This window comes from Oncorhynchus kisutch, linkage group LG8 (genome assembly GCF_002021735.2).
Source record: "Oncorhynchus kisutch isolate 150728-3 linkage group LG8, Okis_V2, whole genome shotgun sequence".
Lineage (NCBI taxonomy): Eukaryota > Metazoa > Chordata > Actinopteri > Salmoniformes > Salmonidae > Oncorhynchus > Oncorhynchus kisutch.
In genome coordinates this window covers 39,187,817-39,331,995 of record NC_034181.2, presented here as the reverse complement: position 1 = coordinate 39,331,995, position 144,179 = coordinate 39,187,817, and the positions used below count along the sequence as shown (strand labels likewise).

General features: G+C 42.5%; 3 protein-coding genes and 1 pseudogene across 3 annotated transcripts; 1 reads left to right on the top strand and 3 right to left on the bottom strand.

The window, feature by feature from the left end:
* Positions 1 to 82,186: 82,186 nt before the first annotated feature.
* On the bottom strand, positions 82,187 to 86,583 carry LOC109894870 (cytochrome P450 1A1-like; annotated as a pseudogene).
* Positions 86,584 to 89,957: 3,374 nt separating this feature from the next.
* LOC109895700 (retinal dehydrogenase 1) lies at positions 89,958 to 100,610 on the top strand. The gene is made up of 14 exons (XM_031830299.1): positions 89,958 to 90,325; positions 91,839 to 91,978; positions 93,398 to 93,502; positions 93,703 to 93,843; positions 93,985 to 94,114; positions 95,867 to 95,928; positions 96,144 to 96,272; positions 97,199 to 97,312; positions 97,547 to 97,649; positions 97,808 to 97,992; positions 98,188 to 98,352; positions 98,486 to 98,643; positions 98,964 to 99,038; positions 99,145 to 100,610. Exons 1-14 carry the CDS (start codon positions 90,268 to 90,270, stop codon positions 99,215 to 99,217), a joined length of 1,638 nt encoding a protein of 545 aa, XP_031686159.1. The 5' UTR covers positions 89,958 to 90,267; the 3' UTR covers positions 99,218 to 100,610.
* A 50-nt stretch (positions 100,611 to 100,660) lies between these two features.
* LOC109895067 (transmembrane channel-like protein 2-B) lies at positions 100,661 to 119,734 on the bottom strand. Its single transcript, XM_020488717.2, has 21 exons — positions 119,689 to 119,734; positions 119,364 to 119,409; positions 118,723 to 118,996; positions 118,610 to 118,677; positions 116,382 to 116,531; positions 111,789 to 111,879; positions 111,450 to 111,531; positions 111,240 to 111,346; positions 110,980 to 111,078; positions 109,840 to 109,982; positions 109,373 to 109,520; positions 108,466 to 108,660; positions 103,822 to 104,001; positions 103,385 to 103,543; positions 103,073 to 103,201; positions 102,472 to 102,539; positions 102,124 to 102,363; positions 101,921 to 102,046; positions 101,616 to 101,694; positions 101,328 to 101,457; positions 100,661 to 101,104 (listed from the first exon to the last, which is right to left on the bottom strand). Exons 1-21 carry the CDS (start codon positions 119,732 to 119,734, stop codon positions 100,875 to 100,877), a joined length of 2,790 nt encoding a protein of 929 aa, XP_020344306.1. The 3' UTR covers positions 100,661 to 100,874.
* A 6,721-nt stretch (positions 119,735 to 126,455) lies between these two features.
* tmc1 (transmembrane channel-like 1) lies at positions 126,456 to 142,625 on the bottom strand. Its single transcript, XM_031829437.1, has 20 exons — positions 142,586 to 142,625; positions 140,033 to 140,056; positions 138,043 to 138,490; positions 137,294 to 137,476; positions 136,369 to 136,459; positions 136,101 to 136,182; positions 135,682 to 135,788; positions 135,103 to 135,201; positions 134,814 to 134,956; positions 134,323 to 134,467; positions 132,715 to 132,909; positions 131,080 to 131,259; positions 130,480 to 130,632; positions 130,162 to 130,290; positions 129,506 to 129,573; positions 127,970 to 128,209; positions 127,622 to 127,747; positions 127,436 to 127,514; positions 126,765 to 126,900; positions 126,456 to 126,643 (listed from the first exon to the last, which is right to left on the bottom strand). Exons 1-20 carry the CDS (start codon positions 142,623 to 142,625, stop codon positions 126,456 to 126,458), a joined length of 2,856 nt encoding a protein of 951 aa, XP_031685297.1.
* Positions 142,626 to 144,179: the final 1,554 nt, after the last annotated feature.

Below are 144,179 nucleotides of genomic sequence, written 5' to 3'. Positions count from 1 at the left end.
CTGGAGATAGAGCTATTGTTCTGTTTTGGAGCCTTTTTCTGGGCGAAAGGTTCATGTTTTTATGTGTGTATGTGACCAGTACAACCATACATCAATATGGGCTGACAGTCAGAGGCGCTTGCTTGCCCAACTTGGGGGAACTGTGGAGCTACGGTTAGAGGAAGTATGTCTGGTTCCTGTCATTCAGGCCCCTGTGGTCCTCACTCAGTTGCGACAGACTCACACACACACACAGACACATACTTTGGGTCAAGTGTTTTGCAGATGCTTGCATGGGGTAGCTTGACTATATAAATGTTCCTGTATGTTCTGTACAGAAGGCTCTCACACTATCTCACCTGCGGGAGTGGGGCGACACGCCTCCTTATAATACGTTTTTTTTTAAATGACACCTTGATTGATTATTGATTTTGCCTCTCCTCATGATTAGTTAATGGTAGAATTTCCACCACACGTTCAACATGGGAAATAGTTTGCAAACGTTGGCTAACATTTTTCCATTTGTTTTATGTTAGCCGCGACCGTTCACTAACGTTAGCTAACTGTTTGAGAAGATAGTGTGGGGTGAACGTACGTGTCTGTTTCGGGTCTAAACTGCCGCTAAAAATAATCAAGTGGCCATGTAGAATTTCTACTATATTTAGTAGGAATTGCTAAGTCATTTTCAGTTCGAATATTGTCGCTAAAAAGTTTGATGATTCACCGAAACATCTTGGAATGTTCATTCAAATAGTTCAGCTGAAATTGTTACTCTGGCAACATGTCCACTGCAGACAGAAGAAGCTTGTTGAACTCACCACTGGTATTGTGATGCAATAATTTCCATGGTAATGTAGAATGAGAATTCAAATGATGTTAACTTACGGGGCTCATGCAATGGAATGTATTTTTTGTAATGTCATTTGAGCTGAATCAACAAATCACAGCACATATTTTAGTTCCTGCTTTGCTCCTATGGGTACACTCACAATGGCCGCCAGTCCTCCCATTATGCCATCATTAACTTGAATGGGGATCCATGTTCTATTAATTATATTTCTATGGCAGCACAAGCAGTCAGGAGAAAAGGAGAGCAGTACATTTGCGGCATGTGCAGATTGAACATGTTGCTATTCAAACGGCTATTAAGGTGACCCCGGTCATTTTTCTGGTGGGTGATGTGGGTTAAGCACGTGGAGTAAAGAGTAGGATTCTGTGTTTTCACATCTGTCTTCCCAATGAAAACTAGTTGGAAAATTCTAACATATGCATGTATGATGCATCATTGTTCACACTATAACCACCTGGTGCAGATTACTGTTCGATTTGAGCGACACGCCTCCTGCGCATCCCAGTGGCTTCACCCGGTCACGTGACGGGCCATAGCCTAGTACAACGCAGGGCAGCTTAATCGAATCCCCTGTTTGGCTGTCCATCATCCATGACTCTAGCCGGCAACCTTCAGACACCGCCCACTGATCTACTCCAGCCTACCTATCTACTCCAGCCTACTGAGTAACAAGAATGCATCAGAGATAAAGTGAAATAACTTTCACTGACAGTTAAAAAATCAAAGAGGATAAGACTAAGATTGCAGAGGCAGCCAGGCTGATGATGGCCAAACGCAACGTCCCTCAGTTGTGACCTCTTTAACTGTAACTCGCCCGGTCCCTGGAGAGTTTTGGGCCACCCTTACCTGCATGACCCTGGCATATGCATGGAATGTCAACTGTGAGTGACTTACTGACAGGTCTGTCTGTATGCCAGGCTATGGATGTCCTATGGGCAATCTGGGTTGTGGAAGCAGAAGCATGCTATTGATCATTTCCTGTTGAGTCAGGATGTTCATTAAAAGGCCTCACGATGGATGTACGGGTTATAACACATGCTTTGCTGATGCGAGCTTACCCTTTGTGCCTTATAATTCAAATTAGTTGGAGCATGGGTGGTTTCATAAATGTTTCCTGACAATGTGACCTGACCAGAAACACTTTGGGCCCTAGGTATAGCATGTACACTTGATCAATGGACATCTTACAGATGATGGCTTGAAAGTGATTCACTACCGATCATCTGACCTTCCTGTTAGTCTGGTTTCACTCTGTTTGTTTCTGCTCTGGACATATTCTGTTGTTTGGCATGACGACCACCACAACGACAAAGCTGGCTAAAGCAGAAACCAAATGGCATCCAGGCTAGCTGAACATACTGCACAGCAGTTACTACGATCACTCTGTGTAAGGCCCCCCAATTATCCCACCACTACCTTTCTCATGCACCCTTGAATACGGGTGACCTACTGTACAATACACCCTCACCTCCACCCGAGAAGAGAAGGGTCACATTGGACAATGCTGATCATAGACCTTGGCCCGTGTTCATAAAGCATCTCAGACTGAGTAAGCTCTAGGATCAGTTTAGCCTTTTAGAGTACAATGAATGAGAATAGATGGACATGGGGGACCTGATCCTAGATCAGAACTCACTACTCTGAGGCACTTGTGAATACAAGCCCTGATCCAATCTAGACAATGGTGGTGATGTATGGGGTCTCATGGACTAGAGAGAAAGCATCTAGTTGCAATCTCTATCTCACACAGTGGAAACCCGATGAGTGTTTGGAGCTCTTCCGCCACAGCAAACAGGGCAAACTAATACCCAAGTGGCGAAACCCCATCTCTGAAGTTTAATATTTAAAGAGTGTTGAGAGTTTGGTTACCCTGAAAAGCAAGCAGCATTCCAGCTATTCCCTATCCGTACCTGGACAGCAGCAGGTCTCCGACATCGCTTTGCCACAGCAGGGATCGGATCTGAAAAAAGGTGCTAATTTATAATCAATCCAATATTTGATTTGATTATTCTTTTTTTGGGGGTGGGGGGCACATGTCATTGATAAGCTACATGTGTGAACGAATCTCATCCTGTAGTTGAGTGACAGTGCAACTTCAGATCAAACCGGTTGCTGTGTGTAGGTTATTGATTATAATGTTTGAAAATGTTCAATTCATAGTGTTACAAAGTGAATCAGTTCAAGGTCTAGACCAACCTCTGTGGAAAGTAGCTTAGGATAGCTGGTGAGATAGACGTGCACCTTCCAGAATGCTCTTTGTTTGATAAAGATGAGATGCTATTTTCGGGTTTTTTCTGCATAGACAAACAGTTAGTGTGAAATCCTGTTTTGCAAAGCACGCACGCACGCACGCACGCACGCACGCACGCACGGACACGCACATGGACAGCTGCAATGGTTATGAAGGCATGAGTGTCTCATGTGCCATCAAATGAGAAAGTCTTTATTTAAGAGTTCTGTGGTTTTGTCACTAATCTACTCTTGTCACCACTCTACATGTATCCCTGTTTTGCAGCTTTATGACCGGGTCCAAGCAGTCATACAAACACTCATCTCAGACATCATGTACGTGAGTTCCTCGGGAACTGAGAATGTGTCCCTGTCTCTTTCGTTTCTGGGGAAGACGGTAGGGAGGCACTGCTCTGTTGCCCCTTCATCAAAACACCGTGAGTACGGCACCAACTCTCAAACACTGGTGCACGCATGCATGCACGAACAACGCATGCAAGCATGCACATACAACTAGATGCTGTCACCCTGGTAACTCTACTTGCACATCATCATCTGCACGTACATCACTCCAGTCTTAATGCTAAATTGTAATTATTTCTCCTCTATGGCCTATTTATTCCGTACCTCCCTACTCTTCTACATTTGCACACTGTACATAGATTTTTCTATTTTTCTTTTCTATTGTGTTATTGACTGTACGTTTGTTTATGTGTAACTCTGTGTTGTTTTTGTCACGCTGCTTTGCTTTATCTTGGCCAGGTCGCAGTTGTAAATGAGAACTTGTTCTAAACTAGCCTACCTGGTTCCTGTTGCGACGAGCAATCCCATATCCGGGATCCTATTTATAGCCTCAAGCTCATTACCATAACGCAATGTTAACTATTCATGAAAATCGCAAATGAAATGAAATAAATATATTTGCTCTCAAGCTTAGCCTTTTGTTAACAACACTGTCATCTCAGATTTTCAAAATATGCTTTTGAACCATAGCTAAACAAGCATTTGTGTAAGAGTATTGATAGCCTAGCATAGCATTTAACCTTAGCATTCAGCATGCAACATTTTCACAAAAACAAGAAAAGCATTCAAATAAAATAATTTACCTTTGAAGAACTTAAGATGTTTTCAATGAGGAGACTCTCAGTTAGATAGCAAATGTTCAGTTTTTCCCAAAAGATTATTTGTGTAGGACAAATCGCTCCGTTTTGTTCATCACGTTTGGGTAAGAAAAAAAACGAAAATTAAGTCATTACAACGCAAACTTTTTTCCAAATGAACTCCATAATATCGACAGAAACATGGCAAACGTAGTTTAGAATCAATCCTCAAGGTGTTTTTCACATATCTATCCACGATAAATCATTCGTGGCAGTTTGGTTTCTCTTCTGAAGAAAATGGAACGCGCATGGACCTGGAGATTACGCAATAATTTTGACGGAGTACACCGGGCGGACACCTGGTAAATGTAGTCTCTTATGGTCAATCTTCCAATGATATGCCTACAAATACGTCACAATGCTGCAGACACCTTGGGGAAATGACAGAAAGTGCAGGCTCATTCCTGGCGCATTCACAGCCATATAAGGAGACATTGGAACACAGGGCATTCAAAATCTGGACCATTTCCTGTATGAAATGTCATCTTGGTTTCGCCTGTAGCATTAGTTCTGGGGCACTCACAGATGATATCTTTGCAGTTTTGGAAACGTCAGAGTTTTTTCTTTCCAAAGCTGTCAATTACATGCATAGTCGAGCATCTTTTCGTGACAAAATATCTTGTTTAAAACGGGAACGTTTTTTATCCTAAAATTAAAAGAGCGCCCCCTATCTCGAATACGTTTTTAAATAAATGTGAAATAAAATAAAATAAAAAATATAGAGGAGGTTCTAACTAGTTATAAGTATAGTGAGGATCCTTCTTGTAATTTCTAGTTGTTTGGATCCTTGGTGAGGAGTGTTGTGTAAATTCTACACATTAAAGGGAAAGCAAGAGAGACTGCAAGTTTCCTCAAACAACAAAGTTCTTTATTAGTAAGATTTGCAAAAATGGAGCTGGTTAGCGGAGACCCAAAATGTTGCACAGCTAAGAGCCCATGAACACATTCATACTTGGTCATTTATAGCCATCCTCAGTGTCTGTCTTTGCCAGATAACCTACAGCTGGCAAAGATACATATGTCCTTATATGGTCCCTTATGTTGGAGTTTCGCTAAGCGTGTCATAGTCATCTCATACCTTTAGAAAACAAGAACCGTATCCCAGAAAGGTCCACTTGAAGTCAACAGAAACCAGTTGTTTCCTGCTTTCTCAGGGCATAGCACACAGCTAAGATTAACAACAGAAAAAGATGTATGCCTACATAAATCTTTCAGCGTGCAATGTCAAAGTAATAGAGTATTCACAACATTTCTCCCATAGGAGGTACGTTAATACCTTAATAGAATAGTATAACTTTATTGTTCCCGTTTCTTTTTGGAGATAGTGAGGTCATGAGGGAGGATTCTATGTATGACCCAGACTGTGAGGTGCTGGTTTGTGTGTGTCTGGGAAGCTCCTGGGTTCTTCTCAGAGGAATGTGTTGGGTGTAGACATGTGAAGACAGAAGAGGTTTAAATATTTCAGTTGCTTGGTTGGGTCCATTTACAGGCAGTAGAGCAATCAAATCAAATTGTATTTGTCACAAGCTTCGTAGACAACAAGGTCCAGATTAACAGTGAAAGAATTACTTACGGGTCCTTTTCCAACAATGCAGTTAAAGTTAAAGTTAAGAGTACATTTTCATGTGTGCATGTTATTTGTATGTGGGCTTATGAGGTGTATGTGTGTGTGTTGGGTACCTGTGAAATTGTCTAAGTTTCAACAGCAAATGTTATTTTTCTGGAAAATAATATTCAAGCAACAATTTTCCCCCAACAAAACATTGATTTGGAATAATAGTTATTAAAACTTCTTAGGGCTAGGCCCCTTTTTTTCCTCCACTTCCTGCCTGATTGACGTGCCAAAGTAAACTACCTGTTGCTCAGGCCTTGAAGCCAGGATATGCATATAATTGGTACAATTGGAAAGAAAACACTTTGACATTTGTAGAAATGTTAAAATAAGGTAGGAGAATATAACACAATAGATATGGAAGGAGGAAATCCAAAGATAAACCAACCAGAATTTTTTTGAGAGAGACCATCCTCTTAGAAATGCAAGAGAAAAGTATTTTGGAAATTAGCTCCCTGGATGCAATTCCTATGTATGAAACCTGTGCCGATGGGAAAATATTTTGATGTGGGGCGCCGTCCTCAAACAATCGCAGGGCATGTTTTTGCTGTAATAGCTACTGTAAATCAGACAGTGCAGTTAGATTTACAGGGAATTTAAACCTTCAGCTAAATGTTTAAATTCCATAATATTTATGATTATTTATTTGAATTGCGCGCCCTCCAGTTTCACTGGAAGTTGTCCCGCTAGCGGTCCTTAATGAATAGGAAACCCACTTTCAAAGGCCTTTGGTTTGACAAGGGTATTCATTTTGAATGTGATTTGGTAGATAACACTGGCGAGTTTTTGCCGTTTGAGTTCATTAGTAAATTTCAGGTTAATATTACTCAGAGAATATATGAAGATTTGCAATGCAATTCCACATTCTTTATTTGAACTTATTAATAACACTTTATTATATTATGAGGTTGTTCTCTCTTTTCCAAGTTTGCAAAATAATGACTTGAAGCTTTTGGATAAAAAATGCAACAGTAAGTGGATACGATTGGCAGTTAATGAAGTCCATTTTTTGTGATTATAATTCAATATATTGCTATGGAAGTGACCAACCCATGCTATGGTCAAAAGCGACTACCTTTTACCTTACTTGTCCAGTTATCCCAAAAGGTAAAGAAACTAATTTTAAAATATGTTATTTGATCTACCCTGTTAATGATTTCTTGCACAAAAGATTCAATTTTGACAAAATTCCTCGTGTTTTTTCTCCTCCGATTCAGAACCAGTAGAGCTTCTTTTTTTTCATGCCGCCATTCTAGTGAACTATGGATTGAAATTCATGGATGGCTGTGTATAAAATCTCCAGAACTGCCTATGTTTACCTTTGAAGATGTTAAATGGCATTATGCTTATCCTTGTAATTCCGATCATAACTATTTCATTAACATTATTATTCTCTTGGCCAAATATTATATTCATAAATGTAAATGGTGTGGAAAAATTCCTTATTTTGTAGTTTTTTTTCATTGAGCTGTTACAATTTTATAAATCCCTCAAAATTATTAGAAGCCGTGTCTCGGAATGTCTGTTAATGTCTCATTGCCTTGTCACATATGAATGTCCTGAATTATTATATATATATTTTTTTTTGGGGGGGGGGCGGGGGGGGGTTCTATTATTTAATTTTTTTCATTGTATTCACAGGAATGTCCTTTTCTTGATGTGTAATATTCTTTATTATTGTTGCAATAAAAAAAATGTCAGTGTAAGTATGTGTGAGTGTGTGCGTAGAGTCCAGTCTGTGTGAAAAGAGTCTGTGCAAGAGTTAGTGCAAAAAAGTGTCACTGCAGGTAGTCCATTTAGCCATTTGATTAGCGACTGCAGTCTTGCCGGGAGCCGGGCCCGCAGTGATGTATTGGGCCGTAGGCACTACCCTCTCTAGTGCCTTGCGGTCGGATGCCAAGTAGTTGCCATACCAAGCAGTGATGCAGCCAGTCAAGATGCTCTCGATGGTGCAGCTGTCAAACTTTTTGAGGATCTGAGGGCCAATGCAAAATCTTTTCAGCCTCCTGAGGGGAAAGAGGCATTGTCGTGCCCTCTTCATGACCGTGTTGGTGTGTTTGGACCATGATCCTTTGTGATATGGACACCGAGGAACTTGAAGCTCTCGACCCGCTTCACTACAGCCCCATCCATTTCCTGTAGTCCACAATCAACTCCTTTGTCTTACTGACATTGAATCTGTCCGTCAGTGGCATTCCTCTGTTTGGACCAGAGCCCTTGAGAGCCTGTGTGTGTAGTGTGTGTGCGTGCGTGTGCTTGCAAGCGTGTGTTAGCCCGTGTGCATCTATTCCTATTCTCTAGTTTAGCAAACCTGTAGGCTGTCCTCACTGCCAGACAGGCTGATGTGCTCTAGCTGCCAGCTCCACCGTCTTCTGTCCAGATGTCCTGTTTAAATCAATTACCTTCTCTGTCTGCTTCATCCCAGTCATTAGGCATCTCTCTGTCCTCACATATCTTCTTCTTCCAGTCTCTAATCTCATAGTGACGTATATCCTGTGTTGTATTTTGCTCAGGTGCTTGGGAGACGACCACCCGGTTGCCATATCCTGAGGTGACAGTGAGGTCCTCGCGGGTGGACAACGCCCCCTTGGCAGTGTCAGTTCTGGAGGAGTTACCTGGGAGTGTCCCTGACCTGAGGGAGGAGGCCAAGCACCACCAGCCATGCCCGGTAGTACACAGCACACACCTGGACCAGGAGCTGGACACAGGTCAGCACAAGCAGAAACCCTGTCATGACACCATAAACCGGAAAACTTTAGCCATAACTGTGTCAGGAGAGTAAATATTGTTCTAAATCCATTATAACGCTAAAGCCTAAATAACTTTAAACTTGAACAACAGTCTCCAACAATAACCATGAATCCTACCTAAACACAGGCCCTAAGACGTGTAGGCCAAATGGACTATGATTAATCACAGATTGCAGCAAGCTTGTATACTGACTCTTAACCTTTCAGAGAAATAATTATTTACCCTGATTCATAACATAATTTCTCTCCACAAAAAGGTGTTTCTGGGAAGAGAGTTACCGGTCATAACCATTCTTCTTCGGAGTAAAAGAGGCAGGAAGAGAGAAGGGGCGGGGATGAAAGACAGAATGAAGAAAGTATTCAAAGGCGACCATCTCAAGCAATGAACTGTATTGCTGGTTCTTTAGCCATGTTGCTGATATCGTTTCCTAAATCATGATAATAACGAACTAACCTTTACATAAATACTGCATAGAAATAGAAAATATATTGTGGAAAACATACACCGTTAAACATATATGTTCTGTAGAATACACCTTTAAACATATATGTTCTGTAGATCATCGTAATAACAAAACATAAGTGCATCTGTGTAACTATACAAAGTGTTAAACTATTATTATGAGAGCAACGTGGTCTCAGAGCATTTCATATTATTCTGTACGTAAATCCGAGACACTCCATTTAGTATGATATTTAAAGTATCTTATGGTATGTGTTAATTTGTGGATGTCCATAATCCATTTCGTACAATATGTTACAAATTGCAATTTGTACAATATGTTACGAATTTGCAATTGTATTACAAATTCCAATTTGTTGTGGCTAATGTTAGCTAGGTGGCTAGGTTGCTAACGCTAACTTTAAGGTTAGGAGTTAGGTTAAAGGGTTAAGGCTTGGGTTAGGATTAGGAGAAGGGGAGTATTTGGGGTTAGTATTTGGGGAAGGGTTAGCCAACATGTTAAGTAGTTGCATAGTTGCAAAAAAGTATTAAGTAGTTACAAAGCTGCTAATTAGCTAAAATGTTAAAGTTGTTTGTGATGACATTCGAACATACAACCTTTGGGCTGCTAGATGTTTGCGTTATCTGCCCACCCATCCACCCCATGTTATTCGCCCACACATCCACCCCGACCAACCACCCTTCTTTAGTTTTTACCCTAAGTAACCTTCTATCTTATGTAACAATACCAAACGTAACAGATCATACTAATTTGAGTGTCTCTGATTTACATTTAATATGTTACACCTAGTCTATGAGACCAGTCTGATCAGAAACGTGTAAACCGTGTTTTAAACTAAATGAATAAAAGATAAACTTGACTTAAAACAATGCTGTAGTGTGTGTGTGTGTGTGTGTGTGTGTGTAAAAATATCCAGGCCAGCACAGTACAAATCAGTTCGGCCCTATGTTTGTTCGACCATGATAAAATTGCACTTCTCAACAGACAAATATTGGCCATATATCTCTAACCTTCAGCCATGACTTCAATCTGAACCGCAACCATTTTTTTACTGTTTAAGTGGTGGTTGAACACAAAGCATTGTGGTTGAAGAGGTGGGCTGCTTTTCGACACTGGATTGGAGCTGACCACAGAAAAGAGACTGGAGGCGGGTCCGTGGAGCAAGGTGCTGTATACAGACAGGAGAGAAGGATGGGAGATTCAGATTTTTATCTGGATGGCAGATAGTTCAAGCAGGGTGGTTGGTAAATAAATCAGATTGCCGACAACATCGGACGCCGATTCGGGTCACGAAGCCTCAGCCTAAATAAAATGACTGAAACAGAAATAGTTTAATTGTTAAGCACAATATTTGCTGCTGAACTTCCTGCTTTTCCTTCCTTGCATGGGTACACTCAATATGGCAGCAGGTTCACCCATCATAGAATATGACTTGAATGGAAATGTCCATTGGAGTCACTCTATATGGGAGTGGCAAAAGGAGCGTGTTAGTATTGGACAGAAGAGAGAGATTGGTATGTTTGGGCGATTCATTGCAACGATAATTAGGGAGCGTGTGGGTGGAAATTAAACTATGACATTATCTAGAATTCTTAGGAAAGGCTCGACTTAGGGTCAGGAAGCGGAAGAGAATGGGTATCCACTGGGCACAAAATGGTTAAAATAACGTTGTTTCCACATCATTTCAACAAAAAAATCTATGTGATGATGTTGAATCAATTTGGGAAACTGATTGGATTTGCAAAAAGTCATCAATTTAAAGGAATTCTGTGAATATTTGACTTTTTTCCACCCAGCTTTGAACCTAAAATCTAATTAAATGGTTGTTTTGGCACTGTACTCCAACACTTTGGGTTTGAAATGATACAATGACTATAAGGTTTAAGTGCAGACTGCGAGCTTAAATTTAAGGGTATTTTCATCCATATCAGGGGAACAGTTTAAAATGTCAGCACTTTTTGTACATAGTCCCTCAATTTTAAGGGACCAAAAGTATTGGGACAAATTCACTTGAATGTTTATTAACGTAGTAGAAAGTTAAGTATTTGGTCCCATATTCATAGCACGCAATGATTACATTAAGCTTCTGACACCACGAATTTGTTGGATGCATTTTCTGTTTGTTTTTGTTTATTTTTCAAATGATTTTGTGCCCAATAGAAATGAATGGTAAATAATGGATTGTGTAACTTGGAGTCACTTTTGTTGTAAATAAGAATAGAATATGTTTCTAAACACTTCTAAATAAATGTAGATGCTACCACGGTTACAGATCATCCGGAATGGATAGTGAATAATGATGAGTGAGAAAAATATATATTGTTATTGTAATAACAATGTAAATGGTGAGAGGTTAGCACGTCTTGGGGGTATGATATTTGTGTGTAACTTTATCACGGATCATTATTCGCGATTCATTCAGGTTTATCCGTAATTATGGTAGCATCTACATTCATGTGGAAATGTTTAGAAACGTCTTCTATTCTTAGTTACAATAAAAGTGACTCCAAAATGTAACAATACATTATTTACCAATCATTTGAATTTTTGTTAGATTGTGTGTGTTATCCTTACCTCCCGTAGGCATCTCTGAATCTCTGCCCTCAAATGAGAGAGGGAAGCACCAGGAGTTGAAAGTAGAGGGGGCCATGGACGTCAAGCTCTACATCCCCTATGAGTCAGCTGAACTCTACATTACGCAGGTATACATCCATAAGTCATACAAGATCTGGGAAAAATTCAAATTTCAAAGACTATTTTAGCATAGTATACCGTGTCTTTAGAAAGTATTTTACACATTTTGTTATGTTCCAGCCTGAATTTAAATGGATTCAATTAAGAATTTGGGTCACTGGCCTACACACAATACCCCATAATGTCGAAGGGGAATTATGTTTTTACAAATTAATGAAAACTTAACTTAAAAGATTGCATATCTTGAGTCAATAAGAATGCAACCCCTGCCTCTAGTTATGGCAAGCCTAAATAAGTTCAGGAGTAAAAATGTGCAATAATAGTGTTAAAAAAATTTTTTGAAGGACTACATCATCTCTGTACCTCACACATACAATTAATTATCTGCAAGATCCCTCGGTAGAGCAGTGAATTTCAAACACAGATTCAACCACAAAGACCAGGGAGGTTTTCCAATGACTCGCAAAGAAGGGCACCTACTGGTAGATGGGTAAAAAAAGAAGCAAAATTTGAATATCCCGTTGAGCACGGTGAAGTTATTAATGACATTGTGGATGGTGTAACAATACACCCAGTCACTACAAACTCAGGTACCGGAGAGGAAGGAAACTGCTCAGGGATTTCACCATGAGGTCAATGGTGACTTTAAAACAGTTACATAGTTTAATGGCTGTGATAAGAGATAACTGAAGATTGCAGTTACTCCACAATACTAACCTAAATGACAGAGTGAAAAGCTGGAAGCTTGCACAGAAAAAATAAATAAAAAATAAATAAATAAATATATATTTGCAACAAGGCACTACAGTACACTGAGTACTGAGTACCATCCTTCATATTTTCAAGCATGGAGGTGGCTGCATCATGTTATGGGTATGCTTGTCATTGGTAAGGATTAACTAGTTTTTTTTATAAAAAGAAAGGAAAATCCTGCAGGACAACCTGGTTCAGTCTTCTTTCCAACAGACACTCAGCAGGACAATAACCTAAAACACAAGGCCAAATATACACTGGAATTGCTTACCAAGAAGACATTGAATGTTCCTGAGTGGCCTAGTTACAGTCTTCACTTAAATCTACTTGAAAATCTATGGCAAGACTTGAAAATGGCTGGCTAGCAAGGATCAACAACAAACCTGACAGAGCTTGAATTATTTTTTATTTTGCAAATATTCTACAATCGGTGTGAGCAAAATTCTTAGAGACTTACCCAGAAAGACTCACAGCTGTAATCGCTGCCAAAGGTGATTCTAACATGTATTGACTCAGGAGTGTGAATACTTATGTCAATTAGTTATTTCTGTATTTCATTTTCAATTCATTTGCAAAAATGTATAAAAACGTGTTTTTCATTATGGGGTATTGTGTGCAGATGGGTGAGAGAAACTATATTTAAGCCATTTTGAATTCAGTCTGTAAGACAGCAAAATGTGGAATAAGTCAAGGGTTATGAATGGTTTCTGAAGTGACTGTACGTTTATAATTTCTGTGAAGTCACATAGTACTCAATATGAAATGTACAGAGAAGGAATGGGTTAAGATAGTCAGACGTGTGACTAAGGGACAAACCCGATGTTGATCGTTGTGAAAAGAAGCACACAGTGAGCTCATTGTTAGAGATCATGTTGTGTTTTCCTCTTTACTCACATGTCTGCCGCTCCTTCTGCCTGGAATAGGCTTTATTGTGTGTGTCTGTGTGTGTGTGTGTGTGTGTGTGGTGTGTGTGTGTGTCTGTGTGTCTGTGTGTGTGTGTGTGTGTGTGTGTGTGCGCGTGTGTCTGTGCAGGATCAGAAGACCAGAGGCCTTTGATTGTTCAGTCTTTATCTCTATTTAATTGTTAGGCTATCACGCTGCTGTGCATTCTGTGTGTGTATAGTATATGAGTCATTAACCTCTGTCATGGCATGTTATCAGCTGACTGACTGATGATCTTTTTAAGCAGTCACTGTGAATTTATTGTGTCAATATTAAGACGCCATTGCATCATTGCTTGTGGCAACAGATAGCTGAGGACATGCAGACTATGAAAAGTAGACATCTGGAGATGGTGCAAGAGCTAGAGGAAAACTTTCAGATCGCATCACGAGAGAACCAGGTGATCTGTGTGTGCGTGCGTGTGTGTATTGATCAGGTGTCACTACAAGTTGAATTCAACACTTATCTGTGCTAGTAGGAGAGGACAATACAGAAGATCCGATCTCACTACCAGAACAAGCTGAATGCACTGAAGAGAATCTTAGACCTTTACCAAGAGAAGGTAGAAAAGAAGAACACACACTGGGAGGAGAGAATCACAGTGAGTTCCCTCTTACCGACCAACCCTCACCACCCCTCATCGGGGGACAACTTTGTCACTATGCTATATTCTATTTAGTTCAGTAGACCTTTATTGTCCCCAGAGGCCTTGTTGAGTGTAACATAACAATAAGTAAAAACTATTTTTTTAAACATACAAAACATGAAACCATACCGTATGATACATTAAGATCGAAATTGGGTTTGCCTCTTCATCAACAATAAATGGTGTGTTGACTCTAGCATAGTGGAAGTATCGCCCTTCTTGGAATAGCTGATGGTCAAATGCTGACACTTCTACCCCCCGAGAAAGTTGTCAGCTGTTATCGTGACTGCTGTATACATTACAACTCAGGAAAATAAAAATAAGAAGCTGGCACTTAACAAACTGTACGAGGCTATAAACAAACAGGGAAACTTGCACCCGGAGGCTGCTTTCCTTGTTGCCTTGCTAGTGATGATTGTAATATGTTCCGAGACTCCGCCGATAACATCAACGAGCTAACCACCTCCGCCGGCTTCCTTATGAAATGCATCGGCGACATTGTCCCCACAGTGAAGGTTCACTGCTTCTCCAATCAAAAGCCCTGGATTAACACCGAAGTTGGCGCTAAGCTAAAGGACAGGGCTACCGCACACAGTGCTATCGCAGGTAACCCTTAGGCTACGGCTGAAGACAGGAACAAGTACAAGAAGTCCCGCAAAAGGACAATATAGGAATTAGGTGGAATCATATTACACAGGCTCTGACGCCTGCCACATGTGGCAGGGGCTATTGTCCATTACGCGTTACAAAGAAAGACCCGGCCGTGATCTGCCCAATAATGCCGCTCTACCAGACCATCTCAATGCATTATATGCAAAACTTCGAACACCGCAAGGGCCCCCACTGACCCAGAGGACTGGTTGATCTCGTGCCGACGCGAGTAAGGTCTTTAATCAGATCAACACTCTCAAGGCCGCGGGGCCAGACGTTATTCCAGTGCTCGTTCTCAGACCATGCGCAGAACAACTGGCAGGCAAATTCATGGTCATTTTCAACCTCTCCTTGTCCCAGTCTGTAATCCCCACGTCTTAAGCTGACCACCATCATTCCTGTTCCAAAGAACTCTAAGGCTTCATGCCACCCTGGAGCACTCACATCTGTAATCATGAAGTGCTTTGAAAGGCCGGTTATGGCACATGTTAACTCCATTTTCCCAGACACCCTACATTAGACCCACTCCAATTTGCATACCTCCACAACAGATCCATAGACAACGTAATCTCAATTGCACTCCACTCTTGCCTCGCCCACCTAGATAAGAAGAATATCTATGTGAGAATGCTGTTCATTGACTACAGCTTAGCGTTCAACACCATTGTTCCCTCCAAGCTTTTCACCAAGCTTTGGACCCTGGGATTGAACACTTCCCTCTCCAACTCGATTCACGACCCCAGGTGGTGAGGGTAGGCAACATCACCTCTGCTACTCTGCCACTCAACACAGGGGCCTCACAGGGGTGTGTTCTTAGCCCCTCCTGTACTCCCTGTTCACCCACAACTTCGTGGCCCCACACGACTCCAACACCATCTTCAAGTTTGCTGACGACATGACTGTGGTAGGCTTGATCACCAGTGATGATAAGACTACAGGGAGGAGGTCAGTGACCCCTCAACGTCAGTAAGACCAAGGAGAGCTTCAAATTGCTTGTTGTCCAAATCACTAAGGACTTGAAATGGTCCACACACACAGTTGTGAAGGCGCGACAGCCCATCACTGGGCCCGAACTCCCTGCCACCCAGGACCTTTATATCAGGTGGTGTGAAAGGAAGGCCCAGAAAATCATTAAAGACTCCAACCACCCAAGCCATAGAGGTTTCTCTCTGCTTCCGCATGGCAAGCGGTACTGGTGCATCAAGTCTGACACCAACAGGCTCCTGAACAGATTCTATCCCCAAGCCAATCAGACTGATATATAGCTAACAAAATGGCTACATGGACTATCAGTGTTGACCATTTAATTTAATTTCTTATTTGTAGTCTCTATGCACACTCCCAGGACTCTACACACTCACCGACACACCAACACACACACACACACACACACACACTTAATTTGCTCACACACATAACATGTGCACACATTTACACTGACTCTACATACAAACACACAAACTCACATACAATCATCATATACGTTGCGGCTACTGGTTATGATATATCCTGATGCCCCTATACATACAGTATCTACCTCTATCACAGTATCCCTGCGCATTGTTAACATGGTATTGGAACTGACCCTGTATATAGCTTACCTTCTCTTGTTCTTCTAATTTCTTATTTTTATTTCTCTTGTGTTTCTGTTCTACCTTATGTTATTTTTAGTACTACATTGACATTGATTAACGCATTGTTGGGTTTAGAGCTTGAACGAAAGGTATTTCACCATACTTGTGAATGTGATATTACCACTTGGGTAACACTCAGTGGCGGTTGGTGAGGGAGGATTTTTTCTTCTTCATGATCATGGCCTTATTTCTATCACAGCATATTTGACACGATTGTTATAAGGAGAGGACCAAAGTGCTGCGTGGTAGGCGCACATTTTCCTTTATTAAATGAACACCGAACAAAAACAACAAAATACCAAATGAAATGTGATGCTAAATAATAGTGCTAACAGGCAACTATCCATAGTCATGATCCCACAAAGCCCAAAAGGGGAAATGGCTGCCTAATTATGATCCCCAATCAGAGACAATGATAAACAGCTGCCTCTGATTGGGAATCATACCAGGCCAACATAGATATATAATTTCCTAGATGACCCACCCTAGTCACACCCCGACCTAACCAGCATAGAGAATAACAGGCTCTCTATGGTCAGGGCGTGACAATATTGGATGACTGTCATTCACATTCCATTCACCCAGTTCAATGTAACAGCGATAGGTTTAGGCTACTACACTACAGGTCAAAAGTTTTAGAACGCCTACTCATTCAAGGGTTTTTCTTTATTTTTACAATTTTCTACATTGTAGAATAATAGCGAAGACATCAAAACTATGAAGTAACACACATGGAATCATGTAGTAACCAAAAAGGTGTTGGACAAATGAAAATATAATTTATATTTGAGATTCTTCAAAGTAGCCACCCATTGCCTTGATGACAGCTTTGCACTCTCTTGGCATTCTCTCAACCAGCTTCATGAAGTAGTCACCTGGAATGCATCTCAATAAACAGGTGTGCCTTCTTAAAAGTTAATTTGTGGAATTTATTTTCTTCTTAATGTGTTTGAGCCAATCAGTTATGTTGTGACAAGGTAGGGAGGTATAGAGAGGATAGCCTTACTTGGTAAAAGACAAAGTCCATATTATGGCAAGAACAGCTTAAATAAGCAAAGAGAATCGACAGTCCATCATTTCTTGAAGACGTGAAGGTCAGTCAATAAGGAAAACGTCAAGAACTTTGAAGGTTTCTTCAAGTACAGTCGCAAAATCCAGTTCTGGATCCTTGCTTGACAACCATTTTCAAATTTTGGCATAGATTTTCAAGTCGATATAAGTCAAAGCTGTAACTCGGCCACCCAGGAACATTCACAGACTTCTTGGTAAGCAACTCCAGTGTACTGTAGATTTGGCCTTGTGTTTAAGGTTATTGTCCTGTGTCTGACGATGGATCAACAACATTGTAGTTACTCCACAATACTAACCTAATTGACAGAGTGAAAAGAAGGAAGCTTGTACAGAATACAAAATGTGGGAAGAGCCAAGATTAAATGCACAGCCTGTTCATGTTGCAAATACGATAAGGTAGTGCAACTAGGCAGAGTTGTTATGCATAATACAAGTAAAATAGAAATCAAGAGAGCAGCAAAAGGTTAACCCAACGTAGCATTCACTCCACTTTTGGCCTTGGGGTTACATGACCCTTGTGCCCAAGAAGTACTCTGTACCGATGCCCCGAAGAGGGCAAGAGATCAAATTCATACGTACAGTGGGTCAGATACATTTCCTTATCAAATATGGAGGAAACGTAAACGTTATGACATGATCCTCATACAGTACAGAAAGGCGATCCTAGAGCAGTAACATGAACTTACACATCATAGTCTACCCTACTTTCAATTCAGAGGTTTTCCTCGTCTCAGTAACCATCGCATGTATTCATTTCACATAAGTTCAAATCACAATGTCCATTGGGGTCGCAATTTCTGTCTCATATGTTTGTCCTCTTCCATTCAGAGTGTGAGCCGGCAGAATGAGAGGCTACAGGGAGAGCAGATCGCGGAGAGGAGGAGGAGTAGAGAGGAGGCCCTGCAGTGGCAGAGAGAGAAGGTCTGACCATACAGAGGCTAAAAGAGGTTCTGATTCTCTGCTTTGTTTGTGAGTCTCGTAGTGTGAGCCACAGCGGCAACAGAGGCTCTGCTACAGCAGCATTGGCTATGCTACTTATTGTACAGTAATACACTGTTTCTGAACTGACATTGAGTTGCATGGCGAAGACACATGACTTTTGTGACATGAAACAACATGACAGGGCAGGGATTTTTCCTCTCTCGAAATGATAGTGAAGCCCAGACTGATGATACTTGTCTCTGCTTAGATAACCTCAACATGGTTCTTCTTCCCAACAGAATAAAATGATGGAGCTTTTCTCCACCAGACTAGACCTCCTCCACAGCCACCAGGCATCCAGTGAGTTGTTGTGCTTATGTTTGTGTACATGTGTGTGTTTCTGACTGTTATAAATGGTGTACAATGGTGAATAGCACTACAGGAGCTGCAGATGGCCAGGCAGGAGGTGGGGAAAGTCCAGGAGATTCTCAGTACATCCCCACAGGAGAAGGGGCAACAAGAAGTCCCTCCTACTGATGCTGGTGACATATTAGAGAATGACAACGGTCCCGTCCAGCAAACTGAGGTGGGTGTAGGTGTGTTTTTGCCCTAAATCACTGAGACTGGGTCAGACTGCTTTCATTGCCATAATTGCCAAGGTAAAGATTGGGGGTTAGAGTAATCTGATCCTCATTCTGTAATTAATGGCATTTTCAGCCATGAACATTGGTCAGTGTTGTGGGGTTGTGACAGTGAGCACTTAGCAGGGCTTTGCTGTCCATAGGGGTGCAGTGGCACAGAGCTGCCACTGGAGGGGGCCCAAGCTCGCCTGGAGGAGTTGAAGGAGAGTCTGTATAAAAGGGAGAGAGAGATTACTGAGCTCATGGAGGCAGAGCAGACACCCATCCCACCTATCCCGGTGGCACAGCCCCCCTGTGCTGTCCTGCTCCGCATTGTCGTTGAGAAGGTGAGGTGTTTAAGTGTCTAATTTAAACACATTGGAACACTTTGGAACTAAATGCTGAGACACCTAAACGATGCCTCACTGCAGGGCCGGCCCTTGCCTTTTGGGAGTCCTAAGCTAAATTTGGCTATGTGGCCCCCTCACCTCGCGGGCAAAACATTTTAGAGTCAGAGAGAACATTTTTACATTTTAACGTACATTTCCTGCAATTCTACACATTTTGCCATGTGGCAGAGAGAATATTTTCGTACCAGGTCGGTCATTTGGCCATGATTAATACAAGTTTAAATAGTAGATAGCTGGCTAGACTAATTTACCAATCTGGACTAATTGAGTAACTGTCAGTGGCCGACATAGGAAAACTGCTGATGCACAACCACATTTCGAAATTGCACTTTGTGTATTCTACTATTCTCACTCTTGACTGAGTAAAAAATGTGCTTATGCCCAGGGCCGGCCCTGCCTAACTGAAATCGTTCTATTATTTCACAGCTATGATTCTAATGATCAGTGAATCACACCGCTCAAACAGTAAAAGAGACACATTATTGAAATCATTTGTCTTAGGCCCATGATATCTGTAGCGAAGTGATTGAGGCCAGGCTCCTTGTTGACCACATGTTCGAGGAGAACCATGTGGCCTTGGCCCAAGCAAGAGAAAAACTTGACCATATGTCACAGATGACCGCAGATGATAACAACAGCAAAGACGAGGTCAACTCTGCCCCAGAATGGTCAGTATACGAACTACAAAGCCAATTTCTTTCCCTTACTGTAGCTTCCTCTTCTGCCATATAACTGGAGGGTCCCATCCTTCAGCTTTAGGTGGAATTTTACTTATTGAATCTTGGTCTGAGGGCATCTCTGCCTCAAATCCTAATTAATTAGGGAAAGGGTTGAGGCAAGGATTAGGGTATAACCAAATATATAGACATGAAGGTAGGGTTAGGGGTTAGGGTTAGGTTTGAGGCTAGGGTTAGAGTTGAACCAGGATATGGACATGAAGCCATGGGTTAGGGTTAGGTTTGAGGCTAGGGTTAGAGTTGAACCAGGATATGGACATGAAGCCAGGGGTTAGGTATGAGGCTAGGGTTAGAGTTGAACCAGGATATGGACATGAAGCCAGGGGTTAGGGTTAGCTTTGAGGCTAGGGTTAGAGTTGAACCAGGATATGGACATGAAGCTAGAGGTTAGGGTTAGGTTTGAGGCTAGGGTGGGTTAGAGTTGAACCAGGATATGGACATGAAGCTAGGGGTTAGGGTTAGGTTTGAGGCTAGGGTTAGAGTTGAACCAGGATATGGGCTTGAAGCTATGGATTAGGGTAAGGAGTTAAATGTAGAAAATGTATGGGATTGGTTAGGTTCAGGATTGGGCTAAGGGTTGGGGTGAGTTTAGAACCAGCTGCCTTTTGTATGGAAGCACTGAAGAGACCATAGAGACCCTATTTTACATAGTGTCCTTTTGATATGGGTCAAACAAAATGATCACCCCTCTTGTTATTGAGTGAATAATGTTATGTACCACAGGTTGGACTCTTCCGATGAGTATGCATCTAATGTGCTGTTGCTACAAGAGACACTGAGGGAATGTGAGATTACCCAGATGGCTCTGGACTGTATCAGAGTCGGGGCCAGGCCTTCTCTCTCTGGTAATGTAATGTTGTGTGTGTGTGTGTGTGCGGGCATGCGCGTTGCTGCTACTACGTATGTTTACCCATGTGTGTCTGTTTCTATTTGTGTGACTGAACATTGTAGTGGGATTGAGGGTCTAAATTGCATTAAATGTTGTATTTTCCTGGATATGTGTTGTGTAATCACGTGACATGTACAGTGGGTATCATGAGTATCCACCACCTTGGATTTCTTCACATTTTATTGTGTTCCAAAGTGTGATTAAAATGGATTACATTTTCATTTGTTGCCAATGATCAACACAAAATACTTTGTAATGTCGAAGTGGAAAAACAATTTTAAAAAATGTTTGAAAGAATCATGAGCATAAAACAATACTATATACCTTGTTAAGATAAGTATTCACCCCCCCACCTCTCTTGAATCAATACATGTCAGAAACCCCTTTGGCAGTGATTATAGCTGTGAGTCTCCTTGACTACATCTCTAAGAGCTTTGCACATCTGGATTGTGCAATATTTGCCCATTATTGTTTTCAACATTTTTCAAGATCGGTCAAGGTGTTGGGGATCATGGCTAGATAGCAATTTTCAACTTTTGTCATAGATTTTCAAGCAGATTTATGTATAAACTGTAACTTGGCCACTCAGGAAAATTCACTGTCTTCTTGGTAAGCAACTCCGGTGTTTTAGGTTATTGTCCTGCTGAAAGGTAAATTCCTCTCCTCGTGTTTGGTGTAAAGCAGATTGAAGTAGGGTTTCCTCTAGGATTTTGCATGTGATGAGAGCGATCCCGTTTCTTTTTATCCGGAAAAACTGTCCAGTCTTTTCCGATGTCAAGCATACCTATACCATGATGCAGCCACCACCATGCTCGAAAATAAGGAGGCGGTTACTCAGTGATGTGCTGGATTTGCCCTAAACATAAGGCTTTGTATTTAGGCCAAAAAGTGTATTATTTTGCAGTGATTTTTGTTGTTGTTCCAGTATTACTTTAGTGCCTTGTTGCATACAGTATCTGTTTAGGAATATTCTGTATATTGTTATTCTCTTTTCACATATTTAGGTCATTAGTGTGGAGTCACAACAATGTTGTTGATCCATCCTCAGTTTTCTCCCACCACAGCCATTGAAGCTCAGTTCAGAAGGACACCTATATCTTTGATGTGTCTTGGTGGTTTAATACATCATACACAGCATAATTATAAACTTGACAATGCTTAACGTCTGATTTGTTATTGTTACCCATCTACCAATCACTGCCCTTTTTTACAAGGCTTTCGAAAAGCTCCCTGGACTTTGTAGTTGAATCTGTGCTTGAAATTCAACACTTGACTGAGGGACCTTACAGATGTTGTATGTACATAGGAAACATATATTATTTCACACATAGTGAGTCCATGTAACTCATTAACATGATTTGTTAAGCCACATTATACTAATTTAGCCTTGCCTAAACAAAGGGAGTGAATATGCAACAACTATATTATGTTTATTGCATTTTTATGTATTTGTAAAACAAATATAGGGAATTTTCTTTTCACTTTGACATTGTGGAGTATTTCCAGTATTATTGTCTATCAGTGGTTCCCTAACTTTTTATAGTCCCGTACCCCTTCAAACATTCAACCTCCAGCTGCGTACTCCTCTAGCACCAGGGTCAGCGCACTCTCAAATGTTGTTTTTGGCCATCATTGTAAGCCTGCCACACACAAACATTATACGATACATTTATTAAACTTAAGAATGAGTGTGATTTTTTTTTGTCACAACCCAGCTTGTGGTAAGTGACAAAGAGCTCTTATAGGACCAGGGCACAAATAATAATATAATAATAATCAATAATTTTGCTCTTTATTTAACCATCTTACATATAAAACCTTATCTGTTCATCAAAAATGGTGAATAACTCACCACAGGTTAATGAGAAGGGTGTGCTTGAAAGGATGCACATAACTCTGAAACGTTGGATTGTATTGGAGAGAGTCTGAGTCTTAAATCATTTTCCACACACAGTCTGTGCCTGTATTTAGTTTTCATGCTAGTGAGGGCCGAGAATCCACTCTCACATAGGTACGTGGTTGCAAAGGGAATCAGTGACTTAACAGCGCGATTTGCCAAGGCAGGATACTCTGAGGGCAGCCCAATCCAGAAATCTGGCAGTGGCTTCTGATTAAATTCAATATTCACAAAACCGCTTGTTGCAATTTTGATGAAGCTATCTTGTTCAGATATTGGTAAGTGGACTGGAGGCAGGGCATAAAAGGGATAACAAACCCAGTTGTTTGTGTCATCTGTTTTGGGGAATTTCACACCCAACTCACTCATGTGCTCCGCTATATCACATTTGACATTATCTGTAAGCTTGAGTTCATTTGCACACAAAAAAATATACAATGATGGCAAGACCTGTGTGTTGTCCTTGTTAATGCAGACAGAAAAGAGCTCGAACTTCTTAATCATAGCCTCAATTGAATATAGTTGCCGAGAGTCATTCAGCCGAGAAAAAACATCACCCAGATAAGCCAGTCGTGTGAGAAACTCGTGATTATGCAAGCTGTTAGACAAGTGAAAATTATGGTCAGTAAAGAAAACTTTAAGTTCGTCTCACAATTTAAAAAAAAAGTGTCAATACTTTGCCCCTTGATAACCAGTGCACTTCTGTATGTTGTAAAAGCATTACATGGTCTCTGCCCATATCATTGCATAGTGCAGAAAATACACGAGAGTTCATGGGCCTTGCTTTAACAAAGTTAACCATTTTCACTGTAGTGTCCAAAACATCTTTCAAGCTATCAAGCATTCCCTTGGCAGCAAGAGCCTCTCAGTGGATGCTGCAGTGTACCCAAGTGGCTACGGGAGCAACTGTTTGCACGCGCTTTACCACTCAAATATGTCTCCCTGTTGTGGCTTTTGCACCATCAGTACAGAGATACCAACATGAGCAGCAGTTACGTTTGGCTACATACGGACCGTTAGTGGAATTCCTGCGAGAGAGTAATGGTTAATGTGATTGGATGTTAGTTATTTGACTAGGCTACCTGTATTTGACATTGTGTTGTTATTTCGCTGAACACTAGATGGTTTAGTTTTATTTTTGGCAGTGAAACGAGGCAACTCAGGCGAGGAAATAACCTCACTCAAATGTATAGCCCCATTGGAAAATATAAATGGACTGTTATAAAAATAAAAAAAATTGGGGATTATTTTTTTTTTTTTAACAAATCACATTTTTATTTGGCGTACCCACGACGGCATTGCGCGTACCGTACCACAGTTTGGGAATACCTGGTCCAGATCAATGACAAAAATAAGTAAATAAATAAATCCCACTTTATAATGCTTTTTTTTTTTACTCAACGAGAGGGGAATACTTATGATACCCACTGTTAACTGCATATCTTTCATTAGTTTGATGCACTACGGCAGGGTTGGGGTCAATTTGAATAGAAGTCAGTCAATTGAGGAAGTAATCTGAAATTCCAACTCAATAAATAAAAAAAAGCCTTTTATTCTCAGTATTTATGTTTCCATTAACTTGTCCAGTGATTTTTTTTTTTGTTGACATTTAGAAAGTTTGCATAGAAAAGATATTTGACAATTGCCTGCTATGGTGCGTTTCCATTTAACTATCTTGTGTCAATAAAAACAGCTGGACGTAATGTCATCACACCTTAAAACCCACATTTTCCCACAAGTTTATAATATTTAGGCAAATTGCACATTAAATAATTGGCGGCCGCCTGTATGCCCTTCCACCTATCTGTTTCATGTGTCAGGTAGCCCGCAAAAGCCAGCATGGATAGAATGCAGGAATTGACTCATACAGTGCCTTGCGAAAGTATTCGGCCCCCTTGAACTTTGCGACCTTTTGCCACATTTCAGGCTTCAAACATAAAGATATAAAACTGTATTTCTTTGTGAGAATCAACAACAAGTGGGACACAATCATGAAATGGAACGACATTTCAAACTTTTTTAACAAATCAAAAACTGAAAAATTGGGCGTGCAAAATTATTCAGCCCCCTTAAGTTAATACTTTGTAGCGCCACCTTTTGCTGTGATTACAGCTGTAAGTCGCTTGGGGTATGTCTCTATCAGTTTTGCACATCGAGAGACTGACATTTTTTCCCATTCCTCCTTGCAAAACAGCTCGAGCTCAGTGAGGTTGGATGGAGAGCATTTGTGAACAGCAGTTTTCAGTTCTTTCCACAGATTCTCGATTGGATTCAGGTCTGGACTTTGACTTGGCCATTCTAACACCTGGATATGTTTATTTTTGAACCATTCCATTGTGGATTTTGCTTTATGTTTTGGATCATTGTCTTGTTGGAAGACAAATCTCCGTCCCAGTCTCAGGTCTTTTGCAGACTCCATCAGGTTTTCTTCCAGAATGGTCCTGTATTTGGCTCCATCCATCTTCCCATCAATTTGAACCATCTTCCCTGTCCCTGCTGAAGAAAAGCAGGCCCAAACCATGATGCTGCCACCACCATGTTTGACAGTGGGGATGGTGTGTTCAGGGTGATGAGCTGTGTTGCTTTTACGCCAAACATAACGTTTTGCATTGTTGCCAAAAAGTTCTATTTTGGTTTCATCTGACCAGAGCACCTTCTTCCACATGTTTGGTGTGTCTCCCAGGTGGCTTGTGGCAAACTTTAAACAACACTTTTTATGGATATCTTTAAGAAATGGCTTTCTTCTTGCCACTCTTCCATAAAGGCCAGATTTGTGCAATATACAACTGATTGTTGTCCTATGGACAGAGTCTTCCACCTCAGCTGTAGATCTCTGCAGTTCATCCAGAGTGATCATGGGCCTCTTTGCTGCATCTCTGATCAGTCTTCTCCTTGTATGAGCTGAAAGTTTAGAGGGACGGCCAGGTCTTGGTAGATTTGCAGTGGTCTGATACTCCTTCCATTTCAATATTATCGCTTGCACAGTGCTCCTTGGGATGTTTAAAGCTTGGGAAATCTTTTTGTATCCAAATCCGGCTTTAAACTTCTTCACAACAGTATCTCGGACCTGCCTGGTGTGTTCCTTGTTCTTCATGATGCTCTCTGCGCTTTTAACGGACCTCTGAGACTATCACAGTGCAGGTGCATTTATACGGAGACTTGATTACACACAGGTGGATTGTATTTATCATCATTAGTCATTTAGGTCAACATTGGATCATTCAGAGATCCTCACTGAACTTCTGGAGAGAGTTTGCTGCACTGAAAGTAAAGGGGCTGAATAATTTTGCACGCCCAATTTTTCAGTTTTTGATTTGTTAAAAAAGTTTGAAATATCCAATAAATGTCGTTCCACTTCATGATTGTGTCCCACTTGTTGTTGATTCTTCACAAAAAAATACAGTTTTATATCTTTATGTTTGAAGACTGAAATGTGGCAAAAGGTCGCAAAGTTGAAGGGGGCCGAATACTTTCGCAAGGCACTGTATATGCCATATTCTAATAATTCTCATGTGCCAACATATCTCCACGGTCTGTGCCATGACAAAACTTGTAATTGGATGGTGAAACTTGCATCCAGCCAAACTGAAAAGCAAGTCGAAGCAATTCAGCCATTCTTGAAAGTCAGGATGAGAATCCTGCAAAGAAACATTATAGTTGGAAAATAGATTTAGCAGGCAGTTGGCATTTAGAGTTAAATCTATATTTGCCACTTCCATTACACGTCACAAAGAGTTTTGGGGTGACATTGCTTTTGTCGAATAAACCTGAATTAATGGAAACCTGCCTATAGACTTCTTCAAATCGACTTGACCCCAACCCTGCACCACAGTACCCATGCTGTGCTTTCCTCTCCACTCTCTCAGACTGTGACACAACTCCAGAGCTGGATGAGATTTTGAGGAAAGGTGAGGGAGGGAAAAGCGTTGGCCAGCAACTTTTATTGCTGCAAGACCAGGTGAGATGTCCAAACACGGACTTGGATGTGGTGTGACTAACTAGCCTATAGCTAGCTAGCTAAGACCTGAAGTAGAACCTTCAGTGCGCGCAATCAGCATTTCTCAATGCTAAGGGCCTTGACGGGACAACCATGTTTGTAGTTGATGTTTTCAGAGGGGTTCTCATCCACTCTACTCTTGGTTGTCTTACTGTTTGTAGTCTCAGTTTTACTGTCTCTTCTATCCCCTGTTGGCAGCTGAAACAAGTGAGAGAGGAGAATAGGAAGGTCGTAGAGAACTACACTTCAGAGAGGACCATGAGAAAGAAGTACTACAACATGGTGGAGGACATGAAAGGTAGTTATCTATCTATGTTATTGACTAGGTTTGAATGCGGGTCTTCTGCATGCCACGACTATTTTAGCTGAGCTAGCATAGGTGCAAGTTCAGTACTGTACAGTTTGGGGTCAGTGGAGTCGCTTGACCTTTGCAGTGGTTTTGTGGTGTGGTGCAGGTAAAATTCGGGTGTTCTGCCGGATACGGCCCATGAGCAGCACCGAGGCAGCTCAGGGAGGGGCCATCGCTGTGGGGCGTCTGGACGATTACTCTGTTACTGTGGAAACCTCAAGGGGGCCGAGAGAGTTCCAGTTCGACCGGGTATTCAGTGGCGAGAGCTCCCAGGAAGATGTTTTCCAAGACACCAACAGGTGATGCTGCCAATCTTAACATCCTTTTATTGGCTCAAATGGTTCATTTGGATTTGATTTAGGAAGCCGAAAAGTTCATGTCTGAACCAAAGGAAACAGGAAAGGAGGTATCCTCCCCTTTCCAAACTTCTGCCAAAGCCCATCCTTAGACCCTATTACCCCTATGTCAGATTCAATAGGTCTGTCACGAAATACAGTACAGAGCACTGTGATTGGTTTAGTGGAGGTGGGGGAACTGGAAATGTACTCAAAGGTCTTTTGTAAATTTAGAGTTTTGTGCTTATTGTACGCAACATTGTAACTAAACTAGGGTTGCAAAGGGAGGCTATATTACTGGAAACTTTCAAAGTTTACCAGTAAACTACCAGAACTTTTGTGAACAATTATTTATTCATTTTTCTTGCATGTCTTAGACAATTAGTTTCAAGATATTAATATGTACAGTTCAATAGTGGCTAAATCGATCATAAATTATCTAGTGGCCCTTTTGAGTACGTCAGATTATTACAGGTGTCTGTAATTATCTCTGGCCCTCTCTCTGGCATTATCACATGTCAAATATATGAAATAATTATAAAATATGTTTTAAAATAAAAAGCTAGAATGACAAAGCTGAAAAACATTATCCTAAATACAAACCATTAGCTTAGTGAATGCCATTGGTGTTTAATATGAGGGTGTCAGCATGAAATATCCTTTATATTATTATTTTATACATTTATTTTACTATATCTATATGTATATATTGTAAATGTTTTGGCATCAAACTGGTGAATAGTTGAACGAGTTGCAGAGGCAATTGAAAATAGTGCCATTGTTGATTAGATGCTTTTCTCATTAATTAGGCTATTTCCACTTGAACCATATGGTCTGTGTACAAGAAACTCATGGATAATATAAACACAGATATACAAAAATGAATACTATATAGTGCAGTATTAAGACCACTCCCCTTTTCCACATTTTGGTACATAACAGCCTTATTCGGAAATGGATTAAATTTTAAAAAATCCTCATCAATCTGCGCACAATAACCATAATGACAAAGTGAAAACAGGTTTTTAGAAAGTTTTGCGAATGTATGTATTTTTTAACTTTATTTACATGAGTATTCAGACCCTTTGCTATGAGACTCTAAATTGAGCTCAGGTGCATCCTGTTTCCATTGGTCATCCTTGAGATGTTTCTACAACTTGATTGGAGTCTACCCGTGGTAAATTCAATTGATTGGACATGATTTAGAAAGGCAACCTGTCTTATATAAAGTCCCACAGTTGACAGAGCATGTCGGAACAAAAACCAAGCTATGAGGTCTAAGGAATTGTCCGTAGATCTCCGAGACAGGATTGTGACGAGGCACAGATCTGGGAAGGATACCAAAAGATTTCTGCAGCACAGCTCTAGGAAGATTCTTAGTGGTTCCAAACGTATTCCATTTAAGATTGATGGAGGCCACTGTTATCTTGGGTACCTTCAATGCTGCAGACATTTTTTGGTACCCTTCCCCAGATCTGTGCCTTGACACAATCCTGTCTCGGAACTCTACAGACAATTCCTTTGACCTAATAACTTGGGTTTTGCTCTGACATGCACTGTCAACTGTAGGACCTTATATAGACGTGTGTGCCTTTCCAAAGCATATGCAATAAATTGGATTTACCACAGGTGGACACCAATCAAGTTGTAGAAACATATCAAGGATGATCAATGGAAACAGGATGAACCTGAGCTCAATTTCGAGTCTCATAGAAAAGGGTCTGAATACTTATGTAAATAAGGTATTTATGTTTTTTATTTTTATTTTATACATTTGCAAAAATGTCTACAAACCAGTTTTTGCCTCGTCATTATGGCATTGTGTGTAGATTGATGAGGAATTTAGTTTATTTAATCCATTTTATAATAAGGTTGTAACTTAACAAAATGTGGAAAAAGTCAAGGGGTATGAATACTTTCTGAAGGCACTGTAGATCCAATTCCCACAGCCTGGAATTAGACCTCCTCATCCTCCACTGACTGTCCTGACCTCAACTTCATGATCACCTGCCAGAAATAGAGAAAGAAAAGAGTAAACAGGAGAGAAGGGTCATGTGTGGGGCTTTTACATTCGTTTTGACAGAGAATTCAACATTATCAGATTAAAACTGGTGTGTGTATGCGTGTGTGCATGCATGATGGTGTAGTGGACATGAGTCGGCGATGGTTGCTCTTGGTCACGTGATGGGTAGCTCCTTCTGTGGCTTCAAAATCCGTGTCGGCCCTTGGGCCAAGAGGGAATTTCCTCTTGGTCTAATGGTCAAGACGTTTTCTTTTCTTTTCAATTTCGGTAATTCTCTTTTAAAATGGGTACAAATAATGTATAGCAACCCCAGGTGTACTTTTCTGTACTCTCTGGATAAAAATCTAATTATGATAAGTATACAATATTACATATTGGATCCTTAAAAAATACAACTTTTACATTACCCTGCAGCATACCTATAAAATGGGCTGATGGTGAAGTAGACATACTCGGAGTTCATATCACAAAATATATAAATAAGCTCTCCACAATGAATTTCAATAGAAAACTTGTAAAGATAGACAAGATCCTGCAACCATGGAGAGGTAAATACCTGTCTATTTATGGAAAAAATGCCCTGATTAACTCCTTAGTCATATCTCAGTTTACTCACTTATGGCGCTGCCTACTCCTGATAATTCGTTTTTCAAATATTTTGCTTTATCTGGGACGCTAAACCAGACAAAATAAAACGAGCATATCTATATAATGAATATGAATTGGGTGGGTTGTTATTATTAAATATAAAAGCACTAACCTCTCTCTAAAAGCTTCACTCATTCAAAAGTTTTATTTGAACCCTAAATGGTTCTCAAATAGATTCATAAGAAAAGCTCATCCATTGTTTAAAAATTGCCTTTTTGCCTTTGTGCAGATTGCCATGTCTCATTTTCGATTAATTGAAAATGATGCTTTTTTCAAAGTATCTGTCTTTTTCAAGCAAGCATTGCAGAGCTGGCTACAATTTCAAATTCATCCCCCTGAAAATATAGAACAAATATTATGGCTGAACTCAAATGTGCTGGTTGATAAAATACCTGTATTTATGGGAAATATGTTTGAAAAGGGTATTTTGTTCTTAAATGATTTTGTAAATTGTAATGGTAGAGTTATGTCTTTCATGGAGTTGAAGGACATAACTTGTACGGGAAGGTCTGCTCAATTAAAGAGTACAACCAATTGATTACAGCATTGCCCCAAAAATGGAGGAGGCGGGTGGCAGCAGGAGGAGGTAGGGAACTGGTCTGTCTGCCCAATATAAAGGATCAAAACTAGCGGAGGAATAAACATAGCATAAATAGGAAAGTATACCAGTTTCATTTGAGGACCAGGATGTTGACAACTGTGCCATACAGATTGCAAAATAGTTGGGAAGAGAATTTTGATGTACCGATTGCATGGTACAGGGTGTATGAGTTGATATATAAAACAACCCAAGATTCAAGACTTCGTGCTTTTCGGCTAAAATTATTATATATAATTCTTGCCACCAACAAAATGTTGAATATTTGGGGTATAAAATCATCTAAGCTCTGCAGATTTTGTTGTGAGGATACAGAATCAATAGACCATTTATTTTGGTATTGACCTCAGGTAGCCCGTTTGGTCTCAGGTTCAGGAATGGCTGAAAATGCATAGCATTGATCTAAAATTGACCCTAGAAATAGTACTGTTAAGAGATCTGGAGAGACCGGGTCAGTCAATTACTAATATAGTAATACTCTTAGTAAAAGTATTTATCTTCAACACGCAATCTGTAGATTCTATTCGATTAGACAGATTCAATTTGTACGTTAAACATCATAGCATAGTGAAAGATATGTGTTGCGTAGAAACAGGAAGTGGGTGGCCAGCAGAGATAGATGGGATGGGCTGAGGGAAGCTGAGGGTTGGTATGTGGAATTGGAGACAAGTGGGAGTGGAGGTGCTGTGTGAGAGAGAGAATGATGGTCAAAAGATAAAAGGAAGAAAAGTCTAAATAAAAACATAATAAAAGTACATTTGAATGACACTAAGGGGCAGTGTTTTTACAACTAACGCCGGTTTGCCTGAGGTTGATGCCGTGCAGGTGTTTGGACACATGCATATACACACACTCTCGTTCAAATAAACACATACAAGAACACACACATACATGTAATAGTGCCAGACATGCACACAAACATATACAGTTGGCATTGCTCTTATGATTCCAGTTGTCCTTGATGTCCTTTGTTTTAAATGTTTGCATTGTTGTTTGCTGTTTTCTTTTGTCTTTTTTCTCATTAGTGTCTTGATGTGTAACGGTTTTCTTGAGTTGAAGGAGAGGCGGACCAAAATGCAGCGTGGTTACTTGTATACATCTTTAATAAAGATGAAAACACAAACAGCATACAAAAACAATAAACGTGAAAAAACCTAAACAGCCTATCTGGTGCAAACAAACACAGAGACAGGAACAATCACTCACAAAACCCAACACCAAACAGGCTACCTAAATATGGTTCCCAATCAGAGACAATGACTAACACCTGCCTCTGATTGAGAACCATATCAGGCCAAACATAGAAATAGACAAACTAGACATGTAACATAGAATGCCCACTCAGATCACACCCTGACCAAACAAAACATAGAAACATACAAAGCAAACTATGGTCAGGGTGTGACAGTATTACCCCCCCCCCCCCCCCCCCCCAAGGTGCGGACTCCAGCCGCAAAACCTGAACCTATTGGGGAGGGTCTGGGTGGGCATCTGTCCGCGGTGGCGGCTCTGGTGCTGGACGTGGCCCCCGTTTCACCATAGTCTTAGTCCGCCCCATTGTCCGCTTCCGTGGCCTCCTAACCACGGCGACCCTTCTAAATGACCCCACTGGACAGAGGGGCGGAAGCTCTGGACAGAGGGGTGGGGGCTCTGGCGCCTCTGCGCTGACTGGCGGCACTGGCGCCTCTGGGCTGACTGGCGGCACTGGGGCTGACTGGCGGCACTGGGGCTGACTGGCGGCACTGGGCTGACTGGCGACACTGGCGCCTCTGGGCTGACTGGCGGCACTGGTGCCTCTGGGCTGACTGGCGGCACTGGCGCCTCTGGGCTGACTGGCGGCACTGGCGGCTCCTGGCTGACTGGCGGCACTGGCGGCTCCTGGCTGACTGGCGGCACCTGGCTGACTGGCGGCTCCTGGCTGACTGGCGGCACCTGGCTGACTGGCGGCTCCTGGCTGACTGGCGGCTCCTGGCTGACTGGCGGCACCTGGCTGACTGGCAGCTCCTGACTGGCGGCACTGGCGGCTCCTGGCTGACTGGCGGCTCCTGGCTGACTGGCGGCTCCTGGCTGACTGGCGGCACTGGCGGCTCCTTGCAGACTGGCGGCACTGGTGGCTCCTTGCAGACTGGCGGCACTGGCGGCGCTGGGCAGACTGGCGGCACTGGGCAGACGGGTGGCTCAGGCGGCGCTGGGCAGACTAGCGACTCTGATGGCGCTGGGCAGGTGGGAAGCTCCGGCAACGCTGGAGAGGAAGGCTCTGGCAGCGCTGGACTGAGTAGCTCTGGCGCCTCTGGAATGAGGGGCTCTAGCGCCTCTGGACTGAGGGGCGGGAGCTCTAGCAGTGCCGAACAGGCGGGAGACTCTGGCTGCGCCGGAGAGGAGGAAGGCTCTGGCAGCGCCGGAGAGGCGGGAGACTCCGGCAGCGCTGGAGAGGAGGAAGGCTCCGGCAGCGCTGGACAGACGAGGCGCACTGTAGGCCTGATGCGTGGTGCTGGCACTGGTGGTACTGGGCCGAGGACACGCACAGGAAGGCTGGTGCGGGGAGCTGCCACCGGAGGGCTGGTGTGTGGAGGTGGTGACGGATAGACCGGACCGTGCAGGCGCACTGGAGCTCTTGAGCACCGAGCCTGCCCAACCTTACCAGGTTGAATGCTCCCGGTCGCCCTGCCAGTGCGGCGAGGTGGAATAGCCCGCACTGGGCTATGCAGGCGAACCGGGGACACCGTGTGCAAGGCTGGTGCCATGTAAGCCAGCCCAAGGAGACGCACTGGAGACCAGATGCATAGAGCCGGCTTCATGGCACTTGGCTCGATGCTCACTCTAGCCCAGCCAATATGCGGAGCTGGTATGTACCGCACCGGGCTATGCACCCGCACTGGGGACACCGTGCGCTCCACCGCATAACACGGTGCCAGCCTGGTCTCTCTCGCCCCCCCGGTAAGCACAGGAAGTTGGCGCAGGTCTCCTATCTGGCTTCGCCACACTTCCTGTGTTCCACCCCCCAAGTAATTTTTGGGGCTGACTCTCGGGCTTCCATCCACGCCGCCGTGCTGCCTCATACCAGCGCCATCCCCGCCTTTTCCCGCCTCCAGCTCTTCTTTGGGGCGGCGATATTCTCCAGGCTGTGCCCAGGGTCCTTTTCCATCCAACTCATCCTCCCATGTCCAGTACTCCTCGCGCTGCTCCTGCTGCCTCTGCCTGTCACCACGCCACTTGGTCCTGTTGTGGTGGGTGATTCTGTAACGGTTTTCTTGAGTTGAAGGAGAGGCAGACCAAAATGCAGGTGGTGCAAGCAAACACAGAGACAGGAACAATCACCCACAAAACCCAACACCAAACAGGCTACCTAAATATGGTTCCCAATCAGAGACAATGACTAACACCTGCCTCTGATTGAGAACCATATCAGGCCAAACATAGAAATAGACAAACTAGACATGTAACATAGAATGCCCACTCAGATCACACCCTGACCAAACAAAACATAGAAACATACAAAGCAAACTATGGTCAGGGTGTGACATGATGCTGTATTGTTTGTCCTTCATGTTCTAATTCTTTCATGTTACCCCTTCCTTGTGTAATTTGTAATAAATAATACAAAATTATAAAAAATTGGGGGAAAAATGGTCAAGATGTTGGTTTCACCCTTCGTTAGACCCAGGATCATATCCCATGTATTACAATGACATGCCTCATGTTCCTGTAAAAACATTTCTGACCTCACAATGTCTTTCAGAATCCCTGTTTGAACCAGTCTCTTTTCCAGGCTGATCCAGTCAGCCATCGACGGCTTCAATGTGTGTATCTTCGCGTACGGTCAGACAGGCTCCGGAAAGACCTTCACCATGGTGGGTGACAGAGACCAGAGAAGCCCAGGCATCATGCCTAGAGCGTTCAATGCCGTATTTGACATCCTCCAGGAGAATGCCACCAAGTTTGACTTCAAGGTGAGGGATGCGAAGACTTTCTGAGCGATGAGAAACCATTTCCTATTGTATACAGTGAGGGGGGAAAGTATTTGATCCCCTGCTGATTTTGTACATTTGCCCACTGACAAAGAAATGATCAGTCTATAATTTTAATGGTAGGTTTATTTGAACAATGAGAGACAGAATAACAACAAAAAAATCCTGAAAAACGCATGTCAAAAATGTTATAAATTGATTTGCATTTTAATGAGGGAAATAAGTATTTGACCCCCTCTGAAAAACATGACTTAGTACTTGGTGGCAAAACCCATGTTGGCAATCAGAGGTCAGACGTTTCTTGTAGTTGGCCACCAGGTTTGCACACATCTCAGGAGGGATTTTGTCCCACTCCTCTTTGCAGATCTTCTCCAAGTCATTAAGGTTTCGAGGCTGACGTTTGGCAACTCGAACCTTCAGCTCCCTCCACAGATGTTCTATGGGATTAAGGTCTGGAGACTGCCTAGGCCACTCCAGGACCTTAATGTGCTTCTTCTTGAGCCACTCCTTTGTTGCCTTGGTCGTGTGTTTTGGGTCATTGTCATGCTGGAATACCCATCCATGACCCATTTTCAATGCACTGGCTGAGGGAAGGAGGTTCTCACCCAAGATTTGACGGTATATGGCCCTGTCCATCGTCCCTTTGATGCGGTGAAGTTGTCCGGTCCCCTTAACAGAAAAACACCCCCAAAGCATAATGTTTCCACCTCCATGTTTGACGGTGGGGATGGTATTCTTGGGGTCATAGGCAACATTCCTCCTCCTCCTCCAAACACGGCGAGTTGAGTTGATGCCAAAGAGCTCCATTTTGGTCTCATCTGACCACAACACTTTCACCCAGTAGTCCTGAATCATTCAGATGTTCATTGGCAAACTTCAGACGGGCATGTATATGTGGTTTCTTGAGCAGGGGGACCTTACGGGCACTGCAGGATTTCAGTCCTTCACGGCGTAGTGTTTTACCAATTGTTTTCTTGGTGACTATGATCCCAGCTGCCTTGAGATCATTGACAAGATCCTCCCGTGTAGTTCTGGGCTGATTCCTCACCGTTCTCATGATCATTGCAACTCCAAGAGGTGAGATCTTGCATGGAGCCACAGGCTGAGGGAGATTGACAGTAATTTTGTGTTTCTTCCATTTGCGAATAATCGCACCAACTGTTGTCATCTTCTCACCAAGCTGCTTGGCGATGGTCTTGTAGCCCATTCCAGCCTTGTGTAGGTCTACAATCTTGTCCCTGACATCCTTGGAGAGCTCTTTGGTCTTGGCCATGGTGGATTGGAGTGTGGAATCTGATTGATTGATTGCTTCTGTGGACAGGTGTCTTTTATACAGGTAACAAACTGAGATTAGGAGCACTACCTTTAAGAGTGTGCCCCTAATCTCAGCTCATTACCTGTATAAAAGACAACTGGGAGCCAGAAATCTTTCTGATTGAGAGGGGGTCAAATATTTATTCCCTTCATTAAAATGCAAATCAATTTATAAAATTTTTGACAAGCATTTTTCTGGATTTTGTTGTTGTTATTCTGTCTCTCACTGTTCAAATCAACCTACCATTAAAATTATAGACTGATCATTTCTTTGTCCGTGGGCAAACGTACAAAATCAGCAGGGGATCAAATACTTTTTTATCAGCAACAAGAAGCAAATATACTTTCCTCTCCTCCATCCTGTCCTTTTTGCTCCTCTCATCTCTTCTTTGTGTTACTCTCTTCCTAGGTCTCGGTCTATATGTTGGAACTGTATAATGACCGGCTCCAGGACCTCTTTGTGAGCGGGGCCGAGGCCCAGAGTAGGAGGGTGGAGATTAAAAGGAACAGAAAGGGGCTTGTGTTTGCCCAGGGAGCAGAGACAAAGGAGGCCTCCAGCGCCGGGGAGCTCTTCGCCATGTTTCAGCAGGCTTGCGCCAACCGCCATAACGCAGCCACCAGTATGCCCAAACGCCCACTCCCCATTTCAAAAGCACCCTGTTAAATGGTTTTGATTTATTGGTTTAGTCACAGTCAGATTGAGTGGATGGTAGGTACATCATTACAGAACTGGGCTCAGAGAGAGAGAGAGCTGCTAAGCAAGGCACATGTAAAGAGGAAATATTGGGGTCTTAACTGAATCACTGGCTCTTTCATTTACTTCAGGGGTTAACGTGACAACCATGATACCATACTTCACAATTCTACGTCAATTCTATGTCATAATGCTGTTTCTCTGACAAAATATGATACAATGAGAAAATAGGAATAAAGTAAACAGAAATAAATCTATATACAGACATTTTAGGTGTTGATTTAAAACGGCTTATTTATTTTCCTCTGTGTGGTTGATGCAGAGATGAACGTGGAGAGCTCTCGTTCCCACCTGATCATTGGGATCATGGTGGAGAGCAGGAATCTGACCAATGGGAGTGTGAGCTTTGGGAAGTTGAGTCTGGTGGATCTGGCAGGGAGCGAGAGAGCAGCCAAGACTGGGGCAAAAGACGACCAGCTCAAGGTTATTAGGTTACCCTGTTAGAATTCAGGCATAATGCTTTATATATTACAGTCATTTATGTGGGCGGGCTGTTTTACAACTAACAGTTTGCATTCTTTCCCATGGATATCATTGTTGAATAATCCTCCCTCTCGTTCTATCTCTCGCTGTTTCTCTCTCTCTCTCTGTCAATTCAATTTGCTTTACTGGCATGACGTAACAATGTACATATTGCCAAAGCTTACTTTGGATATTTACAATATGAAAATAATAAGAATCAAAATTGTCAACGGGACAACAGTAACAACAATAACCAAGGCTCTCTGTCTCTTTCTCTCTCCCTTCCTCCTCTTTCTATAGGAGGCTAACTCCATTAACAAGTCTCTGAGTGCTCTGGGAGATGTGATCTCTGCCCTGTCCTCGGACTTGCCACATATCCCCTACAGGAACAGCAAGCTCACCCAGATCATGCAGGACTCGCTGGGCGGCAATGCCAAGACGCTCATGGTCGTTAACGTCTCGCCTTCTGACTGCAACCTGGACGAGACGCTCACCTCTCTTATGTGAGAGTTTTCCCATCAAACGTACCCCATAAAACACACAACTCAAACACCTAAACACCTGGCCTCCCAAAGACAAACACTTCTGACAAACTCTGCTATAAGAAGAGAAACTCATGTCCAATTGACCCATGCCTATAGTAAAAACAAATGCTGAAATCACATCCCTACATCCTTACCAGGCTGGAGCTCCAGGAAATGGTTAAAACTGTAGTACTAAACCCCCAAGATACACCCTCCAAAATGGCACCCGTGTGCCATTTCAGTTGCCCTTGCTTGGGTTGTTCTTGTTTGTGTGTAACGTACCATGTATGTGACACGTACCATCTCTATAACACGTATGTAAATCGTACCATATTTTAACACACACCATCTCTGTAACACGTATGTATATCGTAGCATAATTTAACACGTACCATCTCTGTAACACATACCATCTCTCCGTTTCATATTATTTATCCTCTAGTTATGCCACTCGAGTGAAGACCATAACCAACATTGCACAAAGAAACCTGGAGAGTAAAGAGATAGCCCAGCTCAAAGAGGTAAGGTTCATTTTCTTCACACTACCCTGCCTTTTTTGCAGGATGTAGATAAAACTCCTCTTCTTGAGGACGTGATATCTGGGATATAAATTGACTAATGGCCCAAGATGACTATCATACAGAGCAATACATTGGCAAACTGAGGAACCTGAGGCATGCCATTGTAACACATGGAATATGATCCTGGGTCTAACGAGGGGGAAGCCAACGTCGACCATTAGACCAAGAGGAAATTCCCTCTTGGCCCAAGGGCCGACACAGATTTTGAAGTCACAGAAGGAGCTACCCATCATGTGACCATGAGCAACCATGGCCGACTCATGTCCACTACACCATCACGCATGCACACACATGCATACACACACCAGTTTTAATCTGCCAATGAGGAATTCTCTGTCAAAACAAATGTACAGAGTACAAGCCCCACTCATGACCCTTCTCTCTCGTTTACTCCTTTCTTTCTCTATTTCTGGCAGGTGATCATGAAGTTGAGGTCAGGACAGTCAGTGGAGGATGAGGAGGTCTAATTCCAGGCTGTGGGAATTGGATCTACAGTGCTTTCAGAAAGTATTCCTACCCCTTGACTTATTCCACATTTTGTTGTTACAGCCTGAGTTCAAAATGGATTAAATAGATGTTATTTTATCTCAGACATCTACACACAATACCACATAATGACAAGGTAAAAACAGGTTTTAAGAAATGTTTTGAAATTTATTGAAAATGAAACACAGAAATATCTCATTTCCATAAGTATTCACACTCCTGAGTCAATACATGCCTTTGGCAGTGATTACAGCTGTGAGTCTTTCTGGGTAAATCTCTAAGAGCTTTGCACATCTGGGTTGTACAATATTTGAACATTATTCTTTAAAAAACTCTAAGCTCTGTCAAGTTGGTTGTTGATCATTACTAGACAGCCATTTCAAATCAAATCAAAGATTATTTGTCACGTGCGCTGGATACAATAGGTGTAGGTAGACCTTACAGTGAAATGCTTACTTACAGGCTCTAACGAATAGTGCAAAAAAGGTATGTGTGTGTGTGTAGGTAAGTAAAGAAATAAAACAACAGTAAAAAGACATTTGAAAATAAGAGTAGCAAGGCTATATACAGACACCGGTTAGTCAGGCTTATTGAGGTAGCATGTACATGTAGGTATGGTTAAAGTGACTATGCATATATGATGAACAGAGAGTAGCAGTAGCATTAAAAGAGGGGTTGGCGGGTGGTGGGACACAATGCAGATAGTCCGGGTAGCCAATGTAGAGGAGCACTGGTTGGTCAGGCCAATTGAGGTAGTATGTACATTAATGTATAGTTAAAGTGACTACGCATATAAGATAAACAGAGAGTAGCAGCAGCGTAAAAGGGGCACACAGTGCAAATAGTCAAGAGTAACCATTTGGTTACTTGTTCAAGAGTCTTATGGCTTGGGTGTAAAAACTGTTGAGAAGCCTTTTTGTCCTAGAATTTGGCACTCCGGTACCGCTTGCCATGCGGTAGTAGAGAACAGTCTATGACTGGGGTGGCTGGGGTCTTTGAAAATTTTAAGGGCCTTCCTCTGACATCGCCTGGTGTAGAAGTCCTTAATGGCAGGCAGCTTTGCCCCAGTGATGTACTGGGCCGTACGCACTACCCTCTGAAGGGCCTTGCGGTCGGAGACCCAGCAATTGCTGTACCAGGCAGTGATGCAGCCGGTCAGGATGCTCTCAATGTTGCAGCTGTAGAAACTTTTGAAGATCTCAGGACCCATACCAAATCTTTTTAGTTTCCTGAGGGGGAATAGGCTTTGTCGTGCCCTCTTCACGACTGTCTTGTTGATGTGGACACCAAAGAATTTGAAGCTTTCAACCTGCTCCACTACAGCCCTGTCGATGAGAATGGGGTGCTCCATTTCCTGTAGTCCACAAGCATCTCCTTAGTCTTGGTTACATTGAGGGATAGGTTGTTATTCTGGCACCACCCGGCCAGGTCTCTGACCTCCTCCCTATAGGCTGTCTTGTCGTTGTCGGTGATCAGGCCGAACACTGTTGTGTCGTCTGCAAACTTAATGATGGTGTTGGAGTCGTGCCTGGCCATGCAGTCGTGGGTGAACAGGGAGTACAGGAGGGGACTAAGCACGGACCCCTGGGGAGCTCCAGTGTTGAGGATCAGCGTGGCAGATGTGTTGCTACCAACCCTCACCACCTGGGGGCGGCCCGTCAGGAAGTCCAGGATCCAGTTGCAGAGGGAGGTGTTTAGTCCCAGGTTCCTTAGCTTAGTGATGAGCTTTGAGGGTACTATGGTTTTGAACGCTGAGCTGTAGTCAATGAATAGCATTCTCACATAGGTGTTCCTTTTGTCCAGGTGGGAAAGGGCAGTGTGGAGAGCAATAGAGATTGCATCATCTGTGGATCTGTTTGGGTGGTATGCAAATTGGAGTGGGTCTAGGGTTTCTGGGATAATGGTGTTGATGTGAGCCATTACCAGCCTTTCAAAGCACTTCATGGCTACGGACGTGAGTGCTACGGGTCTGTAGTCATTAAGGCATGTTGCCTTTGCTGTCTTGGGCACAGGGAATATGGTGGTCTGCTTGAAGCATGTTGATATTACAGACTCAGTCAGGGACATGATGAAAATGTCAGTGAAGACACCTGCCAGTTGGTCAGCACATGCCCGGAGCACACTTCCTGGTAATCCGTCTGGCCCCCACAGCCTTGTGTATGTTGACCTGTTTAAAGGTCTTACTCACATCGGCTACGGAGAGCGTGATCACGCAGTCGTTCAGAACAGCTCATGCATGCCTCAGTGTTGCTTGCCTCGTAAGCGAGCATAGAAGTGGTTTAGCTCATCTGGTAGGCTCGTGTCACTGGGCAGCTCGCAGCTGTGCTTCCCTTTGTAGTCTGTAATAGTTTGCAAGCCCTGCCACATCCACCGAGTGTCAGAGCGGGTGTAGTATGATTCAATCTTAGTCCTGTATTGACGCTTTGCCTGTTTGATGGTTCGTCGCAGGGCATAGCGGGATTTCTTGTAAGCTTCCGGGTTAGAGTCCTGCACCTTGAAAGCAGCAGCTCTACCCTTTAGCTCAGTGTGAATGTTGCCTGTAATCCATGGCTTCTGGTTGGGGTATGTACGTATAGTCACTGTGGGAACGACGTCCTCAATGCACTTATTGATAAAGCCAGTGATTGATGTGGTCTATTCCTCAATGTCATTGGAAGAATTCCGGAACATGTTCCAGTCTGTGATAGCAAAACAGTCCTGTAGTTCAGCATCTGCTTCATCTGACCATTTTTTAAATAAACCGAGTCACTGGTGCTTCCTGCTTTAATTTTTGCTTGTAAGCAGGAAACAGGAGGATAGAGTTGTGGTCGGATTTACCAAATGGAGGACGAGGGAGAGCTTTGAACATGTCTCTGTGTGTGGAGTACAGGTGATCTAGAATTTCCCTGCATTAAAGTATCTGGCCACTAGGCTCGCCGCCTCTGGGTGAGTGGTTTCCTGTTTGCTTATTTCCTTATACAGCTGACTGAGTGCGGTCTTAGTGCCAGCATCTGTTTGTGTTGGTAAATAAACAGCCACGAAAAGTATAGCTGAGAACTCTCTAGGCAAGTAGTGTGGCCTGTAATTTATCACAATATATTCTACTTCAGATGAGCAAAATCTAGAGACTTCCTTAGATTTCGTGCACCAGCTGTTGTTTACAAATATGCACAGACCGACCCCCCTTGTCTTACCGGACGGAGTGTGCTGTTCTGTCCTGCCGGTGCAGCGTGCAGCTAGCTGAATATCCATGTCGTCATTCAGCCACGATTCCATGAAACATAGGATATTACAGTTTTTGATGTCCCGTTGGTAGGATATTCGTGATCGTACCTTGTCTAGTTTAATGTCCAATGATTGCACGTTTGCGAGTAGTATTGACGGTAACGACAGCTTTCCCACTCGCCTTCTGCGGGTCCAGACGAGGCATCCGGCTCTTCGTCCTCTGCGTCACTTCCTTCTGCGTATAATTGGGATGTCTGCCCTGTGGGGTGTTTGGAGAATATCGTGTGTGTCCTGCTTGTTGTTGTTGTTGCTGAAAAAATCTTTGTCTAATCCGAGGTGAGTGATCGCTGTCCTGATATCCAGAAGCTCTTTTCTGCCGTAAGATACGGTTGCAGAAACATTATGTACAAAATAATTTACAAATATCGCGAAAAACCCCCACATAATAGCACAATTGGTTAGGAGACTGTAAAACGGCGGCCATCTCCTCCGGCGCCATCTTGATATTTTCAAGTCTTGATTTTCAAGCCGATTTAAGTCAAAACTGTAACTAGACCACTCAATAACATACAATGTAATCTTGGTAAGCAACTCCAGTGTATATTTGGTCTTGTGTTTTAGGTTATTGCCCTGCAGAAAGGTGAATTTGTTTCCCAGTGTCTGTTGGAAAGCAGACTGAACCAGGTTTTCCTCTAGGATTTTGCCTGTGCTTAGCTCTATTCGGTACATTTTTATCCTAAAACAACTTTCTTGCCAATGACAAGCATACCTATAACATAATGCAGCCACCACCATGCTTGAAAATATGAGAGTGGTATATGAAGAGTGCTGTGTTCTCTTGGATTTGCCCCAAACCTAACCCTTTGTATTCAGGACATGCGGTTAATATCTTTACAACCTTATTTTGCAGTTTTACTTTAGTGACTTATTGCAAACAAGATGTATGTTTTGGAATATTCGTTATTATGTACAGGTTTCATTCCTTTCACTCTGTTATTTAGGTTAGTATTGTGGAGTAATTACAATGTTGTTGATACATCCTCAGTTTTCCCTATCACAGACATGAACCGTTTTAAAGTCACCATTTGCCTCATAGTGAAATCCCTGAGCGGTTTCCTTTCTCTCCGGCAACTGAGTTAGGAAGGACGACTGCATCTTTGTAGTGACTGGGTGGACTGATACACCATCCACAGTGTAATTAATAACTTCACCATGTTTTTACATGTTCACCCATCTATCAATAGGTGCCCTTCTTTGAGAGGCATTGGAAAACATCCCTGGTCTTTATGGTTGAATCTATGTTTGAAATTCACTGCTCGACTGAGGGACCTTACAGATATTTGTATATGTGGGGTACAGAGGTGAGGTTGTCATTAAAAAAACATATTAAACACTATTATTGCAAATAGAGGGAGTCCATGCAAATTATCATGTGACTTCTTAAGCAAATGTTTAGTTCCAAACTTATTTTGGCTTACCATAACAAAGGGGTTGAATACGTATTGACTCAAGACATTTCAGCTTTTCATATTTAATTAATTTGTTGAAAAACTGGCACTTTAACTGGCACTTTCTAAAAACTGTGTCATTACTGGTGAGGTTGATTCCACTGGTTTTCTCTTCCACTTGTTTCCCTTTCAGCAATGTTTTACTTTTTCTGGTGTTAAATGTGTTGAATATACAGTACAGTGTGTCCCAGCAGGTGTTAATAAAAAAACTATTTTAAATACAAATTCAGATCCAAAATGTGCTTCTCTGCTGTTGAGTGTGGGAAGGTAATTTTGTTCCCCTAGGTTATGAACAATTTTTATGCTTGTATTCTATTTTGATACAGTGTGATCTTAGAGTGGACTGGGTCAATCAGGTCACTTTAGGGGTTATTCTATTTCTGAAATTAATATTCTACTGGTGTTGTTGCTTTATTATTTTACCACTTTTTTATTTTATCACTTTATTATTTTATCATCATTTGTGGTTATTATTGGTCTTATTTTATTTCTCAAATAAATATATATCTGTCGTGTCATCTGGGTTTAGCAGAGCTGGTACAAGAAAATATGACGATCAAGACTATGAGCCCGTTGGTGCTACGTGTTCTGTTTTCTTCAGTCCTCTATATGTTGTTCTGCTCCGCTAATTATTTTAGAAGTGTTTAAAATATCACCGTAGTTGTAAAGTATGTTCTCTGTTTCAAACTTTATGAATTGAGTCGGAGTTCTGGTAGTTTTAGAATGTTATCTGTACAACCTCAGTGGAATGTTCACTGTAATGTTGAGCACGAGCTGCTAGTTCTTAGTGTCGTTTTTTTGCACTGTGCTAGGGTCAGTGCTATCCGGGATGTCCCTACCCTAAATCCTAACCTTAACCCCTATGTCCCAAGGATCCCAGATAGCACGGACCATTATGCTAGCTTTGTATCCTAGCTAGCATGTTAGTATTTCAACAATCGCTATTCTGTTATTTTATGTAAAATGCATTGTGCTCTCACTGTTGAGGCACAAAGCGTTATTGCTTTACTCAGGCCCTCCAGGATTTTGCAGCATTTTTTTGTGATAGTTTCAGGCCATAATGATTGATTTTGCTGCAGCATAATTACATTTTGAATGGCAATTTGCAATGATATTGTCCAATTTGTCGCGATAATTTGTTTGTTAGTTTGTTGTTCTTCTCAAACTAGACACTCTAATGTACTTGTTCTCTTGCTCAGTTGTGCACCGGGGCCTCCCACTCCTCTTTCTATTCTGGTTAGAGACAGTTTTCTCTGTTCTGTGAAGGGAGTACGACACAGCGTTGTACGAGATCTTCAGTTTCTTGGCAATGTCTCGCATGGAATAGCCTTCATTTCTCAGAACAAGAGTAGACTAACAAGTTGAAGAAAGTTCTTTGTTTCTGGCCATTTTGAGCCTGTAATCAAACCCACAAATGCTGATGCTCCAGATACTCAACTAGTCTAAAGGCCCGTTTTATTGCTTATTTAATCAGACAACAGTTTTCAGCTATGCTAACATAATTGTAAAAGGGTTTTCTAATGATCAATTAGCCTTTTAAAATGATAAACTTGGATTAGCTAACACAACGTGTTACAGGAGTGATGGTTGCTCATAATGGGCCTCTGTACGCCTATGTAGATATTCCATAAAAAAATGTCTGTTCCCAGCTACAATAGTCATTTACAACATTAACAATGTCTACACTGTATTTCTGATCAATTTGATGTTATTTTAATGGACACATTTATTTGATTATTTTCAAAAGCAAGGACATTTCTAAGTGACCCAAAACTTTTGAATGGTAGTTCAACCCCGTCACTCAAGGAGTGCATTTGTTATTGCTTGACCACTTTCAGCATTCAGTCTCCAAGGTCAATGCAACACAAGCAACAATCTTGATGCCAACGATGCTGTTTTCACTGCTTCTTAATATAAATCAACTAGCATTCTTTAATTACACTGTTAGTCTGTGTTTCTTACATCTGTAAACCGCTAGTTTGTTTTTTCTTAGCAAGTTGGACCTAAATCGTGTCAAATGCTAAACCCAATAAATGTACTGAGTCAGAGCAAACGTAACTAGCTATACAGCCTGATAATACCAGTGATGGTGTAGACCTAAATCAGCATGTTGTTTGTGCAACAGTAACTTCTACATAAAATAGGAATACACAAAGCATGAATAACACTTATCAACACTTTGGTTCCTACCCTGTCATAATAACTCCTCAATGGCATTTTAATTCATTGTCATGTCATGCCCACCATTATATTCTAACTATATAATTAGAAAAATCATAATATTTTCATGATTCCGTGTAACTTCCAGGGCACGTTCACAGAGCACGCGCAAAACAGCTGGCAGGCATACTCACGGTAATTGATAAAATCTCCTTGTCCCAGTCTGTAATTTCCACGTTTTAAAATGACTACCATCATTTCTGTCCCCAATAACGCCAAGGCTTCATGCCACAATGACTACCGCCATGTAGCCCTCACTTCTGTAATCATGATGTGCTTTGAGAGGCTGGTTATGGCGCACAATAACTCCGCCATCCCAGCCCCCCTAGACCCACCACAATTTGCCTACTGCCCCAACAGATCCATAGATGACGCAATCTCAATTGTTCTCCACACTGCCCTCACCCTCCTAGATAAGAGGAATACCTATGTGAGAATGCTGTTCAATGACTACAGCTCAGCGTTCAACACCATTGTCCCCTCCAAACTCGTCACCAAGCTTAAGACTCTGTATCTGAACACCTCCCTCTGCAACTGGATCCTGGACTTCCTGATAGGCTCACCCCAGGTAGTGAGGGTATGCAACATCACCTCTGCCACGATGACCCTCAACACAAGGGCCCCACAGTCCCCTCCTGTAATCCCTGTTCATCCATGACTGCGTGGCCACGCATGACTCCATCACCATCGTCAAGTTTGCTGACGACACTAGGCCTGATGGTAGGCCTGATCACCGGCGACGATGAGTCAGCCTACAGGGTGTATTGGTTAGTAGTGGTTTCTTTGCAGCAATTCGACCATGAAGGCCTGATTCACGCAGCCTCCTCTGAACAGTTGATGTTGAGATGTGTCTGTTACTTGAACTCTGTGATGCATTTATTTGAGCTGCAATTTCTGAGGCTGGTAATTCTAATGAACTTATCCTCTGCAGCAGAGGTAACTTTGGGTCTCCCTTTCCTGTGGTAGTCCTCATGAGAACAGGTTTCATCATAACGCTTGAAGATTTTTGCAACTGCACTTGAAAAAACCTTCAAAGTTCTTGAAATTTTCCGTATTGACTGACTTTCATGTCTTAAAGTAATGATGGACTGTCATTTCTCTTTGCTTATTTGAGCTGTTCTTGCCATAATATGGACTTGGTCTTTTACCAAATAGGGATATCTTCTGTATACCACCCCTACCTTGTCAAAACACAACTGATTGACTCAACTGCATTAAGGAAATAAATTCACACAGAATTCCAAGAGTGTGCAAAGCTGTCATCAAGGCAAAGGGTGGCTACTTTGAAGAATTTCAAATATAAAATATATTTTGATTTGTTTAAACTGTTTTGGTTACTACATGATTTCATGTGTTATTTCATAGTTTTGATGTATTTACTATTATTCTACAAGAAAATAATAAAAAATTAAGAAAAACCCTTGAATGAGTAGGTGTGTCCGAACTTTTAACTGGTACTGTACACTGAACAAAAATAGAAACAACATGTAAAGTGTTGGTCCCATGATTTTTATGAGCTGAAATAAAAGATCCCAAATATTTTACATACTCACAGAAAACTGTATTTCTCACAAATATTGTGCAGAAATGACTTGACATCCCGGAAGTATTTATTCTTTGCTAAAATAATCCATCTGCAATCTCCATAGACAAACATTGGCAGTGGAATGGCCTTACTGAAGAGCTCAGTGACTTTCAATGTGGCACCGTCATAGGATGCCACCTTTCCAACAAGTCAGTTCATCAAATTTCAGCCCTGCTAGAGCTTCCCCGGTCAACTATAAGTGCTGTTATTGTGAAGTGGAAACGTCTAGGGGCAATAACGGCTCAGCCATGAAGTGGTAGGCCACACAAGCTCATATAATGGGACCGCCGAGTACTAATGCGCGTAGTACGTAAAAATAGTCTGTCCTCGGTTGCAACTCTCACTAGCCAATTCCAAACGGCCTCTGGAAGCAACTTCAGCAAAATAACTGTTTGTCGGAAGCTTCATTAAATGGGTTTCCATGACTGAGCAGCCGCACACAAGCCTAAGATCACCATGCGCAATTGCAAGCATCGGCTGGAGTGGTGTAAAGCTCACTGCCAGTGGACTGCCAGTGAAAACGCATTCTCTGGAGTGATGAATCGCACTTCACCATCTGGCAGTCGGACGGACAAATCTGGGTTTGGCAGAAGCCAGGAGAACACTAGCTGCCCGAATGCATAGTGCCAACTGTAAAGTTTGATGGAGAAGGAAAAATGGTCTGGGGCTGTTTTGGTTCGTGCCAGGCCCATTCAAATGAAGGGAAATCTTAACGCTATAGCATACAATGCCATTCTATACTATTCTGTGCTTCCAACTTTGTGGCAATAGTTTGAGGAAGGCGCTTTCTTGTTTCAGCATGACAATGCCCCCGTGCACAAAGCATGGTCCATACAGAAATGGTTTGTCGAGATCAGTGTGGAAGAACTTAACTGTCCTGCGCAGAGCCCTGACCTCAACCCCATCGAACACCTTTGGGATGAATTGGAACTCCGACTGCGAGCAAGACCTAATCGACCAACATCAGTGCACGACCTCACTAATGCTCTTGTGGCTGAATAGAAGGAAGTCCCTGCAGCAATGCTCCAACATCTAGTGGAAAGCCTACCCAGAGGAGGGGAGGCTGTTGTAGCAGGAAAGGGGGGACCAACCCCATATTAATGCCCATGATTTTGGAATGAGATGTTCGACAAGCTGGTGTCCAAATAATTTTGGCCATGTAGTGAAAATGGCAGATTATTACTATAGGTTCATGATGTTGTAAAAGTACTTTGTCTGTTTCTACCTCGGCACCTACCTCCCCACTCACAGAATTACAGAAGATCCTGAGAGAAATCACAATTACTGTTCAGATGGCAATACTAACCTGGATCAGACCGTCTGGAATAGACCGTATGGAAAAGAATGTGAGCTGACTCCAGTCAATAGAAAACACATCAACTCACCATAGAATAGGTGGAGATAACAAAGTTGATCGGGTTGATAAATTATCGTCTGATTAGGTCAGGAAGTGTTTCTCATTAGAATGTTCAGCTAAATGACTCTTGCAGTATTGAAAAAGGACAGCTAGCTATTACACTTCCAATAAGTTGCAGTCTGCAATATTACTCTTGCAGTATGTCATGTATGATGTATTGTTAGTCCAAGGTATGTACTGTATCTATCCAATAGACAGATACACATTATGTAGCTAAATAGATACGTTGTAATACCACACACAGCATACTGAAGAAGTAATACCATATTGCAGGACTGCACCTCATTGCATAGCTGTTCTCATCCATTAATATGTTTTGAACAAAGACAGCTAGATAAACAGATACACATACAGTGCATTCAGATCTTGACTGCCAGCTTGCTATAGATTTCCAAGCCGATTTAAGTCAAAACTGTAATTAGAAAAAAATAAAACAAATACAAATAAAACTGAAATATTACATTGACGTACGTTTTCAGACCCTATAGGGGCAGCAGGTAGCCTGGCGGGTAGGAGCATCGGGCAAGTAACCAAAAGGTTGCTGGATCGAATCTCGAGCTGACAACGTAAAAATCTCTTGTTCTGCCCCTGAGCAAGGCACCTGCTGTACTTTGCTACTTTCATCTTTGCCTCGATTCTGACTAGTCTCCCAGTCCCTGTCGCTGAAAAACATCCCCACAGCATGATGCTGCCACCACCATGCTTCACCGTAGGGATGGTGCCAGGCAAAAGACTTCAATATTGGTTTCATCAGACCAGAGAATCTTGTTTTTCATGGTCTGAGAGACTTTAGGTGCTTTTTGGTAAATGCTAACACGCGCGTGCGCCATCGTGCGCTATCGTGTATAAATGTATTTTGCCCCCCCACACCAAACGCGATCACGACACGCAGGTTAAAATATCAAAATAAACTCTGAACCAATTACATTAATTTGGGGACAGGTCGAAAATCATTAAACATGTATGGAAATTTAGCTAGCTAGCTTGCACTTGATAGCTAACATTACTTTGTCCTATTTAGCTAGCTTGCTGTTGCTAGCTAATTTGTCCTGGGATATAAACATTGAGTTGTTATTTTACCTGAAACGCACAAGGACCTCCACACATAAAACGGCCAACCGAATCGTTTCTAGTCATCTCTCCTCCTTCCAGGCTTTTTCATCTTTGAACTTATATGGTGATCGCATCTAAACTTTCATTGTAATTACCACGGCAACCGGCAACAAAGTTCGTCTTTCAATCACCCACGTGGGTATAACCAATGAGGAGATGGCACGTTGGTACCTGCTTCTATAAACCAATGAGGAGATGACTTTAAAGCGATCTGCGTCAGAAATAGGAACGACTTCTATTTTAGCGCTTGGCATCGCAGACGCTCATTGGCGCGCACGAGCAGTGTGGGTGCAATAATTGAATAACATGGATTTCTACATTTATTTTGCAACGCACGCAACGTGTCCGGTCTGGTCAGCATGTAAGAGGGCTGCCATGTGCTTTTTTACTGAGGAGTGGCTTCCGTCTGGCCACTCTACCATAAAGGCATGATTGGTGGAGTGCTACAGAGATGGTTGTCCTTCTGGAAGTTTCTCCCATCTCCACAGAGAAACTCTAGAGCTCAGTTAGAGTGACCATCAAGTTCTTGGTCATCTCCCTGACCAAGGCCTTTCTCCCCTGATTGCTCAGTCTGGCCGGGCAGCCAGTTCTAGGAAGATTCTTGGTGGTTCCAAACTTCTTCCATTTAAGAATGATGGAGGCCACTGTGTTCTTGGGGACCTTAAATGCTGCAGAGATTTTCTGGTACCCTTCCCCAGATCTGTGCCTCAACACAATCCTGTCTCGGAGCTCTACGGACTATTCCTTCGACCTCATGGCTTTGTTTTTTGCTCTGACATGCACTGTCAACTGTGGGACCTTATATAGACAGGTGTGTGCCTTTCCAAATAATGTTTAATCAATTGAATTTACCACAGGTGGACTCCAATCAATTTGTAGAAACATCTCAAGGATCAATGGAAACAGGTCACACGTGCTCAAAATTGAGTCTCATAGCAAAGGGTCTGAATACTTATGTAAATAAGGTATTTCTATTTTTTTGGGGGGTGGGGGGGGTGTTGATACAACATTTTGAACATAAATGCAATGGTTCATTGGATCAGTCTGAAACTGTGCACATACACTGCTGCTATCTAGTGGCAAAAATCTAAATTGCAGCTGGGCTGGAATAGTACATTATGGCCTTTCTCTTGCATTTCAAAGATGATGGTACAAAAAAATACAAAAGAATGGTTGTTTTTTCATTTGTATTATATTTGACCAGATCTATTGTGTTATATTGTTCTACATTCCTTTCACATTTCCACAAACTTAAATTTAATCAATTTTAGAATAAGGTTGTAACTTAACAAAATGTGGAAAAAGTCAAGGGGTCAGAATACTTTCCGAAGGCACTATAAAAACATTTTTGACCTCACAGTGTCTTTCAGAATCCCTGTTCGAACCATTCTCTTTTCCAGGCTGATCCAGTCAGCCAATTGACAGCTTCAAATCAAACCAAATCAAATGTTATTTGTCACATGCACCGAATACAATAGGTGTAGACCTTACAGTGAAATACTTACTTACGAGCCCCTAAACGTGTGTATCTTTGCGTACGGTCAGACGGGCTCCGGAAAGACCTAAGGCTGTAACGTAACAAAATGTGGAAAAAGTCAAGGGGTCTGAATACTTTCTGAATGCACTGTACCTCGAGCGTTTCTTTCTACACATCTTTTAACCGGCTGAAGCAATCCTCTCCTCGCATGACGATACGTTGTGTATTTCTCCATCTCTTTTTTTTGCTATTTTCTGTTCAGTCTCCATTGCTGCCACAAACAAAAATGAAAAGGATGGCACAAAATAGCCTAACTCTACCAGCACGTCTCCCTCCTCCATACTTAAAAATGCCAGTCACCAAAGATCACAACAATGTCACTGTCGAAACATTTGCAGTTTTTCCCACATATTAAACATATTCTTGTTTCCAGTTCCACGGCAAAATAAAAAACAACCAAAAACGAACAAGTCTAGTTCGTGCTGGTTGCAGTTCGGCCCAGCACGAACAAGTCTAGTTCGTGCTGGTTGCAGTTCGGCCCAGCACGGTTTGGTTCCTCTCGTAGAAATGAAAAACAACCAAAAACGAACAAGTCTAGTTCGTGCTGGTTGCAGTTCGGCCCAGCACGAACAAGTCTAGTTCGTGCTGGTTGCAGTTCGGCCCAGCACGGTTTGGTTCCTCTCGTAGAAATGAAAAACAACCAAAAACGAACAAGTCTAGTTCGTGCTGGTTGCAGTTCGGCCCAGCACGAACAAGTCTAGTTCGTGCTGGTTGCAGTTCGGCCCAGCACGAACAAGTCTAGTTCGTGCTGGTTGCAGTTCGGCCCAGCACGAACAAGTCTAGTTCGTGCTGGTTGCAGTTCGGCCCAGCACGGTTTGGTTCCTCTCGTAGAAATGAAAAACAACCAAAAACGAACAAGTCTAGTTCGTGCTGGTTGCAGTTCGGCCCAGCACGAACAAGTCTAGTTCGTGCTGGTTGCAGTTCGGCCCAGCACGAACAAGTCTAGTTCGTGCTGGTTGCAGTTCGGCCCAGCACGGTTTGGTTCCTCTCGTAGAAATGCACAAGTGAACACAAACAGTAATATAAATAAAAGCTCAATGAAATAACAATTTAAAAATAGTTACATAGCCTATATGGATATAACATGTTTACCTGTAGAATGAAATAGGTTATAAGACGTGATTCATTTCATTTTGACAGTTCTACCACCTCAACATTGCCCATTTTTTAAACACAGTTAATATCAAGTTGTAGTAAAGTTCCGTTTCAGTCCACATGGGGGCCCTGTGTCACTGTCAGAAGAATGCGCTTCAGTCAGAAAAACTTTCTCTCAACTCAGCTAGCTAGCCAGCCAATAGCTACCGAAGTGGCTACCAACCAAGCCAGCTACAGAAATGAAACCCATCAAAAACTCACACTCCCTGGAAATAAACACTTTTCCTAATATCATGACTTATATCAACATCATTACCTTGCCCATTCAATAAATATACTATTAAATAACTCTGACTGACACCCAGTAGCATAAGGATGCTGAGCACTACCACTAGCTAGTTAGCTACCACCAACCCTGCACAAACCTGTGGCTAACTTTGCTATTGCTGCTGCACCTCGACTTTCTGGCTGTTCTGCCTTCTCCACCTCATTCACTGCAGACAGCTCATGCTCAACCTGTTCACTTTTGTTAGAAATTAGATATGTAGACGGGCGAGTCGGTCAAGGATCGATTCAGACAAGGTGGTAAATTGTATGACAAGCGACAGTTTATTCAGAGTGAAGATATCTAGAACAGCGTAATTACGGCTCTCCCGCTGGTTCGTACGGAACTGCAGACAAAGACAAAGAGACCGATACAATCAGTACACCACTTATATATAGAAAAGAAAGTAGGTTGATTCTGGAAGATCGGATCTTTGGATTGGTTCAGCTGGGGTGTAGTCTGTAGTCTTCCGCCATTGGCTCAGTTGTCTGTCCGTGATCGTAGAATCCTCTTCGGTCACACAATGTTCAGCTACAAAGGAGATTATGTGTGTGCGCGCTGGTTTTGGCAATTAGTGTAATGCGGGAGCTATCCTGTAGGGGACCCCACAGGCTCTACTTTGAGTTGTAGCCCTGTATTAACAATAGGTTGGTCACCTGCATAAGAAATAGCATTTCTCTACAAAACCCTCTCTTCACGTCTCACCAGAGACGTGACACAACCTAACTAGATCCAGACACAAAGAGAAACTTCTCCCAAGGGGACTATGAAATAAGGCACGGTATTAAACAGAAATAGATATATATGTATTACCATCATGTTCTCCATTCAATCCCACTATGTACTAAGTTGGCTACCAGCCACCTAGGAACTTACAACCCTCATTTAACAGAGCGGAGAACAACAGCTCAAAATAAAAGTAAAATGCTTGTCTACATAAGCCAACTTTTTCCCGCAGGAAAAAGTTGTGATTCCCTCTCTTCACATCTCCAAAGAGATGTGACTTAAACTAGGCAAGTCAGGCGGAATGATCCACTTGCATAACACATACATACATCCCCATAAGGCAACAGCAGATATAATGTAAACCTAATAGACACTCTCCTCCTCATCCTCGAATTCAAGTAGGTCTTTATCCAGCAGAGGAAACATCTGGGAAGGGGAGGAAGGGTCAATGGCTCTAGAGATAACCCTAGTGGTAAGGGAACGGATGCATGGAATGCAACAGCATCCACAGAGAACTAAAATGGCAGCGAACACCGAAATGGATACCAAAATGGAGGACACCAGGGTTTTATATTTACCAAACGCACTCATCCAGGAGTCCCACATCCCAGAATGAGATTTCATTTTACCATTAAGCGTCCGCAGACCTTCTAGGGCTATGGTCAAACTACCATCCGAGGCTGTGTTATTAGGGATGAAAGTACAACACTGGTCACCAAACATAGAGCAAACTCCACCTTTCTCCGCCAGTAGCATATCCACTGCAATGCGATTCTGGAATGTCATAAGAGAAGTTGCAGCCAGGCTCTCATGCTCCATACCGTTATCACGCACCTGGCTCCTGTTATCTAACAAAAGACCGCTTGTTCTCGCAACCCCACGCTCTGAATGTGCCCTCCCTTCTGTATTTTTTTTCCAGCATGAGAAAGTCCCCTGGCCCTGACACTTTTAACAATGTTTCAAGTCAGCTATGTTGCATAACACGTACATACATCAACACAAGCCAACAGCAGATAATATTCAATCATATATATGGTAATGGCTATAATGTAAAACACAGGATCCAATAATCCCTCTTTTTCACACCCCCATGGGTGTGAACAAAAATTCAGCAATGAATCATATAACAGTCACAGAGTTTAAAATACCTTCATGTCAAAAGAGAACAACAGCTCATTCAAAAACAGAACAAAAGAAAATGGTGTGAAATTTAAGTCCCCCTTTTGACACCCACAAGGGTGTCACTTAGCAAAAACAGGATAACACTTTATTGTTTATTGACATGTAAGATACAGGATAAAACTTTGGTCATGGAAAACAGAGTAAAGCAAAGCAAAGCATTATTATAAACCATCTGGTCCTCTCAGCTACTCCTATCCTGCACCAGTTGGGCTTCATGCCACCCAGGGACTCGAAACCTTCACAACAGGGAGAACAAACATACTGGAAAGAAAACCTATCATAAAAAATGTATAGCAAGGAACTGTGGTGGTGTAAGATTTATTCTACTACCTCACCCACAGCATACCATGGGTCATCCTCAGTCAGTCTCATCCTCCCCTGAAAGCATGCTTCAGTATCAGCATCTCCAACTGGAGCATCAAGCAAAGGCATCATCATGCCTGAAGCCTTCACCACATCTGTAACAGACTTCTTAAAACACGGTATGATGCAAGCAACACAACACATCAATAACAAAAATACAGGAATTAGGGTCAGAAATCCAGTAACCACCATACTAGTGTACTTACCAAAACCAGGCTCCCACCCAAGAGAACAGGCCAGACTCCTCCACCCCCGCCATGGTCCTCATCTCAGCAGATAGTGCATCAAGTGCATCAAGCCCACTAAGGGCCTTAGATATACTACCATCTGGACTGGTGTTATTAGGAATATACGTGCAACATTGTTCACCGAACATCTTGCATACGCCCCCCTGACTGGCAAGAAGCATATCCAAAGCAAGTCTATCCTGTCTGGCAACCCTAGATGTGGCCTCAAACTGTTCAGACATACTAGTGAGTGCATCACGGGGGTAATTAACAAAACGCTGTTGATCATAGTAGATGTAATGAGTCCATGCAGTCTGCCTTGCATCCACTATGGCTGGACCTACAATCCATCATTCCTACCCAAGACCTGAAACTCATGAGGAACCCCCACTGGCACTCCCAACAGGTTAGTGTGTATGTCAACTACATCCTCTGTCCATGGAGCACTACGTCTATGTCTCCCATGGAATGGAATGTTTTCAGGTCCCCTGGATACAGAACCCAACAGCTGTTCAGCAGTAACATCAACAATGGTCAAACTGGTCAGAGCACACGTACCTTGCCAGTCTCCTCTAAGAATGGGTCTCAGCACTCTTTTGGGTCCACAGATCCACCACACATCAGCCAGACCACTAGTTTGGTTTAGGCCTGTAACTGGCCAAGTGGAATTAATGGTTATGTTACTACTGCAATCAGCTTCAGGCAATCTCCCATAATCAATGCCATTACCTGTACCCGTGATGCAACTGTAATTGCCCCCATATGCCTCAACACCCCAAGGGGCCCGATGAGGAGGTACTGTAGGAGACACAAGGCTCAAAGAGGAACAGAGAGTTGAATTGGGCTGAACCTGGTAAAAACCTCTCAGAATACACAACCACCCCTCTCCTTCTCCTATAGCAAATGGGTGTGTAGCCAGAACAGGTCTATCATGACCAATGTTTCATGTAACTCATGCAGTCCTTTCTTTTCAGGGTCTTAACTGTATACCTCATATAAGACAGCCACAAATTGTCCCTACCATCAAAACCAGTCTCAGTGCCTAATTGATCAATAGCTGAATAGTCTCTAACATTAATTACCTGAATGGGATTTTTTAACACAGTGGTGGCAGGTTCGGTTCAGGGGTGGTAGAGGAGTGTGTCTGGCCCTGGTTCGTCTGGGACCTCTGGTTTTGGCAGCACCTTAATAGAAAACACACCCATCGTGTCTGTCCCGGTCCTTTGTAGTCCGAGGGTGTAAGTGCCTGCATCAGAGAGCTTAATAGTTTTGATGGTTAGTAGGATTTCATCACCTTTACAAAGTTCAACAGTGCTCCCAGGTTTTTCCCATATCATGGAAAACCTATCCACCTTTGTGGGATCCCCTATGCTATAAGGATACCCTCTTCTCCAATCCCAGAACTGTCCCAAGTCGGTTATCATGTAATCCCCATACGGACACCCTCCCAATTTAATATAATGTCATTTATAATTTTCGTCCACTTGTTCTGTAGTCATACATTCAGTCCTCCACGGTTCAGAACCTGGAATCCGCTGGTGCATCACCATCTATTTCCATCGATTTCTCCAGAGTCCTGGAAATAAGGCCTCATACACAGGGAATTAGACAACAGCCCCATAAATCTAAAACAGTCACACAGGTGAATGTAGCCCATAATACAGTGATCATAATATTTTCCCCATTTTCTGAACATACTATCAAACCCAATTAATCAGAGAAGTATCCACCCCAGAGTTTTCTGTCAACCCGTGAGCCAGGGTGGTCAAACCAGCTGAGGCTTCGGGCACTGATTCGTCCGGAGCTGTGTTATTTGGGATGTCACCCACGATAAGACAGCTCAGACAAACAGCTTCCATGTGAAGCCCCACCCTTTCCCCGAGAACACATCACTTAGCAAGAGCCAGACACATCTTCACTTCTATGAACAAAAACAGGGGTGACAGGACAGGGAGGATTTTCTTCATTCGAGAGATGGCCCCCGGAATTCTGTTAATTCCAGTTCTCCTCTCGAACACTGTTTATTGTTCGACAGTGTCAGTGTGTCTTACCCTCCCGCCGTGCGATATGAATCCGGGTAGCTCTTTCAGCTAGCTGTCACCAGGAGACCTTGGTATGGTCCCCCCAACAAGCCTCTGGGACTGGATTGAGTGACTTCACCTGTAGTTCACCTATAATGCATAAAATGCTGGACATACAGGCTTGGTTAACAAACAGTTTCTCATATGTTTTATCTGATTATATCTTTACCTTCTATGCCCATTTGTTTAGCTACATTTGTTTAATTATTAGTTTCTTATCCAATAGGCCCCATCCTATCCTAGACCACAATTTACCTATCCCCCTTTTGATACCTGGCTTTGCCCAGGTATCAACCTTACCTACTCTAAATAATGACTTAGGTAAGATTAGTATATTGTCCTTCTGTTCTGACATTATCATGTAGGAGCGCCCCTTTAATTTTCCACATGTCCAATTCTCCCTTTTGTCTCCACTCAGTGACTGTTATCTACACATTCTGTTATCTTTGCTCGTCCTGGCTCCCTTCTAAAACTTCTCCTCTCTGCTCTCCAACCGTCAAGGTCTTTGCAGTGCGGGGGAGGGCTCTTCTGTCTGCCTTTTCCCATGTTTCCACATTTTAACTAAATGTCTCACTGTTTGGCTTTATCTAAACTCATGGATTTTTTTTGTTTTGAAAAACATGTCTATGGTGGCAATTTCTAAAGTCTTTATATAGGTTAAGTAAACTCCACTATAATTAAGTTACCTTAAAAAATAAATTAAATTTCAAAAAACTTTTTTAATCTTTTCATCTATTTTTTAAACAGTATTACCCATGACCACAAATTCATTATTCAAATGGCACCCCCTTGTGGCTGATCAGACCACCCGAGAGAGCCATGAAATCCGGTCACAGGTTACACCATCCCCCTACATTCGTGTTCCATACCATATTAGACATATTAAAGAACCCTTTATCCTTAAAATAAAATAAAAATCACTTGTGTAATTAAAACTCATAAAATAAAAAACTCATAAAGGTTCCATATGTGAGCGTGCCTCTCTAAAATATCATGTCTCTGGGAACATGGAAATCCCCTTAACCCAAACATTTGCTACAAAAACAAAACCTAATAATTATGATAATCCCCTCAAACTCAAATAATTTGTCTCGATGTTTCATGTCTTATTCGTGTTTCTCCAAATTGTCTCCCCAAAATACTTCTTAAATACCCAGCCATTAGACACACACACACAACTGTGATAAATGTGCACTGTCCCTTTAACATAAAAACCTCAGCCTGCAATCCACTCTGCGGGCCTTTCAATGTTCCCCATAATGAAAACAGATTCTAATGTTAGTATACCTTGACCTCCTGTTTAATTTCAATGATGTTATCTGAACAATCAAACCATAATCAATAATGGTTTGATTGTACTTGTGTAAATGAATTAAAATAACTAAATAAATCTACCTTATTTCTCAGCACTTGGTTAGAACACCACTCCCGTCTTACATCGACCACACCCGTCGCCCCGTACCTAGTGTACATCTTATCTATTACTCAGTGGCTCAATTAATGTTTAACGTAAGTATGTTCAGATGTTGATTATGTAATTCTACAATATTAGTATAGTTCAAACCTCATAATATAAATCCGCAAAAATAATTTTACGTTAATAGAGTTTAACACTTTTTCCAACAGTCATGCACCCCCCTCAATATTCTATGATATAACTCTCATCAGCAAGCCTGCGACTTTTTCAACATTCTCACCGGTACCAGCTCCAACTGAAATACCTAATGTACCACACTCGCTTGGTCCCCGACCTCATTCATACCGATATTAGTCCCCGACTGAATATCAAGCGTATTTCATGCACAGGATTTGAGTCTCACAAATCTTCATTTACGCCAGTAAGCTTCAATCTACACCATACACACACAAATCTTCATTCACCCCAGCAAGCAGACCAGTGGGAGACGCAATGGCCCCGCCTTCTGTTCATTCTCTGTTTGGTCCCTTGGTTCTTAAATACATGGCTTTTATTTCTTTCAACTTCCTTGTCTCTGGCCTCCTTCAACGTCCCTCTCAACTCACATTCCATTGTTTTCAGCTGGGCCCCTGTTGGCGGCCCCCCTCCTAGATAACCTGCTTGTGTCCATCTTAACTTCAATCTCTCCCAAACTTTCTTTATAGGTTTCCATCGTTCCTTTCCCCCTGATCTATATTCTATTTTTTGTTCTAGGAACTCATTAAACCTCAGCTTTGGAGTATTGGGGGTCGCCATTGTGAATTTGCTTTAAACGTAATTTAATTTAATTCAATCGGAATTTAATCGTAGTTTTAATCGAAATTCTCTCCTTCTATCTGAATATAGTTAGCATATACTTCGCCCGACGTTGATTAATACCCACAATGTATTCGAAGAGACACTATTGCTCGTACTCTGCCTTATCTCAGAGCTTCTCCTTCGTATATTCAGGTTGAGAAAAAACGCATGGGTTTGTATAGCATTATGGAGCGCACAACCAAGGGATCTATTCGACTATTTAGTCTCAATATTTAAATATTATATTCAGATATTATTTCAATTATACATCAGTCATTTCGTTCCTGATTATACATTTATACATGTACCTATTAACATAGGTACATACAATATAGAAGTTTCGGATTTATCCAATATCCCTTATTATAATTCTATCTCTCTCCCTCTATCTAACCACCAACAATCTTAATGGAAACAATTACAACCACATTGCATTTTAACATAAACAGTTACAAATAGACAAAACAAGACAAAACAACACGTTATATCTCTGACCCCTGAAAGCCGATCCTTATCAGTGAATTTATATCAGACTGAGCCGTACCGGGTCGCGGGATAAAATTACAATTTATCCCCTCGGCGCCAGATTTAATGAATAGTAATTAACTACCCCCTTACTGATCTCTATTCCTGATCCCTATCGAGCTGACCCCTATCAGAATTATTACACATGTCCGACCCCTATCGGTGAATCTCTATCAGACTGAGCCGTACCGGGTCGCGGGATAAAATTACAATTTATCCCCTCGGCGCCAGATTTAATGAATAGTAATTAACTACCCCCTTACTGATCTCTATTCCCGACCCCTATCGGAACTATCCAGGCCTTAAAAGTGATCACTCATCATTGAAAGCTAGCAGACTGTGCTGACCGGGTCACGGGTCCCAAAATTACAATTTGTCCCCTCGGCGCCAGATTTAATGAATAGTAATTAGCTATCCCCTTACTGATATCTCATCAATGATTTATATCACACCGGCCGTCGCCGGTTCGTTACTACATATGTTCACATACACTGTTCTTTCGACTCGTCAGCAAATTATAAATTTACACAAGAATTCATACTTACTCGGAAAAACTGATCAAAATTTGGACAGACTATACGACAATATGCAAAGTTTGGTGCACCTTGAGATCAGTTTCCCGAGTTGAGCAGAATTGTTGTCCTCCCCCGAAAGTCTTCACCCGTCATCCGTGAACCGTCCTTTCACCAACTCGCCCCCTCACACCCAAATCAACTCGCTTCGACTGGATCGTTAGTAAACCATCCTCTGCTACCAAGTTCTGTTAGAAATTAGATATGTAGACGGGCGAGTCGGTCAAGGATCGATTCAGACAAGGTGGTAAATTGTATGACAAGCGACAGTTTATTCAGAGTGAAGATATCTAGAACAGCGTAATTACGGCTCTCCCACTGGTTCGTACGGAACTGCAGACAAAGACAAAGAGACCGATACAATCAGTACACCACTTATATATAGAAAAGAAAGTAGGTTGATTCTGGAAGATCGGATCTTTGGATTGGTTCAGCTGGGGTGTAGTCTGTAGTCTTCCGCCATTGGCTCAGTTGTCTGTCCGTCATCGTAGAATCCTCTTCGGTCACACAATGTTCAGCTACAAAGGAGATTATGTGTGTGCGCGCTGGTTTTGGCAATTAGTGTAATGCGGGAGCTATCCTGTAGGGGACCCCACAGGCTCTACTTTGAGTTGTAGCCCTGTATTAACAATAGGTTGGTCACCTGCATAAGAAATAGCATTTCTCTACACTTTCTTCCCTCTTTTTTCGGAAGAAGTTCCAAATATCCATATTTGCTCTGTGCTATACTGAGCAGAGCGACAGGCGTTTTGCTGAATGATGATATTGACATCTAACCGTTCCTGTAGGGGTGGGGGAGCGTTCAAGGGACGTGAGCAGCTCACAGAGTTGTGATATCTTGACCAATCACAAGAGCTACTGCTTCACTCCAGGGGCTTCTTGCAGTGTCTTCTATTGGGTTTCTACTAGATAACACGGCCACAAAGTCAGATTGCACAGCCACAAAGGCTACAAGAATGAGCCTTTTGGTCTTAATTCAAGGTTAGCAGTGTGGTTAAGGTTAGGGTTAGGTTTAAAATCATACATTAAGAAGAGAAAGTGTAAAAATGGGTGGGTTTTAACCAGAATAATGACTTTATGCCTGTGTTAACTAGTGACAACCCTATACTGGCTAGCGCAGTATATTGTATCCAATCAAATACAATTGTACTAGTGGCACACATATTTAGCAGATGTTATTGCAGATGTAGATAAATTATTGTGTTCCTAGCTCCAACAGTGTAGTAGTATCTAACAATACAGAAATATACACACAAATCTAAACCTTAGAATGGAATTAATAAATATAGAAATATATAAATGTGTGTGTGTGAGGGGATGTGTAGACATTACGGACAGCATGTGGATAGAATATGTAGCATATCTGAAGAATACGTGGATAGAATAGTGTATGTACAGGAATAGTTGAATAGGATGGCCTTGACTAGAATACAGTATAAATATATGAAATGGACAAAACAGTATGTAAGTGTAGCCGGTGTGAAATGGCTAGCTAGTTAGCGGTGGTGCGCGCGTTTAAATTGGTGACGTCACTTGCTCTGAGACCTTGAAGTAGTGGTTCCCCTTGCTTTGCAAGAGAGCGATGGGTAACGATGCTTCGAGGGTGACTGTTGAAGTGTGCAGAGCGTCCCTGGTTCGCGCCCATGTCGGGGCGAGGGGACTGACGTAAAGTCTATACTGTTACATAAACATTATTAAAGTGACCAGTGTTCCATTACTATGTACAGTACATAGGGCAGCAGCCTCTAAGGTGCAGGGATGAGTAGCCAGGTGGTAGCCGGCTAGTGACAGTGACTAAGTACAGGGCAGGGTACCGGGTGGAGGCCGGCTAGTGATGGCTATTTAACAGTCTGATGGCCTTGAGATAGAAGCTGTTTTTCAGGCTCTCAGTCCCATCTTTGATGCACCTTGCCTTCTGGATGATAGCGGGGTGAACAGGCCATGGCTCGGGTGGCTGAGGTCCTTGATGATCTTCTTGGCCTCACTTTGACACCAGGTGCTGTAGATGTCCTGAATGGCAGGCAGTGTGCTCCCGGTGATCTGTTGAGCTGACCGCAACACCCTCTGGAGAGCTTTACGGTTGCGGACGATGCAGTTGCTGTACCATGCACGGTGATACAGCCCGACATGATGCTCTCAATGGGGCATCTGTAAAAGTTTGTGAGGGCCTTATATTTTATTGTTTATTTTTGTCATAAAAATATGTCTGTAAAATATGTATTTTTTATTCTGCATAGCACAAGTGAATTGTGGTTATGGAAACTCAAATCAAACAAATAAAATTGTATTTTTATTATAATTATTTGACCATCTAAAGGTTCAGGGCTGGATCAAAGACATCCGGGGCTGAAGCCCCAGAAGCCCAGGCCTAACGATGCCACTGCCTGGGCTTGCTTTAAGGTTATGTCCTGGGCAGAGCCAAAACAGCCTTATGGCTAGCGGAACCCCTCGACAACATTCCACTGAAAAGGCAGTGCGAGAAAAAATATATATATTTTGGGGAAATATGTAACTTTCATACATTAACAAGTGCAATACACCAAATGAAAGATATACTTCTTGTTAATCTACCCATCGTTTCCGATTTCAAAAAGGCTTTACAGCGAGAGCACAACGTGATTTTATTAGGTCAGAGCCTAGTCACAAAAACACACACAGCCATTTTCCAGCCAAAGAGAGGAGTCACAAAAAGCAGAAATAGGGATAAAATTAATCACAAACCTTTGATGATCTTCATCAGATGACACTCATAGGACTTCATGTTACACAATACATGTATGTTTTGTTCGAAAAAGTGCATATTTATATCCAAAAATCTCAGTTTACATTGGCGTGTTACGTTCAGTAATGTTTTGCTTCCAAAACATCCGGTGATTTTGCAGAGAGCCACATCAATTTACAGAAATAGTGATCATAAATGTTAATATAAGATACAAGTGTTATTCAAAGAATTAGAGATATACTTCTCCTTAATGCAACCGCTGTGTCAGATTTTAAATTACAGTCCAAATAAATGCTTCACAGAGTTCAAGTAACAGACATATCTCAACATCAACTGTTCAGAGGAGACTGTGTGAATCAGGCCTTCATGGTCGAATTGCTGCAAAGAAACCACTACTAAAGGACACCAATAAGAAGAAGAGACTTGCTTGGGCCAAGAAACAGGAGCAATGGACATTAGAAAGGTGGAAATCTGTCCTTTGGTCTGAGATTTTTGGTTCCAATCGCCGTGTCTTTGTGAGACGCAGAATAGGTGAACAGATGATCTCCACATGTGTTGTTCCCACCATGAAGCATGGAGGAGGATGTGTGATGGTGTGGGGGTGCTTTGCTGGTGACACTGTTGGTGATTTATTTTGAATTCCAGGCACACCTAACCAGCATGGCTACCACAGCATACTGCAGCGATACGCCATCCCATCTGGTTTGCGCTTAGTGGGACTATCATTTGTTTTTCAGCAGGACAATGACCAAACACACCTCCAGGCTTTGTAAGGGCTAGTTGACCAAGAAGGAGAGTGACAGAGTGCTGCATCAGATGACCTGGCCTCCACAATCACCCGACCTCAACCCAATGGAGATGGTTTGGGATGAGTTGAGTTGAAATGCAGAGTGAAGGAAAAGCAGCCAACAAGTGCTCAGCATATGTGGGAACTCCTTCAAGAATACATTTTTTGGTTACTACATGATTCCATATGTGTCATTTCATAGTTCTGATGTCTTCACTTTTACAATGTAGAAATTGTAAAAATTAATAAAACCCTTGAATGAGTAGGTGTGTCCAACCTTTTGACTGGTACTGTATATATATATCTTTGCTGGTTTTGCATGTTATTTTGGCATTAATATGTGTCATATATCAGTTTGCAAACAATGTAAAAAACTTGTTGAGTTAAATAAGTGGCATACAAACTTGGTCTCTTTTTTTCTTGAGTGAGTGAGGCAGCTCCAAAATGCAGGTGTTTCAGCCTAGTTTAGTGCTTTCTGTGGAGGTGGATCAGCCAGCTGAAAATACGGAGTGTAGAGGTTGGTAATGTTTTCTAGTTGCGCAGTGATTGTCTCAGTGTTCTGTCACTCATGGGGACATTAACATAAATCATGTCGACAATCTACTGGCAAATCCTTTTCAATATTTGTCATATGAAGAGAAATTCTGAAGAGAAATTATTATAGATTATAGATAAAACGTATCGGTGCTCATCAACCATTGGACATAAACATTACACAACAAGTTGGAAATCACAAATTCAACAGAGTGGCTTTTTTCCATTTTTTCCAGCCAAAGATAAAATCACAAAAGCAGGATTAGAGATAAAATGAATCACTAACCTTTTGAAAATCTCCATCAGATGACAGTCATATGACATGTTACACAGTACATTTATGTTTTGTTCGATAATATGCATTTTTATATCCACAAATCTCGGTTTACATTGACACCATGTTCAGAAATTCCTCCAAAATATCCGGAGGAATTATAGCTACGCCAGATAACAGAAATACTCATCATAAACTTTGACTAAAGATACATGTTCTACATATAATTAAAGATACACTGGTTCTTAATGCAACCGCTGTGTAAGATTTTTTTTAAACGTTACGGAAAAAGCCTAACATTGCAATAATCTGAGACGGCGCTCAGACGTAACAGTATTTCTCCGCCATGTTGGAGTCAACAGAAATACGAAATTACAACATAAATATTCCCTTACCTTTGATGATATTTCATCAGAATGTAGTGCAAGGAGTCCTAGTTCCACAATAAATCGTTGTTTTGTTCCATAATGTCCAATACTAGTGTCCAAGTAGCTGCATTTGCTATCACTTTCAGCTTACATGCCAAAAAACTGACTGCTGGTCCAAGATAACTCGCACGAAAACTTCCAAAAGATATATTCCAGGTCGAATAAACTGGTCAAACTAAGTAGAGAATCAATCTTCAAGATGATATTATCATATATATCCAATAACGTTCCAACCGGATCATACATTTTCATCTGGAGCCAAATGGAACAGCGGTAGCACCCACAGAGAAATGCGCCACAGGAAAATGGCATTCTGCCGGGACACTGACTATTTCCCCTCCCATTAGGTCAAAGTTCACAGCAAATGCTCCATTCCACTTTCTACTGAATGAGGACATCTAGTGGAAGGCGTAAGAAGTGCTTCCAGATCCATATCTTGTTGGGAAAGGAGGGGCGATGACGTCAAAGTTGTCCCCACTTTCAGAATGTCACTTCTTGTTTGGAAGATTGCCTGCCCTATGAGTTCTGTTATACTCACAGACATAATTCAAACAGTTTTAGAAACTTGTGTTTTCTATCTAATAGTAATAATAATATGCATATATTAGCAATCTAGACAGAGTTTGATGCAGTTCACTATGGGCACGCAATTCATCCAAAGTGAAAATACTGCCCCCTATCCTCAACAAGTTTTAGGACTTTTTGAAATCATAGTCGCAAACCTCATGTAGCCTAGGCCTTAGGTCTATATGTTTTGATAAGGTTTGTATCACAACTAAAGTGGCCAAATAACTTCTCAAAATCAAGCACATTAATCCACTTTACAACCTGTGTAGAGCCTAACTGACGTACGTGGCTCATGAGTTTCAAGTTTGGGGAAGATCATATTCACCACAAATGCACCTTTATAGTAAAGAATTACATGCATAACTGCATTCCCACTAATTGATTGCAATTTGGAACATTCACGCTTATAGCCTGCTCGCGTGTGCGCGTTTCCGCGCTTATAATGTGAAGAAATACCCTAATGGTTTTTCAGCATTTTAAGCTAAACATTCTGATCTGTTGCATCAGCCTTATTGCTTTTAAAAGGTTATTTGATGCGAGTGGTTATTTGATGCGTGTGGCATCCCACAACTGTCCCAGAGTGTGTTTGGAATATTTATTTCTCGCACAGAAGGACAAGTTCACCAATAGAATAGGTCAACCTTTGTACTATGGGGGATAGTAGATTGACATAGGCTAGTGCTTCTGCTGTTTGTTAGGCCTAATCATCTTGTTGACTGACGAAAAGTAAACGTGGACAGTTCTTCTAACATCTTGCTAGTGCTATGCGCAGTAGCATCCTCAATGTGGCTGTCTTCACTCGTACTCTACTTCGGGGCTGAGAAGGACCCAATCACGTGACTGCATTGGCTAATAAGAATTGAGATATCTGAGAGAGCCATGTGAGTAAGAGGTGCTTCGGTGCACGGCTGCAGGGAGAGGGGAATTATAATTATTATACTTTGGCTGCAAAAAGGTCTGGATTTTTAAGGGGGTATTATGGCCACACAAGGGGGGTGCCGCAAGAAATTCGAGGCCTGGTGAGAAATCTATGAAGTGCTTGTCAAATTGTGAATGAGAGACTGATGAGGTGTGTGTAGTCTTCACAATAAAACAAAGCAGAGCTCATGCCTTTCATGCGACTTAGAATGTATTAAAAATCAAAACACAGACCAACGTTTCTATCACAATTAAAGTTGCATAAATAACTCTAAATTAAGCATACAGGAGGACCTGTTTCTTTGTTAACACAGAAAAGCCGCATTCCCTCAGGAATTGTTCTATTTGATTAAGTTAGGTTCTGTTGTATTCTTAATACTATAAAATAATTTAAGAGAATGCTACCGAATTCTAAGCAAATCTTGTCAGCTTAATGAAGTAGTTTAGCCCACAGCCATAATGGCATAGCCAGATCAGGGCCTAACATAAGGACAACTCAGAATATACTATTCTGTTCTTCTGAAAATAGACTACTTTTTCTTCATATCATGTTTCTTTAGACCTGTGTAAAATAACTAATGGCTTTATGATGGTGTGGGCTATATTAAATGGATTTATTAGACTTTTAAAAATGTAGATGTTCCAAAGTGGCTTGTAGACTATGCACGGAAATCAGGAGATGCTACAGTAAATGTGTTTATGTTAATAAGTTGTTCCGATGATTAAAAATCAGAGGGTGAACATATCTTGAAAGACTTTGGTTACAAGCAGGACTATGTTCACATGCTAGGAACTCAGAAACTCTGAGAGTCTGACATTTCAGAGTTTCCTAGTTCCGATTAGCATGTGAGTGAGGCATAACGTAATGCCGACTTAATCTTTTAGGGAGAGGTAACCAATCATGTTTGCAATTGAGATCAACTGTGCAGGTGAATTTATTGCGTATTGATGGTTTAATATGACATCATATGGCGATAATCCAGTGCCATCTATGGTTGCAATAGGCCAATTGTTATTTGATTATATTCCAATGCAAACTGTAGGCTGTAAAGTCCATGGAGAACAAGAGCACCTCCTCCCAGCTGCCCACTGCACTGAGGCTAGGTAACACGGTCACCACTGATAAATCGATGATAATCAAAAATTTCAATAAGCATTTCTCAACGGCTGGCCATGCCTTCCTTCTGGCTACTCCAACCCCGGGCCAACAGCTCCCCCCTGAAGCGGTCATCCACCACGTTCAAAGGGGGTGACACCTTAGACCCAAATTGTTACAGACCTATATCCATCCTGCCCTGCCTATCTAAAGTCTTCGAAAGCCAAGTTAATAAACAGATCACTGACCATTTCGAATCCCACCGTACCTTCTCCGCTGTGCAATCCGGCTTCCGAGCCGGTCACGGGTGCACCTCAGCCACGCTCAAGGTACTAAACGATATCATAACCGCCATCAATAAAAGAAAGTACTGTGCAGCCGTCTTCATTGACCTAGCCAAGTCTTTCGACTCTGTCAATCACCGTATTCTTATCGGCAGACTCAATAACCTTGGTTTTTCTAATGACTGCCTCGCCTGGTTACCCAACTACTTTGCAGACAGAGTTCAGTGTTGTCACGAACCGGCTCAACGCCCGTAACAAAGGGAGACAACGTGGAGATAAGGAGTAACAAAATATATATTTATTAACTAAAGCAACTAAGGAAAATATACAATGGTGTGTGTAATCAGTAATCAGTAGTGTAAGTGAGTGTTTTACATGCATGAATGTGATAATGCAGGGTGTTGAAAGGTGCCAAAGCAAACAAACAAACAAACAAAACATGCCACCAAGAACCACAACACAATCTACAAAGGTGTCTGCATGGAGAGAGTCTCCTCCATGAATGGGGAAGTGGTGTATTTATCCTGGGAGACACCGGGCCCAGGTGTTTCCCATAAAGCTGACGACCCTCCCAACTCCGCCCACCAGCATCCTAATAAGGAAATAACAGAGAGAGAATACAGCAGACAGAGTGGGAGGGTCGTCACATCCCCCCCCATAAAACCGGGGACCAACAAGGACCCCGGAACAAAATACCAGCCTAAGTTCCAAATTGACACAGCTTCTGCGCCACAAATTGATGAGGGTTTACGTGTTCACACTTACAATTTGCCCCAGCCAACCTCCTCCCCAGACCTCAGCGACCTTCGCACAGGAAGCAACATTTAAGAGGAAATAAGAAAACAAGACCAGGAGGGAGCAGACAGGACAGAGAGAACACGACAATACGAAACAATGGTCAGTCACGTAAACATTTAGGAACAGGGCGCACGAGAGAGCGCATCAGCAATCACGTTTTCAGTCCCCCGGATGTGCCTCACATCGAGATGGAATGATTGTAAAAATAAACACCATCGCATTATCCTCTGGTTTGGACACATCATGGACCTCAAAAAAGTGAGGGGGTTATGGTCGGTGTAGACCACAATGGGCACAACCCCCGACCCGACATACACTTCGAAGTGTTGTAGCGCCCAAATGAGTGCTAGCGCTTCCTTTTCAATAACCGAATAGTTCAACTGATAATCGTTAAACTTTTTGGAAAAGAAACTAACAGGCCTCTCAATCCCAGACACATCTGCTTGCAGCAAAACTGCACCTGCCCCCACATGACTAGCATCCACCTGCAAGGTAAATGACAAATCCACGCGAGGAGCAGCCAGCACCGGAGTTGAGGTCAGCAACCTCTTTGCATCTTCAAAAGCGTGTTGACAACGAGTAGACCAAACGTAAACAGCCTTAGCTTTCAGCATATCTGTCAAGGGAGCGACCACAGTATAGAAGTTCCTACAAAAACTACGGTAATACCCAATCATGCCCAAGAAACGCATCAGTTCCTTTTTAGTAGTTGGTGGTGGAAAAGCATCAATATAGCCACCACTTTAGCCCGAACAGGACGCACTTCACCCTGCCCAACCACTTTTCCAAGGTATGTAACGGTCGCCTGAGCAAACTCACATTTAGCCAGATTGATTGTGAGGCGACCCGCAGCCAGACGTTCGAACAAGGCTTGAATACGGGACAGATGTTCTTCCCAAGTATCTGCATATATTACTACATCGTCCAAATAAACAGCGCACCCGGTCAGACCGGAGACAACCCTGTTCATAAGTCGCTGAAAAGTGGCAGGTGCATTGCGCAGACCGAAACTCATAACCGAATACGAGTACAGACCAAAGGGTGTAATAAAGGCAGAGATTTCACATGCCCTACTCGTCAGTGGCACCTGCCAATAGCCTTTTAACAGGTCAAATTTGCTCACAAACTTAGCTGCACCGACTTGATCAACACAGTCCTCCATCCGAGGAAGAGGAAATGAATCTGGCTTTGTGACACTGTTTACCTTACGGTAGTCCGTACAAAAACGGTTTGTTCCATCCGGTTTACTGACCAAGATACAGGGAGAAGCCCAACTGGAGAAAGAAGGCTCTGCTATCTTACTCTCCAGCATGTACTTGACCTCAGCATCCAGACAACGTAGTTTCTCTGAAGAAACTCTATAGAACCGCTGACGAATGGGGTCAGCACCTCCAATGTCAATATCATGTTCTATTAAGTTTGTACGTGTAGGTGTATCAGAAAACAAACCTGGAAATCTCTGAATAAGACCAACCATCTCTTTCCGCCCATCAACAGGTAGGTGAGTGAGAAGACTGTCTAAAATATCCAGTGTTTCTGAATTTTTCAATCTACCCCGCAATATACAATCGTCAGGACCAGGAACATCTTCCTCCTCATGCACAGAACTAGCAGGACAAGAACACAAGGAAACAACGGTATCAGCCAAAAGAACAGGTTTACCGTCCTCTGTAGAATCCCACTGTTCAGTCTCAGAGGAACGTGCATAATAGGGTTTTAACAGATTTACATGGCACAGCTGGTGTGCTTTCCTCCGTTCTGGAGTGGTAACTAGATAATTTTGCTCAGTGTACTGGCGCACCACTGTATATGGACCTTGAAACTTGGCTTGAAAAGGAGAACCAACAATTGGCAGCAGAGCAAGAACCTGGTCACCTGGACTAAAGTGACGAGGCTCAGTTCGGCGATCAAATATGCCCTTCATCCTCTCCTGTGAAGATGATAACTTCTCTTTAGCCATTTCACCAGCGGCGTACAGTCGTCGCCGGAAATCACACACATATGATAATAGGGACTGAGGAGGCTCGGGAGACTTCCAGTCATCCTGGAGAACAGATAAAAGTCCACGCACCCTATGTCCAAACACAAGGTCATTTGGACTGAAACCTGTGCTCTCCTGTGAAACTTCCCTAGCGGCTAACAGTAACCAAGGCAACCCCTCCTCCCAATCCTTATCCATCTCAGTACAATAAGCTCTCAACAAAGACTTAAGTGTTTGATGGAAACGTTCCAGTGCTCCTTGACTTTGCGCGTGATAGGCGCTAGACAAATTGTGTTTAATATGGAGCTATTGAAGAACCTGACTAAACAGATTAGAGGTAAAATTAGATCCTTGATCACTCTGAATGACCTTAGGGATTCCAAACAATGAGAGAAACTGAGTCAAAGCTTTTAACACTGATTTAGTCGTGATAGATCGGAGAGGATAGGCAGCAGGAAACCTAGTGGTCTGACACATCACAGTGAACAGGTAACTGCTACCCTTTTTAGAACGAGGCAGAGGGCCCACACAGTCAATAATCAGATACTCAAAAGGTTGGCTGAGTACAGGAATAGGAAACAATGGTACTGGTTTAATAGCTTGATTAGGCTTACCAGTTAATTGACAGGTGTGACAAGTTTTGATAAAATCAGAAACATCCCTCTTTAATCTAGGCCAAAAGAAATGTCTTAATATGCGATTGTAGGTTTTCCTCACCCCCATATGTCCAGCAACATCGCTGTGAGAAGTTTCCAACACCAACTCACGAAGCTTAACTGGTACAACAACCTGACTAATTGCCTCCCCCAGAAAACAACTATCATGAGACACCCACTTTCTCATCAGGACATCCTCTTGGAGAAAATAGCCATGGGCGACATCTCCCAACTGTTCTACAGGCACAATTTGATCACGCAACTCTTCCAATGTGGGGTCATCCCGTTGCGCATTGATTAGATCTGACCGGGTTACAGATAACGGTATAACAGGGAAAACAGTGACATACTTTGTATTATTATCATTAGTCGGCGCAGTAACCAGTTCGCCACGGCTCATAGAACGTGTCACTGCACACGCAGAGAACACCTCTGGGAAACTCTGTACATTCTCATCAGGAATCCCAACAAATGACGGCTTAGTGGAAACCACGAGAGATGGAAACACGACTGGCCATACACGCTCACCAGCCAAGTTATTCCCAAGGATAACGTCGATACCCTCAATAGGCAACGAAGGACGCACCCCCACAACAACTTCACCCTTCACCAGCCCACAATCCAACATCAGTTTATGCAATGGAACTGACAGAGTGTTCAAACCTATTCCCCTAATTAGAACACTATTCCCCGAATCAGTCTCAGCAGAAAAGGGTAACACAGACTCCAACACAAATGATTCAGAGGCACCTGTGTCTCTCAGGATCTTCACTGGCACTAGGTCTTTACTTCCTAACATAGACACAAAACCTTCCGTAATGAAAGGTAAATAGTCTGGATCAATATGGACTTTCACATTCTCCTGGGCTTGAGAAAATGAGTCATGAGTGAACTGATGTGGAACAGGTGCAGCTAACGCGGTAGGCTTGGATTTAGCATAAGCACCCTTTGACCTGAGAAGTGGACATTCGTTTTTCCAATGACCTGAACCTTGACAGCAGTGACACTCCTGCCCAAAGTCAGCTTTACCATGGGAGTCAGGCTCAACCCTAGTTGAATAGAACTCTGCCCGTGAACCAAAGTGTCTCGGTGAGCGAAGCCCAAATCTATCCGAACGCCCCCACTCTTTCCGAATACGGGGCTCTGCAAAGGCACTTTTGTGAGTCAACACATACTCGTCCGCCAAAACCGCAGCTTCAGCAACATTCTTTACTTTCTGTTCGTTAATATACGTGGCAATACGATCAGGAATTGTGTCCTTAAATTGCTCTAACATAATCAGATCACACAGCCCTTGGAAAGTCACAACTGCAGATGCGGAACACCAGCGATTAAACTGTAAAGATAACTGTCGCGCAAACTCAACATGAGTCTGCTTATCATCCCTTTTTAAAGTTCTAAATCGTTGGCGGTAAGCCTCAGGGACCAGTTCATAAATCTGTAACACAGCTGTTTTAACTTTATCATAACTGGTACTGTCTAGTGCACTAAGAGCTGAATATGCTTCCTGTGCTTTACCAGTCAGCACACACTGCAACATTAAAGTGCGGTCAGAATCAGGCCAACTCCTAGCGTCAGCAACCCGCTCAAACAACGAAAAGAATGTCTCTGGGTCCTTTTCATTAAACTGAGGCAATAACCGTAAGTTCCCAACAATATCAAATGCCTCTGGGGCACGACCAAAAGCAGAACTACCCCTAGGTAAATCTGGGTCACCTTCCCAAAACAAACTCTCCCCTGAGATCTTTCCTTCCCTAACCAACTCTATACGTTCTTGTTGCAACTTGATTTTAGCACGCTCCATATCTTGTTTAAATGCCAATTCCTTTTCATATTTTACACGATCATGCTCTAGCTTCTCACGATCATGCTGCCGATCATGCTCTCTCTTCTCACGATCATGCTCCAGCTGTAACAAAAGCAGTTCTTTCTGCTGTTCAAAAAGAAGGCTACTAGGGCTAACCGATGGAATGGCCATTGTAACGTTATGGGGAGATGGCAAATCCTCAGCAGAGGCTGGCCCAGTGGTAACTTCAAGAATACCACTCCATCAGATTGGCCTTCAATATCAACCTAATAGAATTCTTTAGACGTTTATCACTAATCTCAACCTTGTAGTGTTCCGCGACCTTCAACAGCTGTTCTTTAGTACCTAAATCTAACAATTCCTCTGATGGAGAGCAAATGAACTTATCTACATAAGACGCCATAATCACAAAAAAAAATAATAATAAATCTCGCTCTTCCCTTCTGCTGAGCACACCAGACCACAACCAGAGAATTGACAATCACCCTGAGCACCACAGAAGAGAGATGAGATATGGAGCTTCCCCAAAACCTACAATAACTCAACCCTAGTCTTCGTGCAGATTTGCGGTGGGAATTTACGCACTGTAGCCCGCTGGCAAGGAAAGACTCCCCAGCATGCTGGCAAATTCCACCAAGCCACGGATGTGCCCCAGAGACAACTGCTCAGTCCACAGACACCACACAAAAATAACAAACATTAACCATGCCCAACATATTCCAAAAAATGAAACACGTCGCTAAACCTATCAGGGGAAAAAGGCTATAGCTCCGGGTAGCAAGTTGCACTACCCTACACAAATCTCCTACCGAGGTACACAGCCGATTTACTCACCACCTCAGACTGACTTCCCAACAGAAAGTAGAACAAAATTTCAGGCTAGGCAGGGCCTGGAAACTAACCATTCTCTCTCCAACGCAGCACACAAACCAAACAACAAAGACAACCAATACTGGGCCTATCAAACTCAATATGCAAACCAAACACGTACCTCCACGGTCTCCCAAACCAATAGTTCAAAGATCCCGGATGAGCCCCCACTTGTCACGAACCGGCTCAACGCCCGTAACAAAGGGAGACAACGTGGAGATAAGGAGTAACAAAATATATATTTATTAACTAAAGCAACTAAGGAAAATATACAATGGTGTGTGTAATCAGTAATCAGTAGTGTAAGTGAGTGTTTTACATGCATGAATGTGATAATGCAGGGTGTTGAAAGGTGCCAAAGCAAACAAACAAACAAACAAACATGCCACCAAGAACCACAACACAATCTACAAAGGTGTCTGCATGGAGAGAGTCTCCTCCATGAATGGGGAAGTGGTGTATTTATCCTGGGAGACACCGGGCCCAGGTGTTTCCCATAAAGCTGACGACCCTCCCAACTCCGCCCACCAGCATCCTAATAAGGAAATAACAGAGAGAGAATACAGCAGACAGAGTGGGAGGGTCGTCACAGTGTGTCAAATCAGAGGGTATGTTGTCTGGACCTCTGGCAGTCTCTATGGGGATACCACAGGGTTCAATTCTCGGGCCGACTCTTTTCTCTGTATATATCAATGATTTCACTCTTGCTGCGGGCGATTCCCTGATCCACCTGTACGCAGACGACACTATTCTGTATACTTCTGGCCCTTCCTTGGACACTGTGCTAACTAACCTCCAAACGAGCTTCAATGCCATACAACACTCCTTCCGTGGCCTCCAACTGCTCTTAAACGCTAGTAAAACCAAATGCATGCTTTTCAACCGTTTGCTGCCCGCACCCGCCCGCCTGACTAGCATCACCACCCTGGACAGTTACGACCTAGGATATGTGGACAACTATAAATAGCTAGGTGTCTGGCTAGACTGTAAACTCTCCTTCCAGACTCATATTAAACATCTCCAATCCAAAATCAAATCTAGAATCGGCTTTCTATTTCGCTACAAAGCCTCCTTCACTCACGCCACCAAACTTACCCTAGTAAAAGTGACTATCCTACCGATCCTCGACTTCGGCGATGTCATCTGCAAATAGCTTCCAACACTCTACTCAGCAAACTGGATGCAGTCTATCACAGTGCCATCCGTTTTGTTACCAAATCACCTTATACCACCCACCACTGCTAACAACACCCACCCGTAGCACACGTTCCAGCAGGTATATCTCACTGATCATCCCCAAAACCAACACCTCATTTGGCCGCCTTTCCTTCCAGTTCTCTGCTGCCAGTGACTGGAACGAATTGCAAAAATCGCTGAAGTTGGAGAATTTTATTTCGCCTCACCAACTTTAAACATCAACTATCTGAGCAGCTAACCGATCGTTGCATCTGTACATGGTCCATCTGTAAATAGCCCACCCAATCTATCTACCTCATCCCCATACTGTTTTTATTTTATTTACTTTTCTTCTCTTTTGCACACCAGTATCTCTACTTGCACATCATCATCTGCTCATTTATCACTCCAGTGTTAATCTGCTAAATTGTAACTATTCGCTCCTATGGCCTATTTATTGCCCACCTCCTCATGCCTTTAGCACACACTGCATATAGACTTTCTTTTTTCTACTGTGTCACTGATTTGTTTATTGTGTTATTGGCTCGTTTATTGTTTACTCCATGTGTAACTCTGTGTTGTTGTCTGTGTCACACTGTTTTGCTTTATCTTGGCCAGGTCGCAGTTGCAAATGAGAACTTGTTCTCAACTAGCCTACCTGGTTAAATAAAGATGAAATTAAATAAATAAATAAAAGGCTACCTGTTAGCCTATCCATTGTCACATAATAAAAGTTGTGAAAACCAGTAACAGGCTACTGTTTGTTTCCCTAGCTGAGTTGATGAGCTGATTTGGGCCATCAGTTGATTGACAGCTGATTGAACAGCTGATTTCACCATCCCCACTCCAGCGATGCACGCCATCCCTGTCGCTTTAATCATGTGACAATGACTGGATATTATCATTCAAGAATCTGACACTTTTCCGCACCCATGTGTTGTTACAATCCTCCCACTGCTAAATGACATATTATTAGACATAGCCTATATCGTCATTATATTATACAAGCCTATTATTATTCTTAAAATAATTTTTTTAAGTAGTGGGAAAGAGAGTGGAAAGAAGGGGAAGGTAAGTGGGCCTGATTCAAACCCATACCTACTCTGTTATATGTGTGCTGGGGTCAGCGGCTGTAACCGCTGTAGCACACAGGCAATGAGGCCAGCAATAATGAATTCTGCTTATTGCTTTCTTGAACATATAACAGGGTCCCCCTCCTTTGATTTAAATAAGATGTGTAGTGCTAAAGCAAAAACAAAAATGTGCACCACTTTGGGTCCCTACAGGACAAATTAATGAGTGTGGTGCCATGACTACAATGGTTCATGCCCAGGACGACAAAACTGGGTATGGAACTGAACTGGCAGCTGGAAGGCTCCCATGTACCATCTCCTGACATTGTGTCCTTGAGCAAGGCACTTAACCCCCTCAGAATTGCTCTCCACCTAGGGTTGCTGCAGGGTGTTGGGAAAAGTAGAAGACACATTTCCTTTCTAACCCATGAACAAAAAAGTATCTATTCTCTCCATGTTCTTGTCACAAGAGGACTCTTTCCATATCTCTACACCGACACCGGCTACTATTTAATTGTGCAATGTAAACAATCCTGTACTATGCCTATTTAAATATTTGACACTGTGAAAGACTAATGTCTCTCTTACTATGCCTACTTTGAATATTGTTGTGAATGACTTGTTTATGGTGAAATATCCTGATATTGTGAGATACTAATACGTCACATTATAACATGTTTACTTTGCCATCAAATGAGAGCGCTGAAATGAAAGGGCTAAAACCATACCTTTGAACTTTAGATGGGTTAAATGGAATTCTAACTGAAATATGAACACTGACAGGCCTGTAACATCTCTCATGTAACCTTATATGAAATTAACTCCTGCAGAATGAAGTATTTCTTGCAGTACAATGATACACCAAATGTTATTTATTTGTCTCGGAAAAAGGAGTGGAGCAATATGGTAAGATGTATTTCTTTCAGTATCTCGAGCAAATGCGAGGACGTGGGCTACTTGGCCTGGAAGGTGGTGAAAAGCTGCGGCCTGTTGTAATGCGATATATTCGTTTCTCACAATATCACAATCTTTCACAATAAACAAGTCATTCACAATATACTAAAAGTATGCATTGTAATAGAGACGTTATTCTTCACAGTGTGAAATATATAAGTAGGCATATGTGAGTGTCTTATTCAGTGATTGATCATTTTACATAACAGCTGACAGTATTTCAACCACGTAAAATATGCATCAGAAACATGGATTTTCACTGGTTTTAATCTGAAAATGTTTGCAAGGGAAGAATATGTAGGCTACCCTGTTAGAGCCCATTTGTTTTCTCCCCGGGCCCATTGAGAGGAGTAACATTGAAAGAGAAAGCTTTACAGGTGTCAGCTAGATGATTCCCAACACCCTGCAGCAACCCTAGGTGGAGAGGAATTCTAGTATTATCATTCATTTGTCTTCTAAGTCAAGAAGTTATGAGGGAAGAGAAGCTGCAGGCCTAGTGTAGACATATTTGACTAGAAATTTTGGAAAGTATAAGCAGATAAATATATAAATGTGGCTTCAGAGTACATTTTTTTCCCTATGGCCCTGTGAAAAAAAATTGTACTTTGCTGCTTGTAACATGCACTTGGCAGCTAGCTAGCCGGAGGTAGAGTGGGGCCATGCATTCTAAAAGAGTTTGTTATTTTTGACCTACCCAAAAAGGTCTATAGCTTAACTCAGCTGCCCCCTGGCGGCAATTCTAAGTATGAAATATTTATTAAAATCCTTCTGCTAAAGGATCATTTTCCTCCGGTGGTGAAATGGGTCAAATTAAGATCCGACATCTGTAGACCTCCCTTTGTCTACAATGGGGCGATCCTAATGGCTCAGTATTTTTTTTAAACCATACTGAACCCCTCAAGTGTTTTCTGCCACGTTAGCCTTCTGATTCGCTTTGTGCCTTCCTGCTGTATTGGCCCAATCAGATCAGAACTGCTTCTACACATGCTCACCCTAGTTTGTTATTCTTAATAACTCCAGAGTTGAATAGATACTATGAGCTCTGCTGACTAGAACTAAGTGAGAGACAAATGGGTTGATCAGAGAGCAGAGGGAACAGGCAGAGAAATTGGGTGAGCGTAGGGGGGTCGCGTTCCCTGGAGAGTATGGCAGCTATTTTGCTGATTAACAACCCTTATTTCACCCGCCCAAACGATCTCTCTGCTATAACAGACATAGTTGGAGTCTCCTATGACAGCACAGAGGCAAATTAATTATCCTATGGCTTTAACATTTGACAGGATTTATCATGGAGAAGGTAGCATGGAGCCTGAACATGAAACCAGTTCAACTTTGAGTTGTTTCTTGAAGAATATTATTTATAGATGATACAGCTGTATTAAAGCTACAGTCTGGGTTTTGAAAAACAACAAAACGGCCACACCGCCACTTGTTTTGGTAAACAGCTTAGGGATGGGGTGGAGAGATTTAACCACTCAAATTCATGGACAGGGTTTTGGAAACAAGGACTGATCATCTATAACATTTTTTGAAGCTATAGAGTGTTTGTTTAAAATTACTGTTTTACAAATAATGGAGCAAAACAAGTTTATATGTTGAGGCAAGTTATATTCTTAAAGAGTTAGTCTTTGCGAACAAACAGTGCTTTAAAATATGTAATGTATCTCAATCTATGATTTTGAGTGGTCACTTTTCTCCAGTCTAATCCCACTGCTCTATAGTAAAACATGGTGTATACTGTTGTCTGAAAAAGGACATGTCTTTCAAATTTTACTTTATTTTCTTTTATTTAACCTTTATTTTACTAGGCAAGTCATTCTTATTTACAATGACGGCCTACCCAGGCCAAAACCGGACGACGCTGGGCTGTGCGCTGGGCTGTGCGCCGCCCTATGGGACTCCCAATCACGGCCAGATGTGATACAGCCTGGATTTAAACCAGGAACTGTAGTGATGCCTCTTGCACTGAGATGCAGTGCCACTGCGCCACTCATGAGCCCCAAAAAGGCTTCACTGCTGTGACATCCGTGAATGATTCATTATACAAATATTGGAAATCAGATACTCATCTTATTCAAACGTATTGTCATGGCTTTTCGGTTCTAGTTTTATCTAAAAATATATATATATTAAAATAGAACATCACATGATCCAAATTTGAATTTCTCAGACGTGTGTCTTCTGTCCTCTTAACCTCCCTGGAATAAGTCTGATAGATCCAAAGACTGTGTCTAATCAGTCTGTTGGAGAGACGGGTGAGCATTTGGTAAAAAGGCGATTCTACTCTATCTATGAGTAGCCCCGGAAACTACTTCAGATGGGGATTGGGGAGAGAAAGGGAGATAGAGGGATCTCTTTAAACCCCGGAGTTACAGATGAAGAGGAGGGGAAGAGTGAGACGGGTAGGAATGAACCCTGAGTGAACGCTGCGTGATGCCCAAGGCTCTGATCACTTATCTAAAACAACACTCCCCGTCTTCCTAAGCATTTAGTTGTGATTAATAACCAGATAGGGGTTTAAATAAAAGGCATTTCTAAACTAATTCCACTTGATGAAGGTAGAAGGACCAATCACCATCCCTAATAGTCAAAATAATACTGGGGATGACCCTGTACAATACTCTTTTCCAAATCTTGGAATGCATAGATATTCTTTCATTGTATTCAGATATCATAAAAGTACTTAAGTTATATATAGAATAGGCTGATCTTAAACCACTAAAATAGCACATAACATGCTTCTAGGTAAATATCAATATCAATCAATTGTATTACCAATGAGGAAATGACTCTGGACAAATCCTTGGATATGGCTGCTCACTATGTATCGGCTCAACTCTGTCTTGACTCTGACAGCTTGCAACTGTGTTTGCATTACAGGGATACTGACGCCACTGCCACTGACGGTCAAAACCAGTTGGAGTAAAACGACAACCAACCAGTGACGACCACCACAAGAGAGTTGTGTTCATTAGGGCACACAACAGAAAATGTTTTGCAACTTGGAAACAGAAATTCGCATTTCTTATATATATATATATATTTTCAATTTACTCCTTTTTCTCCCCAATTTCTTGGTATCCAATTGGTAGTTACAGTCTTGTCTCATCGCTGCAAGTGTGTTTTGAGACGCATACAGATAACACTCACGTGTCATGATCAACTTGATACGGATTGACGAAGACAAGTGTCCTTAGGAATGAAGTATGCATTGAGTGTGACGTTTTCTGTGGTACTAAAGGGAGGAGAAGGAGGACAAAAGAGACCAACTGAGTGAATAGCAACATTCCATTCCCAGAGCTAACACTTTGATCTGCACATACTAGCAGACAGGCACCATGAAGAAATATACATTAAAAGTTGTTACTGTGAGTGTTATCAGAGCCTCACCCGTGTGGTATGGTGAAGGCGTCGGGTAAAAGGCATCTTGGTCTTGTCCACAAACCGTGGGAGTCTGGCAGGGCCAATGTGGTCGCCTAAACCATACAAAGGCAACATACTAAATGTCTTGGGTGAAGACAACAAGATACTGTACCTGAAAGTGAAAATGCAGAGAAAAGGATCAGATACATTGCCAAGTCGATCAGAAAAAGTGAGACCCAAGAAGAAAGAAAGACTGTTGGATTATTGCCATCTATTCTGGAGTTCCCATCTTCAAATAAAGGGATGATTTGTGTGATTGTGATTCACGTACGGTGCAATACCCCTGTGTGTGATCCCCTTTGTGTCTGTCTGAGTAGGCTGTCCAAGTATATATCTCTCTCTCTCTCTCTCTCTCTCTCTCTCTCTCTCTCTCTCTCTCTCTCTCTCTCTCTCTCTCTCTCTCTCTCTCTCTCTCTCTCTCTCTCTCTCTCTCTCTCTCTCTCTCTCTCTCTCTCTCTCTCTCTCTCTCTCTCTCTCTCTCTCTCTCTCTCTCTCTCTCTCTGTGTGAATGCATCGTGCCTACTGAACAGACTGCACCAGTTTTCTCAGCCCACATCAAAACTAGCTTGGGCTTTAGCAAATTAGAGTGACCTTCTGCGTATCACCCTGGCAAGCAATGGTCTCTAGCCATTGAGGACAGGACAGAAGGGGGGGGGGGGGATCTGTCTATGAAAGATTAGATCATTGTATGGAACTGCACGGACGGCCCATCTACATCATCAAACTGGGCGGTACTGCAGGAATCTCTGCTCATTAGGACATGCTGTTTGTCAGGAATGACCGTACATTCCTAGAACAGCTGAACTCCCATCCATTTTTTATAAAACAAAGGAATGATTTTCTTAGCAGGTAAAGTAGCAGGTAAAGCAGACACCCAAGCAGACGTACAAAGAGACAAGATATGAGGAGACAATAAGACCATATAGCGCTATAAGGGCATAAGGTATTCAAGTTTTCTAGAAGGAGTGCTGTTCAGTCAGGAGGAGTGAGGAGGTGTTGTTCCTATACAGGAGGATCTCCTGGTGTGTTTTGACCTGGATGTCAGGAAACTTGATGTGGTAAAAGAGGCTCCACTGCAAACCAGCTATGATGGTATCGAGTCCTGAAAAGTAAAAGTGTACTAAAAACTGTAACATCAGTTACAATCCTCTTTATTACCATCATCGTATCCATGGTATGATGAGCGCCAACTTAACGAGATTTCCGCAGTGCTGGTCTGTTCAAAGGCATTCTTTAACCCATCCCTGCCAGGCATAGAGATCCTCCAGAAGAAAAAATGACCTCATCCTCCTGCCGCTCCTCACAGAGTACAACCAGAGCATCTGTGATGTCACGGATACAGTCCTGGAAACACACATATCATCAAAACGTTACTTTACACTTTACTTTACACTCTACTTTACACTTTACTTTACACTTTACTTTACACTCTACTTTACACTTTACTTTACACTCTACTTTACACTTTACTTTACACTCTACTTAATGCCTGCAGCTATTAAGATTCAGATGAAATGCGCAGGACGAGTCCTAACCTTGCCACGCCAGTTTATATCCGGGTCCTATATACATCCATTACATTTCCATTTACACTCACAATCAAATGTAATCCTTTCAAAACTTTAGCACACGACCCACTAATCAAATGTACCCTCAAATTGTGAGAGTGAGACTGTAAAATGGCAGCATCTTCTAGAAAACATGTGAGCTTCCACCAGATTAATAATTCCCAATTAAAGAGTATGCGCGGGCGTTTTAGACACTGTGCACAAGAACAAAGCCTTGTTCGTTATATATTAGCCTGGTCTGTCCTGTCCTAGAGTATAGGTCTCTTATACTGTAGCTTAGATTTCAGCTTCCAACTATTTCCATTTTTCACATATACAACCCGAAGAGGCAAAATCACAAGCAAAAATATGCTTTCCAAAAAGTAACCTTGCCTTTTCCACATGTACCTCTCCTCAAACTATCTCTCCCATCTCTTCCTTTCTTTTACCCCTGCGTTAGTCCTTTACTCTCTGTGTATCCCCCCCAGCAATATCTATCCCTCTGAAACAAATCCCTCAATGGCTGACTGGTTTTCTGTGCCTCTGTACCAGCATCTGATAGCACTGATCATATCTAATCTAACGCTTTACTAATCTACCAAGTTCAGCCTCAAAGTCACACATGAAAGCTGAGATGTCTCTCCAGGTTGAGATGTCTGCAAAAACTATCCTCGTCAATTCGTTTTTTTTCGCTGTACACACATGATAGATTATACGCCTCTAGGCCATAGTTTCAATAGCATGTCTATCAACATTTCCTACCCCTGCCTCCAGCTGTAACAGTAGAATGGCTAAATCCTGTTGGATATGTTACCATACATAAATATTGCGATATATCATACCGTCTGTGTTCAGGGTCTGTTCATCCCCAAAAAGTTGATTTTAATATATAACAAGTATACTTAAATATACAAAATATTAAAATAATATACTTTAAATACGAGAGGTATTTTTGTAGTATATCTTAAGTATACTATACATTTCATATCTTTACACTTCAACACACTTATTAAAAGTTAACTTTAATATTGATAGTTGTTTCAGTCTTTTAGTATACTATAAATATACTATCATCTACCTTTACTACACTTATTAAAAGTGTACTTTAAATTAATTGTTTTTCAGGCTTTAAGTTCACTATCATTAAATTATTGGGAGAAAACTGAGGATGGATCAACAACATTGTTGTGATAAAGTAATACTGCAAAAAAAACTTTTGGGGTCTAAATACAAAGCTATATGTTTGGGGCAAATCCAACACAAAACATCACTGAGTAACCGCCTCCTTATTTCAAGCATAGTGGTGGCTGCATTATGGGTATGCTTTTTTCTGGGATAAAAAGAAACTGGATGGAGTTAAGCACAGGCAAAATCCTAGAGGAAACCCTGCTTCAGACACTGGGAGAGGAATTCACCTTTCAGCAGGACAATAACCTAAAACACAAGGCCAAATCTACACTGCTCTACACATCTACACTGCTTACGAAGAAGACAGACTGTTCCTGAGTGGCCAAGTTACAGTTTTGACTTAAATTTGTATGAAAATCTATGGTAAGATTTGAAAATTGATGTATAGCCATGAACACCAACATATTGACAGAGATTGAATCATTAGGAAAAGAATAAAGGGCTAATGTTTCATCATCCAGGTGTGTAAAACTCTTAGAGACTTACCCAAAAAGACGCTGTAATTGCTGCCAACGGTGTTTCTAGCATATTGACTCATGGAGCTGAAAACTTACAACGACTATATTTTAGTTATTTAATTTCTATCAATCTTTTGAAAACAAATAAATATAAATCTTCCACTTTGACATTATAGCATTTTGTGTAGATTGTTGTCAAAAAATGACCAATTACAACTACAAATCCATTTTAATCTCACTTTGTAACAACAAAATGTGAATAAATCAAAAGGGGTATGAGTACTTTTACAAAGGCACTGTAGTTTCAGTGCCAATAATGAGTTTTGAAGTACTTTCTGAAATTCTGTTCAGAAAAGTGCAAAGTTGACAATGATAACGATTGTTTATTGCACAGTGGAGGAACATGCTTCCTGAGAGTATAGTTTTTCATATTACAAAAAATATATACTTAAGTATACTTTCAAAAAGTATATTTAGCTTAAATGTCCACAAAATATATTTCAAGTATACTTTCAAAAACGCATTAACACAGAAATGTGCATATCCAACCAGCATCCTTTTCTGTTGAAGTTTAGATTTATAATATGATATTGTTCCTCATATTTATCTCATTCAAATGTAACACATTACACATTTTATTTAAATGTTCATTTATTACCATTATGCGAACAACTAAAGTGTGAAATGTGAATGGTGCACAGTTCTCAAATGGGTTACAAAGCAGTTGTGTGCTCCAGCCACAGAGGGAAGATGCCTTGGTCAATCAAGGTAACCTTTACATGGCTAATTACAATAGCTAATGTGGTTAATGAGTAACAGTGTATTTGTAAAAGTAAATTATAAATACACTTTTTTGTAAAGAAAATACAGGAATTCTAATTCAAATACCATTTTGGTATATTTATAATTTATTAGAAATATAAATAAAATATCCTTAAGGTGTATTCAACGTATATTTGTTTTGCTCTTTATCTAATATACTAAAAATATACTTAAGTACAAAAAAGTGTCCCAATTTAGATATCTTTACATTTATTTAATATACTTAAATGCCAATAAAATAAAAAATAAACTGGACATTAAATGTATTCAAAATTGTTCCAATTTAGATCATTTAAATATACTCATGAAGTATGATTGAAGCATATTTACATTTAAAAAATTCCCCGCTTGGGATTAGGCACCAAACAGAAGAAAACTGACTGGAACAGGGAGTGACTGACTATAGGGAGTGACCCAAAATGAAGCACTCGTGTTTTTTTCTCTGTTTTAAACTATTTCTGTGGCGTGCTCTAATTTGCATGACCCAGGTGTGGTTCATACCTTTTCAAATGTCTACAGGTGCCCCTCGATGTTGTGTTCCACATTCTCTTGATGTGCTCGACCATCTTCCTCAGAGACGGGCTCGGCAGGTAGCGGAACACAGGAAAGAAGTCGGCCAGGATTCCTGCAGCGAAGATCCGCAACACCTCGTTGTTGATGTGCACAATAGTGAGGAACTCGGTGTCGTTGTAGTCATTCATCTTCCCGAAACACAGGGCACACACCACATTTGTCACCGACGTGACCAGCGGGACCACAGGGTCCAGAACTAACCCCTCGCTCCCCTCTGAGCGCTCCCAAATGACCTCCACCATACCAGCCGCCTCGGCACACGTGCTCCTTTAGCAGACAGATGGTGCCAGGGTCCCGCGGCTCTGCCTGCAAGAAGGAGCGCAGGGTGTTCTTGCACAGCTTCCTGTGGAGCGCACAGGCAGCGCTGTACTCACTGAATGCTGGTGCTGGTGCCATTGGCCCACGGTGGAGAAGGTGAAGAGGTCAGGGTGTCTGGCAAAAGCCTCCCCATGCCGTACCAGCGCCTGTTTAATCGTGGCATAGCCTTGCAGCACCACCACCACAAGGGAGCCCACATGCATTTGGAAGACATCTCCGTACTGCAGACGGAGACACGTCAGTGACAGGTGGATCTGGAACAGGTTACCCACCAGGGCAACGGGGTCGGCCCTGAAGGGCAGAGTGCCTTTTGGGGCTGCTCCCGCCTTCTCGCTTTCAGCCTCTGAGAGCCACTAGGAGCAGAGTGAGGGTACAGAGAGCCAAGGTGATTCCAGAGAAGGTTATACAGGAGCCATACTTTGGGAATATCCCAAACGTCAGCCTCATATTGCAGTCTCAGAGCGCCCCAGCCAGGATACTGTATGTTACTCACCGGATCTCAGGATTTGAAGTTCTCTAAAGTTGGAGACTGGTCTAATGAGTGCAGTTTGACCTCCAGCTAAGCAAATTGCTGCAGGGTCTGATGACTGGATACACTCTGCGAGAAGACTGGTACTAGGCAGGTCCAAGTACCATGAGAGGCAGTGACATATCAGCCTGTTTTAGCATAGACTGCAAACCAGCGGGCGGTCGATTGAACAGCTTCATAGAGCTTGATCTAGCATTCCATTTTCTTCTTGTTCTTTGCATTGTTTTAACAGGAAGAGACATTATTGTGCGTGCTCAATATGCGTATCAGGTGCTAACTGTGTGGTCCACAGTAGCTTAATTCTCTCATCATTTTGTGTACAAGCGGCTGCAGACCGCACACATTTGGCAGTGGCCAAACATACACAATCATTGTAAATTCGTGTTTGGATTTCCTCACTCTAAAAATGTATGGACTGTCTGACTAACTGCAATCTAGCCTGCCCAACATGCCCAACATGAAGAGAGAAAATAACATGATTTATCTTAACATCAAACTTTTGATATTTCAATTCATAACAATTTAATTCCAGAAAACAAAAAATGAATGTAATTTGACAAACTAATTAATATTTTATAGCACACCATGGAACAGAGGCCCCAGGTGTTAATGAAATTAATTTAGTCACATACTATACTACTGTACATGCCACAAGATGGCAGACTCAAAGTACGTATTGACTAGCACTTGCATTTCACCACTCCACACTAGCTTTCCCCTCGTTTGGCTGCTTGCAAGCTAGCAAGCATGTTAGGTACTGCTAGGTATCCCCAATCAATCCAGTAGGGTCTGGAAGCTATAGTGAGCTTTGATTGGTCAATAGTGCAGCAATGTCACAGTGTATTTGCATAAAGTTCTGCTTTCCCCAACTTTGGTCACGCCCTGTTCACGTCCCTCGCCCGTGCACAGACACATGCATACAAACACATGATAACATACGCACTATACACACAGGTACACATGGATTTTGTGTTGTAGATATGTGGCAGTAGAGTAGTGGCCTGGGGGCACACACTTAATCTGTTGTGAAATCTGTTGTAATGTTTAACTGCCTTAATTTGCTGAACCACAGGGAGAGTAGCTGCTACCTTGGCAAATACAAATATCTATGCTATGTGTTTTGTTTATCATACCTGCTTTTCATTGCTCTTGTAAACGGTTGTTTCCTCCTTCAGAAGTAAAACAAGAGAAATTAAATATTAACTTAGCTGGCGGATCTGTATAATGTCAACCTAAACAACAAGCTGAAAGACTAAATGGGTTAAAATGTCAAGAGTTACCATGAAAAGAGTGGGTCTGGGATCAAACGATTCAGTGACAGCAGCCTATATGACCCTGGACTGAGTCTTGCAGCATAGAAACAACTTTACATTTTTGTAGGGGTCAATACATTTTTAGTTAGGGCAAATCAAGCCTTAAATGTTTGTGGAAAGTATAAACTTTAGAAGCCTTTTTAAACCTTGAATACACTAAGTTTCTATGTCCAGCTGTACAGGACATTTCCTGCAACAACAGGGTGATCAAATTAAGATCCTACATCTGTATGTTCCTCTGGTAAGTCTCAGGATCCTTGGAGTTGGAATATAATGTGTTGACCTTGAACCAAAGTTTTTGGTTAAGAAACAATAAGGAATTATCTTAGACGAACATACACTACCTTTCAAAAGTTAAGGGTCAATTAGAAATGCCATTGTTTTGAAAGAAAAACACTTTTTTTGTCCATTCAAATAACATGAAATTGATCAGAAATACAGTGTAGACATTGTTAGTGTTGTAAATGACTATTGTAGCTGGAAACTGCAGATTTTTAATGGTATATCTACATACATATATCTGAGGACAGTTTTATTGCTTCTTTAATCAGACAACAGTTTTCAGCTGTGCTAACATAATTGCAAAAGGGTTTTTAATGATCAATTACCCTTTTAAAATTATAAACTTGGATTAGCTAACACAACGTGCCATTGGAACACAGGAGTGATGGTTGCTGATAATGGGCCTCTGTAAGCCTATGTAGATATTCCATAAAAAATCAGCCGTTTTTAATACAAGAAAGCCAGCCTACACAAGATAATGCAAAAAGGAAGACTTGTACAGGATTGACTCTTTTCTATTTCATGATAGAGTATCAACATTGAAAGCAGGCCACCAATCCAGACTCAGCATTTTGTCTCTATGCTGCATGTTTACTTTATTTATAACTCTGACTTGCCCTGCTTTCTCTATGTTTCTGGCATCTGTGCAAATCCTCTCTCTCCATATCCCTCCATATCCCTCTCTTCCTCTCTCCAATGGGTCGTCGGTTCCACTCAGGCTCAATTGTGGGACACCCGGTGCTGTCAGGCTGCGACGCCTCCTTTGACCGACCTAGGCCCAGTCCCAGTCCCAGTCCAGGCTGAGTGATCCGGCAGTCCCGCCACTCCTCCTCCCTCCCGTCATTAGCACAGCCACTGGGGCAACACGTGTCATGGAACCATGGCGACAACCAACACAGACTAGACTCACTGGAGACACCACCAAGGAACCTCCCAGGACCCTACCATACACACAGGCACGCACACACAAACACATACATTACAACACACAGCAAATACAGATGCACACATACTCACACACATGCATGCCCGCATTACATACGTAGAGCTGATTAAATGTCTATTGGGTTGGGATGCGGTCATTAGTTGCAAATAGCACTGATGGGGCTTTTGTTCCTTCTTTCTGGCATACAGATGTTCAGTTTTATAAGACACCATCAAGCCTAATTTCATTGACAAGGATATCATCCTCATCCTCATCCCCGTCGCCACTGCAATTGGCTCAAAGAATCAGCCTTCTAAGTGAGTCCAAAATGTGCGCTGAGTTTTGCGACAAAGAGAAAAATGCATCAGCGTATGGCTCTTTTTCACGGCACATTACAACACTCCAAAACGCAGCTCCGCTGTGCTTTTCATTATTTAACTGGGGTTAATTACGAAGGTTATGTTGTCTAAGCCCAGGGGTCATTTTCAAAGGACTTTGCGTCTTTCCAGACAGGCTACACCAAAATAGAGCCGCACCAGACACAGTTATGCGATGGTATTGTTCCTGGGAGACAGCGGGCCAGCAGGAGGCCCTTATCAAAGCTAAAATCTTCCCAATTATTACGTTCACCGCCTCCAAATCGGGCGTGCAATATCCCAAAGTGGTGTAAAACTAGTCCCTTTTTTAAATTTCCCTTTCAGCAGAGATAAGTGGTTTGGACCAATGCAAAGGTGACGGGGAAAGACGAGAGGTGGCTCTCACATCAAAAAATGACATGCTGCATTTCACGGTCATGGAAGCTGAGCGGTATGCGTGCTTGCCTCGCGGCCAGTGTACAACAAGCGTGGTGTGTAAAGTGGAAAATAGGGATTGGTTCTGTTTGAACAGTGATTAAGCGTATGGGCCCAAAGGCGTGGGTCCCTGGTGGGTGCGACAGCTACGTGGTTCTCTGTTGGTCCCAGTAAGAAGTGGGGTATTTTTTTTTTTACCAGTGAGTGCAACTATATAAGAAGGGTGGTGGGTCTGCATTGGGTACTTTTGCCTTTCTCAAATTTGGGGCTGCTGTGAAGAGAGTTGAAGACATGCCGGTGATTGGAGTTGAGAATGTTCAATCTGCAGGTGCACCATCTGCATGCACAGGTAAGACAGCCAAACTCAGGTCCATTGCGTCCAGTCATTTATTTGTTTCTCACAGTCTGCTAATACCATACGTCACAAGTCAAGGTTAATTAAGTTATAATAAATGTACATTATTCTTGTGTAAATAACCTGTTTTTCTTGACATACCATAATTATGTTTGGTATAAAGTTTGGATTTAGAAACTATTTGGATTTCATTTTAAAATTAAACAAAAAATACTTTTCACATCAAGTGAAGACAGTAAAATAACTTTAACTTTTTTCTTCAGGAGTACATGAACATTTTCTGTAAATGTGACTTTGATTTTATAAGAATGTCAGCCGATTACGAAAACGGCTGCTGTGAAATATTATCCATGAAGTATAATAGGCTAATACATTTTGAATTCTGTGTCTTTCTCAAGTAGTGCTTCAAAATGCAGAATCAGTTACAATCAGTCACAATCAGAGGAATGTTCATGCAAACACAATGTCAATACGATGCATTGTTTCTAAAGTATTTTTCCCCAAGTAAACTTTTTTAAGACACAATTTTAACTAATTGTTCAATTGAACATGTTACACACATGACTAGCAAAGGAAATCCTGGGTCACTAAAATAGTCCAGTTTTATTGTCGTAAAAAAAATTGGGTCACAGAAAAAACAGCTCTATCAACATATTTGCCAACTACTGTCCGACAAGAAACATTTGTCATTCGTGTCCAATAACTAAACAGTTTGGTGTTCATTAGGAGACACAACAGGTAGTCCCTCCCTGTTTCAGTCCATGTGATGCCAAAAGTGACACGATAATGATGGTTGAAAAAGTGGACTGAAAACATTTTTAAAACCTTTTGCAATGGAAAACTAAAATCAGCATTTTGTCCAGGTAGTTCCTCCATGTTTCACTCTGTTTTGTTTAATTTAGTGCCTAATAAACATGACCCTGCTGTCCTCAGGTTCCCTCTGTAGCCTAATGAGATGAGATCAGGGCTCTGGAGCCAGCACCGCCAGCCCCGACTTTATGGTGCCAGTCGCGACCTCTGACCCCTTAGTGTGAGGCAGTAGCAGATGCCAATATCTCATTTGGCACAATTTTCATATGGTATATTCTGTAGGGAAGACAATTATATAGGGATGACGACGTTTGCACACTTGCTCTTGCGAGTACTATGCGCGCTCACACGGGCACACACATTGCTTGTATTGCTTTTAGTAGATTTTACTGTGTTATTTTTACTTTTGTGTGTTGCCTTTCTCTTTTCGTAGTTTGGAAACTTGATTGGTCGGTTTGATTTACTTAAATGTCCACCAACCACGTCTCTTTGATAGAACCCGTCACTGTGAAGTTCTCACAGGTTCTCACCATCCCTCCAATCAGGTTGAACAATGCAAATCACCCCCTTCCACAGGTTTGCTTATTGTCCAATCAGTGCCTCTCAATGAGAGGAAGGGGCAGGAGACGGTAGGTGGGATGGGAGAGGGGCATGTGTTCAGCTCAGTGTCATACAATTTCACCTTTCGCTGTCCCAGTAGGAAAACAGGGCAACATGAGCTCCGAGCCAGGAAACTGCCAGAACCACCAGGACCATGATCCGGACCACGGAGACGCCGGGCCAGCCAAACAGACCATGCCCATGCCCGTCCCTAACCTGGAGGTCCAGTACACTAAGGTCAGCTGGAACAATCTTTATAGCTAATGTAGTATGTCATTATGTTTGTGTAGGTTATGTGTTCTCTTTTGCTTTTTATTTTAAGTGTTGAATTTTGTGGAGTACTTTGCTGCTAAAATCATCTATGTATCATTAGTTTTATGGGGTATTTTTTAGTATATTGGGTGGTGAAAAAGCTTTTGCTACAGTGAATATCACACAGTATGTTGTGAAGTCCAGTCTTTTTCCAGATGTCCCCTCTCTAAATCTTCAGCTACAAAATGTCGTCTAAACATCTACACGCGCTGATGCATTTAATTTATAATGGCATATTTCATTAATAGTTCTTCATGAATACTTTGTGTGTGTGTGTGTGTGTGTGTGTGTGTGTGTGTGTGTGTGTGTGTGTGTGTGTGTGTGTGTGTGTGTGTGTGTGTGTGTGTGTGTGTGTGTGTGTGCGTGTGTGTGTGTGCGTGTGTGTGCGTGTGTGTGCGTGCGTGTGTGCGTGTGTGTGTGTGTGTGTGTGTCTGTCTATTGGAGATGTAGTAGAATAAGTGTGGTATTTACATCCCTTTGGCAAGACGGTTCCCAGGAGCAGAGGAAGTCAGTAAACTGTTTACTGTGATCTTATCAGAAAGTTTATTACAGTAGAGTTACCACGATTTATTATTTTAATATATTGACTTACCAACAACATTCAGATGCATCTAATCAAGTGAAAGGATTTAATCAAAGCTTCCTTATACTTCCTTATACATTAAACAGAGATCTGGTCAGGACAAAGCTATAAAACATGCTCTACTGAGGATAAAAATCTAACTCATTGTTATGGAGTCTGTTCCCTGAAATGGAAAACTATGCTCTCTGCCAGAGGCCCGTGGTCATGGATGACAGGAGGGAGGGCGTTCATTAGCCTGGTCCCAGATCTGTTTTCTCTATATAGCCAACTCCCATGGTCACTGTTTTGTTATGTTTTGGCATGTCAATTCCCATAGTTGGCAAGACAACGCAAACAGATCTAGGATCAGGTTAGGAGTTCATTGACACAGGAGTGTTTGTGTGTAGTGTACAGTATACACTGAGTGTACAAAACATTAAGGACACCTGCTCTTTCCGTGACATTGGCTGACCAGGTGAATCCAGGTGAAAGCTATGAGCACTTATGTCACTTGTTAAATCCACTTCAATCAGTGTAGATGACAGCATAAAGAATGAGTTTTAAGTGTGACATGGGTCGTGTATGCGTGCCATTCAGAGGGTGAATGGGCAAAGGGGAGGTGCAACTCAATATTAGGAAGGTGTCCTTAATGTTTTGTACACTCAGTGGACAGCACCAGCTTGGGGTTTGTTGGGTCTGTGTGCAAGGCCTTTTCATTAGTGAGGTTTTTACTAACGCCATCTGTTTTGCTGTTGTGTCTTTCTGTGATTTGGGGAGATCAGATATTCATTGATAACGAGTGGCATGAGTCCTGCAGCGGACGGAAGATGCCAGTTCACAACCCTGCCACTGGAGACCTGCTGTGTGAGGTAGAGGAGGCAGACACCGTGAGTGACATTGTCAATTAGTCAAACAATCAATCAATACATTTTTTGTGTGTGTGGTTCTTTGAGTACGGTTGAGAAAGAGAGAGAGAGAGTAAGAGGGTGTGTGTTCGTGCGCTTGTGTCTGTTTGCGTGCCTGTGTGACTTTCATAAGTGTGCCTATCTGTGTGGATGTGTGTGCCTAACTTTCCTTTCGTACCCAGGAGGATGTGGACAAGGCGGTCCAGAGTGCTAGGGCAGCCTTCCAGCTGGGGTCTCCATGGCGATGCATGGATGCGTCCGACAGAGGGTTGCTGCTCAACAGGCTGGCTGACCTGGTGGAGAGGGATCGCCTCCGGCTGGCTGTGAGGAACACACACACACACAGTCTAACACTGCAAGTGCTCAACAACCATATGTCCCACATGTCCCATACCTGGGCTCAATATTTGTTATGCATTTGCTAGATGTTGCTGAGGAGTTCTGTTTAATGTATATGTACTCAGACGTTGGAGGCTCTTGACTCAGGGAAGATCTTCCTCATGGCGTACTTTGTGGATCTAATGGCCACTGTTAAAACCCTGCGTTATTATGGAGGATGGGCCGACAAGATACAAGGCAAAACCATTCCTGTAGGTGAGTTAATCCGCAAACACTTTAATTTGACCATCTCCCAAATATGAGATCATATCCACCCGATTGACATGAATTTACTGTATATATATATATATATATATATATATATATATATATATATATATATATATATATATATTGTATTAAATGATGTGTATCAACAATTGTATTTACATACCGTACCAGTCAAAAGTTTGGACACACCAACTCATTCAAGGGTGTTTCTTTATTTTGACTATTTTCTACATTGTAGAATCATAGTGAAGACATCAAAACTATGAAATAACGCATATGGAATCATGTAGTAACCAAACAAGTGTTAAACAAATCTAAATATATTTTAGATTTTAGTTTCTTCAAAGTAGCCACCCTTTGCCTTGATGACAGCTTTGCACACTTGGCATTCTCTCAACCAGCTTCATGAGGTAGTCACTTGGAATGCATTTCAATTAACAGGTGTGCCTTGTTTAAAGTTAATTTGTGGAATTTCTTTCCTTCTTTATGCGTTTGAGCCAATCATTTGTGTTGTGACATGGTAAGGGTGGTATACAGAAGAAAACCCTATTTAGTAAAAGACCAAGTCCATATTATGGCAAGAACAGCTCAAATAAGCAAAGAGAAACAATAGTCCATCATTACTTTAAGACATGAAGGTCAGTCAATACGGAACATTTCAAGAACTTAAAATGCAGTCCATCAAGCGCAATGGTGAAAGTGGCTTTCATGAAAGGGAGACCCAGAGTTACCTCTGCTGCAGAGGATAAGTTCATTAGAGTTACCAGCCTCAGAAATTGCAGCCCAAATAAATGCTTCAAAGAGTTTAAGTAACAGACACATCTTAACATCAACTGTTCAGAGGAGACTGCGTGAATCAAGCCTTCATGGTCAAATTGCTGCAAAGAAACCACTACTGAAGGACACCAATTTGAAGAAGAGACTTGCTTGGCCAAGAAACACGAGCAATGGAAATTAGACCAGTGGAAATCTGCCCGTTGGTCTGATGAGTCCAAATTTGGGATTTTTGGTTCGAACCGCCATGTCTTTGTGAGACGCAGAGTAGGTGAACGGAGGATCTCCACATGTGTGGTTCCCATGCATGGAGGAGTGATGGTGTGTGGATGCTTTGTTGGTGACACTGTCAGTGATTAATTTAGAATTCAAGGAACACTTAACCAGCATGGCTACCACAGCATTCTGCAACGATACGCCACCCCATCTGGTTTGCGCTGAGATGACCCAACACACCTCCAGGCTGTGTAAGGGCTAGTTGACCAAGGAGAGTGATGGAGTGCTGCATCATATAACCTGACCTCCATTGTGGAGTCCACAATCACCCAACATCAACCCAATTGAGATGGTTTGGGATGAGTTGGACCAACAAGTGCTCAGCATATGTGGGAACTCCTTCAAGACTGTTGGAAAAGCATTCTAGGTGAAGCTGGTTGAGAGAATGCTAAGAGTATGCAAAGCTGTCATCAAGGCAAAGGGTGGCCACTTTGAAAAAACTCCAATCAAAAATGTCTTTTGATTTGTTGAACACTTTTTTTGTTACTACATGATTCCATATGTGTTATTTCATGGTTTTAATGTTTTCACTATTATTCTACAGTGTACAAAATAGTAAAAATAAAGAAAAATCCTTTGAGTAGGTGTGTCCAACCTTTGACTGGTACTGTAACAATTATGAAATAGTTTCAAAGGACAGAACAGCAGACTTACTGCCCAGATTCCTTTACATGTCATTGTCTTCAGATGGAGAGTATTTTACCTACACACGACACGAGCCCATAGGGGTGTGTGGACAAATCATTCCAGTAAGTAAATCCCCTTTGTGTGTGTGTGTGTGTGTGTGTGTGTGTGTGTGTGTGTGTGTGTGTGTGTGTGTGTGTGTGTGTGTGTGTGTGTGTGTGTGTGTGTGTGTGTGTGTGTGTGTGTGCGCGTGTGTGTGTGCGTGCATGCGTGCGTGTGTGTGCATGCACGTGTGTCCTCAGCTCTCATATAACCCATACCTTTACTCCTCTGAACGCAGTGGAATTTCCCTGTGATGATGTTTGCCTGGAAGATCGCTCCAGCTCTGTGCTGTGGGAACACTGTAATCATCAAACCAGCTGAACAGACACCACTAACAGCCCTGCACATGGCCTGCCTTATCAAAGAGGTAGACATCACACATGTGAACACGCACATCCACCTCTAATACTTCAGAGGTATTCTCACAACACGCACCCTCAAGATATGTTGTGCTTAACTCAACGACTATTACTCACCCTCAACCTCAAGGACGAAGTGTGTTTTTTTCCCCCCGTTTTAATCTGACCCCGCTCTTTACCCTTATGTGAAACCTTTGAAGTTGCGCCTAACCCTAGAGGCTCCTGTGGTCATTGCAGTCATTGCCTTGACGAGCTCAGCCAGGTCCCCCATTATGTAAGTCAGTATTCGACGTCCATCCATGTCTGAGGACGTCGGGAGTTGACGTGGAAACCGGCCACTAGGTGCAACAGTGAGCTCTGTTATCTTCGAGTAGTTTTCGCCGTTATGGACGGGGATGGCGGATGGACATAAGCATCTGCCTCTGATTCCAAAGGTTGCACGTTTCAATCAAAAGATAGAAAGTTGTTTTTGATATCCCAAACCAAACCTTAAACCTCACCTTAACCATTCTGAGTTAATGCCTAACCTAAAACATTTCCAGTTCATGTCTGAACTTAACCCTAACCTTCAAAATAATGCCTAAACTTAACCTTAAACACTTTGAAATGTGACATTTGGAAGAACTTTGGAATTTGACGATTGAGAAACATGGATGAACATCTAATTCTGAAGTGAGACTATGAGAGCTGGTAGAACTAGCTAATGGCATAATGTTGTTGAGGCACGTCCATAATTAATGATTCCTAAATCAGACATTTAAAAAAATATAGACCTGAGTTAATAAAATCATGTTGTGTTGGTCTCTTTCATTCTGTGTGTGTGTGTGTGTGTGTGTGTGTGTGTGTGTGTGTGTGTGTGTGTGTGTGTGTGTGTGTGTGTGTGTGTGTGTGTGTGTGTGTGTGTGTGTGTGTGTGTGTGTGTGTGTGTGTCCAGGCTGGTTTTCCCCCGGGCGTGGTGAACGTGCTGCCAGGATACGGTCCAACAGCAGGCAGTGCCATTGCTCATCATATGGACATTGACAAAATAGCATTCACTGGATCAACTGCTGTACGTATTCAGAGAATGACCCATTCACTTTCAATCATAACACATGTCACTGATCACCCAAACCTTAGTTCACAATATCCTTTCTGTTTGGTCCAGATTCTGACGTAATCTGCTATCTCCTAAACAAATAGCCCAGTGCCCTCCCCATTTGGTGTGAATAGTTGCCAGATAGGATGGGGGTTTTGGTATTAGTTACGTTGTAAATTGAGCATGTTTTCCTGCGGGGGTTTCCAGGTAGGGAAACTCATCCAGAAGGCTGCTGGTGACAGCAACCTGAAACGTGTCACTCTGGAGCTGGGCGGCAAGAACCCCAATATTGTCTTCGCAGACTGTGACTGTAAGTGTGAGTGTGTGCGTGTGTGTGTGTGTGTTTGTGCATACGTATGCTTGTCTGTGTGTGTTTATGTGTATATGTTTTTGGGATGCGTTAAGTTTGTGTCTGTGTATACAAGTAAGTGTTCATGAACATAACATGAGTGTGTATGTGTGTTGTAGTGGAGTATGCGGTGGAGCAGGCCCACAGTGGTCTCTTCTTCAACCAGGGTCAGTGCTGTCTGGCTGGCTCCAGGGTGTTTGTGGAGGACTCCATCTATGAGGAGTTTGTTTGTCGTAGCGCGGAAAAGGCCCGTAACAAGGTCCTGGGAAACCCACTGGTACCAGGAGTGGACCAGGGACCACAGGTAAGGTATTGTGGTAGAACACACTGTTATTCCTCAAATGGATAACAATAGCAGTACAGTCGAGTGAGTTCAGGACAGTCGAGTGAGTTTTAATATCAAAGTCGCAAGATGTGAGGCTTTCATATTAACACTTTTAGAATGACAGTCAAAGCTTGTGTGGTGATGATTTGTCGGATGTTCTCCTTGTTGGTGCAGATAGATCAGAAGCAGTTTGATAAGATCCTGGAGCTAATCGAGAGTGGGAAGAAGGAAGGGGCCACACTGGAGTGTGGGGGTGGGCCCTGGAACCGGAACAGCCTCTTCATCCAGCCCACTGTCTTCTCTAACGTCACTGACGACATGCGTATTGCCAGAGAAGAGGTAAACACACACACACAACATGCTCTTTCTCGCACACACACACATACATACGTGCACGCATGAGAATGCACAAATGATCTGTCTCACTCTCTTTCTCTCCCCCTCCTCTCTTTCTCTCGCTTCTCTCGCTCAGATCTTTGGACCGGTGCAGCAGATCATGCGTTTTCGCAGCGTGAATGAGGTAATTCAGAGGGCCAACGCCACCCATTACGGCCTGGCTGCCGGAGTTTTCACCAATGACATCGACAAAGCCCTCACCGTGTCCTCAGCTTTACAGGCCGGCATGGTGTGGTATGTATGGACACCGCCAAAAGCTTTTGACCATTTCGGGCAACATTTTCATCTGGCAAAAGAGCACAGAGCACAGATTTGTGCAAATTCTGTAAACCTCATTATAATCTGGCAGCGTGATTTCATCTGAAACACCTCTTCAACACTGTAGATTATAAGGACGTGATTAGTTATGGATTATTCAGTTTACTCAAATCTAGTTCAATAATCACATCCGTATAACGCACATTGTTGAAGGAATGTTTCGAATGAATTTACGCTGCCAGATTTTGTATTTCAAAGGTATCTGAACTGGGCCTTTGATTTCCTCTTTATCATAGGGTGAACTGCTACAATGCCATGAGTACCCAATGTCCCTTCGGAGGGTTTAAGATGTCCGGGAATGGGAGAGAACTGTGAGTGATTCCAGATTTCCAGATTTCTAGAATAAGACCAACATTAATTTATTCAATTAGTTTATCTTAGTTTCCTTATTGTTTGTACCATGTGTCTGGGTTTCAGAGGGGAGTATGCCCTCCAGGAGTACACAGAGGTCAAGGCTGTAACTATCAAAATCTCCCAGAAGAACTCCTAAGATTTGCTGTACGGTACCATTCAAGTATTTCAGTAGAACTTCCACCGAAATTCTCTATGGGCCGACTGGGAATTCTCAGCAACGACCCACAGACTATTGTATGCTATTAGACAAAACAGGGAGTCACTTTCTGTTTAAAACAGCTCTCACAGTGCTCAAGGTTGCCCAAAATTATCATCACCATTTAGACGAGACAGCACCTAATCCGAAACAAGTTTGCATGCACAATCGGTTAACTTTGTCATCAATTGGAATCATTGATTTATCATATAAACTGCATCCCACTGGTTATTCTGGTCCAATTTGACAGAAAGACAATGTTTTTGGTATAATCTATCATTTGTACACTGTATGTGATCAATTTGAACAGTCCAGTAGTTTGAGATCCGTTGGTATGCTAATTGTGTGGTTTATAGTACATACTGTCTTGTCGTTGTCATTGCCAATGGATAGTGACGGTGTATTTCTGTAAATGTGTGTGTGTGTTTGCTTTTGTAAATCTCCCATAAGTAAGCATATAAAACCTGATTTATCTGGCATAGAGATTCGTAGACATATGTTGTAACTCTTGTATTTTATTGGTTGTAATAGCAAAACGGTAGCTCTTTATACCTTCCAGGTTGGTGAAAACAGCCCAATAACACGGCATCCAACCCTTTTCTAACTAGCTAATGGTTTTGTATCTGGAAACTGATGCCATGGTAGTTTCTATGTAATAACGCTGAATCCGTGCAAGGAAAATGCCACATCGCACATTTCTCTTTAGTTCTACTATTATATGCATTCAGCGTAAACGTGTCATGTGGCCTTATTTTGTGTAAAGTGACACCAAATTGCCGACCAATAGCTCAATAACTCGGTCTTTGAGCCGTCTTTTTCCTTTTTAGTTAAGTTAGAGCACGTCACCGAATGTCACTTGTCAAATCTTGTGCATCTTGTATTTTGTATCAATAAAGAAACCTCTGATGATGAGCTGGGCTTTGTTTTGTCACTTGAACACTAAGACACTTTATACTAAATAAGGCCACGTGACAATTTCATGGGGAATGGATTCAACAGTACAGAACTAAAGACGAACAGGTAATGTGTCATTTTCCAGCACTGATTCGGCGTTCTTACATAGAAGGTTCCATCTTCCGATGAACAAACCATGGGCTAATTGGGATGACAGGAAAGGATTGGGGGGGGGAAACTACATTGGTAACTACTATTGTAGTTAAAAGATAGTTATTACCCTGTTATTACCGAGTGTGAATGTAAAGTGCTGGAACAAAAAAAAGTACTACAAATGCATATCTTACAAACTATTAACATACGATTTCAGACTGAAATGAGTAGAAGTTTAGATCTCTGCTGAGACAAATATGAATAAATAAACATTCCCTAAATTGGTCACAGAAAATCTCCTCATGTTGGGATTTTGGATCCTGTTATGTCATGATTGTGAGGGTGTTACAAATACTACCTACAGGCTTTAGATCTTTGGCCAGATTCCCAAACTTTTTCCAATGGAAAACAAGGAACTTTTCTTATTGGAGTTTCGGTCTGTTTTCTTACGTTTGGTACCTAATGAACACAACCCTGCTCTTCCCCTGCTTGTCTACAGCCTGATTTGTCAGGGTGGTATTGACATCCTAGCACCCTGGTTTTCACCTGTTTAGCGTCTAGAGGGAGGTGTCCCCCTCCCTCTGCCCCTCGCCGGCCCTGGGGGTGGTCCTCTGGCGTTTCCAGACGGCCCCCTTGGGCCTGGGGGATGGGTCACAGCTGCTTTGGGGTTTGGTGCAGCCAACGAAACATCCTTCTGAATATTAACCCCCTTACCATTGGCTGCTGCTCCTGGACGTTTTGCCACTTTGGGAGATTTGCTTCCCTTCTCGAGCACTATCTCTGAAAAGGTGAAAAACAAAAAACTAAGTGGACGTGCATGTACACCTATATACATGTAGCTCTGCTGAGGGGCGATATTATGATACAATTCACTCAAAACAAACTGTTTCTTAAGTTATGCTCATTAAGTGGGTCCACAGTTTTTTGTGAATTCCCAAAAAACATCCAGCCACTAGGTGGCACTGAGTGGAGACGGTAGGTAGAGTAGGCTATGTGAACTGACCTGGTGGGGGCTTCTCCTCCTCCGCAGCAGGGGGGAGCAGAGAGCGGTTGGGCAGGAGGTCCTCCAGGTCCTGCATCACCTGGTTGGTGTTCTCCTTGTTGTTCCTCCTGTTCTTCTCCTCATCTCTAGCCTAACCACAACGCAGATAATACTGTTGCTGTTTCTGCAATCCCCACATCAGCATTGTGTGCATGCATTGACCAACAACGTACTTAGTAGCATTACATTGTTTACAGTAAATCATTTAAGGCTTGAGAGACAGCAGTTTAGGTGATCATGCTCATTTACCATTTGCATCTTCTTCTTCAGTTCCAGGTTGGCATTTTGATAGTTTTTAGAGGTCGCATTCAGATAGTAGATGGCCAACCTGCCACAGGATCACAGAAAACTATTTAACCTGTTTTAAACATGGCATGTATTATGATGATGATGATATTTTGCTATGACCATATCTGTGTTGCTGTAATGTGTGTGTGTGTGTGTGTGTGTGTGTGTGTGTGTGTGTGTGTGTGTGTGTGTGTGTGTGTGTGTGTGTGTGTGTGTGTGTGTGTGTGTGTGTGTGTGTGTGTGTGTGTGCGCGTGAGTGTGCATACACCATCAGCAGCACTGCTGGTAAGATCAGCCCAGGATTAGTTGCGTAGGTGAAGATATTCCCAATGAATGCTGGTAGGTCGTTCTCTATAGTCTCCATGACGACATTATACATTTGCTCCCTTCCGCTGGTAGACAAGAGATCAGCATTAGATGTGTGCCTAGTGTGTGTGTATGTGTGTCTGTGCGTGTGTATGAGAGACACCTGAAGGGGCCACAGTCGAAGGAGGGCGGCAGGGTCATTATGGTGTAAACCACAGGCAGAAGGCTGAGGAAGAGCACCAGGAGGAGGAGGCCCATGTAGAAGTTGTTGGATTTAGAGGCCTTGAAGACCCTCTCATGGGGAACGTTACAGCTCATCACTGCCCAGCACTGGTAATACATGGAGGTGAGGAGACGCAAGACGTTCAACCCTACCAGGCCAGGGGCGTAGAACGCACCCATCCTGAAACAAACACAAATACATAAATGTGACTCTTATCGCAGATCAACACAACTTACAGGGTTTGTGGAAATGTGTTGATGGTTTATGTGGTGTCTCATATTTACTCACCAAATCATTCCTTGATTGAATATTAATCCAAGCACGTTGCCGCTGATGTCAAACTCTCCATACGATGGCTAGAATCACATACAAAAAATATTGCAAATCGTGTTAAATAATGTAAACGTAATTCTATTCTCTCTCCCTCTTTCTCTCCCATAGTAATTAACTTAACAGGGCAGTGTCCTGTGTCACTACGTGAAGGATCACCTATCTTGCCGGATGTCACTGTGTGGTATCACTGTTAATTTTGTCCGAATTTTTTTGTTTTAGTCTTAGTCGTTTGACTAAAATAGCTTTTATTCTTAGTCACATTTTAGCCCTTACATGCTTCGTAGTTTTAGTTTATCAGTCAATTAAAACTCTGGACAATTTTAGTCTTGTTTAAGTCAAATCTTACTCTGTGCATTTTTTCCCATTAAATAATTCATATTTACCTCTAATTTCCATCACGTGCACATAGCCTTGTCCAACTAGGCATACTATCCCCTCATATACCTGGCATTGCTGTTGTGGCAGATTTTAAACAAAGCCAGCCATGAATGGGAACACACACACACACACAGCAGAATGTCAGTGGTCTGTAATGCTTTGATAGCCTAGCACGTACAAATCCAGCCTCCAGGTCCCAGCACCAGCAGTAGTTGAGGAAACGCACGATCATGGCTCGCAGGAAGTCACCAATCAGGATGGTCATATACGTCACCTGGATGTCAGAGACGGTGAGCTTCACAAACTCCTAGAGATACAGCACAGAAAGAAAACTAAACAGGAAACACCCGGCATGTCACAGACAGCCTCAGTCATATCACTGATGCACAATGAAGGGAAGTTTTTCCTGCTCAGGTCAGGTGGAGGAAAAACCAGGATGAAAAACTCAGTGACGAAGGGAAAACGGAGGAAGAACGCATGGAAGCCTCACTATGCCAACGGCGGTCTCCCAGCACGGCCCTCTGATGACATCAGCAGGGTGGATGTCTGGAGGGGGGATGTCAGTAGTGTTGTGGTAGGAGCTATAGTTGGAATAGTACTCATTCAGTCCCCAGATAGTGGCATTCCTAATAGACTTCTCCTTTTCCAACTGTACACATGTTAACACACAAAGACAGGTTCAGGTGAGTAAGTCAAATACACATGCATACAATATGTACTGAACACACCATCACACACACAGACACAGACACACACACACACACACAGACACAGACACACACACACACACACAGTGGCAGTTGTAGCTTGTATGGCTAGAACTGCCTGCCTAGCTCACAAACTAGAATCAGGGCGCCCACTCCGACAAGGTTAATTGACCCACAGTCCCACAAGGTGACATGATACCACTGACATACTGTCTGGTACCTTTGCGTTGACTTCGTCAAAAAGGGCGAACAGAAAGGTGTAGAGGTTCCCGAGGAACAGGGCAAAGATGCGGCCCAGTTGCCACTTGAGGGCGATACGAGGGTGGTACTCCTCCAGCTCAGCGATGGTCTCAAAGAGAGGGGGGCACACCAGCCCCAGCAGTGACATCACAAACTCCACCTGGAAGGTAACACACAACCAATCACCGGGATGAAGGCTAGAAAAACTATTTATTTGTAAAGAGATATTTGCATTCATTATAATTTTAAGCTTTAAATTCATTAACATTTATACCATAGCCTATATCATTTAATTTATAAAGTATGTATAACATTTATATAAACATGTATAATCATTTCAATGACTTATTCATTAAAGTTATTAAGTGAACCCGAAGCGTGGTAATACTTTACAGGGTAAAACTTCATTTTAAGTGGTCCTTATTTCAGTGTAATTACATATGTAATTTGAAATGCAATGACCCTTCACTAATCCCCGCACAGAGTGCAATCACAGATAGGTAATTAGAGCTTATTGAGCCTCCAACTTTAGTAATCTCGATCATCTAGCACATCTGTCCACGAGAGATGTACAACCTTGTGACAGTTGTTACTGAATCGGATGCAGCTGAGAAGAAGCGAAACATTGAATTGGTAAATTTAGTGGAAACTTGCACATATGTAATGAGCACAGTAACAAGCATTTGTTGTTACAGTAATGTCTGTAATTACAGACAGCATTTACCACCAGTTAAATGTTTTTATTAGAGTGTAACTTTGATTTATTACAATTTACTACAATACTTGTTATTGTAATTACACAAATTAAATCTAGAATCGGCTTCCTATTTCGCAACAAAGCATCCTTCACTCATGCTGCCAAACATACCCTCGTAAAACTGACTATCCTACCGATCCTTGACTTCAGCGATGTCATTTACAAAATAGCCTCCAGCACTCTACTCAGCAAACAAATTGGATGCAGTCTATCACAGTGCCATCCGTTTTGTCACCAAAGCCCCATATACTTCCCACCACTGCGACCTGTATGCTCTCGTTGGCTGGCCCTCGCTTCATATTCGTCGCCAGGCCCACTGGCTCCAAGACATCTATAAGTCTTTGCTAGGTAAAGTCCAGCCTTATCTCAGCTCACTGGTCACCATAGCAGCACCCACCCGTAGCACACGCACCAGCAGGTATATTTCAATGGTCACCCCCAAAGTCAATTCCTCCTTTGGCCGCCTTTCCTTCCAGTTCTCTACTGCCAATGACTGGAACGAATTGCAAAAATCACTGAAGCTGGAGACATATACCGCAGATCACAGATCACTACACCTGTACATAGCCCGTCTGTAAATAGCCCATCCGTAAATAGCCCATCCAACTACCTCCTCCCCATACTGTTTTTTTATCTCCTTTGCACCCCAGTATCTCTACTTGCACATTCATCTTCTGCACATCTATCACTCCTGTGTTTAATTGCTAAATTGTAATTATTTCGCCACTATGGCCTATTTATTGCCTTACCTCCCTTATCTTACCTCAATAGCACACACTGTATATATACTTTTCTATTGTGTTATTGACTGTATGTTAGTTTATTCCATGTGGGACTCTGTGTTGTTGTTTGTGCCGCACTGCTTTGCTTTATCTTGGCCAGGTTGCAGTTGTAAATGAGAGCTTGTTCTCAACTGGCCTACCTGGTTAAATAAAGGCAAAATAAAAAATGTAAAACAAAAAATTACACTGTAATTACACTGTAATAAGGACCACAAAATGAAGTGTTACCCTTTACAGTACGATATATTTTGAATCTTGTGTTCTGAAAGGTTTTTCATCTGTTCCCATAGTTGAACCCTTTTTGGTTCCAGGTAGAACCCTGGGGTTATTCAAAGGTTTCACCTATGTGTTCTAAATAGCACTTTTTTTTCTAATACTGAAGAAAACAGGACAAACACAAATGTACATTTCCGGCTCACTGCATTTGATGAGATGAACCATAACACAGCATGTACAGTGCTTGCAAATGTATTCAGACCTCTTGGATTTCTTCACATTTTATAGTGTTACAAAGTGGGATAGAAATGGATTGTAATTGTTTTGTCAACAATCTACACTAAATACACTGTAATGTCAAAGTGGAAGAAGAATTCCTGTGCTTAGTTCCACCGCGTTTTCTGAAAAACTCCTTTGTGTTTGCCAATGTCAAGTACACCCATACCATGATGCAGTCACCACCATACTTGAAAATAAGGAGGCAGTTACTCAGTGATGTGTTGTGTTGGATTTGCATTTATGCCAAAAAGTGTATTCCTTTGCAGTATTACTTTAGTGCCTTTTGGAATATTTGTATTCTTCTTTTCACTCATTTAGGTCATTGTTGTGGAGTCACTACAATGTTGTTGATCCTCAGTTTTCTCCGATCACCGCCATTGAGCTCTGTATCTGTTTTAAAATCATCAATGTCCTCATGGTAGCATCCTTGAGCAATTTCATTCCTGTCCTGTCCTGCAGCTCAGTTCAGAAGGATGGCTGTATCTATGATGTGTCTGGGTGGTTTAATACATCATCCACAGCATAATTATTAAATTGACCATGCTTAAAGAGATATTCAATGTCTGATTTGTTACCCATTGGGGTGGCATGGTAGCCTAGTGGTTAGAGCGGTGGACTAGTAACCGGAAGGTTGCAAGTTCAAACCCCTGAGCTGACAAGGGTACAAATCTGTCGTTCTGCCCCTGAACAGGCAGTTAACCCACTGTTCCTAGACCGTCATTGAAAATAATATTTTTTTCTTAACTGACTTGCCTAGTTAAATAAAGGTAAAATAAATCTACCAATCACTGCCCTTCTTTATGAGGGTTTCAAAAAGCTCCCTGGTCTTTGTAGTTGAATCTGTGATTGAAATGCAATACTTGACTGAGGGACCTTACAGATGATGTATGTATGGGGGACAGAGGAAAGGTTAGTCATTAAAAATCATGTCAACCACTATTATGTCACACAGAGTGAGTCCACGTAACTTACAGTGGCAAGAAAAAGTATGTGAACCCTTTGGAATTATCTGGATTTCTGCAAAAATGGGTCTTTATTAAAGTCACAACAAGAGACAAACACAGTCTGCTTAAACTAATAACACAGAAATTATTGTATTTTTCAGGTCTATTTTGAATGCATAATTTAAAGATTCGCAGTGTAGGTTGGAAAAAGTATGTGAACCCCTAGGCTAATGACTTCTCCAAAAGATAATCGGAGTCAGGAGCCAGTTAACCTGGAGTACAATCATTGAGACGAGATTGGAGATGTTGGTTAGAGCTGCCCTGCCCTATAAAAAACACTCACAAAATGTGGGTTTGCTATTCAAAAGAAACATTGCCTGATGTGAACCATGCCTCAAACAAAAGAGATCTCAGACGTGTTGACTTGCATAAAGCTGGAAAGGGTTACAAAAATATCTCTAAAAGCCTTGATGTTCATCAGTTCACGGTAAGACAAATTGTCTTTAAATGGAGAAAGTTCAATACTGCTGCTACTCTCCCTAGGAGTGGCTCTCCTGCAAAGATGACTGCAAGAGCACAGCGCAGAATGCTCAAATGAGCTTAAGAAGAATCCTAGAGTGTCAGCTAAAGACGTACAGAAATCTCTAGAACTTGCTAACATCTGTTGACGAGTCTACGATACATACAACGCTAAACAAGAATGGTGTTCATGGGAGGACACCACGGAACAAGCCACTGTTGTCCAAAAACTTTTGCTGCACGTCTGAAGTTCGCCAAAGTGCATCTGGATGTTCCACATCGATACTGGCAAAATATTCGGTGGACAGATGAAGCTACAGTTGAGTTGTTAGGGAGGAACACACAACACTATGTGTGGAGAAAAACAGGCCCAGCACACCAACATCAAAATCTCATCCCAACTGTAAAGTATGGTGGAGGGATCATCATGGTTTGGAGCTGCTTTGCTGCCTCATGGCCTGGATAGCTTGCTTTCATTGACGGAAAAATGAATTCCCAAGTTTATCAAGATATTTTGCAGGAGAATGTTAGGCTACCTGTCCGCCAATTGAAGCGCAACAAAAGTTGGGTGTTTCAACAGGATAACGACCCAAAACACAGAAGCAAATCAACAACCGAATGGCTTCAACAGAAGAAAATACACCTTCTGAATTGGTCCAGTCCTGACCTCAACCCGATTGAGATGCTGTGGCATGACGTCAAGAGAGCGGTTGTGCAGGTCTGATCCACAACTACAGAAAACATTTGGTTGAGGTTCTTGCTGCCAAAGGAGTGTCAACCAGCTATTAAATCCAAGGGTTCACATACTTTTCCCACCCTGCAATGTGAATGTTTACACAGTGTATTCAATAAAGACATGATAATGTATAATTGTTTGTGTGTAATTAGTTTAAGCAGACTGTGTTGTCTATTGTTGTGACTTCGATGAAGATCAGATAAAATGTTATGTGCAATTTATGCAGAAGTCCAGGTAATTCCAAAGGGTTCACATACTTTTTCTTGCCACTGTATGTGATTTGTTAAGCCACATTTTGCTTCTGAACTCATTTAGACTTGCCTAAACAAACAGGCTGAATACTTTTATACTTTTGCAAAGCACTGTATCTGATCAAAACAACTGTACCTGCCTCATTCTTTTCAAACCAGGAAAGCTCATCCTGATCTAGGTTGGCAAACTCCTGAGACCTCTTGACCACAAAATAGATGAGGAAGCCGCTGCCGCCCAGGCTGCAGAGGATTAAAAAGTTGGCTAGAACCCGCAGGAACCTTCGCAAGTGGATGTTTTCATCCTTCTGGTTCTCCTGTTCGTCTACTATGGATTCCTACCAAGAACAGTTCGGTCAGTGAGAAACACAGAGAATACTTTGTTTTGAAGATAGTAATTGTGTAGGCTCATACGTGTAGTACCTTTTTACGTGCATATGATTCTTGGGAGATTGAAGATAAGAGCAGGAGAACGGATATTTGCAGAACAATGTTATGGGGAGATTCCATGCCAGGACAGCCCAAAAATATTTTAGGTACCTCAGATTGTTCTGGCAATTTTCACATATAAACATTAATGCAGGAAGATGTTTGACATAATTTTTACATTTGTATCAAGAGTCATATTTCAGAAAATAATGATAAAAGTATCCATTTTAGGCCCTTTTCAGACCTATACATGCCTCCTGTAAGACCCTATGATCTGTGATCCGTACATGATACAGACAACTTCGTGGTGCCATTGTTCTCCTTATAGTGTGCTCTAACATATGGAGTTTGTCTAGATTCTGAAATACAATTATTCACATTCTAAAAAGGGCTTAAAATGCCCACTTTCATCATGATCCCCCCCCCAAAAAAGAAAAGTGTGATAACAATGTAAAAAAAAACATATCTAAGATCCTTCCTCCCAATGAAGTTTCTATGTGAGAATTATAACAATGTGAGATAGCCTAAATATTTCCAGGCTGTCCTGGTGTAGAATTGTCCTATGTCATAAACAACAGGGCCTACTAGCTATGGATAAGAATTAGCTTCTGCTGTGATTACCTTAAAGCTGGTGGTGATTGAGGCATACTTGTTGTCGGCTGTCTCTGGGTTGCCAATGAGGTAATCCCAGCTGGTGAACATCTTAAATGCGAAGGTGAACTGTCCGTCATCCCCACCGTCTCCTCCCTCGTCCGAATTACGGGCCATCCTGAGGAACACAGAAGATGGATGTGACATACAGTGCACTATACTGGGAGGTGGGGGGGGGAGGGGTGATTTTAGAGATGTGGGCAAGTAACTGGAGGGTTGCTGTTCGAATCCAAGTGCTGACTGGAAAAATGCGGAGGGAGTGAGCTGGCAATGGGAGGGTTGCTAGCATCAATATTTTAGATACGGGGTGTGAATGTGGATTATAATTTACTGTGTGTGTGTGTGTGTGTGTGTGTGTGTGTGTGTGTGTGTGTGTGTGTGTGTGTGTGTGTGTGTGTGTGTGTGTGTGTGTGTGTGTGTGTGCGCGTTTTACCCACGTTCTAATGACCACCATCAGGCTGTAGCCGAAGATGCCTAGACCAACTAGTAGGTAGGAGAGAGGCAGTCTGAACTGGAGGACTCCGATGGTGCGCTCGTCATTATAGAAACCATAGAACAGAATAGAGTACTTGCAGTAACCCTGTTGAAATTAACCAAAATAATCATGGATGTGTGAAAGCAATCCATTTCAAAGAAAGCGGATGTAGATGCAAAATGATATTGACAGGTTCTTATGCCTAGGGCCAGCCCTGCCGAACACATTACACACCAGCAAACCAAGCACATAGGCATGTGACAAACCCAATCAAAGAATGGCAGGATCAGATGGCGATACAGTGGTCTATGTATAGTTAGCAGGACCCCGCTATTGTGTGGTGGATATGACTGGATTCCTTTCATCAACTGCAGGGCATAACATTGTGTTTAATATTTGAATCAGCAAAACCTCTGTCATTACCAGCCGACAGAGATCTGAAATACAGGGAGAACACAAGCAACCATATTGCCTGCAAAAACCATCCCACTGAATAACTTATCAAGGGTCCATCAGAAAAGAGTCAAATACAGAGTTGCGTTCATTTGGACAACTTCCTCGACTTACTTTTCACTGCTGCCTGTTGTCAGTCAATGTTACGGCACTAAAATAAGTTAGCAATTAACATTAAGACTGGGCAGGGTCTTGGCAGTTACCCTGACATGGTCCATTGTAGCTCAGTTAGTATAACATGGTGCTTGTTACGCCAGGGTAGTGGGTTTGATTCCCAGGACCACCACTATGTAAATGTATGCTGCATGACTGCAAGTTGCTTTAGATAATAGTGTCTGCGAAATGGCATACATTCTTACTGAAAATGTGTAACACTTAAAGCCTGCAAGTACAATGCATTATCATGCAGTTATTCATGAAAATGTATGACAGCTTATGTCTTAAAATCACATTTTTACCTGTATTTTAATAGTACTGTATGACATCACATTGTATGTATGTTTTTTCATAGGTATAATCATATCAAGTAAACCTGAATCTGAAGTAGTTTAAGTCTAAACAAGGTTTCTACATGTGACATCACAAGGCAATTGCTTGGAAGGAAGTGTGTCACTCCAAAGGAAGTAGTAAGTCACTCCAAGATCCTCACACCAAAATCAAGGAGGACAGAGATGTCCATGGCTCTGTCCTGCTCTGCTCTGGGAACAGTTTTTCTGGGAATAGACCCATACGGAAGACCCATCATCACCTCCGGACAGTAGGAAAAGAGGAACAAAAAGAGAGGGAAGTGGGGATTGGGAGAATGAGACAGTGAGTCCTCCTTCAATATCTCTCCATATACTGACCAAATGTACTACAACAGTATTGCAAAACAATGGACTCTGCGCTGAAGGTAAAAAAGCTGCTCACCTCTGGGAGAACCACAAGACCAAACATGAACGCAAACAGGACCAAGTTTAAACCGTACATCCACCGCAAGAAGATGAAGTAGGAAGCCACAGATGACCCAAAGTGACCTGAGGGTTAGAGGTCAAACTCCAAAAGTTACATGATGAATAGATAAAACTACATGACATGAACAAGATAGTAACTCAAATAGCTTTAAATGACGGTACCCACTTTCAACCTCTTTTATCTTTCTTTCCCACGGAATACAGGCTGTTTTGAAATTGTCAAAGTCACGGTTGAACTTGATCATTTTCTGAAGAAAAAAAAAAGGTTATGAGAGAATATTTGAAAAGACAAGTTAAATCACAGAAGTATAGTTCCTGACTAACATATCAGGTTGTAACTGATGTGGGCAACAAACATTCTGCTAATGATATTATGGTCATGACAAATCATGAAGCTAATGATGAACTTCTGATTAAAAGTTGTATTGTACGCACGTTATAACTTCAGTCTTAAAGTATATAAATACATAATTGCGTGAAGTATGTGTGGACTGAGAAAAGTTACCTTAGCCATCATGACTTTATAGGCATAGAGCTTCCTCCCTTTGCCCTTTCCCAGAGCCCCCTCGAACTCCTCCACAAACGCCTGGCATTCTCTACAATTTCAACCCATAAAAAAGGATGACCCGTCAACCAACAAAGAAAACATATCAATCACTGGCTTGAAGAACCGCCAACCAATGAATCATCTTTTCAAATTTATAACAGGTGAATTTTATTTACCTTTATTTAACTAGGCAAGTCAGTTAAGAGCAAATTCTTATTTTCAATGATGGTCTAGGAACAGTGGGTTAACTGCCTTGTTCAGGGGCAGAACAACAGATTTTTACCTTGTCAGCTCAGGGATTCAATCTTGCAACCTTTCGGTTACTAGTCCAACGCTCTAACCACTCGGCTACCTGCCGCCCCAATCATGAATTAGTCACGATTAAATTAAGTAGATGAGAAAACAACCAATCCATCAATCAACACTGTAAATTACTAGTCAGGGAAATTTGGAGGAGGCCATGTGATGAAAGATTATCAACCTGGAAAGACCAGTGATGAGAGGGAATTGGCAAGCTACAGGCAGCTACAACTGCATGCATATTAGACAGTGCTGAGCTCATGAAAAAGTCAAGGCGTCTCATCTGTCTTAATACTGTACAGTGCTTGTGTCCTGACCTGTAAGTGACTGTCAGCTCACAACCCTGGCTGGAATTCAGTGTTTTTTCAACACAGGTCCCAGAGGGCACAAGTCCAGCAGGCCTTGTTGATTTTTTTAAATGTAACCCAACACTGTTAGAAACAAAAAATGTTCTAAAATGGCTTTATGTTAAGTTAAAAGGATCTACCTGGAACCATAAAAGGGATCTTCTACTGGGACAAACTGAATAACTTTAAATGGTTCTGGGTAGAACCCTTTTAAGAGTGAATGATAGGTGAATACTGGTCAGTGGAGATACACTCAAGTTGTGGAGATACAAGTGAGAAACTGTCTAAAAAAACAACAATTCAAAGAACATCAATCAGCAAAGCCAATTCACGAAACTCCTAAATAGTTCAAAAGTTGTGATAATGGTGCATGAGGAGATGGCTGCCATTTTACGATCCCCTAACCAGTTGTGCTACTGTGTGTGTTTTATTGCGTTATTTGAAACTTATTTCGTACGTAATGTTTCTGCCACCATCTCTTATGATAGAAAGGAGCTTCTAGATATCAGGACAGCGATTACTCACCCCATACAGGAAGATTTTTTTTTTTCCTTAACGAGTCTGACGCAAAAGATTTACTCCAGACACCCGACAAGGCCCTCATCCCCGTCATTAGCAGGAGAAAGAGACGGAGATATCGGGGAGGTAGGTCTCTGTGCCTTGTAAGGATCTGACGACGAGTGGGTAATCTGCCTTTACCATCGATCCTATTAGCCAACGTACAGTCATTGGATTATAAAATAGACAAGCTACAAGCACGCATATCCTACCAACGGGACATTAAAAACTGTAATATCTTATGCTTCACCGAGTCATGGCTGAACGACAACATAAATAACATACAGTTGGCAGCTTTATTAAAGCATTTTCGGCAGGATAGAACAAGACAAGGGGTGGAGGTCTATGTATATTTGTAAAGAACAGCTGGTGCACAAAATCTAAGGAAGTCTCAAGGTTTTGCTTGCCTTGGGTAGAGTATCTCAAGATAAGCTGTAGACCACACTATTTACCAAGAGAGTTTTCATCTATATTCTTATTAGCTGTCTATTTACCACCACAAACCAATGCTGACACTAAGACAAGACTCAATGAGCTGTATACGGCCATAAGCAAACAGGAAAACGCTCATCCAGAGGCGGAGCTCCTAGTGGCCGAGGACTTTAATCCAGGGGAACTAACATCCGTTTTACCTCATTTCTACCAGCATGTTAAATGTGCAACCAGAGGGGGAAAAAAACTCTAGACCACCTTTACTCCACACACAGAGACGCAAACAAAGCTCTCCCTCACCCGGCAAATCTCCTGATTCCTGCTTACAAGCAAAAACTAAAGCACCAGTGTCTGGTCAATAAAAAAGTGGTCAGATGAAGCAAATGCTAAGCTACAGGACTATTTTGCTAACACAGACTGGAAAATGTTCCGCGATTCTTCCGATGGAATTGAGGAGTACACCACATCAGTCACTGGCCTCATCAATAAGTGCTTTGATGACGTCGTCCCCACAGTGACTTTACGTACATATACCAACTAGAATCCATGGATTACAGGCAACATCCGCACTGAGCTAAAGGGTAGAGCTGCCACTCTCAAGGGGTAGGACTCTAATCCGGAAGTTTATAAGAAATCCTGCTATGCCCTCCGACGAACCATCAAACAGGCAAAGTGTCAATACAGTAGTAAGTTGAATCGTACCACACTGGCTCCGACGCTCAACGGATGTGGAAGAGCTTACAAACTGTTACAGGCTACAAATGGAAGCACAGCCGCGAGCTGCTCAGTGACACGAACCTACCAGATGAGCTAAATTACTTCTATGCTTGCTTCGAGGGAAGTAATACTGAAACCTGCATAAGAGCATCAGCTGTTCCGTACGACTGTGTGATCACGCTCTCCGTAACCGATGTGAGTAAGTCCTTTAAACAGGTCAACATTCAGAAGGCCGCAGGGCCAGACGATTTTACCGGGACGTGTACTTCGAGCATGCGCTGACCAACTGGCAAGTATCTTCACTGACATTTTCAACCTATCCCTGACTAAGTCTGTAATACCAACATGTTTCAAGCAGACCACCATAGTCCCTGTGCCCAAGAACACTAAGGTCACCTGCCTAAATGACTACCGACCTGTAGCACTCACGTCTGTAGCCATGAAGTGCTTTGAAAGGCTGGTCATGGCTCACATCAAAACCATTATCCCAGAAATCCTAGACCCACTCCAATTTGCATACCGCCCCAACAGATCCACAGATGATGCAATTGTTATTGCACTCCACACTGCCCTTTCCCACCTAGACAAGAGGAACACCTATGTGAGAATGCTATTCATTGACTACAGCTCAGCGTTCAAAACCATAGTGCCCTCAAAGCTCATCACTAAGCTAAGGACCTTGGGACTAAACACCTCCCTCTGCAACTGGATCCTGGACTACCTGACAGGCTGCTCCAGGTGGTATGGGTAGGTAACAACACATCCGTCATGCTGATCCTCAACACGGGGGCCCCTCAGTGGTGCGTGCTCAGTCCTCTGCTGTTCTCCCTGTTCACTCAGGACTGCATGGCCAGGCACGACTCCAACACCATCATTAAGTTTGCCGATGACACAACAGTGGTAGGCCTGATCACTGACAACGATGAGACAGCCTATAGGGAGGAGGTCAGAGACCTGGCCGTGTGGTGCCAGGACAGCAACCTCTCCCTCAACGTGATCAAGACAAAGGAGATGATTGTGGACTACAGGAAAAGGAGGACTGAGCATGCCCCCATTCTCATCGACGGGGCTGTAGTGGAGTAGGTTGAGAGCTTCAAGTTCCTTGGTGTCCACATCACCAACAAACTATCATGGTCCAAACACACCAAGACAGTTGTGAAGACAGCACAAATAAGCCTATTCCCCCTTAGTAAACTGAGAAGATTTGGCATGGGTCCTGAGATCCTCAAAAAGTTCTACAGCTGCACCATCGAGAGTATCCTGACTGGTTGCTTCACTGCCTAGTATGGCAACTGCTCTGCCTCTGACTGCAAGGCACTACAGAGGGTATTGCATCCGGCCCAGAACATCACTGGGGCCAAGCTTCCTGCCATCCAGGACTTCTATACCAGGCAGTGTCAGAGAAATTTGTCAAAGACTCCAGCCACCGTAGTTACAGTGTCACGTTCTGACCTTTATTTCCTTTGTTTTGTCATTATTTAGTATGGTCAGGGCGTGAGTTGGGTGGACAGTCTATGTTTGTTTTTCTATGATTTGGGTATTTCTATGTTTCGGCCTAGTATGGTTCTCAATCAGAGGCAGGTGTCATTAGTTGTCTCTGATTGAGAATCATACTTAGGTAGCCTGGGTGTCACTGTGTGTTTGTGGGTGATTGTTCCTGTCTCTGTGTGTTGCACCAGATAGGGCTGTTTAGGGTTTCACACGTTTCTTGTTTTTGTAATCAGTTGTTCATTGTGTACGTTTACGTATTAAAAGGACCATGGACACTTACCAAGCCGCATATTGGTCCTCTTATCCTTTTCGCCTCTCCTCTTCGGAAGAAGAGGAGGAAATCCTTGACATACAGACTGTTCTCTCTGCTAACACACTGCAAGCGGTACCGGAGTGCCAAGTCTAGGTCCAAAAGACTTCTTAACACTTATTTTCCTTAAAACTGCATTGTTGATTTAGGGCTTGTAAATAAGCATTTCACAACTGTTGTATTTGGCACATGTGACAAATACAATTGGATTTGTTTTGATTTGAATTGACATGTGTGCCAAGTGACAGTATAAACCTTCAGGAATGTGTAAAGTATTATAGGAAAGAGAAAAACAGCACAGCAAGAGCAAGTCCCTATGAGTCATGAAGGCAATCAGCCAATGGGAAATTGGCAGAGGAATGCACATGTCATGTGAAATGCGTCCATTTTGTTTACTTGAGGAGTTTGAGCCTCCTCTTCATGCGCCACGGTTTGTTCCTGAGCGTGGCTATCAGCTTCTTCTTCTCCTCCACCTCCTCCTTCAGAGAAGTCATCTCCCCCTCCGACAGAGAATCCTCGTCCCCTGACTCGCCTGAAGAAGAAGAGCTGTCAGAAGAAAGAGCTGTCACCAAGTGCCAGGGGTCAAGTCAGGGTCAACCAGAGTAGAGTTCTAGTTGAGGTGGCCAGTGGCTTTACACAGTGCCGCATTATCATGGTACAAACTCAGAAGGACTTTGGACTTGTCACATAATGTTAAAAAGCATCTGGAAGACCAACAGAAAATGCAAAAAGAGAACAGAGCGAGAAATTTGGCGACTAGAGGGGGTATACAGTATGCAAGTCAAATGACAGACATCCTAGAATTATCCAGTAAGCATGTCCATCCATTGAAACTACCAGGCTAGAATCCTTAGTTGCTACATCTATTTTTGGACTTATAAATGAATGATGTTTACCCACTGATTCTTGAAGAATATAACTTATATACAGTGCATTCCGAAAGTATTCAGACCCCTTGACTTTTTCCAAATGTTGTTACGTTACAGCTTTATTCTAAAATGGATTAAATCATTTTTCCCCCTCATCAATCTATATACAATACCCCATAATAACAAAGCAAAAACAGGTTTTTAGAAATGTTTGCAATCGGAAATATTACATTTACATAAGTATTCAGACCCTTACTCAGAACTTTGTTCAAACACCTTTGGCAGTGATTACAGAGTCTTCTTGGGTATGACGCTACAAGCTTGGAACACCTGTATTTGAGGAGTTTCTCACATTCTTCTCTGCAGATCCTCTCAAGCTCTGTCAGGTTGGATGCGGAGCGTCGCTGCACAGCTATTTTCAGGTCTCTCCAGAGATGTTCGATCGAGTTCAAGTCCGGGTGCTGGCTTGGCCACTCGCGGACATAGAGAGACTTGTCCCGAAGGAACTCCCGCGTTGTCTTGGCTGTGTGCTTAGGGTCGTTGTCCTGTTGGAAGGTGAACCTTCGCCCCAGTCTGAGGTCCTGGGCGCTCTGGAGCAGGTTTTCATCAAGGATCTCTCTGTACTTTGCTCCGTTCATCTTTCCCTCGATCCTGACAGTCTCACAGTCCCCACCGCTGAAGGACATTCTCACAGCATGATGCTGCCACCACCATGTTTCACCGTAGGGATGGTGCCATGTTTCCTTCAGACTTGAATCTTGGCACTCAGGCCAAATAGTTTAATCTTGGATTCATCAGATCAGAGAATCTTGTTTCTCATGGTCTTAGAGTCTTTAGATGCCTTTTGGCAAACTCCAAGCGGGCTGTCATGCGCCTTTTACTGAGGAGTAGCTTCCGTCTGGCCACACTACCATGAAGACCTGATTGGTGGAGTGCTGCAGAGATGGTTGTCCTTCGGGAAGGTTCTCTTATCGCCACAGAGGAACTCTGGAGCCCTACCAAGGCCCTTGTCCCCCGATTGCTCAGTTTGGCCGGGCGGCCAGCTCTAGGAAGAACCTTGGTGGTTCAACACAATCCTGTCTCAGAGCTCTACGGATAATTCGTTCGACCTCATGGCTTGGCTTTTTGCTCTGACATGTACTCTCAACTGTGGGGCGTTATACAGACAGATGTGTGCCTTTCCAAATCATGTCCAATCAATTGAATTTACCATAGGTGGACTCCAATCAAGGTGTAGAAACATCTGAAGGATGGTCAATGGAAACAGGATGCACCTGAGCTCAATTTCAAGTCTTTCAAGTCAACTTCTAAAAACCTGTGTTCACTTTGTCATATTGTGTGTCGAGTGATGAAGATTTTCTTAATATATTTTAGAATAAGGCTGTAATGTAACAAAATGTGTCAAATACTTTCAGAATGCACTGTAAATGCCCCATGAGCTTAGGTAAACTGTCATACCCCATCAGAACACAACATATACCCTTGTTTTTACCACTACACCCTAACTCTATTCTGGTAACAAATTCTGGTTGCCTGTCCCTTTCCAAAACTTTTGTTGTCGTAGTATTTTGGAACACTTTAGCGCAACCCCATAGCCCAATTTCATAACTCAACTCCCTGAAGCAATAACTCAATACAATGAAGGGACATATACCAACAGAGTCTGTCAGAGTCCTCCCTCATACATGAGGGTGTGTGGAGTGTGGAGATACGTGAGAGAGATGGCCCTCTCAAAGGATACTGCACCTGCTGTACTTTCCATTCTTCTTTTTCTTGTCTTTCCCGTTCCCTTTCTCCTTCCCTCCTTTGCCTTTGGCATCACCCTTCTTTTCCTTGTTCTGCTCGTCTTTCTGCTTCTTGCCAGTCACTTTTCCGCCTTTCTTTTTCTTCCCTTGTTCCTCCTCCTCCTCCTCCTCCTCCTTGACTGCCTTTTTCTTTCTGCCCGCAGCCTTTGTGCCCTTCCGCTTGACGCTTCTGTCGTCTTCCTCCTCCTCTTCCTCGCTGTCCTGGGCACTGGCTTTCTTCTTACGAGCCCTCTTCCTCGGTGCCTCGTCCTGATCCTCCTCTTCCTCTTCGTCCTCAGTGGTGGCCGGTTTGCCGTTCCGTCCCCCGGCTCGTGGAGAGGCTTTGGCTTTCCTGTTTCTGTCCCTCCACCTGGCCTCATCTGATACACACACACTCACGTATATATCTCACACAAATATTAACAGACAGACAAAGGCTTCATAGATCCATAGATTGCATTCAAACATGAACAATTAAACAAACATATAAATCATGCAGGTTGGTAGCCTCCCACTTCCTTTTTTGATGTTTGTTCCATAATTTTGACAACTAAATGTCATAATTATGACGAGGTGTGTCTCCCCTTTTGGAATGAAATATTTTTCAAAATAATTTTTTATATCCACAACCAATCAAAGTGAGCTTGACTGTACATACACCCACTCGCAGGAAGTAAGCAAACTCACATAAACACGCACATCAAACACTTTCTCCATCTTATGACTTACCCTCACTCCCACTGTCTAACTCTCCATCGATTTCGATTCCCACTATAAAATAAAAACATTGTGATGCAACACCACAGGCATCCAGAATATCCACAAATATTGTATTTTGTCTTTGAACCAACAAAAATACCATAATCTTACTGTTCCTTTATGGTTTAACAGTGTGGATTCTGTTACATATCATAGAACATCTAGTAGTACATCTATGTACTACCTCCCATATTTACCACGAGCACCTCAAAGAAAGTGAAGAGCAGAATATTCTTCAGCATTCAAGAGAAATCCAAACTAAGAAAGAGGAACAGAATCAATCCAACCCACCGTCTTCCATTCTAATTGCAATGTCATTTTTCTTCTGAGAAGGCATTTTGGCTGAGTGTTGTCCTCTTGCTATCTTCTTTGGGTCAGCCTGCTCTCTCCCTCTCAGGCCATGGAGACCTCAGCTAAGCAGATAGCCATCACACCTGTGCAGGCACTCACATACTCTGACAGTTACACCTGTGTTTGGGCAACTAGACTGGCTGTTTCCCTGACAACCACCAATGATATTGCCCAAGAGATGATAATCTTTAAACCTGAAGGAGAAAGACAACATCTAAAGGGACAATAAAGGGGTACAAAGGAGATGTCAATAAAAAAAAACATAAGTTGATATGACTTACAGCATGCGTGTAGACACACAGATACAGTACACACACCCACACGCACACCCACACACATAAATTCCAACTGAATGCCTTCATGGGTGCATTATAACCATTATTCACCTGTTTTGCAGCTATAATTTGTTTTGAACAACAGTTGGAAAACTCACACCAATATATTCCATCATGTACTATACGTAACTCTGACCCTGAAATTCGAAACCATTGCACAAATGCTGAAATAAAGGACAGTTCTCATTAAAATTCAATGAACTCTTAAGTACTGTAAGCTTGAGGGGAAAGTGAGACAACAAGCAGCCTCTATGACATGATCGTGATATACAAATACTATCATGGGCTCTTGACATGGTAATATCGATGGAAGATGGAATTGGGCTGAAAAGAATGAGGGTTGCAACATAACCATTAGTGATACATCTTGGACATCTTGGACAGAACTAGTTCATGCCATTGTAAGATTAGTGTAACATGTCTCAAAATGCATTCTGCTCGTTGCCAATAAGTCCATTCAGAACACCTACTCAAAACGGTGCCTGAGGAAGGCAGGCAGCATCATCATGGACCCCACACACCCCAGCCTCGAACTGTTCTCCCACTTACCGTCAGACAGACGTTGCAGAGCATGAGGTCTGATACCAACAGGCTCAGAGTCCGTCTCTGTCTACAAGCCATCAGACTGCTGAACACTTGAACTGGACTGACCACCTGCACTGATTCTCTGCACCTTAGCACACATGCACTCACTCATTCCCCCCCCCCCCCCATACACACACACACACACACTGTATATACATTCATGCTACACACACATCACAACTGCTGCTACCAGACTGCTATTATACTGCTCAATTTATACACTTGCCCCATCCCCCAATACACATGTATATATTGGACTATAAATAGTGCCTTCCTGTATTATACCTACACTAAAATGTTTATTCTATTCTACTGAGCCATTTACTTTATCTTCATATTGTTATATTTTATTATTTATTATTGTTGTTGCATTGTCAAGAAGGAAGTAAGCAAGTAAGCATTTCGTTGGATAATGTATACCATGCATATCCCATACATACGACAAAAAAACTTGAAATTGAAAAATTGAAACTAAACAAAGAATACACAATGCACTCGCGCATTAAGCTTCATCCTTCACTGTTAATAAGAATAGCTTGTCTGCTTATGGTGACATGTCAGGGATGACCTGGTGAATAATGCATGGCAACCGGAGACATGTAGCGAAAGCAGCTAACGCAACTCTTCCTGTGATTATGTGGGAATTAATAGGGCATGATGCTGAAACCTAAGCCACGCTGTATCCCTCCTTCTCTGGGTAACTCTTCTTCTCCCATCCTCTGTCCTTCTCAAGTTCCCGGCGAGACGCGCCACTGTAGATGGACAGTACAAACCATACAGTGAGCCCTTTAAGATCAAAAGAGGAATGTAAGGCTGCTGCATAAATTACGTATTATGCCAGGGAGATATGTATACTGTGGCTAAGAAAGTAATACTAATGTAACGTCTGCTTCCAACTCACACCCTCAACCACGGAGATCCCCTGAACGCAGCTCACTTTCCAGCCTACTTTCCATCTCACACTCTCAAACACCTCGATCCCCCGAACGCAGCTCACTCTCCAGATCCCAATCACCTGAATTCTAATCACCTGTTCACACACCTGTATGTCATTATCACACACTATTTAGTTAAGTTCTTTGCACCCCATCACTGTGAGGTATTGGTTGTTTTGTGATACACGTCTTGCTGGGCTCTGTTTTTCCTGTGATTTACTCCTCCAGTGTATGATAGTTTTTGCCTGCCTCGCTAATGACGCCTTTTGCCTATTCCCTGCCTGTACTTTAGCCTAAAGGATTTCCTGTTATCTACCCATTGCCTGATCTCCTGGACTACGTTACTAGCCTTTTCCCTGCCTGTACTGTTTCCCTTTTGGACCCCTGTGTATGACCTTCTGCCTGCCCCTAGACCCAGCTACCTGCCTCCTCCTGTGGTCCTTTTCAATAAACACCTGCTGCGCCCTGCGCTTGAAACCAGCTCTCTGTCTCCCCTCGTGTTCATTACAACTAAGTGTATTTTGTGCAGTAAGCTGTTAGTAGCCCATGTGCATTACCCTAATAATTTGGTTCCTTCCCCCCTCATAATTTAGCCTACTGTTCTTACTTGGTGGTGTACATGTAGCCTATAGCCTGTTTTAGAGAAATGTCATCATCAAATATTGTAAGAGCTTTCATTGTCTGCATATATGCCCCCTATATTTATCCTACGGTTCTGACTTGGTGTACAGGGAGAAAACTGTAAGAACAGCGTATGGTCTGAATTCTGTCGCTGTACATTTCAAAAGTGCTGAACAAATACTTATATTGACTACATAAGTCCTAGCTCGCTCATTAACGTCTTAATCGAAATGACGGTTTGCCTCTTATCCTCTTGTCGTCACCTTATGCCAGAGTTTGTCAGTAGAAACCACAAAGTCAGCCATAGAAGCTATGTTTTTTTAAAGGCAGTAAATGAGGCTGAATGAACTGTTTCACTGCCAGACAAGGCTCCACTGATAGCCAAGTGTAGCGGTGGTAAGGATTCCCTACATAGTTCTGAAAAGAGAGCTCTGCTGTTGGGACAGATTTATGAAGGCCCTAACAGTTTGTGGGCACCGTTTGGCACCATTATAGTGCAATTAATGTATTGTTTAGTGTTGTGTTGTGTAGTGGCTTTGCTGGCATGCATCAAAAAAATTGGGGGAGTTTCCCCTACCAAGATTGACGTGCTAAAATCGCCACTGGCCTTAAATAACTACATAGGACACAATAAAGGAAATCAATTACTGGTTAAAATCTAAATACTGCTCCTAGCGTTGATCAAAGCTCAGAACACTTATATTCTTGATCTGACTGAGTTCTCATCGCGTTTGCCTCTTTGTGAACCAGTTGAATCATGAACAATGGTTTGTTAGTTATGTTCGCCGAATTTTCCTCCTGGATTTGCCTTTTTAGCAGCACATTCACCACTCTCTCAAACGGCTAACTCCGACCGCTCGCGGCTCAGGCTGAGGGCCCACGTGAAACAAACTACCCCAGCTCGTAGTTGGTTCAAAAAGGCAACTAAAGATCCTGCTGACAGTGTGTCTACAGACATGACCAAAACAAACAAAAACCGGCTCGGAGAATGACTGCACAACTGGTAAATAGTCACTTATAGATAATATGGCAGTCAGTCAGGTTGCTAGTTGCCTGCAGAGCCTTCTATTGCGAGTAATGTTCAGGAGTACTTCTGTCTGTAATAAAGAAATGTTGTGTGGGAAAACTCATTCTGATTGGCTGGGCCTGGCTCCCCAGTGGGTCGGTCTATGCCCTCCAAGGCCCACCCATGACCACACCCCTGCCCAGTCATGTGAAATCCATAGTGGAAGCAGAGGAGACAGAGAGCGAGAAAGAGGTTAGTACAGTGGTTCCCAAACTTGTGGCCCATGTAGCATCCCCTGAGAAAATCTGTACTTTATCTTATGAAAAAAGTTAGGGGGAAAAACTACGTTTCAATATGAACATCTCCATGTGGCCTATCTTCCCTATAGGCCGACATTAAAATGCAATCAACATGCAAACAATACAGTTCTAAAAATGTCATAGGTTTTTGTTAAGCCGCTGATGCTACTGTACGTGTCAGTGAATCATTTCTCATATTTCCCGCCTTTCAGGAGTATAACATCACAATTGTATAGCTAATAGGCTAAGTGTTTATAGATGGACTGAGGGGAATGAACCTAGAGCAGCCAAGGTGATAATGGCTGGGGACACTTCTGGACCTAAATAAAACTCAAACCCTGGTTACAGCCCTGTAAGGACCGTATCTATCAAGTAAGGAGGAGGAGGAGGAGGAGGATGAGCGCGGAACTAACTAAGGTGTTTGCCAGTGTTTATCGAAATCTGAGGATTAAGTGGTTCAGTATAAGTGGTATAAAAAACCTTGCATAGGTAGGCTTGTTACAATTACCCCCTTAACCCTTATTGGAGCAGTCATTAGCAGGTCTGGAGATGATTAGGTGGCCATGATGGTATGAGCAGCAGATTGGGAATTTAGCCAGGACCACGGGGTTAACACCCCTACTCTTACGATAAGTGCCATGGGATCTTTATTGACCACAGAAAGTCAGGACACCCATTTTAACGTCCCATCCGAAAGACGGCACCCTTCGAAGGGCAATGTCCCCCTCACTACCCTGGGGCATAGGGATCTCAGACCAGAGGGACGAGTTCCCCCTACGGGACCTCCAACTCCCCTTCCAGTAACATCTGGTATCCCATCCAGGGACCGACCAGGACCGACCCGGCTAACTTCAAAGGCAAACCAACAATTGGATGCAGGGTGATTCCTGTTCAACATGTTTTCCTGGACCAGTTGATCTGGGGATCATGGTTCCATTTACTAAAAGTTCTTAACTACTGTTGATAGACCTGTTGAGTTATGCACCTTTTGAGAATGGATGAAATTCTGCACACAACCTCTGATATCTAATTGGACAAGAAAATAAAATAGACAGGAGGCCAGGTGGGAGAGAGAAATCAGTGCCTGTGATGCTCTGACGTTTCACTCTGCCCTTCATTACCGGTTGTACTATAACATTGAGATATCCGGTAATCTAGAACCATGCGGTCACGGTTCAGATATCCTGCCCATTGTACAAACATGGCGGGAGACTGGGAGGTAGCCAAACAGAGCAAGGTTGGGTTGAGACAGCGGGCACAATGGTAGCTGATTACCCATATTCGGGGTAAGGTAACTGTGCCTTTGGATGATCCAGAATACACTATACTAACCTTGCGAATGAGCTCAAGAAATGCATGAACCACGCTTGTGTCTTCTGTTGGGACGGAAGACAAATGTTTCTTCACCAAAGAAACCAACCGGACCACCAATCATTTAAACGTTTGTGTGGGAAAAATGGAGCATAAAGGACCTGCGCTTTCTTAAGATCTCAAATAACTCAAATGAATACTTAATGATAACTGTCTATGAATTGAACATGAGCATTTGCAATGTTAATGGATTGTATTATGCGCCAGTTCTGGAATGAATAAATGTTAATGACATTATAGGATTGATTTCTCATGGTTCCTTAGAATTGGTTGAGTTGGGGATGATACTAAAATAAGTCGGAGAAGCAATGCACAATAGGTTTGTGTTTGACGACTGTTTGGGATAGAGATCAACACCTTCAAATGAAGGTTTTATTAAAGCCATGCAAGCTACAGTAATTAGGTGTTGGTAGCTATATTACCCCAGATCTCACAGAGGAGGAATGACAGGATGATTAACAGATAAAAAAAACTGTGTCCAATCAGTGCACCAGAGTTAAGATATTGGGACACTCAGTATGTGGATCTGAGGACAGGGACACTCAATGAGTATGTGAAGCTTGGATCACTACAGAGATACTTGTTCAGGCCAAGGATCTTTGGTCAAGTTAACTGCGGTGCATGTCCAACGCGTCAATTTGTGGGAATTGTGTCCTTAATAGGTTTGCTTGATGGGAGCTGTCTCTCATTACCAAGTCACTGAAAACAGTCAGCATTTCAAGTTGATCATTGTATCCTGTTTTGAATATGAATGTACAAAGGGACATACATTGAATGATATTCCCCCTATGATGTAACCCTGCAGTTAAAATCAGAATTGGCAGAGGGGGAATTATTCCTATAATCTGCTCACAGACAACTTCTAAAACTGCTGGCCAACCAAGAACATTCCCTGAATTGATGGTCTTTCAGTGTTTAGTGCAGATCTTCCCAAACTGAGTCCTGGGGACCCCAAGGAGTGCACGTTTAGTTTTTTGCCCTAACAGCTCACAGTTGATTCAAATGATCCAAGCTTGATGATTAATTGATCATTTAGATCAACTGTGTAGTGCTAAGCCAAAAACCAAGATGTGCACCCTTGGGGTTCCGAGGACAGAGTTGGGGAAACCCTAGTTTAGTGCTTTAATAACTCTCCACAATGTCAGGTCCTTGTAAAACCGGATAATGTAATAACACAGGATATTATGTATGAACTCAGGTCCTGTCAATGCCAAATACATGTTATGTTGCTTGGTGTGCAGAATAGTTAGTACAAATTAATAAGAAATTAGATAGATTAATGTATACTATCACCAATTCAAAAAGTTACATTTTTACAGTCACAATTCACATAACACTGTTTGAATAAAGGTCCATTAGAACTGTAATGTACAGCCTGGTAATAAGGAATCAACTATTACCGGTCATGATACCTCTGGTGTTACTTCACTTCACTAAGTCACTTCAGCAGTCTTTTACTTTCAGTCTGCCTCTGAAATCAGAGTGACGTTTGTATATTCAGGGAGGTCTGTGTCTGTCTATAAAGTGTTTGTCATTTCCACATCTGTGACAGCAGTCATACTCGGTGTCTCTGGGAGTTTGGGACCCTCTGAACACTGGGTGCTGGTTGCCACTGGTTACCTGGTAGGGGCCCAGGGATTCTGTGGCCCCTCGGGGCCGGGGGGCTGGTGGCAGAAGGGGGAATTTGATGGTCGCTCTTTCCTTGATGTGCTCTGTGTTCCCCACCCTTCTTTTCTCTATCTTCTTAGAAAGGGACAAGGGGAGAGGAGAGGTATGATCACATAACTTGGTGCGAATCAAATTTTCAGATACTAAACAAAAACAAAACTGCTAACTAAATGTCCTGTCACAGTATTCTTCTCACCCGTATAAGATTGCTGAGAGGCGTTGTTTTTTCTCTGTTGCCGCGGTGCTTCTGACCGAGCTTTTTGAGCCTCCTCTAAATCCATGGCAGCTTTCAGTGCTGCCATTTTAGTCTTCTTCTTGTTCTCTTCATTTTGCTGGAAGTAAAGAAGCAGCTACTGTACAGGAACGGCTCCAAACTTTCTGATCGAGATTACAGGGATCACGGATTGTTTAGTTTAAGCAGTGTGGATGTGGATCCATAACTGCCTCTAATTCCCCACCTGAAAAAATATATGACTGGACTCTCTGTCTCCTGCTGATGTTTGTGATGTTTGAAATATTGTAGCTTAAAATATACTCTCATATCCTAAATAGCTGACACTTCCCTGTAACATTTTGAAATATTTATTGAAATCGCAGCTAAATGGGCTGTCCATCAGATGATGTAACCTCATCTGCATGCAGGTAGGCTGTGGGACCCTTGTTATTGACAAGTGAGTGTGTAGATTTGAACAGTTTAGAGAAATGATATACTCTGGCAATTGCTGCTCTCTGGTGGACAGACTATGTCAGTGCAAGTACCACACAGGGAGTGCTCTCTGGTGGACAGACTATGTCAGTGCAAGTACCACACAGGGAATATAATAGATACTGTATCAGCGTCAGAACCTTATTGATGGTACAACTTACGGTTTGAAGTTTCTTCTTTAACTCCAGGTTGGCTTGCTTGTAGCTTTTGGATGTAGACTGCAAGTAATAAATGGCCAAACTGTGTGTGTGGGGGGGGGGGAACAAATACCAAATATTTTATTTTACATTGTTATCTTGTATATAGTCTGGGGACTGCCCTGTGGATCATTAGCCCTGACTACTCACACCATCAGCAGTAGGAAAGGCAGCACCAGGCCAGGGTTGGAGGCGTAGCTGAACACCTTCCCAAACCAGGCAGGGAAATCAGATTCCAGCGTCTCCTGGATCACATCAAACATGCGGCTCTTCCCACTGCAGTGGAGCAATCAGAGATGAGAAACTGTCATCACACAACAAACAACTGGAGTGTGTGTGTGTGTGTGTGTGTGTGTGTGTGTGTGTGTGTGTGTGTGTGTGTGTGTGTGTGTGTGTGTGTGTGTGTGTGTGTGTGTGTGTGTGTGTGTGTGTGTGTGTGTGTGTGTGTGTTTACATGCATGTCTTGGCATATAAAGAATGCAGGTGTTTCTCTGTTACCTGAAGGGGCCACAGTCGAAGGAGGGGGGGATAGTGACTATGGTGTAGATGGCGGGCAGCGTTGAGAGGAAAAGGATGACCAGTAGCATAGCCATGTAGAAGTTGTTGGAGCCTGAGGCCTTGAACACCCTCTCCTGAGGAACATTACAGCACATGACGGCCCAGCACTGCAGGTACATTGACACATGCAGTCTCAGCACGTTCAGAGCAGGCAGGCAGGGGGCATAGAACGCACCCATCCTAGCAGAGAGAGAAAGGAGGGAGTTAATCCTTAAATGGGGGGGGTGTTCTGCTAAACATATGGAGTTGTTTTAAGATGGTCATACCAAGGATCATTTTAGCTATTTGATTGTGAACTTTAGGATCCTTTAAGTATCCACCAACAAAAAGATTTGATGAAACACTGAATTTGGCCTTACTGCTATTAGCCCATAGAAACACATTTTATTACAGATTCAGAAATTGAAAAACAGATAATAACATTTTTATCAAAAGGAAGTTTGCTTTAAAGATACAAGACGTGTATTGTTATCATTATTAAGATCATGATCCAAATTATTCATTTTTAACCATATAAAAATAGATTCCATACCAGATGCCATTCCACTTCCATACTTCCATTAATTTGTTCAACTGGTACCGGACTAACTAGACGAGTTATTCGTTTGTAGGCCAAACCGTTCGGACGCTGCAGACGTTTCTGTGAGAAGATCGATTATCGGGATGTCTCATTGTCTGACAAACATCGCTGTAGCTCGGCAACCTTCCACCGCAGATGCGGAAGGTCGGCATTGGCGGATGCAGTAGATTGAGATGCGGGCAAAACTAGATATCACCAGCTTAAACAGACATATTTTTATGGGGATTTTTGTATTACGCTTATTAGATATATGCGGAGCGCGCACATCGATTCTAGGGGGTTTAAACAAGCATATGATAGCGATGGACTGTCACGTAGAGCAGGTGTGTTGGAATGTGATATCGCACACTGCTTACTTGCAAGTTTCATTTATTTATTTCAAATGCCAACATTTTGGACCACTGCTCTGACCAGCACCGGCCAAAAAGTTTATTCCCCTGAAATATCTAGTCTATCGTGAGCTACTGTGACAAGTTAGAGCACACACATTATAACTAATAGAATGGACAGTCCCCTTTAAACAAACACAAAATGTATAGCTTACATTAAACCTTCATACGCAGCTTCACAAATCATCTATACACTTGCTTATCAACCCCAGCGGGGGGCAGACTTTGAGTATGTGACTGCAGAGCGCAGAAGCTAGAAGGCATACAATGCCTTCAAATGCATGACCAGGTTGCCTAAATGCAAGGCACATTTGCAGCCCCTAAGTTGTTGCTGAGAAGCTCTTGCCTTGTTTTTAAATGGATAAATATCTGTCTATTTTTGTACATCAGCCCCTGTATCTGATCATTTAATTCTACATACCAGTGGGACACCTAGCCTTCCTTTACTATCAGAAGGCCTCTCATAGGTGGAGGTGCCACAATAAGATTACAGCAGCTACCGCCTACCATATCATGCCTTGGTTGAAGATCAGGCCCAGGACATTCCCACTGACATCGAACTCTGAGTAGGAGGGCTTACACAAAGGAAAACAAGAATAGTCCATGTCGGTGCAATTCATCAAATCAATGACCAAATCAGTAACACTTGAAGGGGCTATACATAAGGCATTATAAACTGGGTGGTTTGAGCCCTGAATGCTGATTGGCTTAAAGCCGTGGTATATCAGACTGTATACCACGAGTATGACAAAACATGTATTTGTATTGTTCTAATTAAGTTTATAATAGCAATAAGACACCTCAGGGGTTTGTGGTATATGGCCAATATACCACAGCTAAGGGCTGTATCCAGGCACTCTGTGTTGTGTCGTGCTTAAGAACAGCCCTTAGCCGTGGAATATTGGCCATATACCACACCCCCTCTGGCCTTATTGCTTATTTATAACACATCTCTGAAACCAGTCATGGCACCTTTATGTGTTTTGCAGTATCATTCATAACAACCTTCATCCCACATTGATTCAACATCATTCAACAGACCAGACTTCAAGTAAAAGCAAAAAGCAACAGCAATGCAATGACAAAACGGACTTGAAGTGTGGCTTAAACAGATTTCAAGCCTAAATACAGAGTAGAGCAAAGTGGTCAATCCAGAGACTCACAAATCCAGCCTCCAAGTCCCAACACCAGCAGTAGTTGAGGAAACGCACCAGCACAGCACGCAAGAAGTCCCCGATCAGGAGCGTGATGTAGGTTGTCATAGTATCCGACACAATGAGTCGGACAAATTCCTACATATTCCCAAAGTATATTAAATGGCAAATAATACACACGTCATCCCAGTACATTTACGCTGTAAAAACAATACTAAACATACACACAAGAATCATGAATGCATGCCCCCCCTTCCAATTCACCCAAACAATAAGCTATTTATCATTACCAGACCTGGATTCAAATAGTATTTAACCATTCATTACCTGTCCCACCATGGTTTCCCAGCAGGGTCCTCGTGGGATGTCGGCAGGGTGGACGGTGATGGGAGGAGCTGTGCTATTCGCTCCCATGGTCCCATTATACAGACTGGCCTCCCATATAGTCATATTAAGCTTCAGCACCTCCTCCTCCTCCCGCTTAAATCAACAAAAACAAAACATTTAGTGCTCAATTTAAAGACAGGTGTCGTATCAGCCTGTTTCCCCATCTACAGTAATAGTGGGTTGATGCTTGTATATGGAAACCTCAGGTTTAAACCAGATGTTTAACCCAGCTGCAGGTTAAGACTAGTAACTCATGTGTTTTCTTTGTGGGGGAAAAAAACAAAGGAATATGAGAGGGTTACACTTGTTCTCATAAAAGTGAAAACTAGATGATGATAAAAAAAAGTGTAAAATAATCATCTGAAAAAAACCATAGAATACGTTTTGGGGTCATTCGTATTCCTATTGTTAAAAACCCTTTACAAAGTGTTCAAGGAACCTTAGAGGGTTGTTGGTAGAACCATTAGAAGATAAAAGGATGTTAGGTAGAACCCTTCATGGGGGTACGTGGTATAACTAGCCACAGGCTTCCAGATTTACTTTGAGGTTGATCTCATCCATGAGTGCGATGATGAAGGTGTAAAGGTTCCCCAGGAATAGGGCGAAGATGCGTCCCAGCTGCCACTGTAGAGCAATGCGGGGGTGATAGTTCTCTAGTGCACTGATCACATCAAACAGCATGGGACAGAACATCCCCAGGAGGGACATCACCATGTTCACCTGACAGACAATAACACGCATACAATATACTGTTATTCACACCTATGAATAAATGAATATAAACTCAATCACACAGACACGCAAGAGCATACAGATCGCACAAATAAACATAATTAATCAAGGTACTGATTGCAAACACATGTAAATCAGAAAAGGCTGGTGGGAGGAGCTATATGAGGACTGGAGCTATATGGGGACAGGAGCTATATGAGGACTGGAGCTATATGAGGACTGGAGCTATATGAGGACTGGAGCTATATGAGGACTGGAGCTATATGAGGACAGGAGCTATATGAGGACATGAGCTATATGAGGACATGAGCTATATGAGGACTGGAGCTATATGAGGACTGGAGCTATATGAGGACTGGAGCTATATGAGGACAGGAGCTATATGAGGACAGGAGCTATATGAGGACAGGAGCTATATGAGGACTGGAGCTATATGAGGACTGGAGCTATATGAGGACTGGAGCTATATGAGGACTGGAGCTATATGAGGACAGGAGCTATATGAGGACTGGAGCTATATGAGGACAGGAGCTATATGAGGACTGGAGCTATATGAGGACAGGAGCTATATGAGGACTGGAGCTATATGAGGACTGGAGCTATATGAGGACATGAGCTATATGAGGACTGGAGCTATATGAGGACTGGAGCTATATGAGGACTGGAGCTATATGAGGACATGAGCTATATGAGGACTGGAGCCATATGAGGACTGGAGCTATATGAGGACTGGAGCTATATGAGGACTGGAGCTATATGAGGACTGGAGCTATATGAGGACTGGAGCTATATGAGGACTGGAGCTATATGAGGACATGAGCTATATGAGGACTGGAGCTATATGAGGACTGGAGCTATATGAGGACATGAGCTATATGAGGACTGGAGCTATATGAGGACATGAGCTATATGAGGACTGGAGCTATATGAGGACAGGAGCTATATGAGGACTGGAGCCATATGAGGACTGGAGCTATATGAGGACTGGAGCTATATGAGGACTGGAGCTATATGAGGACATGAGCTATATGAGGACTGGAGCTATATGAGGACTGGAGCTATATGAGGACTGGAGCTATATGAGGACATGAGCTATATGAGGACTGGAGCCATATGAGGACTGGAGCTATATGAGGACTGGAGCTATATGAGGACTGGAGCTATATGAGGACTGGAGCTATATGAGGACTGGAGCTATATGAGGACTGGAGCTATATGAGGACTGGAGCTATATGAGGACTGGAGCTATATGAGGACGGGCTCATTGTAATGGCTGGAATGGAATTGATTAAACGGAATTAAACAGGTGGTTTCCATATCTTTGATGTGTATGATACTGTTCCATTTATACCATTCCAGCCTTTAAAATGAGCCCATCCTCCTATACACCCTCCCACCAGCCTCTTCTAAGTCAAACACACACACACACACACACACTTGTACCTCATTCCTCTCCCACCAGCTATGGCTCTCCAGTCCCTCTAAAGCAAACTTCTGGGAGCGACGCACCACAAAGTAGATGAGATATCCACTTCCTGCTAGACAGCACAGCACCAGGAAGTTGGCCAGAACCCGCAGAAAACGAGTCAAGTGGATGTTGTCATCCTTCCTGCTCTCCTGTTCCTCCAGAATGGCCTCCTAGGAAGTTGGCATCACAAGGGCAGAGAACACACACACATATACACAGACACACATGCACAAACACACACAGAGACAACCAATCAAACATTACCATACATAAACTAATGTAAAACAGGGTGAAGGTGACTTTATTAAAGTATACAGAGTTGTCATGTGAAATGTGTATGCTTTCCTATTGGTCCATTTGAATTAATTGCTTGTGTGCTCTGATTTGTGGCAGGAGTGGCTCTGGAGAATGCACATCTACCTGTTCCTACAAAATGGTACTGCCTTTGCTGAAAAGGATAGAACTGCTGTTGTCTCCGAGTCCCACACCAGGTAGCTGCAAACTGACATTCATTCACAGTTGACAAATCTTCTGTCCAGTCTCTGTGTTGTGTGCGTGTTCATTGTAAAAGGGTCTATCAGAGTACCAAACGTGAACAGGTACGCAGCAGTGTTCTAGAATATTGGATGGTTCCTACCTTCGAATTATCAGCGCAGCTCAAGAGATGTCTGTCAACACATTCAAAGGAATAGAGGATGCATACTGGGAGACTCAGATATGGGACTCTTACTAGATGTGTTGGGTGAAGTTTGCTGTACTTAGACTTGTTATCCTGATATGTGCTGTACCTGAGCTACACTACTTGAGAATTGCACATTGCAGGTTACACTGAAATGATTGTATCTGCCTTTTGATTGCCACGTTAAGCCTGTCAGCCTGTACAGCTTAGAAAACTATTTTAACCTCAGTTGTTTGTAATAAACAACATTTTTGATAATCCTGTGTTGTGTGTGAATTCCATACCAGTACCCAGTTCAGAGGGGTATCCTATGAAGCAAGCTAGATCTACTCAGGGAAGGGCCAGACTACCACATTTGGGGGTTGTTTATTAATATACAAGCACCTTTGTCCCACGCCTAATACTATTTGTATTTTATTAAGTCATTCAAAAGTTACATTGCGTGAAGTTTAAAGTGCATTATTTCATTACTAAATGTGTCATGTGATATTTTAGCATGACTATTTTTAACACACAAAAAAAAAACATTTAATAAAATATTTAATCAGTCGTCTTCCTCAAACGAAGGGGATGATGACACAATCTTCGCGAGAGGGACTGAGAGAGGGAATCTGATTTCATTGGTCCTCTACTCGCAGCTCCGTCATTTCATTCAGGGTAAGTGGAGTGAGCTGTGAGTTAGCCTGCCCCGGAGCAGTTAGTTCTGAGGGATTCGTTGCCATAGAAATGTACATGGCTAAAAGGTGAGCCACTCTTGTATGACTGGTTATCCCGAGTGGAACTCAAAAGTTGACCAAAGTTATCTCGCTAACTCCTCAACCCTGTTTCGTATGATACCCCCCTAGGTCTCTATTGACCCTGCCCTATCCTAGTCCCTGTGGTTCTTACACTAACATGTGTTTACCTTAAAGCTGGTGGTGATGGAGGCAAACTTGTTGTCGGCTGTCTCAGGGTTGCCGATGAGGTAATCCCAGCTGGTGAACATCTTCCAGCTGAAATTGAAGCTGTTGTTGTCTCCGCCACCGTCCTCATTAGCATTCCGGGCCATACTTTAACATGTTTCATAATAAATAGAAGAAGTGTCAAACAATAACATCATCAGATTTGACCGGGACTCTATCTGTTTCTCACTGGAAATGTGATCAATGTTTCAATTTTTTTTGTCACAATTGTCAGGAAGTGCACACACGAGGGGCATTTTGATTAGGCACCAAATGGAATACAACAGACTGAAAAAGGGAAGGACCTGGACTTGTCCAATACGAAACGAAACGCTCATTTTAATTTCCTGTTTTTGCACAACCATGTCAAAGTCCCCTGGTGTGTGGGGGGGGGGGGGGGGGGGGGGGGGGCTTTGAGGACCACTGAGAGACCAGTAAACATACAGGTACTCACGTCCTTATCACCACCATATAGCTATAGGCCACAGTTCCCACGCCAACCAGGAAGTAGGAGAGGGGCATGCGGAACTTGAGCCAGCCAATGGCGCGCTGGCTGTTGTAGTAGCCATAAAAGAGGACAGAATACTGGGCGTAGCCCTGGGACACACACATGATTCAGATTTCATTCAGTATTAACAACTTCTTGACAACTTTAAAAACACCACGCACACGCACATAAAGAGTCATGTTAGTGGTAACATTACACAGTGGTCACATTATACAAATAAACAATTAGTAATGACCCCAAAGTCCCATAGGACAGCAAAGTCCATGGCGTTGGCTTCGTCAGCTCTAGGGACAGTCTTTCTGGGCATGCTACCATACGGCCTGCCCATCAGAGCCTAGACAGAGATAAAGAGTTAAAGCATCTGTTGAGATGCTACTAGAGCCTGCCCACTAAGACATCATTTCAACGTTTAGTTTTGATTTACATTTGGTTGAGTTGTCAACGAACATGAATACAACCTGAAATCAACAACAAAAATGTCACCATGTCATTGGGTTTAGGTGAAAAGTTGGGAGAAAATCACATGAAATGTCCTTGCGTTGATTACTTTTTGCAAATCCAATCAGTTTTCTGCATTGATTCAATGTCATCTCATTGAATTGTTTTATTGAAATGATGTGGAAACAACGTTGATTCAACCAGTTTTTGCTCAGTGAGTGGGGCCTCCTTTATAAATAAATACAAATTCTTCATTTTCATATAAAATTACTATATATGAGGAAATGTCAATTATACCATGTCTACACCGAAGTCACAAAATTCGGGCCTTAAATTCGGGCCAAAATTCTGATTTGAAGATCAAATGGCCCCCTACCTCTGGCACCATGACCAGGCCAAACGTCAGCCCAAAGAGGATCATGTTGATGCCATACATCCACCTCAGGAATATGAAGTAGGAGGCAACCGAGGAGCCAAAATGGCCTGTAGGAGGCACAAAGCACAGTCATATACGGTACTGTGTTTCATCACACTGAGGAGAATTACATAAATCAGTCGATCACAGAGTGACTTCCAAGGACTCCAAGGGGGTAGGCAAGAGGGCCCCAGGGGTCCTCAAAAAAGTGATACACAAATTAGAGAAACAGCAAAGTCCATGGCAAAGCCCATAGTAAGGAACAGAGGTAGCTAGCTGTGTGCTAACCTTTTCAGCGAGGTTGAAAAATAAAAGACAACCAGAAAGCACCAACAAAACCGTGCAAGGATACAAAAGGAAGAGGTAAGAGACATACTTACTCTCAATCTCTTTGATTTTCATCTCCCATGGAACGCAAGCAGTTTTGAAGTTTTCAAAGTCCCTCTGAAACTTCATCCATTTCTAACAGCAAAACCAGCAGTGTCATGGAATAGAGATCCCACATGGGCTTGCTGACTATACTTGTGTTGTAAAGGATCATAGATAACTGGTAGCATAAACATGACACAATAAAGAACACATAAAAACACTGGTCCAAGTATCGACAAATCAATGCCTTTGTCACCTATAACAGATGACTGTCCTCACCTTCAACATCATGACTTTATATGCATACAGTTTTCTGCTCTTTCCTTTCCCAAGAGCTCCCTCATATTTCTCCACAAACTCATGGGACTCCCTGTGAAATATGAGGCAGGATTAGTTACTGGTACCGGTACTGGTAAAATAAATATAATCGTATTGCACCATACTTCATGCTATGGCTACTCGGTGCTCCTCCAACGTGCTAAACAAGCTTCCTGGTTCCATTACATACCAACAGCTACATTTATACCCTTTTCACACTACTGAGCCGAGCCAAACAAAGCTGGGCTGTAATGTGCTGGCCTGGCTATGCATCGACTGTAATTGCAGGGACCATGCTGGAAAGGACAATGTGACAGGGAGATATCTGAGACCACAAAATATGTTTCGGAATCGAGACATATTGTAGAGATGGATTGACTTGCCACAAAGCCTGTTTTAGCATGGACAGTGCCATGGAAGGCTTTCAACATTCTAAATTAGTCAACTGGGTGAGACTTTCCATGGGTTAAGGAAGGGTCACTCAATTCCATCCAGGTCAGCGGGAGAGATCAGCCAATGAATCATACTCCTGGGCAACCATCCCAGCAAACCAGGCTTTATGCCTGTTCAGACTATGGCCTTATCTCAATTGCATGCTCCTCGCATCCTCTCTCCTCACCTCTTTCTCAAAGTCCATTGGATGAGAAAGACAGATGTCCCTTTCAGTTTGTTTATTAACCGCCAATTAATCCACAGAAGTAGAAGAAATGGACAAGGTTAAAAGGAGATAGCACTCAATGGCACTGCCCACCGAGGTGTCTAATGGCAAAGATAGGTGTACCCTCTCTCCATGTTCATGGGTCAGCTCAACACAATAGTGTGAAAGGGGTAATAGTTTAGGGGCTGGGGAAATGCATTTGCTTTAGAGTTGGGGTTATCTCAGCACCGTAGAGTTAGCAGTTTCTTCCTCATGGGCCAAGGCTTTCCTCTTAGGGTCGAGATAAGTTTCTTCCTCTCATCCACTTCCTCCTTCAGCTTCTCCAACTCCTCGGGAGACAAGACCTCTGGTTTCTCCTCTCCCACTTTCTCTTCCTCATCCTCCTCTTCCTCTGATGACTCATGCTCCGCACTGAGACAGCAAGAAAAGTCATTTTGTTTTTGTTTGTAAGGTTGGGGAAGGTAGAGGGCAACATTTTTGTCACACAAAAGATAATTATAGAGATTCTTATCTGCAATCCGCAATTTAATGTGAGACTTTTTTTAAACAACGTGCATCATGACGAGCCGATTATTTAACCATGAAGAGTTTAGTACCCTGCACAAAGAATGTCATGATTCACATGTGATGATGGGTTGTGAGCTGTATATAAACGTGCAATGGATAACTCCAGAGTGGCTCAATAGTCTAAGGCACTGCATCTCAGTGCTAGAGGAGTCACTACAGACCGTTTCGATTCCAGGCTGTATCGCAACCAGCCGTGATTGGGAGTCCCATAGGGCTGCGCACAATTGGCCCAGCGTCGTCCGGGTTAGGGTTTGGCCGGGGTAGGCCGCCATTGTAATTAAGAATTTGTTCTTAACTGAATTGCCTGGTTACATTTTTTTAAACTTCACTGCCCTTTGCTCATACAAAATGTTAGCCACAATGTTTTGAAATGTAAAATGCAATGCAAGATTGTACACACAGGACCTTACCTTGTCTCAACCCTTTTTTTCTTTTGTTTCTTCTCAACTGTCTCTCCTCTTCCATTGTCCTCCTTTTTCCCGCCTTTTTCTGGGCGTCCATTTTTCCTCTTCTCCTCGGTATCTCCATCTTCCTCTCCTACAACCTCTATCTCTTTTTGCTCCAGCTTTCTGGTGTTTTCATTGCTGAAATTCTTTTGAGTTTTAGCAACCGTGTCATTCTTTACTTCTTCCTGCCTCTCATCCTCTCCCCCTTTCCCTTTCCCCTCCTTATCCCTCTTTTTTCGTCCTCTCCTCTCCTCTCTTCCTGGTCTGTCCTCCAATTCCTTTCCTTCTTTTCTTGCACTGGAAGCTCTTCTTGCTACATTTCTTCTTCTCTTTCGGTCCCTCTCTTTCTTTCTCTCCTTCTCTTTTGCCCTCTCCTGCCTCCCATCAGAGTCAATAACTGTGTCCTCTTCATCTGCGGTAAAAACAAAAAACAGAGACATGGCAGTCGTCATACTAATATTTTATCCAAACAATAATATTAGAATGAAACAACAGGAAACAGGAACCAAATGAAGGGGTATCTCCTGCCTCCTAAAGTTTCTTTGAAAACACATTCACTGCTAGAATAAGATGAAAGAGAGGGAAAGGAGATAGATATGCCAGTAGGTGACAAATAACCAACCCCAAAAATGACCCCTAGCCCTGTGAGATCTGAGTGGAATTTAGATGTTCATTTTATATTAGCTCCACCTTGCCCTCTGATAGGCTAGGTGTCATTTTCACCATATGGCTTTTACCTGTCAATTCCTCTCAGATCTCCACAATTTCATAGAGGTAGGGTCTTGACTGGGGGTTGGGCACAAGTGTCACTTCTGAAATGGACGATTGTTTTGTGATTTGTTGAGGGACAGGCACAGGCAGCATTTCAGTTTAGTAGGTATTCGCACTCAATCAAACCATAAAAAGGAAGAAAACTGCTTTTTTTTTTGTTCAGCCTTTTTAGCACTTTGCACGGTCCCCTTTTGTATTATTTCGGGCAGGGAATTCAATTTAAGTATATTTTCGCATCTCGGCCTCCTTGTTTTTTTTTCTTCCTTTTGATGGTTTGAGTGCAAGTACCTACAGAACTCCACAGATATTTTTTTCCCTCACACACTGGCCCCCATTCAGTCCTAGCCTGAGCACAGACCTTCATACTGGCTTTCCAGAGGTAGCATTTCAGCCACGTTTCATACACAAGAAACCGTATATTATCAACCGTGACTCCTGTCCATGTTGGTCACTTTACTCTATTCCTTAACATACCATCCACTCTGCTCTCTTCCATCCTTTTTGCCCTCCCTCCGATGCAGGCTGTTGCCAGAGAGCACTATTAATCCGGTGGTAATTGGGGACACAGGCCGTGAGAGGGGGACTGAGGAGTCCACAGGGTCGTGTGACAAGGATTTAGACCGTAAGAGTGGGGAGCAGAGAAGAAGAGTGTTTCCTGACTTGGACACAATGCCACATGTCAACACCTCCAGCAGGCCCTCTCTAGTATTCTCCAGCCAACCCAGCCCCTGATGAAATACTGTGAGAGCTTGTATACTTGACATAGAAATAGAATGACTAGAAGTTTGTGTAAACCAGCAAGATTGACATGTCTTGCCAAATCAGGTGACCTTCACTGGGTCAGAAGAGGAGAGACTGGGTGGAATTCAACCTTAAAGCATTTCCATTAAGACCAAACAAATCTCTGTGCACACTGCTTCGTATTGCATCCCTGTCCGTGACATCTCGCCAATCTTTTTCAATTTGTCATTCGAATTCAACAGTTGCACAGGGCAGGTATGCCAAGTTTACATTTTGTAGGCTTGAAAATGCCATTTGTTTATTCTCCTCCAGCCTTAGTGATGTGAAAGCTATGACATCATTTTACTGGACTTGCTGAAGCAGAGAGTAAAGGCATGCTGCTGCATGTGATTGACAGTTGAAAGAAGGTATCAACAAGCGCCCAGCCCAAGGATCTACTCACCTGTATCCTCCAAGCCAATGCTGACTGTGGGTTGAAGAGAAACAGTCATTCAAAACAGTTGTGTATCTCATATGTTATATTAATGGACATGGTGGAGATGATAAAGACGAAGATATCTAAACAACTGAATCCCTTGCAAACATTCACAGTGCAGTGCTCCCACTGTATGATTTTACCTACCACTTATTGATGACCTCAATAAGGGACAGGTAAAGTGATGTCAACTGGAGGAGAGGGCTCAAGCCTGTATTCATAAAGCGTCTCGGGGTATAGGAGTGCTTATCTGAGATCAGTTGTAAGATTGTAAGAACAGGGAGGACCTGATCCTCAATCAGCACTCTTACTCTGAAACATGTTGTGAATATGAGCCCAGGAGAATCTGGGTCAGACGAGAAAGCTGCTGATGTTCGACAGGATTCAGGCTGCCTGTCCCCCTCCAGGCTGAGGTGTGTCTTTGCAGAGAAGAGGACCTAGACCAGACAGCCTGTCACCCTCCAGGCTGAGATGTGTTACTGCAGAGTTCCTGTCCCCCTCCAGGCTAAGGTGTGCTACTGCAGAGTGCCTGTCACCCTCCAGGCTGAGGTGTGTTACTGCAGAGAGTGCCTGTCACCCTCCAGGCTGAGATGTGTTACTGCAGAGTGCCTGTCACCTTCCAGGCTGAGATGTGTTACTGCAGAGAGTGCCTGTCACCCTCCAGGCTGAGGTGTGTTAATGCAGAGTGCCTGTCACCTTCCAGGCTGAGATGTGTTACTGCAGAGAGTGCCTGTCACCCTCCAGGCTGAGGTGTGTTCCTGCAGAGTGCCTGTCACCCTCCAGGCTGAGATGTGTTACTGCAGAGTGCCTGTCACCCTCCAGACTGAGGTGTGTTACTATAGAGAGTGCCTGTCACCCTCCAGGCTGAGATGTGTTACTGCAGAGTGCCTGTCCCCCTGCAGAGAGACCCTCCAGGATCCTCATGACTGACTTAAAAGAGGAGCTAAATATCTGACTTAAAAGCCTGCTGAGTCGATCATGGGCAGAGAGGTGTATGGTCTTCCACCCCTGAAGATAGCTTCCCACCTTACCAGAGGAGGGGGCACTGCCCAGCTAAGGAAGCCAATACGTAATGTTAGAATAATTGACTGAAGGGGTTGGCAACATCGAGGCTCGAGAGCCACATTGGGATTTCAAAATTCATATCATATATCTGTATTCATATAAGCTGTTAATGTTCAACATTCCTTTGGTCAAAGGTATACAAAATAAAACATAGTCAAGCATCAAAGCTAGAATCCTTAGTTGCTACATTATTTTTTGGACTTATAAATGTATTAGATTTACCCATTGATTCTTAAAGAATATAACTTATGTCTCATGAGCTTAGTTCAACGGTCTTAACCCGTCAGAACCCAGAATATAAGCTTGTTTTACTCCAATGTTCATAAAACAAAGTAAATGTAAACAAACACTGTATAGCCTCAAAACATGGTTAAAGTAGTTAAAGATAGTTATGATATCATGGATAATCAGTCCCTGCATCCATAGTGGTACATTCATTTGAGAGTGGTTACATTTCTTCAGGCCCATCCCTCAGCTTTTAACCAAAACAGTTATGGATTTTAGCATTAAATGTGGATTGTTCGCATGGTCATTGTCCTATACTGTATTGTTCTGGGGGATAGATAAAGGGGGACCTCTGACAGGGTGAACAGATGTCACTGGACAGCCTTTATTTCATTTGTATGTGTGTCCGCGGAGTAACCGGAGTGGCGAGCGATACAGGGGTCATTACAGACATACAGAGCACATAAACACAAAGGACCCAATGAAGCCTAATGATGCATGGCCTGTGGCAAAAGCAGTCCAGGAGAGAAGGGGAGCAACTAGGGGTCAGGGGGCATTACGCCACCTGCCCTAAATTCAGCCTCATCACCTCTGTGTGTGTGTGTGTGTGTGTGTGTGTGTGTGTGTGTGTGTGTGTGTGTGTGTGTGTGTGTGTGTGTGTGTGTGTGTGTGTGTGTGTGTGTGTGTGTAAGGATAAGCCTCTGATCCTTTTCTAGTCTTCAGCTTACTGCAAAAGGTGATCACATTCTGAGGACTGAATTAAAAAATATATATATATTGCTCATGACTCGATGTGATCGTGCAAATGATCACAAAACGGGCTCTGATAATATGAGCTGGTTCTCATTGTAAAATCGAAGTTAAAAAACCCCAGAAACAATAACATGATACTGACATTCAACAATATAGGGCCATAGGCATCATTATAGACAACATATTCCACAAACGCAAATGGACCCACGTTTTTAAGCATATAAATCTCCTTAATGTTTTACCATTTGAGTAAGCTCAGAAATAGTACATATCATTACAAATGTCCCCTGGGTCCAGGTGACACGCAGTCGGAAAAATATGAACATTAACAAAATCGGGAAATCTTACTGTCACTCTCTGAGGTGATTAGACTCTCCCGTGGCATCCTCTTTTTGCTCCTCTTCCTCCTCCTCCTCCTTAGTGGTCTAGTACGACTGTAGCTCAGTGTGTGTCCCACATGTACCTCTCTACACCTACCTTCTGGTTCCTCAGAGGGGGAGAAGAGCAGCCACCCCATCCCGGCCCACCCTGACCCAACCCAAACTGGGAGGGGAGTGAGGAAGAGGAGGGGGAGGGGGGAGGGGGAGGGGGGGCATGATAAGGCATCTCGCATGAGGAGTTCACTTTTCCCCCGCCACTCAGCAACCCAAGGCGGGGACAATACAAGGCCCGAAACCCTAGAGCCACGCAATTTCACTACCTGTGAATAATTCATACATGAGTTATGACTGCCTTTATACAGGGAAGGAGAAGGGAGATGCTTTAAAAAGGGTTGCCGATGGAACACTGTGGGACGTGTTGATGGGAGTCACAGATTCCATTATGCTTTGCTCTGCTCCATTCTCAAACGCAGCCAAATTCATAGATCTGTCCGAATATCCATGTGACAGTATTTTCACTATTTTGTTCCCTCTGAACATTTCCACCTGCAACTCACACCAGATGTCAAATACATACTTTACCAGTAGTAGCAAAGGAATAGAAATCCAAAGTGAAACATACTTTTTAGAACACAGCGCAACCTGCTAATTACCGTTTTGACCTCTAACTGGCCATTTTATGCTTTTCTAATCAGTGTCCATCAAAAAAAACACGAAGAAATCAAATGTATGGGTTTCATGTTGCTCCTTAGTATATCAATTCACAATCACCTCTGTAATAGATGGTTCTCTCTCAGACACAGCATATGTTAAAATATGTGTGAAACCGGGTCACCTGGGCCCAGTTTTTCAAAACGTCTCTGCTCGGATTTCGGCAATCGGATTGAATTAAATCTTATTATTGGGCATTTCAAAACTGAAACAAGAACATCTGATCACCCGTATTGGGATTCGGTTTGGTATTCAAATTTGACCTTTAAATGAGATTAAATGTTTTTTCAAAACTCAAGGGTAGTGATTAGGATAGTTCTGATGCCGAAAATCTGGATAATCTTGATCCCTTTGGAAGCATGGATTCAGGGTGGATTTAGAGAGGTGAAAGGGAGGTTTAAAAAAACATTCTTACATCTGAAAGCCAAAGGTTAATTATGTTAAATTGACTGCAGGACAGGTATGTGATCATTTATTTGATTGAGAAGTGTCAAAAAAAAATGCTTGAATTTATAATTGATACGCAGGCTCTATATTTATTTATACTGTATTATACTGAACAAAAATAAATATGCAACATGTAAAGTGTTGGTCCCATGTTTCATGAGCTGAAATAAAATATTCCCGAAATGTTCCATAAGCACAAATAGGGGAATTCCACACAATTTTGTTTACATCCCTGTTAGTGAGCATTTCTCCTTTGTCAAAATAATCCATCCACTTGACACGTGTGGAATATCAAGAATCTGGTTAAACAGTATGATCATTACAGAGGTGCACCTTGTGCTGGGGACAATATTAGGCTTCTACACCTGCATTGCTTGCTGTTTGGGGTTTTAGGCTGGGTCTCTGTACAGCACTTTGAGATATCAGCTGATGTACGAAGGGCTATATAAATAAATTTGATTTGATTTGATTAGGCTGCACCAAAATGTGCAGTTTTGTCACACAACACAATGTCACAGATGTCTCAAGTTGAC

Coding starts and splice junctions, on each gene's coding strand:
- LOC109895700 (XM_031830299.1), top strand. CDS start 90,268: ATGCCGGTGATTGGAGTTGAGAATGTTCAATCTGCAGGTGCACCATCT. Junction 97,313..97,546: donor CATTCACTGGATCAACTGCT/GTACGTATTCAG, acceptor GGGGGTTTCCAG/GTAGGGAAACTCATCCAGAA. Junction 97,650..97,807: donor TGTCTTCGCAGACTGTGACT/GTAAGTGTGAGT, acceptor TGTGTGTTGTAG/TGGAGTATGCGGTGGAGCAG.
- tmc1 (XM_031829437.1), bottom strand. CDS start 142,625: ATGGGGTGGCTGCTCTTCTCCCCCTCTGAGGAACCAGAAG. Junction 130,291..130,479: donor GGGAAACCATGGTGGGACAG/GTAATGAATGGT, acceptor GGGAATATGTAG/GAATTTGTCCGACTCATTGT. Junction 129,574..130,161: donor GGGACTTGGAGGCTGGATTT/GTGAGTCTCTGG, acceptor CCTTTGTGTAAG/CCCTCCTACTCAGAGTTCGA.
- LOC109895067 (XM_020488717.2), bottom strand. CDS start 119,734: ATGCCTTCTCAGAAGAAAAATGACATTGCAATTAGAATGGAAGACG. Junction 118,997..119,363: donor GACAGTGGGAGTGAGGGTAA/GTCATAAGATGG, acceptor GTGGAGGGACAG/AAACAGGAAAGCCAAAGCCT. Junction 101,458..101,615: donor TGAAGAAGAAGATGCAAATG/GTAAATGAGCAT, acceptor CGTTGTGGTTAG/GCTAGAGATGAGGAGAAGAA.